The 144,179-nt window shown below is 38.7% G+C and overlaps 3 protein-coding genes across 6 annotated transcripts; all 3 read right to left on the bottom strand.

Moving 5' to 3' along the window:
• Nucleotides 1-4,972: 4,972 nt before the first annotated feature.
• On the bottom strand, nucleotides 4,973-19,524 carry LOC107793811 (polygalacturonase-like). The gene is made up of 4 exons (XM_075242349.1): nucleotides 19,007-19,524; nucleotides 17,962-18,251; nucleotides 6,031-6,256; nucleotides 4,973-5,420 (listed from the first exon to the last, which is right to left on the bottom strand). The coding sequence occupies exons 1-4, from the start codon at nucleotides 19,439-19,441 to the stop codon at nucleotides 5,193-5,195; spliced, it is 1,179 nt and encodes a 392-aa protein (XP_075098450.1). The 5' UTR covers nucleotides 19,442-19,524; the 3' UTR covers nucleotides 4,973-5,192.
• Nucleotides 19,525-67,881: 48,357 nt separating this feature from the next.
• LOC142175248 (uncharacterized) lies at nucleotides 67,882-68,262 on the bottom strand. The gene has a single exon (XM_075241830.1). The coding sequence runs from the start codon at nucleotides 68,260-68,262 to the stop codon at nucleotides 67,882-67,884; it is 381 nt and encodes a 126-aa protein (XP_075097931.1).
• Nucleotides 68,263-74,552: 6,290 nt separating this feature from the next.
• On the bottom strand, nucleotides 74,553-134,916 carry LOC107808232 (valine--tRNA ligase, chloroplastic/mitochondrial 2). Of its 4 annotated transcripts, XR_012704538.1 has the most exons (29): nucleotides 134,684-134,916; nucleotides 134,467-134,560; nucleotides 133,908-134,034; nucleotides 130,669-130,752; nucleotides 129,989-130,083; nucleotides 125,243-125,334; nucleotides 124,862-124,915; nucleotides 123,587-123,639; nucleotides 123,418-123,485; nucleotides 122,439-122,514; nucleotides 121,408-121,491; nucleotides 112,405-112,553; nucleotides 112,196-112,313; nucleotides 111,982-112,098; nucleotides 111,076-111,296; nucleotides 110,289-110,378; nucleotides 98,432-98,543; nucleotides 97,643-97,753; nucleotides 97,396-97,533; nucleotides 96,545-96,595; nucleotides 96,323-96,435; nucleotides 91,373-91,520; nucleotides 89,186-89,290; nucleotides 88,993-89,094; nucleotides 78,644-78,716; nucleotides 78,359-78,525; nucleotides 77,605-77,880; nucleotides 74,852-74,956; nucleotides 74,553-74,760 (listed from the first exon to the last, which is right to left on the bottom strand). XR_012704538.1 is itself a non-coding variant. In XM_075242290.1 (27 exons), the coding sequence occupies exons 1-27, from the start codon at nucleotides 134,820-134,822 to the stop codon at nucleotides 77,752-77,754; spliced, it is 2,910 nt and encodes a 969-aa protein (XP_075098391.1). In that variant the 5' UTR covers nucleotides 134,823-134,916; the 3' UTR covers nucleotides 77,166-77,751. The 4 variants fall into 4 exon arrangements, 3 of the variants coding, with proteins under 3 accessions (XP_075098391.1, XP_075098392.1, XP_075098393.1); XM_075242290.1 differs by lacking the exons at nucleotides 74,553-74,760; nucleotides 74,852-74,956 and having other exon boundaries at nucleotides 77,166-77,880; XM_075242291.1 differs by lacking the exons at nucleotides 74,553-74,760; nucleotides 74,852-74,956 and having other exon boundaries at nucleotides 77,166-77,880; nucleotides 111,217-111,296.
• Between the last annotated feature and the right edge of the window lie 9,263 nt (nucleotides 134,917-144,179).

Here is a 144,179-nt window from a genome sequence, read left to right as displayed (position 1 = left end):
TTGATATTTTTCGAGCTATTGAGATAGAATACGAGATTGAGAAATTTATATTGTTAAAAGAAATTTTGAAAGATTATGTTGGTTACCGTTTTATCCCACTATTGCTGTTGTGCTTCATATCTGTTAAGGATTTAGCATACTGCTTTATTGGACCTCTAGTAAGTGTCGATGTCGGCCCCTCGTCACTACTTCTCTAGGGTTAGGCTAGATACTTACTGGGTACGCGTTGATTTACGTACTCATGCTATACTTCTGTACTAAATATGCAGGATCTGACATGTTCATTTGGTGGACATCTGGGCACATAGGCGCAGCTGCTGAGAAGACTTTATGGTGAGCTACATTCCAGGCTATGTATTGCAGCTCACAGAGTCTCCGTCGTACTGTTTACTTTTATCATGTCTTATTTACATTCCATACAGATGTTGTATTATTGTTGTACTCCTTAGTAAATGCTCATGCACTTGTGGCACCGGATTTTGAGGATATTCTAGTTGATGCTTACGGATTTGCATATTATTATCACCTTTTATTTTATGAAATACTAATTATGTATGTACCCTTGAATTTTAAAGGTGTAAATTTCCATACTTAATAAAAATTTATGATTTCGAAAGTAATAAAATGAACATTTATGTCATTGTTTATCGTTGGCTTGCCTAACGGCGACGTTGGTCACCATCACGGCCTATAGTTAGTTTTCGGTCGTGACAGCTTGGTATAAGAGCTCTAGGTTCATTTGTGTCTCACGAGTCATGAGCAAGTCTAGTAGAGTCTTGTGGATCAGTACGGAGACGTCTATACTTATCTTCGAGAGGCTACAGGGCATTTAGGAGCACTTACCTTATTGATTCCTCGCCGTGCGATTTGATTCCATGAAGCTTATGCCTTCATTTCCTTCCTACTCAATCTTATGCGACTGGAGCGTTGGTTATCAATTGGGCATCGTGGAGTTGTAATGGTACTGCAGATGTGGTGCAAGATATTTTTCCCTACGTATTCAATTGGGCTATTGTTGTCGCCTCGTGGAGGGATGTTCTGTCATTTTAGTGCAATAATTAGTGTTTCCTACGATTTTGCGGCTATACACGGTGCATTATGATGTTCATGAGTGGTTATCGGGCGGTGTTGGTATAAATGATAAGGTGCTTATTTATGTGTCACATCAATGAATGAATCGAAAGGAGGACTACTCAGTTCATAGTTTAGAGGTTCGGCATTTAATTCCAGCAGAGGAGAGGCAATTGGACTATGGATGTTAAGGCCCCGGTTGATGGAGTAGCGAGATCGGATATTTTCGAACTTGGTAGAAATTCTCATTTGTGACGTGGTGTAGTCATCCTTATTGGAACGCATTGAGGCTGCTCAGTGTTATGGTCTCCTTTGAATTGCTTTCGGGGTAGGGTATTGCTGGATGGTGCCTGAGCAGCGATTATTAGAGATGGCAGTGTAAGGTGGCTTCAGGGTCGAATCAGTATTTTTCGTATTGATGGCTCCAGAAAGATGATCTTTGAGGAGGCTTAGAGTTGGTGGCAATTTATCCGTTCGGGTGCTACAAAAATGGATTATGATTTGAGGTAGTATTTGGCAGCAAAGGAGAAGGAAGGACATGGTGGGAGGTGTCTCGTGGTGATTGAATTACTAGCAGGTCAAGTATGAAGAGCAGAGGTCGAGAAGTTGCTTAAGGAGATGGTTTAACCGAAGTGGGAGTGGCAGAGTAGCGTATGAATTTTGTGGTAGGATAGCCACGTGCCTTGAAAAAGTTTAGAGGATTTGATCGTCTATTCAAAATATACATTCTTTTTCTTCAAGGAGTTTTATCTTTGGAACCGATTGATTTATTTCGCTTCATGCGTGCCAATGACTCTGGCCGTCATGGACTTTATTCTATTTGAAGCATTAGTAGCTAAAATATGATATTTAGCTTTGGGTCAGCAAATGTGTCTGGCAATATTTTGCAAATGAATTATCACTTGAACTTCAAGTTCACATTTCTTGTACGAGGAGCTAGATGTATACATAATAATTCATTCCATGTATTATTTTTTCAGGTGCCCATTTTCTCCCCCTAATGTTACGATCACCAATACATATCCCAACATTCTTTTGAGGACCATCTTTGTGCATTATGGTAGGACAATTAAATCATATAATACATCCATATCTCTAGATGAAAATTATTTGGTTCTTGACCCTGAACCAATTATGATAGGGAGAATTTATCTTAACTTATTGGCTAGATGCGTACAAGTGATGTTGTATATTAAATAATATATATTGTACCAAATTATGTTTTGGGAGTTTTGTTCTCATCACCAATGGTTTAGCTATAATTGGAGGCATACAATTTCTGCTAAATCAACTTGGATTTAAACCAGTATTATCAAGATAAATCATCATAATTTACATACTGGAACTATGCTCCAATAATTTGAGCAAGCAACCTTACAAAATCTAAACTGCAAGTTGATAACAAACGCACATGTGACCATACAATAGATGCATCTATTAAAATCGTATAATAGTAAATAGTCCACATGGCAGGTGACTAGGCCCATAAATATATCACCTTTTATTCAATTCATAAATCAAGGGATTGAATCCCAACCTTAGCTGGTATATCATGAGAATAAGCAGCACAAGAGAATTCTTAAAGAATCTTCTATTTCTTCAATATATGCCAATGTGAATTCTCAATTAATTTTCGCATCATAATTGAACCGGGATGGCCAAACGGTTATGCCAACTAATATTTGTTTCAGTAAACCTCTATTTTACTTGTGACATGTGATTGCATCATCATGCTTATACTTGTTTAGTACAAATAGAAGAAAAGTCGGGTAACCTTTTATATTTACCCGGTATGATTATAGTAATATAAAGATATTCAATCTTCCTTTAATTTATAGTCTCAATATGCCAACCACTTTGGCTTATACATTTGAAACTCAAAAAGTTTCTTTTGAGACTTACTATAATATCAATATCAAGAACAATTTTATTTATTCAGATAGTAACAAATTAGTTCTTCCGGAGTTCTTAATTAATTTTATACTAGAAAATCTTTTGTCATACCATCCATATGGTGAATGTCTCATTTACGGAGAAAATTATATCATAATAATTATCATGGTCAAAATCATCATAAGCAAAATTATTTCTTGCTTTAATTTTGCTTTTAATAACCTTTTATAAGGCATGGCAAAATATTTTTGGCGTACCACATGTACGCGGCCAATGACATATTCATGTAACCACACAGTAATGTTCATTATCTTTATTTCTCTCAAACCTCCCATAGATGTGAGTTGTAATATTTATTCAATCATGCATAAGCACATTCTCTTCAAAGAATGGAGTATAATCATCTCGATGTACTTTATTATTTTTTCATACCAATTTGATAGTAAACATTGCATTCACCTTTTGAAGAATTATTTTAAGAACCCTTATTGTTCTTCCTTTTGTACTTAACATAATGATGACTATTATTATTATTTTATCATTTGCCACACCAATGTTCATTCGTCAACCATTTGTCTTCATTTAGACTTATTATGCACTACTAACATATTCTCTTCAGGGAATGGAGCATATCCAGTGGGACGAGCTTTTTATCTAAAGTATATTATTTTGCATTAGTCATCATTATATCATCAATATGGTGCATTGGGACTAGAACCCAATGTCTTACCCTTATAAAAGTATGGCATACCATAATATGCTGAGACTCAAACCCAATATTTTATTATCATGATGTATCAGGACTCAAAATCCAATATCTTAACCTCATGATGTGTTGTGACTTAAAACCCACCATCTTATCCTCATCCTTTGGCATAATAGGCTATAGTGCATCACCCTTGAGCCTTTAATCACGAGGAGTATTAGATAACACTGCAGCGAAGGTCACAACTAATATGAATAACAGCGTAAATTACTTGCGTTTAATCTACAACACTGTCAATTTTTTTTCTTTTTTATGAAAATCAAATTTCTAATTCTAATGACCCACGTCACTGTATATTTTCCATCAATCGCCAAAAAGTGACTGCCCACAGACACGTATAATACAAAAGCAAATCAAAAGATTGGATATGGTTCTTCTTGATTCAACAAGCTCATTTTCCTGCACAAATAATATTGTATTTTGTGTAATATGAATAATACCAAATCTTAAATCCCAAATATTAAAATTAGAATTTATAGGAAGGATGAAAAAAAACACTCTCTCGACAATTGAAGCAAATTGATTCACATATGAAATACTCGAGCTTCCACTGGCAACCTAATTGATTCTAGGCAGTGGCGAAACCAGAAAATTCAACAAGGGTGTTCAAACCTCTGTCAGTGGGCTATGTAAGGATGTTCAAGGTCTATTTTTAATCAATAATAAATAATATTTTACCTTATACGTAGTATAATTTTTCGGCGAAGGGTGGTCAGTTGACCACCCTCGGTGGAAGGTAGCTTCACCCATGATTCTAGGTAGTCAACATTTTTGTAGTTCAACAATGGACTTGGTTATCTTCGTACTTTAAGATATTAATTGAAATAAAAAAAAATTAGAGTTTCGTGCTGATAACGTGTTAATAAACTTAGCTCAAAATAACAATATAAAACAAGAAAAAATAAGAGATATAGAGAGAAAGAGAGGAGAGATTCTTATTTCTTCCATGTATTCAAGTGTATACAATGCGATCACCAAACCCTCTATTTATAGGATGATATTTAGGTAATACAAAAGGATGTCATAAATATGGTATTAACTATTAAGATCATGAGGGAAGATCATGGAGAATGTTATGGAGGTGTGGGAGTTACAACCATAATGATAAGAAGTAGTGGGAAATTAATGGAGAAGAGTAGCGGGAGTAACTTATTTAAAAGTTATAAACATCCACTACATAATATAATATTTTATAACAGCTAAATTGTTTTAACAACATGTATATTTGTATTTTATCTTCTTATCATTCTCTTGTTCAACACAATAACACATATATAGATACAATGGAGATTCTTTCGCTTCCCCAAAACTAATTTTTCTAGAGGCCCCTAGGATACTATAGATAAAATAATAACTTGACTAAATCCTTTAAAGACAATCCAGATACTTTTAATTAATACAAGGTACAACATGTTAATTTTAACTATTACGAATCATTTTCTGCTTTTTTTTCTTCATTCTTTCAGAAGCAACCCTTGGGAATGACTGTGCCGCTATGTCTTCCCCTTGCATTTCTACAGTACAATATTGCTGGTCTTCTTAGGCGATCAATGTGAGTAAGCTTTATGTCTTGCAGTTTGATTCCGGTGCATGGATTTGTGTAACTGCAATCAAATTTCATGGCTACTTGTGTGGACGATGTTCCTTTCACATTCTTGTATGTTACTTGACTCACCTTTACTCCTGAATTCTATATTCATGTCACAGAAAACAGTAAGTTTATTTATATATAAATGACAGTTGTAATGTTAGTTATTCTTTTATGGTGCTTTATATTTAGATAAATTAGAATGATGTCATTATCAATTTATGTAATATAAATTTGGACAATTTGCACTTTTAGTCCCTCAAATATAAACAAATTCTGATTTTAATCCTTGTGAAATTTTGTTAAGCATATTTAACCTTCAATTAACTGAAATATGTAATTTGATTTTTGGTTGTGAACAATTACAAATTTAAGGAATTATTAACTGTTAAAACTATTTTAACTACCCATTAATTATGTTAAATGTGTATTCTTACTCCATATTTCAGCTCTAAAAATAATTTTAATACGACAAATTTTAAAGGATCAAAGCACAATCTTAATCCGATCAAGGTTAAATATTCTTAGTGAAGAATCACAAGGTCTAAAATCAAAATTTACCAATAACTGGGGAATGAAAGGTGCAATTATCCTTATAATTAAATTTTACATATACCGTGTTAGCGTTATTACACTTGGTCTTTGTATTGTGGTCAAAAGAAAAGTAGACGAAATAAGTTGAAATTTTGTTGGAGATAAATTTATGATATACCTGATGAGGGCAACTATTATCAGGGCAATAGTTTTGGTCAATGATTATGGGGTACCCAACATTCCTCATTATAAGATTTCTGAACATGAGATTTTTAGCATAGGTACCACTTGGTCTTGCCCATGACTTTACTCTAACACCATTCTGTGTCTTTGTGAAAACCGAATTGGTTACTGTTATATTCACAACTCCAGCTTCATTATTACTGCTTCCCAAACTTCCGATGCTGCAAGAGTAAAACAAACTATCAAGATGAACGTCATATTTGAGCCACAAGTTAAATTATTAATCATATAAAGAAATCAATTTTTTTCAGGTTGTACACGGTCGAAATGGATTTGGCATGTCCGGTACGGTTCGAAGGGTGATGTATCAAAGTAAGATCCCGAAGTGGGGAGGGCACGAACTAATCTAGAGCTTGGGAAGGCCGGTCCGTGTTGAGATCGATATCATAATCAAACTCGAACAAGAATCGAACCATGGCGCGGGTAGATCTATCGTGCAGATAATCCAAAAACCAACCTACATCGACCAGGAATCCGTTCGAGGGCTCGAACCGGGATCGAGCTCGAGTCAAGATCACAAGTTCGAGCTGAAATCAAGCTCGAACCAAAATCGAGGGTTCTAAGCAAGATCAGGCTCGCAGGCAAAAGCCGTTATAATCCCACGAGAGAGAATCTTGGCAGAAACTATGGAAAAGCTGATTTATCATGAGTTTCCCACTGAATGTTTATTTTATTATGCTTGGAGCCAAACCCCTTCACTATAAAAGGACTAGTTTTATCATTTTTGTGAGGCATCTATTAGAGGACGGAGACTATCAAAAATTGTATTATCCCCTCTACAAGCGAGAGTGATCTTTCTAGTTTCTTAGATTGATTCTATTTTTGTTAAAATATAAATTTCACTGTTCATAATTGATTGACCTAAGTCACGTTTTCTCCAATTTATATTCATACTTTTATTTATCCTAGCATTCTGTATTAAGTTGTACCACGTATCTTCGGAACTGCGCCTAAATTCAACTCTATCCCCTTTTTTCGAGTAAACAGTTTGGCGCTCACCGTGGGGCCGAGGATAATAGTGGTCACTTATTTCCGAAAACAACCTTCAATTCAGGTTCGGCTATGAATAGCCACCGACCAAATGGCTTCGCCGACCGATTACGAAGCTGGCCTTCAAGATGAAACCAACAACTTGGCACTACCCGAGATTCGAGCCGGAATACCACTAGATGTCAATTCATAAATTGCTTTGGAAGCGAACCAGCGTTTCGAACCGGAAAGAAGAATTCAGGGCGGTGCTCGATCCGTAGCCCAAGACACCCAAAACCCGTAGGAGATCGGGGCCAGCTTACGCATGATCTTCGAGATGTTACAAGCCCAACAATTAGCAATAGCTCAGCTACAGAGCCAAACTCGCGCACAAAGCAGGTCGGTTTCCAACCCACTTCGAGAGGTCACCCCCAGAACAGAGCCTGCCATAGTAAAATCTAACGAGCAGGAATCGGGGACTAATCCCGGAATTACTAAACTGCTCGAGGAACTCACGAAATGAGTCGAAGCTAACGACAAGAGGGTAGAGACGTATAATGCCAGGGTCGATCAAATTCCGGGAGCTCCGCCAATGATAAAAGGGCTTGATTCAAAACAATTCATACAAAAGCCTTTTCTATCGAGTGCGGCACCGAAGCCAATCCCCAAAAAGTTTCGTATGCCCGAAATTCCTAAATACAACGGTACGACCGATCCTAACGAACATGTCACCTCTTACACGTGTGCCATAAAAGGCAACGATTTGGAAGATGACGAGATTGAATCCTTGCTATTGAAAAAGTTCGGGGAGACCCTCTCGAAAGGAGCTATGATTTGGTACCACAATTTACCACCAAATTCCATCAATTCTTTTGCCATGTTGGCAGATTCGTTCGTAAAAGTACATGCTGGTGCCATAAAGGTCGCAACGAGAAAATCAGACCTCTTCAAAGTAAAGCAAAGGCAGGGAGAAATGCTGAGAGAATTCGTATCCCAATTTCAAATGGAACGTATGGAATTACCCCCAGTCACCGACGACTGGGCCATACAAGCTTTCACCCAAGGATTGAACGAGCTAAGTTCGACAGAATCACATCGGCTGAAGCAAAATTTGATCGAGTACCCGGCGGTAACTTGGGCAGATGTACATAACCGATATCAATCAAAAATTAGGGTCGAGGACGATCAGTCGGGGACCCCGTACGGACCTGTTCATCAGAACAGGACAATTATTAATCAAAAGCAGATCGACAGAGAACAAAGGTCAAACAGAGACCGATATCGACCATACATCACCGATCGAGTAAATAATGGTTCAACACGCAATGTAGTTCGGAACAGTCAAAGAATTGATCGGGGACAAAATTCTCGGGGGTTTATGAGTAAGAGCGGCTTCGACAAAATATGCTGAGCCTATAGAAGCACCTCGATTATCAGAGTATAACTTCAGCGTTGGCGCATCCGCTCTCGTATCGTCCATCAGACGTATCGAAGACACTAAATGGCCCCAACCAATGCAAACCAATCCTTCCCGGAGAAATCCCAATCAAACGTGCGAATACCATGGAACCCATGGCCACAGAACGGAAGATTGCAAGCAGCTAAGAGAGGAAATAGCTCGCCTATTTAACAAAGGGCACCTTCGGGAGTTTCTGAGTGATAGAGCAAAGAGCCATTTTAGAAGTAGGGATGTCAGCAAGCAGAACTAGCAAGAAGAACCACAACACATTATCCACATGATCATCGGTGGCACCGATACCCCCCGGGAACCGATGCTTAAGCGCACTAAAACATCGATGGTGAGGGAAAAGCGATCTCGGACTCAAGAGTACGCACCCATGGGGACTTTGTCCTTTGGTGATAAAGATGCAGAAGGGGTCATCCAACCTCACAACGACGTACTGGTAATATCCGTACTCGTAAATAAAATTAAGATTAAGCGTGTGTTGATCGATCCAGGTAGCTCGGCTAACATCATCTGATTGAAGGTAATAGAGCAGCTCGGCCTGCAGGATCGAATAGTGCCTGCAACTCTGGTCCTAAACGGGTTCAATATGGCATGAAAAACCACCAAATGGGAGATAGCCTTGCCAATAAATGTGGCCGGAACTGTCCAGGAAATAAAGTTTCACATGATCGAAGGCGATATGAGGTATAACGCCCTTTTCGAAAGGCCATGGATCCACAACATGAGAGTCGTGCCTTCGACCCTGCACCAGATCCTTAAATTTCCGGCATCGGGAGATGTCAAAACGGTATACGCGAAGCAGCCAGCCGCAAAAGAAATGTTCGCCGTCGATGAAGCCAAACCAATGTCCTCACTTTTGCCGATAAAGGGCCCGGGCCCGGAAGGAGAATAGGACACCAAATAGCAATCACAGACAGTGACTCCAACCCAGCCTGACAACCAGAAAGTCGAAGAGAATGAAGACCAAAGGGTCCCTCGATCTTTCGTAACTCCTGATGACTCTGATGCCACAAAATCAACGATCGAGAAGCTAGAACAAGTCGTATTAATCGAGCGCCGGCCCGAGCAAAAGGTATACTTGGGAACGGGGCTGAGCCCTGAACTCAGGAAGAAACTCGTTCAATTTCTTATCAATAACATCGATTGTTTTGCCTGGTCCCATTTAGATATAACAGGGATCCCGCCGGACATAACGACGTATCAGCTAAGTTTGGACCACAGGTTCAGGCCGGTGAAGCAAAAAAGAAGACCCCAGTCCGATAGAAAGAACGCCTTCATAAAGGACGAGGTAACCAAACTTCTCAAAATAGGGTCCATTCGGGAGGTAAAATACCCCGAATGGTTAGCCAACGTAGTCGTAGTCCCTAAAAAGGGGACAAACTTAGGATGTGCGTGGACTATAAGGATTTGAACAAAGCATGCCCCAAAGATTCTTTTCCATTGCCCAACATCGATCGCATGATCGATGCCACGGCCGGCCACGAGATCCTCACTTTTCTCGATGCCTATTCCGGGTATAATCAAATACAGATGAACCCGGAGGACCAGGAGAAAACCTCGTTTGTCACCAAATATGGGACATATTGTTATAATGTGATGCCTTTCGGGCTAAAAAACACAGGGGCCACTTACCAACGCCTAGTGAATAAAATGTTAGAAGAACAAATAGGAAAATCAATGGAGGTTTATATTGATGACATATTAGTCAAATCCCTGCGCGCAGAGGACCATTTAATTCATTTGCAGGAAACGTTCGAGATTCTGAGGAAATACAAAATGAAGCTCAACCCCGAAAAATGTGCCTTCGGTGTCGGTTCGGGCAAGTTCCTCGGCTTCATGGTATCACATCGGGGAATAGAGATTAACCCCGATAAAATCAAGGCTGTTGAAGACATCACCGTCGTAGACAGCGTAAAGGCCGTGCAAAGACTAACGGGTCGGATCGCCGCCCTAAGCCGATTCATATCGAGGTCATCCGATCGAAGTCATAAATTTTTTTCTGTACTCAAAAAGAAGAATGATTTTTCATGGACCCCAGAGTGCCAACAAGTATTAGAAGGACTAAAACGATATCTGTCAAGTGCACCACTGCTTCACACTCCAAAAACCGATGAGAAACTTTGTTTGTACCTAGCAGTGTCGGAAGTCGCCATAAGCAGTGTCCTGGTTCGAGAAGAGCAAGGTACGCAATTCCCAGTTTATTATACAAGTCGAACCTTAGGAGAGGCGGAAACTAGATATCCGCTCCTAGAAAATTTGGCGCTTGCACTAATAAGCGCCTCAAGGAAGTTAAGGCCGTATTTCCAATGTCATCCCATATGCGTATTGTCTACTTACTCGCTTCGTAATATTTTGCACAAACCCGAGTTATCAGGCCGGCTGGCCAAATGGGCCGTCGAACTCAGTGGGTACGATATCGAATATCGACCCCATACGGCCATCAAGTCTCAAGTCCTAGCAGACTTCGTGGCCGATTTCACACCAGCCCTCTTACCCGAAGCCGAAAAAGAACTGTTGAAATCAGGTACATCATCAAGGGTATGTGTCCTTTTTACGGATGAGGCTTCAAACGTAAAAGGGTCCGGGCTGGGCATAGTTTTGAAACCACCCATGGGTGGCATTATTAGATAATCTATTAAAACTATCAGATTGACTAACAACGAGGCCGAGTACGAAGCCGTGATTGCAGGTCTCGAGCTGGCTAGAAATTTGGGAGCAGAAACCATTGAAGCCAACTGCGATTCCTTGCTGGTGATGAGTCAAGTAAACAAAACTTTCGAAGTTAGAGAAGGTAGAATGCAGAGATATTTAGATAAATTGCTTATCACTTTGTGCCATTTCAAACAATGGACTTTACGGCATGTACCACAGGAACAGAATAATGAGGCCGACGCACTGGCGAATTTAGGGTCATCGGTCGAGGTAGATGATATGGGCTCGGGAAATGTGGTTCAACTTTTGAGATCGGTAGTCGAAGAAGGACACGCCGAAATAAATTCTACAAGCTTAACTTGGGATTGGAGAAACAAGTATATCGAATATTTGAAAAATGGAAAACTCCCATTGGACCCTAAAGAGTCCAGAACCCTACGGACCAAGGCTGCTCGATTCACTCTGGCTTCAGATGGAACACTGTACCGAAGAACGTTCGACGGACCATTGGCGGTATGCTTGGGTCCGGGGGATGTCGATTATGTCCTACGGGAAGTGCATGAGGGTACTTGCGGGAATCACTCTGGAGCCGACACATTAGTCCAAAAAATAATCAGAGCAGGGTATTATTGGATCGATATGGGCAAAGATACGAAGGAATTTGTTCGTAAATATGATAAATGTCAAAGGTTTGCGCCAATGATCCACCAGCCCGGAGAACAAATCCACTCGGTCCTATCCCCGCGGCCTTTCATGAAATGGGGAATGGATATCGTCGGCCCTCTGCCATCGACCCCAGGTAAAGCTAAATTCATTTTATTTATGACTGACTATTTTTCTAAATGGGTTGAAGCGCAAGCGTTCGAGAAAATAAGAGAGAAAGAAGTCATAGACTTTATTTGGGATCATATCATATGCCGGTTCGGGATACCCGCCGAAATAGTATGTGACAATGGAAAGCAATTCATTAGCGGCAAAGTAACAAGATTCCTCGAAGACCACAAGATAAAAAGGATACTGTCGATGCCGTACCACCCCAGTGGGAACGGGCAGGCCGAATCAACGAATAAAACTGTCATTCAAAACTTAAAGAAGAGGTTGAACGATGCTAAATGGAGATGGCAAGAAATCCTGCCCGAAGTCCTTTGGGCATATCGGACAACATCAAAATCCAGTACGGGCAACCCCGTTCTCCTTAGTATATGGATCCGAAGCATTAATACCAGTCGAGGTTGGTGAACTCAGTGCCAGATTTTGATTCTCGAAAGAAGAATCAAATAACGAGGCTATGAACACAAGCCTCGAACTATCGGACGAAAGGCGAGAAACTGCCCTCGTCCGAATGGCCGCCCAAAAGCAACGAATCAAAAGGTATTATAACCGAAGAACCAAGCTCCGCCATTTCAAGCCTGGGGACTTAGTGTTAAGAAAAATTACCATTAATACCCGGAATCCGAATGAAGGGAAGCTAGGACCGAATTGGGAAGGACCATATCAGGTACTCGAGGACATCGGAAAGGGATCATACAGGATCGGCGTTATAGACGGCAAACAGTTATCAAGCAATTGGAATGTATCACATCTGAAACGGTACTACTGTTAAGGTACAACCTTTCCATATTCGTTTACATCTCGAAACTGACCCCTGCAGAAGTCCGAACAGGGGACGGATCTCTCATCAGAAAGCACGCGTTGCACTCTTTTTTCCTTAAGACCGATTTTTATCCCAAATGGGTTTTTCGGCAAGGTTTTTAATGAGGCAACCACTGGTCGTGCAGCACTTATGATAATATCCGAGGCCCCGTAAGAGAGTTACTTCACAGCGACATGGTCCCGATAGGAAAACTGTAAAGAGCCAAATTATCGAAGCGAGCCATGCTCGTATAAGTTGGCTCGAACCCAGGCGTGTAATAATATGTGAAGAATTAAGATATAATGCGACCATTAAGCCTACGGGCTATATATTTTTTATCTCAAGTTCGAGCAAAACCTGTTTCGACCAAATAAGCCTACGGGCTATTTCTCATTTTGAGTTCGAGCAAACACTCACTCAACCAAATAAGCCTACGGGCTATTTCTCATTTTGAGTTCGAGCAAACACTCACTCAACCTAATAGCCTACGGGCTGCATTAATTCGAGTTCGAATCATTCACTCGATCAAGCCTACGGGCTATTTTTTAATTCGAGTTTGAGCAAACACTCACTCGATCAAATAGCCTACGGGCTGCATTAATTCGAGTTCGAATCATTCACTCGATCAAGCCTATGGGCTATTTTTTACCTCGAGTTCGAGCAAAAACTCACTCGACCAAATAGCCTACGGGCTGCATTAATTCGAGTTCGAATCATTCACTCGATCAAGCCTACGGGCTATTCTTTAATTCTAGTTCGAGCAAACACTCACTCGACCAAATAGCCTACGGGCTACATTAATTCGAGTTCAAATCGTTCACTCGATCAAGCCTACGGGCTATTTTTTATCTCGAGTTCGAGCAAAAACTCACTCGACCAAATAGCCTATGGGCTGCATTAATTCGAGTTCGAATAATTCACTCGACCAAGCCTACGGGCTACATTAATTCGAGCACAAGCAAACACTCGCTCGACCATCACGCCCACGGGCTATATTCTCTTCAAAATCGAATCGTTGATAATTAAATCGAGCACAAGCAGACACTCGCTCGGTTGAAGAGACTGCGAGGTTCGAGTTTGATTAATTGGTTTAAAATATTATGGAAATATTCATGAGGCAAATCACAGCAACCCAGGAAACAGAATCAAAAGCAAGTCGGCAAGAAAAGAGGCCTATACACAAAATTTATTTAAATGGGAGCGGTCTTTTCTTTATCAGATTCCCTCCCCGGTTCTCAGATCCACTTTTGCGCCCGTCGTCGTCATCATCATCATCGGAAACCAGAGCTTCGGCATCAGCCTCGAGTTTTTTTGCCCTTTTTATCTCTTCCGTGAGATCGAAGCCTCGAGCATGAATCTCCTCGAGGGTTTCTCTCCTGGATCGGTACTTAGCAAGTTCGGCTGCCTCTCTTGCCTGAACTTGGGCAGCTTCAGCATCAGCCCGATAGACGGCCATGAACGCATCCGCATAAGTCTTTGCCTTTTCAGTATCGGATTCGGCCTTGGCGAGTACTGAGGCCAACCGAGCCTCAAGCTCCTTGATTTTCTTTGCTTGAACTAGGTTTTTCTCCTTCACTTTCTGAAGTTGGGTTTCATACGACGATAACTGGGCTCGAGCGGTCTCTTTTTCTGCAGCAAAGCGGTCCATACCTTCTTTCCACCGCAAGGATTCCATCCTTATCACATCGACCTCCTCACGCAGCCTCCCTATCATCTCGATTTTTTGCTGCAGCTGTGAGATCAAAATGTTAGATACCGTTCCGGTATCAAACCCATAGGTTTTCAAAAGCATCATTACCTGCTCAGACAAATCATTCTGGTCTCGATAAGCCTTGGACAGCTCGGCCCGGAGATCTTTTATTTCCTCTTCTCTCTGTCCTAAGGAAAGTTTGAGAGAGTTCGTCTCATCGATAGCGCATTTCAGGTCGGTCGCGTATCGATGCAGCTCATTTTGGGAACGAGAACATTGTTCTCGATGGACTGCCGCAGCCTATGAAGAAATAAGGAGCAAAGTTAACGAGAGACGAGCATAAAGGCAATACCAACAAAAAGGTTTTCAAAAGACTCACTTGGTCCAAAGCCTGCCGCAAACCGTGAAAAAGATCCGATTCATCACCGGCAACGTCCTCGATACCAGTAAACAGGTCACACAACGGATCCTCTTCATCGTGAGGCCTATCTAGATTAAGGGCCCCCAGAGCTTGAGCTTCCCGAATAACCCCTGCGGAAAAAGTGGGAAAGAGAGGCGAGTCCTCGATCGCTGCTGCCTCAAGTGAATCGCTAGGAGCATTCCCCTCGGCTCGGAGGGGTTCGAAGGGCTCCCTGATTGTAACCCCTGCGGGTTGATTCCGATGAGAGGTGTCTTCGATATCCGATAGTTCGGGGACTCTGCCGGAACCACTCTCCGGTATATTTTCAGTTCGAGATGGAGCCCCATAGGGCATCATCGATCCAGCTGGCATTGAAGCATCGGTGGCTCTCTTCGTCCGGACAGCCAGCATGGACTCATTATTTTCTTCTTCTTCTTCTTCTTCTTCTTCTTCTTCTTCATCCCTTAGGCGCAACACGGATTCTACGGTCAAAGGAATGACATTCTTGTTTGGTTTACGAGCCGTCATCTTCTTCGGTTTTGGATATTCGGACAACGAAGCTCTCTTCTTTTTATTTTCCTTCACAGGCTTTGGAACGAAGGTCGAGACATCCTCCTCATTAGACAGAGGTCTCAAGACCGCATCCTTACCCAAACCTGCATATGGGAAACCTTATCAAAAATATATCGAGAAGTGCCTCGTCAGATTCCGAGAAATGAGCTTACCGTGGTTTTTGGCCTCCCACCGACCCTTAGACAAATCACGCCATGAGCGCTCGACATATGTGGAAGTCGAAACAAGAGCCCGTACCCAATTCTTGAGGTCGAGAACCGCTCCGGGCATCCAGGGAACCGCTACATCACGAAAAGGGGAGTGTCGATAAGAGAACAAATGAAAGAACAAAATAGAAACAACAGCAAAATCACACTTACGTTTCAAATTCCACTCCTCGGGAAAGGGCATCTTTTCGGTCGGGACCAGGTCCGAAGTCCTTACTCGAATGAACCTGCTCATCCAACCCCGGTCCCTGTCCTCGTCAATACTCAAGAACAAAGCTTTGGTAGCCCGACGCTGGAGTTTTATTAACCCTCCCCGAAAAAGTCGGGGACGGTATAGCCGAATAAGATGATCAAAGGTGAACGACATCCCCTCGATTTTGCTCACAAAATATCGGATCAGAATAACGATCCGCCACAAAGAAGGATGGACCTGGCCTAAGGTTACCTGATACTGTCGACAGAAGTCGATAACGACGGAATCGAGGGGACCCAAAGTGAAAGGGTAAGTATATACGTTCAAAAACCCTTTCACGTGAGAAGTAATGTCTTCATCAGGGGTAGGTATTATCACTTCTTTTTCACCCCAATTGTAGTCCTTCTTTAACAGATCGAGGTGCTTCTCAGTAATCGAACACATGTACCTCGATACCGGCTCACACCGGCCAGGGACCGATGAACCTTTATCAACTTTAAAATCTGAAGTAAGGACGCACGCCCCAGGGACACACTCCTCTGGCCGCGGTTCCACCGGTGTCTCATCGGCGACACACTGTGAAGATGAAGCTTTCTCTTTCTGAGGAACTGTTTACGATGTTTTCGCCATTTTTTGAATTCAAAAATAAGGAGCAGAAGGAGGTGATAGAGATTTGGTAGAATTGAGGGATCCTTTCGGAAAGAAATCACAGCTTTTTTGCAAGAAGAGATTGAGAAATTTTAGAAGATTGAAGATGTAAAATTGGTAAAAGATAAAGGTGAGAGTGATTTATAGGTTCAAAGCGACGGCGGTTCATGTGCGTCATGGTCGAACCTGATGGAATCAACAAAATATAATCCAATCGAGCGGTTAAAAATCATATCGTTTCTCGCCATATTTATTTCTGAGAAACGAGGGGACTATCTGTGTACGGTCGAAATGAATTTGGCATGCCCGGTACGGTTCGAAGGGTGATATATCAAAGTAAGATCCCGAAAGGGGGGTGACACGAACTAATCTAGAGCCTGGGAAGGCCGGTCCGTGTTGAGATCGATATCATAATCAAACTCGAACAAGAATCGAACCATGGCGCGGGTAGATCTATCATGCAGATAATCCAAAAACCAACCTACATCGACCAGTAATCCGTTCGAGGGCTCGAACCGGGATCGAGCTCGAGTCAAGATCACAAGTTTGAGCCGAAATCAAGCTCGAACCAAAATCGAGGGTTCTAAGCAAGATCAGGCTCGCAGACAAAAGCCGTTGTAATCCCACTAGAGGGAATCTTGGCAGAAATTATGAAAAAGCTGATTTATCATGGGTTTCCCACTGAATGTTTATTTTATTATGCTTGGAGCCAAACCCCTTCACTATAAAAGGACTTATTTTATCATTTTTGTGAGGCATCTATTAGAGGACGGAGACTATCAAAAATTGTATTATCCCCTCTACAAGCAAGAGTGATCTTTCTAGTTTCTTAGATTGATTCTATTTTTGTTAAATCCTAAATTTTACTGTTCATAACTGATTGGCCTAGATTACATTTTTCTCCAATCTATATTCATACTTTTATTTATCCTAGCATTCTGTATTAAGTTGTACCACGTATCTTCGGAACTGCGCATAAATTCAACTATATCCCCTTTTTTCGGGTAAACACAGGTATATAAATAAAGTAGCCATTTGACTTACTAAAAAATGGGTAGATGAATTGTTTTCTCAACGTTTCAATTTAAGTTGATTTGACAATTTAACTTTTTACTCTTTTATTAGAAAACGTATAAAAAATTTACTTTTCTTCCTTAATTTGTCAAAGTTAATTTTTCTTTTCCCTAATCTCTTCATATTTCAGAAACCCCTACCTTTTATTTGTCTTTCTCTTTGATATTCTTATTCAGCTTCTTTTTGCGATCCAAAATTTCATTAGTTCAAGTGTTTAACAATCTTTTAAAAGTTTAGGCCTCACATTACATTTTGACTTTAGGCCAAACATGTGCAGAGAGTAGGAAAATGGGATGAAGTATGTTGAGCATAAAGAAAAAATGAACAGTAATATGAAAGTAATCATTTAATTAATATGACCTGATGCCGTGTCCAGGGCCACATCCAATTTCTTCGATCCACAAGTTGATGGAGCCAGGGCCAATGGAAATACAGTCATCTCCAGTTTTGATTGTGCTGCCTTTAATCGTAACTCCTCTTGAATTCTCTATATGAATTCCATCAGTGTTTGGGCTTCTACTTGGAGCTCTTATTTTCAAATTCTCAACTCTAACACGGCTGCTATAATCAATACCCACATGCTTTGTTTGACTATTCACTGATGTTAATCCACTTACCAGTACATCATCGCACCAAAAGAATGATATTGACTGCATGCATTAATTAATTCAATCATAGAGTTTATAACATATTGAATAGTAATGTGAAAGTTGTTATCATATTGCATTTTTTATAACATGATAGAAGAAATTTTATCCGTTACGGTCTCTACTTTGCATGCATTGATGATAATTTCAAATTCAGATGCATAAATTAAACTATGTTTCCGGGAGTAAAGAGTCCCATCTTTTATAAGGGTCAAAATTATCAACCATACTCCGAATTACACGTGTTCACAAGAAAAATATTCTTTTAAATTCTCTTGTTACTCAAAAACCTATAACTTGTAATCAGTATACTCATATTTATGCTACAAAATGCACATTCAACATTAATCCATGCAATGATCATATGAGGTTAAAAGTAGAGATTTACGTTTTTTATTTCATTTTACGGCTATACTAAAATTAGACAAGAGCCTTTAAATAATAAGTTAATTAGTACTCCTTCCGTTCCCTTTTAATTGTCAAGTATTCTAAAAATAAATTTTTATTTTTACTTGTCACTTTTGGCATATAAAGAAAAAAATAATTTATTTTTCCTGTTTTGCCTTTAACATTAATTACTCATTCTAAATTATTTTTTAAATTCATTAAGACTATACACCAATTAATACGGGTATCATGGTAAATTATGCACTTTATTTATTGTTTCTTTAGGGGCGTACAAAATTCAAAGTGGATAAGTAAAAGTAAACGAAACGAGTAATATTTATATTTACGTGTTTCAAGAAACATAAACGTACCTTTGCTCCCTGGGGGCAGGAACGGCCAGCTTTACGACACGACCAAAAAGCACTTCCTTGGGCGTCAATGGATCCACCATAAACAGAAAGCCTACTAACTTTATAAAACAAAATCCAGAAGCCAGAATGGCCAATGGCGTTATAATCTGCCGGAGCAACAAGAGTTCCATCTACTCGGAACTCAATTCTGCTCCGGCAAGGGCCGGTGAAGGTCACTGTTCTTATCAAAAATGTTCCACGAGGAACATAAACATTAGCTGGGCTAATGGAGCTGCATGCGGCCGACCAGGCACGAAGAAACGCTGTGGTCGAGTCCGTTCCCCCGTCGCCCCTAGCTCCATAACTCACCACATTGTAGGCTAAGCAAGAAGGCAGAAATAAGGATATGAAAGAAAAGAAGACTAGGGCCAAAAGAAATGTTCTAAAGTTGGCCATATTGTTTTGAGCAACGTGATGAGCTTAAGGTTGTATGAACTTGCAAATTAATGAGCATATTTATACTTGGGTAATTTGCTTGATTTGAATCTAATGCAGACATATAAAGTGACTTAAATGTCAAACCCACGTCGCGTACTCAGATATGTAGAGTAGTGTGATGGAGATGAATTCTTGGGAGATGTGTAAGCAATTAATGTGAGAATTTTTTTCATCTAAATTTAGAGAGTTGGAGAAGGAAAGTCACAGATTAAGAATAGATATATTAAGACACATGAAGAGGGCAAGAATTGCATTGGTTGAGTACAACATCAACATGTGAGTTGCTAGATTCTAATTAAAACGGTGCAGAAACTAGATCTGTTAACGAGATAGTTACTTCTTGTCCAAAATATCCTCTTTCCATTGCATCGTTAATAATTAGGGTTTTGATGATTAATAAAGTGTGTCCAGTGAATTTGTACTAAGAACGAGGTCCTCATGGTAGCTGTTAAATGTGTACTAAGAACCAGGTCCTCAAGGTAGCTGTTGACGGTTCTTACAAGATAGTAACTTTTACACAAAGTTACTATAGTCCTAGATTGATGGAAAGGACTCTCGATGCAATAAGGATTATTGCCCAAGAATATTTGCTCGCATAAGTGATAGACAATAGTCACAAGACTCGCGGAGTCCTTGGAACTTTAGGATTGCTGTCAAACAAGAAGTTGACTGTGTGTAGGACTCCCAAATATATCGGAATACTATGAAGTTAAATAATTTTCCTATGGACTAAGAAGACTATCCTTTTGCACGTCAACTGAAGAACGACATACATCATTTCAAGTTCAACACTCAAGGTAATCATCAGTGTCAGTGATCTTCTTGAGCTTGTTAGTTCATGTGTACTAGAAAATCGCGTTGTATTCAAGATGTAATCCAAAACTTGTTAGTTGGAGTATTTGTTTGAGTGTGCAAGTTAGGGTAACTTGTAATTAATTCAAGTTGCTAAAGTAGGAGAAGTGTGTACGTATTGGTTTACAGGTCTTATAATCGGTACATTTGGCTCATTTGTTCTAGTAAAGTTGAAGTTAAAATCCTACGTGGTAGGCGTGATTTTTTCACCTTTGAGCCGTGTAATTTTTCACATAAAAATTATTTTTCTTATTTTTACTGTTTATTTCATTTATGCATAAGGAGTAAGGCAAAAAACTACGTTCTTTAGTAATTTAGGAAGGCACTCAAATTAACAATTGGTATCAGAGCGGGTTCTCTCAAACTTGATTAACACCTAGAGAGATCTTGGAAGAAAAATAAGTGTTCCACCTAAAATTAGCGAAGGACAGTCAATTACTAGACTACCTCTGTACAACGAAAAATACAACAGTTGGTGAAAAGCAAGAATGGAAGATTTTCTAACGACTAAAGACTATGAACTATGGACAATAGTGAATCGAGGACCACTAACTCCTACCAAACAAATGCAAAATGCAATTATTCCTAAAAACCGCTCTGAACTTGTAGCAGCAGATTTTAGGATGATGGAAAAGAATGCAAAGGCCAAGAAGATCATCATCTGTGGACTTGGACCTTATGAGTACAACAGGATATCTGCATGCTCCAATGCAAAGAGATCTGGAATACACTTCAAACTGCTCATGAAGGAACAAATCAAGTAAAGAGATCGAGGATTGAGTTGCTCATGAAACTATAAGCTCTTCTCTATAAAGGAGTCTGAACCTATTCAGGAGATGATGACTAGGTTCACCATAATAACAAATGAACTAAAGTCACTGGGAAAGGTACTTACTTCTGAAGAGTTGGTTAGCAAGGTTCTAAGGATTATCCCTGCTTCATGGAAATCAAAAGTCACAGCCATCCAGGAAGAAAAGGAGTTGGATAAGATTTCATTGGACGATTTGATTGGAAACTTATAAAGTCATGAGCTGAGAAAGCTGGAACTATGCAAGGAGGAACCAAAGAGGAAAAAGGCCTTTATAGGTATCTGAAGAAGATAAGTCTGACAATGATGAATTGGACCTAAAAATGCATCTAAGAGAGAAAACAGTAAACAAACCTAAGCAGATTGACAAATCTTCATGCGATGGGTGTTACAAGTGTAAAAAATGAGATCACATGGTCAAAGGCTATCCAATGTGAAAAATTGAATGGAAGAAAGAAAGAGCTGAAAAGGAGAAAAGGGAAATGATGAAAGAGCGAGGCCTAAAAAAAGGTAAAATCCTAGGCAAGGAGTTCACTGAGGCGATGAAATAAGCCTTTCTAGCAGCATATGAAGATAATGGAAGTGATAAAGAGGAGGAGAAGGAGGACGAGGCTATTAGTCTTTATGTTGTGATCGATTTACACAAGGTTGCTGAAGCTGAACCCCCTATACAGCTAAGAATGCACATTGGAAGACCACCTTCTTTTGATGGACACCACTATGATGAATGGAAAATGCATATGGAAGTGTTCCTTCAAGCTACTGATTTTGATCTGTGGATAATTGTCAATCATGGACCAATTACACCTACCAAAGTGGATAGTGATGTAAACAAGAGTATCAAGAGAGAGGAGGAATGTGATGTTAAGGATCATGAGATGATCCAGAAAAATGCTAAGGCAAAGGATCTGCAATATAGAAGTCTACCAAGGAGTGTTCTCTATAAGGTGTCCTCTTGTGTCTCTACTCATGATATATGGAGAACTTTGGAGGCTGATTTTGGAAATGAAAACATTGAGGTTGCCCTAATGGCAATTGAAGAGATCCAGACAAAAGAAGAAGTGATAAGAATGATGGCTCTAAGTGACTCAGAGGCTGAAGATGAAGCAAATCAAGTAAGTATCTCTAACTTGAAATAAAATATCCATGTTATGTCTAAAAGCAGTTAATGGCCATAATTGTTACCGTGATGAGTGAGATGGATAAGTTAAGTGCTGAAAATGATCAATTAGTAAGTAACATTTCATGTGTTAAGCTTGAGCTTAATAAGCTTGAATCTAACAAAGCTGATCTTGAAGGACATGTCATAATCTTAAGGACCAGGTCGTTGAGCTTACTTCTCAAATTGAGCAGCAATCTGCTACTAATGGTAAGGGAATAATGAATGATCTGCAAAACAATCTTGAAAAAAAACTGAAAGAGCTCAAAAATAGTTTGTATGATGCTGACTGTAGGAATAAAGTACTGCAAGAGAACATTGAAAAGGAAAAGTACGAACTATATAGGCTAAGCAAGTGGCATAAGTCTTCTAATGCACTGAATTGACTGAATGAAAATTGCAGCACTAATAAATCAGGAAATGGATATAGGAAACTTGTACCTAGGTTTGATCCTAAGTATGTAGGAATTTCTGATAATAAGATGTGTACTCACTGTGGGAAGGTTGGACACTTTAGAGATAGTTTCCTGCCTCAATTTATGCTCAGTTCAAAAATACCTTTGTGTTACTTAAACATGTGAAGAAGGAAGAAAAACCCACAATCAATCCCCCTGTTCAAACTAAGTGGATTAAGGTCAATAAAAAAAAAGAGTTAGAACTCTCCCCTTCCATGCAAGAAGAGATTTGATTCATCCTTTTCCAACAAAAAGGGACCCAAGCTTATCTAGGTTCCAAAGACTAACTTGTAAATTTTGTTTCAGGCTAAAGTAAGAGGAAGCAATCAAGACTGGTATCTAGACAGTGGATGCTCAAGACATATGACTGGTAAAAAGAAGAATTTCCTCTCACCGACAGCCTTCCAAGGAGGGAGTGTGTCATTTGGAAATGTGAAGAAGGGACAAATAACAGGTATTGGTAAAGTTGGTAATTCACTCTCTCATGCTATAGAAGACATGTACTATGTAGTGGGACTTAAGCATAATCTTCTCAACATTTCTCAAATGTGTGATAAAGGCAATAAGGTAAAGTTTAATTCCATAATTTGTATTGTCACTAAGTTGGATACTGATGAAATTGTTCTGAAAGGCAAGAGACATAACAATGTCTACAAGATATCTATTATGTCTTCTCCTCAGAGTGAACATACATGTTTGAGTGTGGTGGAAGAAGAACCACTACTTTGGCATAGAAGACTAGAACATGCCAGCTTGACTCAGCCCAACAAGCTAGTAGCAAAGAACCTGGTCCTTGGGCTACCAAAAGTTGAGTTCACATTAGATAAAGTCTTTGATGCCTGCGTCAGAGGTAAACATGTAAGGTCATCCTTTAAATCCAATAAAGTTGTCAGTACTTCCAAACCTCTGGATTTTCTTCACATGGACTTGTAAGGACCGATGAGAGTTAAGAGCAAGGGAGAAAAAAAGTATGTGTTTGTAATTGTTGATGATTTCTGCAGGTACACATGGACCTTGTTTCTAGCATCCAAGGATGAAACTTTTGATGTATTTTGTATGTTTATCAAAATGATTCAACAAAAACTAGGGAGTGTTGTATCAAGGATAAGAAGAGACCGTGGGACTAAGTTTGAAAACTCTAAGTTTCTTGAATTCTGTAGCACTCATGGTATTGATCATAACTTCTCTGCACCTAGAACTCCACAAAAAAATGGTATTGTGGAAAGAAAGAATAGAACTCTAGAAGACATGGGAAGGATAATGTTGATTGATAGTGGACTGCCTAAGAGCGTTTGGGCTGAGGCAGTCAATACTACCTACTACTTGTTAAACAGGTACATGGTCAGACACATTCTTGAGAAGACTCCCTATGAGTTACTTCGAGGAAGAAAACCCAACATACTCACCTAAGAACTTTTGGGTGTAAATTCTTTGTGCACAATAATGGTAAAAAAACTCTAGGTAAGTTTCAGAAGTGATGAGGGAGTTTTCCTGGATTACTCACCACATGAATGGGCATCAGGTAATCATGAGGGAAAGGAAAGTGATCAGGAAAAAGAGGGAATTGCACTGACTGATACTTAAATAGGTGAAGTCGCACCCCTTAGCATTGGTCGTCCTTTGGGTCACTCCTCTCTTGAAGGGCATACAAGTTATGCCATGGAAACATCAAAGCTCACACCCCCCTTGAGAATATCATCTCTGATCCAAATGCAGAAGTACAAACCAGATCATCTCTGAGAAACTTGTGTGCACCCACTACATGTTTCTCAGTGCACTCACTGTATTTCTCTCACAAATTGAGCCTAAAAATATAAAGGAAGCGCTGAAGTACCCAGATTGGATAATAGCCATGCAAGAGGAGATGAATCAATTTGAGAGGAGTAAGGTCTGGCATCTGGTGCAAATACCCAAAAACAGAACTGTTATATGTACTAGATGAGTGTTCAGGAACAAACTGGATGAGCAAGAAAATATCATGAGGAACAAGGCCAGACTGGTGGTTCAGGGATACAATCAAGAAGAACGCATTGATTATGATGGCCATTTTCTCCTGTAGCCAGAATAGAAGCTATAAGAATGTTAATTGCTTTTGCTGCACACATGGAATTCACTCTATATCAAATGGATGTGAAGAGTGCATTCCTGAATTGTTACTTAAAGGAGGACATTTTTGTTAAACAACCCTTGGTTTTGAAAGTGAAGAGTTCCCTGACCATATTTTCAAATTAGACAAGGCATTATATGGACTGAAATAGGATCCAAGAGCCCGGTATGAGAGGCTCTCAAAATCCTGCTTAACCAATAACATTGTAAGGGGTAAAGATGGACAACACATTATTTCTGAAGAACAAAGGAAAGAATCTTCTAATTTTGTAGGTGTATGTGGATGACATTATCTTTGGGGTTACTAATGAAGCAATGAGCAAGGAATTTGCTGAAATGATGGGCAGTGAGTTTGAAATGAGCATGATGGGTGAATTGAATATCTTTCTTGGGCTGCATATCAAGCAGACGCCTACTGGAACCATGCTCCATCAGCTAAAATACATCAAAGAACTTTTAAAGAAATTCAACACTGATTCTTCAAAGTCAATTGATACTCCTATTGCCATTGCAACAAAGCTGGATCTAGATGAAGAAGGGGAAAATGTGGAGCAAAAGCTGTACAGAGGAATGATTGGATCACTATTGTATCTTATTGCAAGTAGGCCTGATATTGTGTTCAGTGTGGGTCTATGTGCAAGATTTCAGGAAAATCCCAAGGAGTCTCACTTAAGGCAGTCAAGAGAATACTCAAATATCTTAAAGGAACTCCTGGTTTGTGTCTGTGGTATCCAGAAGGATATAACTTTGACGTAGTTAGTTATGGTGATGCCGACTATGCAGGTTTTTATGTTGACAGGAAAAGAACTTAAGGAACAACACATTTTCTTGGTTCATGCCTAGTGTCTTGGGGAACAAAGAAGCAAAAATCAGTGGCTCTATCTACAGCTGAAGCAGAATATGTAGCAGCAACATCTTGATGTGCTCAATTTCTATGGATAAGGCAGCAACTCAGGGACTGTAGTATTTTTATTGATTGTGTTTCTATTTTCTGTGACAATACCAGTGCCATAAATATCGCTAAAAATACTTATCAACGTAAGAAAACTAAGTACATTGATATCAAACCTCACTTTCTCAAAGATAATGTTGAAAAAGGGAATATCTCAATTAATTTATGTAAAACTGAAGATCAAATTGATGATATTTTCACTAAGGCATTGAGTAGGGACCACTTTGAAAGAAACATACTAGAACTGGGATTAATCAATACATCCAACTAGGTTGAACCCCAATAATTTGATAGAAAAGAAATCAAGATATGTAGATAGTTGAAGTATCAAATGCTTGATTCAGTCTCATACTTGTTCTAAGTATACACACTCGCCTAGAAAGTCTAACTGATGATTGTGCCTTATGATACTAACTTATTCTGCTGGAAGCTTTATTACAAAAATGACTAAGGAGTTGTCAAAGAGTTGGTTCTTCCACTTGGGTGTGTGCCATCCTGTCCTCAATTATTGGAACATAATAACTGAAATTATTGCTACTCTCAGACTCTCTAATCCTATTAGAATCACTACTATTCATTATAAAAGTCAAGGATTAACGGTGAATCCTAGTGTAATTAGAGTCCAATTAATTCTAAGAGTCCAGTCGTCAAAAGTAACCGTTATTAGAGTCCTATTAGAACTCAAATTCAGTTACTCTCTCTCTCTTCTAGTGAAATCAGAATTACTCTTTTTAAAAACTATTTCTTGGCATCTCTCTCAAACCTCACTGTTTCTGTCAAACCCTAACCAAAAACCAAAGAAAATTCACCGTCCTCTCACCACCATGACTAAGTCTAGCCAAACCCCTTCAAAAGTAAGATCATCATCTAAGCCCGGAACTAAATCCAAAATTAAGAAATTTAAACTAAATAAAAGTGTAAAATCGGCTGGTGATTCTGAACCTACACCTGTTATCTCTCCACCCATGCCTACTACTATTCCTGGACCATCACCCTTTGTTTCTGTTACGCATGTAATGTCTACCCTCACTACACCTCCATCTCTAAAACCAACTACCCATACATGTATCTGTCTCACAAATAACCTCCAAACCCACTAAGTTCAAGGCTACTTCAAGAAAATCAGTAAAGAGTGGTAAAGTATTGGATTATGCTACTGCTATGAGGGAACCAAAAGAAAAGGAGGCTACTACTCATGGGGAATCTGCACTCGTCAAGAATGCTTAGGTAGAACCTCCTCCTTCAAAACTTGATGTTCTAGCTTCTGCAATTGAAGTTTCTCCGGTGGATGATATTGCACCCCTGAGTAACACTCCACACTTAGAGAGTACTATTGTAGAAAAGGAAGTAGTAACTCAGGACACGAATTTGGACATAGTTGTTGACCTACCTGTAGTTGACGGTGAAGGTAAGAAAGAAACATGGGATAAAATGGGTTCTGATAGTAGTTATTACAATTGGACTGATGATGAGGATGATTAAGAAGCTCATGTGGAGGGAGAAGGAGAAGAAAATAATGAGGGACAAAAGTTGCAGGAGAAAACTCAAAGTACTGAAGAAAAGAAAAGTGAGGAGGAATCAAGTGAAGGAAAAAAAGGTGAGGTAGAAGAACAACTAGGTGAGCAAGTGGGAGATTCTGAAGAAGAAGAAAAAAAAAGAAAGTGAGGAAGAAGATGACTCTGAGAGTGGGGGTAATGAAGATGAAAAAGAAAATGAAAATGAGGGTACTGAATCTGAAAGTGAGGAAGACAATGCTGTGAGGAATCTGAAGTCTATATGACTATTGGGAATACAGTCATAGCCCCTATAGAAGAAGTTCATGAAGAGGAATGGTCGGAAGAACCTATGCCTTCTTTAACTCCTTTTGTTAGAAATGGGGAGGTTAACAATGATGAGGATGATTTGACTTTACCTGAAATAGGAAAAAGGGGAAGGAAGGTTGCTGTAAAACCTACAAGACCAGTTTCATGGCAAGAAAGGAAGTGTCTCCTCCCACTAGGACTCCTCTCACCAGGAGCAAGAGAAAAGTTATTGATAAGCAAATGATCAAGGAGTCTAGGAGTGCCAAAAGAACAAGAAAGAAAATTCCTACTGCTGAAACTGAGTTTAGTTGGATGAGGAGGATGAACCTGATTCTTCTCTAAAGGCCAAGAAACCACCAGTGAAGAAGACTGCTGCTAAACCCACCAAAGCAACTTCCACCTCTCAGAAGACCAACAAATAAAGAAGAGAAGGGTTGTGTCTGGGATAGTTGACAGGTCTACTAAGTTCAAAAACAAAAAAGTGTTGAATGGGAAGATACTTGTCAATAGTGATGAAAAGGGCATAGCCCAATTGGTGGAAAATATTGACTTGCAGGAATGGACACATATATTTTTTAAACCCCTTCCCCCTGTATATGTGCCTGCAGTGGTTGTATTTTATGCAAAATTCCAGTTTGATGGCAAGGTAGTAAAGATATTTGTAAGAGAGTTTGAGATGGAGTTTGATGCTAAAGAGCTTGGGCTGCTGCTGAACATTCCTTCCCTGGGATTTGACAACTATCTGAAGAAGAAGCGTCCTGCTATTGACAATGATGTGGACACAGGCATTGCGGTTACCAGAAAGTTCTCCCAGATTTTGGAGCTGGATGCTCCCCAGAAGGTGTACAAGACTGACATGACACATTTTCACAAACTGTTGTTTCACTTTGTGAACTCTTGCATTCTACAGAGATCTGAGAGGAGGCATGAGGACACCCTACTTGATATGGTTGTAATGGAGTTGTTGGATACAGGTAGATCCATAAACCTTCCCAGCCTGATGATTCAGCATATGGTAAGGGTTGCAGCCACCTCCAAGCCTAAGCATGCTATTCCTTATGGCTTCATGACTGGGCTATTTGAAAAGCTCAATATATCTTTGCCTGAACTGAAGTTTGGGAATCACAATGATGTTATGGATGCTGTCACACTCAAGCAGTGTGGATATGTTAAGATCAAGGCTAGAGGGCCAACTGGTTCTGTCATTTTGCCTGGAAGTAGCAGGGCTGCTGAACTCTCTAAAAGGTTGGAGTTGGCTTTAGAGGAAAATGCTAAACTCAGGGAGGAAAATGATGAGTTGAGAAAGGAAACCAGGCATCTTAGAAAGGAGCTCATAAAGGACAGAGAGGCCTATGCTCAATAGATTGCCACTCTTGTGGAAGCCTTGACCCCCTCCTCTTCTCACCCTTGATCCTGGTCCTTTACCCCTTGCCTCCCATCTCTTTTGTTGGCATAGTGGTGCTTTATTTTTGTATTTATTCTCTAGTTTTGAGTAGTTTGCAGGATGTTTTAGTTTATTTTGTTATGATGTTTTTGTTCAAGGCCCTAGGCTTAATTTGACACTACTTAATGCACTCTCTTATATTGTTTATCCGCTTCTCTCATAGTTCTTATTATTGGCATAGTTCATTTATCTTGATATTTTTTATGCTTGTGTTGTAGCCTCAATGGCCATGAATCTTGCATTAACTGTGCTTAGACTATCTAACAACTTTTTCTTTCTTTTTCGATGATGCCAAAATGGGTAAGATAGAGTGGAGGTGATTGATGTTTGAGGTACTTGTTCTAAATTTTGGAGATATCTGTTCAAATGTGTTTGTGTTGTGTTATTCACATGTTGATACTATTCTCTAATGTTATGTAATTGTTTATGAATGTCATTACCTTGTTCATGAGCACAACGTTTGTCATCATCAAAAATGGAGAATTTGTTGAGAATTGGGTTTTGATGATTAAATAAGTGTGTCTAGTGAACGTGTGCTAAGAATCATGTGCTCAAGTTAGCTGTTGAATGTATACTAAGAACCAGGTCCTCAAAGTAGTTGTTGAAGGTTCTTACAATGTAGTAACTATTACACAAAGTTACTATAGTCCGAGATTGCTGGAAAGGACTCTCGATGCGATAAGGACTATTTCCCAAGAATATATGGTCGCATAAGTGATAGACAAGAGTCACAAAACTCATGGAGTCCTTGGAACTTTAGGATTGTTGTCAAACAAGAAGTTTACTGTGCATAGGACTCCCAAATATCTCGGGGTACTGGGAAGTTAAATACTTTTCCTATGGACTGAGAAGACTATCCTTTTTCACATCAACTGAAGAATGACATACAATATTTCAAGTTCAGCACTCAAGGTGATCATCACTATCAGTATTCTTCTTGAGTCCGTTAGTTCATGTGTACTAGGAAATCGCATTGTAATCCAGATTTCATTCAAAACTTGTTAGTTGGAGTAGTTGTTTGAGTGTGCAAGTTAGAGTAACTTGTAATTCATTCAAGTAGCTGAAGTAAGAGAAGTGTGTGGGTATTGGTTTATAGGTCTTATAATCAGTATATTTGGCTCATTTATTCTAGTAAAGTTGAAGTTAAAATCCTATGTGGTAGATCATGCTTTTTACCGGGTGATTTCCACGTAAAAATTGTTGTTCTTATTTTTATTGTTTATTTCATTTACGCATAAGGAGTAAGGCAAAGAACCAAGTTCTTTTGTAATTTAGAAAGACACTCAAATTAATATGCATGTTCATGAGAAATTGATAGTTGAGTAGTTTGTAGTTGATAGAAGTGGGAAAGAGTCCTATTAACATATTAAGGAAGAGATAATTGACTGATTAATCATTAATACAAGAATAAAGTTGGGTAAAGTATTTGTCCATTTTCTATTTGGCTAGTGCATGCCTACAAAGTCTTGGGGCTGGTTTGATTTATCCATTCCAGTTGCTGATTCTTTAATTTATTTGTTAATTGACAAAAGTTAAAAATTGAAAAATGAGAGAAGCATTCATGTTTTCACAAAAGTCTTTATTTTTTATATTGTTGTGCTTATGTGAATCTCAATTAATTCCATATTGTACCTACTATCTTCTATTAGCACAGTTGTAAAAGTCTTTGTTCAATCACGTTTTGAAATAAACAAAGAGTTGGGGATCAAGTTTAAGTAATTCCTGATTGGTCCGACATTATGTTATTCAAAATAGTATGATAATAAATAGAGAGTTGGGGATCAAGTTTAAGTAATTTATGATTGCACCAGGTTTATAATCTCACGATTGTTGAAAAGGCTCAACCGCTGATGCAAAAAGACGTTACCAAAATTTCATGATTTGCTCAACTATTTACAAAGTTTTTGGAATCTATTCGAAAGGAGGATGACATGGAGGTTGATTTTGAGTTTGGAATCAAGTGTACAAGTTAAGAACAACACAAGGAGCAAGTAATTTGAAGGTTTATTCAAGAGTTTTATCCTTCTACTAACCAATAACTTCTCCTTAAATTAATGTGTGTTTATCCATTCATTATTCCCAGCATAGGTTCCTAATAATGGACTTGGAGATTAAGAGGAGTAGAAAGAAAAAGGTGGTGTGTAGGCAACCTAAGATCAAGTGGGGTAACTTGACCAAGGACAAAGCTCAGGAGTTGGGGAAGAAGTTGCTGGCTCTGAGGGCCTGGAGGAGTAAGGGGGACGCGACTAGTATGTGGATCATGACTGCGAACTGCATTTGGGAAGCTGCTAGAGAGATCTTAGGGGTCACGAAGGGCTTTTCTGAGGGTCATAAAGGAGACTGGTGGTGGAATGGAGAGGTACAAGGCAAAGTTAAAGCTAAGAAAGCTGCTTATTTGAAGTTAGTGGAGAATACAGACGAGGAGGAAGGAAGGACTTATCAAGAGTGTTACAAAAAGGCAAAGAAAGAGGCAAAGTTAGCAGTTACAGTAGCTAAGAATGCGGCGTTTGGTTGTTTGTACAAGGAGCTTGGGGGAAAAGGCGGTGACAAGAAGTTGTACCGGTTGTCCAAGGTAAGGGAGATGAAGGCCAGTGACTTAGACCAACTCAAGTGCATCAAGGACGATGATGGAAAAGTATTGATGGCTGAGGTACTTATTAGAAGAAGATGGCAGACATACTTCCATAAACTGTTGAACGAGGAGGGAGATAGAATCATTGTTCTAGGTGAGTTGGATCACTCCGAGAGTCGGGGTATTAAGGATTTTGTAGGCGTATTAAGGTAGAGGAGGTGGAAGGGGTGATGCGTAAGATGTGCATGCAGAGCGACGAGCCCAGATGAAATCCCGGTGGAATTCAGGAAGAGCGCAGGGCGAGCAGGCTTGGATTGTCTCACTGGGTTGATTAATGTTATTTTTAGGACGAAGAAGATGCCCAAAGAATGGAGGTGGGGTACGATGGTTCCGTTGTACAAGAACAAGGGTGACATCAAAAATTACAATAACTATAGGGGTATAAAGTTGTTGAGTCACACTATGAATGTTTGGGAGAGGGTGGTGTAGGCCAGGGTGAGGAGGTGCATGTCTATTTCTGAGAACCAATTCAGATTTATGCCGGGGCGTTCGACTATGGAAGCGATTCATCTGGTGAGGAGATTAGTGGAGCAGTATAGGAAAAGAAAGAAGGACTTGCACAAGGTGTTTATTGACCTTGAAAAAGCGTACGATAAAGTCCCGAGGGAGGTTTTGTGGAGGTGTTTGGAGGCTAGCAACGTTCCGGTAGTGTACATTAGGGTGATTAAGGATATGTATAATGGTGCTAAGACTCGGTTGGGGACTGTGGGAGGTGACTCAGAGCATTTCCCTATTGTGATAGGGTTGCACCAGGGATTGGCTCTTAGTGTATTTTTATTTTCCTTGGCAATGGATGTGCTGTCGTGACACATCTAAGGAGAGGTGCCTTGGTGCATACTATTTGCCGATGATATAGTGTTGATCGACGAGACACGAGGCTGGAGGTTTGGAGACAGACCTTGGAGTCTAAAGGTTTCAAGTTGAGCAGAATCAAAACAGAATACTTGGAGTGCAAATTCAGTGACGGGACCTATAAAACAGACGCAGATGTAAAGCTTGATGCTCAAGTTATCCCCAAGAGAACTAGTTTCAAGTATCTCGGGTCTATTATCCAAGGTAACAGGGAGATTGACACAGATGTGACACATCACATCGGAGCGGGATGGATGGAATGAAGGCTCGCTTCTGGTATTTTATGTGATAAGAATGTGCCGCCAAGACTTAAGAGTAAGTTTTATAGAGAAGTGGTTCGACCGACTATATTGTATGGGGCTGAGTGTTAACCAGTCAAGAACCCCCATGTGAAAAAGATGAAAGTAGCAGAAATTAGGATGTTGAGATGGATGTGTGGGTGTACCAGGAGAGATACGATTAGGAATGAAGCTATCCAGGACAAAGTGGGAGTAGCCTCCGTGAAGGACAAGATGCGGGAGTCGAGGATGAGATGGTTCAAACATGTTAAGAGGACCAGCATTGAAGCTCCCATTAGGAGGTGTGAGAGGTTGGCCATGGAAAGATTGAGAAGAGGTCGAGGTAGGCCTAAGAAGTGTTGGGGAGAGGTGATTAGGCAGGACTCGATGCTGCCTCAGATCACTGAGGACATGACCCTTGATAGGAGGGTGTGGAGGTCGAGGACTAGGGTAAAAGGTTAGTAGGTAGTTGGGAGTTTCTTAGTTGCTCACTGATAGTCTTAGTAACACGCATGTCCCTTCATATTCTCAGATCTTTATTGCGTTATGTGGTTTTGTTTGCCTCAAGTATTGTATTCTCTGTTGTTATTATTTGGTACTACTTATCCTTTATCTCCCTATTTTTTTTTTCTCTTCCTTTTTTACTTTCCTCCTCCTCCTCCTCCTCCTCTTCCTCCTCCTCCTTCTCCTCCTCCTCCTCCTTCTTCTTCTTCTCCCCTTTCTTTATTCTTCTTCTTCTTCTTCTTCTTCTTCTTCTTCTTCTTTCTGAGTTGAAGGTCTATTAGAAACAGCTTCTCTACCTTCATTAGGTAGGGGTAAGGTCTGCGTACAAACTACCCTTCTCAGACACCACATATTGGAAATATACTGGGTATGTTTTTGTTGTTGTTGTTTTATTCATTCGTTATTGTTCTTTTGCTATTCCACAAGATAATAGTATATACTAGGAATTTGATGTAGTCCAACATGTATATTTGCAGTTAATGGATACCTTCTAGCTTTATATCCAGTGGCCCTTGTGTTATTATTCAAGTTTGTGCTAATTCACCTAAGGATTAATTAAAGTAAACACCCATATAATATGATCACATTTCGAATACATCCCATGTATTTTAAAATTAAACACTTACTGAGTCTGAACAGATTTGAATGATTAAGATCTACAACAAAGTCTTAACTTTTATTACCATATTATTCATTCAAGAATTTTGGCAAAGGTGACATTTCACCATGACTTCATTCACGTTAACCTCTAACTTCTGCCACCCGCAACTAGCATCACCGCCAATCATCACAATCAGTCATTGATGTTTGGCTATAAATGTATATTTTTAGTGCATTGCTTACCTTACATTTGAGTATTTTAATGATTAGTTGTGAGATGTTTGAGCTTAATTGAGTTATTTTTATGTGTAGGACCATTGGAATACATAAAGGATTTAAAGGTGCACAAAAAGATGTTGAAGACACAAGAAAAGAGCACGGAAAGGAGAAAATTGGATCAATGCAAGGGTACCTCGCCCCAGACCAGGCCTAGCCTAGTCTAAATCCTGCTCAACCGTGCTACAGACCAGGCCTTCACCTGGTCTAAAGCCTGGTCCCCTAGTCCATGAATAAATAATTTTCTACTCAGTTTTGGACTTGGAGACTCCTACCTTAACCTATAAATCCCCCCTAAACGTGATTATTAAGAGGGTCTGGCATTTTTGAGAGGAACCTTTGACGAAGGGAAAGCATAGAGCCGCCGTGGAGACCGAGTTTTATCTTTATTCCATCAAACTTAGTAATTTTTATGTTTCTTTTTACGATTTGTTATTTTGCTACTATGTTTATGTGGAGCTAAACTTCACATTTTGAGGTTGTGGTTCTTTCATGACTATTGTTATTTGAATATTGATTTTGATTTCCTTATTTATCATATTAGTTTATTTATTCAATCATGTGCTGAATATTTTGATTGCTTGATCATCAATTAAATACTATCTATGAATCTACAGTTGAACTCGAAAGTAGGAATTCTAGATTGCACATAGGATTGAGTAGAGCGAGTTCTTGAACCTGGGCATTGGAGAACGAATTCGCGGTTAGGATAGACATATACCTAATTGCCTTTCTTGGTTGATGTACATGAATTATAAATGCGTTCTTGTTAGTTCTAAGGCGTTAGGTTAGCTTGAATAGGCGAGTAACAACTCGACAGATTCTTATGAGCAATATTAACCATGTCAACCAATAAACTAGATAAATTAGTTAGTCAATTTAATTGAGAAATACAATGGAAATTTTAGATAGCCCATAACCCTTGATCGTTTTCATTATATTGATAAAATAAAAACCTATTGTTCATTTGTCCAAAGTTCATTATTTGTTTTTCCTTTATTTTAGTTAGTTTAGATTCAAATAATTCTAGGTTTAATTCTTGTATAGTTTAATCTAGTTAATAGTGGATAGCAAGTCCTTGTGGATTCGACATCCGACTTTTAGTCACTTTATTACTTGACGACAGTGTATACTTGCATGTGCGTTTGGCCGCAACAAGTTTTTGGCGTCGTAAGTGGTTATTCTTACTTTGATGATCCTTTTCCATATTGTGGAGGACCCTACTGGTGGAAAAATTATCAGAATATTCCCAGGAGCGGATTGTGCGAACAATCTCAATACTATGAGTGAAATATTTGTAATATATGTGGTGGTCAAGGTGGTCATTGGGAGGGTTGTACTAATTCTTTTTATCCTTCTCCGAGCCCTTTTTATGATATTTCTAATAATGTTTGTGAGTGTGATAGGATCAATGAAGTGCTGCAGAATATGGAACGTGATGCATGTATTCGGGATATGTTGAAGAAAGTAGTAGAGCAACAAGATGAACTCAAAAAATCTATAAAAAGAATAAGTGCAGCAATCACGAGAATGAAGGACAATGAGGAAGAATTTGCTGAAGAGAACGAGTTTTTGAAGAAGAGGAGTTTTTAAGCCAAACTTAGATAATGGAAAAAGCTCAAAAATTGGAGATATATGAGGCTCAGAATGAGGAAATTACAGATGGGTTGAAACACTTAATAAAAGGAAGAGCTGAACTAGGACAAGAGATCAACAAATTTGGCATTGTTACTCACGACATGGATGCTATATTGAGTGCAAAGGTTGATGTGTCTAACGCCCAAAAATATAGTTATGAGTTGTGTGAAGCTGAAAAAGAGCTTATCAGCCAAATTGACGAGCTAAAAGTGGAGTGTGTCAATCATTCGACTATATTTTTTTTGATGATGCCAATATGGAGAAGAGTACATTAGAGTCATGTGAGGAACTAGATAATGTTATATTTGAGGACTCTAGTGTATGTACATATGAGGATATAAATAGCGATGCAATACTAGAGTTTGGGGCGTATTGGTCCTCATTCCGTATATTTTTTAACATTATGTTTGGATGATGACATGGAAATCGAGTCATATGAGCTTTTGGAGGAGTCAACGGACGAGAAACAAGGTGCATGCATTCTGGAAATTATTGTGCCAAAAAGTAAAAATTACATTCCTCATCTAAAGTCCGAGAAGTGCAGAGTGAAAAATTTATTACTTGGCCTGGTTATCTTTGTAGTGCCACCAAAGGAGCATAGCCGCAGAGTGGACGCTCTGTTAGGGGTACAATTCATAAGTCCAAGGTGACGAAAAAAGTGATTCACATTATGCCGCAACGTTAACTTAGGCGCTTGTTGGGCGGCAACCCAGCTTTACTGTTTTCTTTTATTTTTGTTTGTTTTTATTTAATTTATTTTTCTATTACTTTTGTAGTGTTATTTTATTTTGTAGGATTATGAGCATAGGAAAAAAATTCACTAGAAGTGTGCTAAAGCGAGCCAAATGATTGAAACTAGTGCGAGGTACCCGCACAAAGAACCATCCTTAGGAGAAGTCTGAGTACCCCGTAAGCTGCTATTGCTTTGGGTTTTGGCCTTTTAGGGAGTTTCTTGTCCATCCTTGTTATTTTTTCTTTGTTTGTATAATGGATACACTGCACTCTTTTAAGTGTGGGGTAAAAGATTCTTTGTGATTTGTATAGTATTGTATTAGTATATTGTTAGTTTATTATCTTTTAATTGTTAGCTAGCTTCTTATTTTTAATGCACAGTTAGTAGAATTAATGGTGTAGTATAGTAGTAGTACTTTTAGTAGCTTAAATTTTTTTTAAAATAGAAAAATTGAAAAAGAAGTAGAAAAATTAGACTTTTCCCGACAATGGATCTCCGAGGCAGTTTCCTTGAGGGATTAAAGTCTAACCAAAAACACAAAAAATAAAAAAATCCAAAAATAAGTTTATTAGTTTTTTTAGGTAGTAATAATACCCTTTGGTTTTCTTAGTACCTCGGATTTTTTTCATGGGATGCAATTTGAACCGGGTAGTAGTTTTTTTTTTTGATCTTTTTGAGCTTCATTGCTTGCCACAAATAAAATTTATCCCTAGTTAATCATTTTGAGCCGTAGACTTTTATTTGGCACCCACATTACAAGGATATCCCTTTTTGTTCTTAATTGATATTATTTTGATCCTTTTACTTCTTAAGGTACTTAACTTGTAAAATGAGCGCTAGAAGAAATAAGGACTAAGTGTGGGATAACTTTTGAGTGGAACCAATGAAAGGAAGAAAGGTGCATTTGCATTATAAGAAATACACTGTTAGCGGAAAATATAAAAGAGAAAAAAACTTATTATTGAAACAAAAAAAAAAGAGAAAGAAAAATCTGAGGAAAGAAAGGGGAGATAAATAAATTGATATCTTGTTCTTTCTAGTGGGATATAATTAAAGTGGTGCTTAAAGAAAGAGGAAACATTATTGGGGGTGATTTTAGTTGTGAAATTGAAGTTGGGATTGAATAATATGCTCTTAAAGTTTATTATGTGATGTGTTAGAGTGCTTAAGAGGGCGAACTACTATTCCAAAATATATTCTACCCGTCCCTTAGCCCACATTATAACGATAAAAAGTCCTAATTAATTTTAGATCGAGCGAGCCTATATTAGTAGAGATTTACATTATGGGCAAGCATATGGTACCAATTGCACGCATGTGACGTCTTTATGAGAGTGAGAGATTTTGATATATATGAGTCCTTAAAATATATTTGGGCATTTGATTCAAATGTGTGGATTCAATTTACTATCTTGTTCTTGATGAGTGAGGGCACATGATTTCACGAGGGATAGGTAACATTATTAGACTTCTCTACGATGTTGGTTGTTCATGCCATGAGTGCATTGTGACATTGAGTCGGTTTTTGAGGCTAGGATTGTATGAGCATGTTGTATTTGTTTTGAATATTTTTGAAGTATGGCATAAGTAAAGGGAAATGTTGAATGCATATGCTTTACCTTAATATTTGCTGTCAAATGTGGTCATTAGTGTTGTCACGACCCAAAATCCAATTAGTCGTGATGGCACCTAACCCAACCCGCTAGGTAAGCTAATTTAACAAAAATCCAATACCAATGAGATTTACTAAGAGAAATAAAGTTAATATAACTGAACTTATATACAAAGAATTCTCAAGGACCGGTAGTACAAATCATGAGCTTCTAAGATTTAGAGTTTACAAAGCCGGTATGAAATAAATACATCATCTGTTTGAAATATACATGAACAAGATTAACCATTCTTAAGCTACCAAGAACAAGAGGCGGCTATGACCGAAACACAAGTACATCTTCAATGCCAGCTCCCACCATACACAGCAACATCAGCATCCAAAATCTACACGCAAGGTGCAGAAGTGTAGTATTAGTAAAATCGATCCCATCTACTCAATAAGTAACAAACTTAACCTTAGGTTGAAAGTAGTGACGAGCTGGGATAAAGGTCAGAGTCCAACACCAATAGCCAACCAGAGCTCATAACAATATAATAAAAGTGGCACCAGAAATAACTCAGAGATATATTGCTCAACTCGTTCACAGTTCCGGAAAATAGGCATGTTTTTCGAGTATATCAATGAAAACCCAAATCTTTTACTGAAATCACCAAAATATTAGTAAATCTGAAAAACTATGATTTTTCCCAAAACATTCAACAACAGGTAAGTTGTTTCATTATCAAATGGCATGAGGAAAGTACATCTCTATGCCTACATGTCAATGTATATGTGAAGTCATGAATGGCGCAATACCGTGCAGCATGAGAAAAATGCATCTCTATGCATGTATGTCAAATGTGCATGTCGAATGCAATGCAACACAGTGATAAAACCATATGCATACTCTCAGAGTATCAATTCACTCAGTCCTCCTAGTCACTCGGCCCTCACAATCACTCAGTCCTCATAGTCACTCAGTCATCCCAATTACTCGACACTCGCTCTCGGCACTCGGCACTCCCACTCAGTAGGTACCTGCGCTCACTGTGGGTGTGCTGACTCCGAAGGGGCATATCCAACCCAAGTGCTATAATAATCCAATCATGGCATGAATCAACAAATCTTGTTGCGGCCCATAAATATCACTCACAAATAGACCCTCGGCCTCACTCAATCATCAATCTCTCCAGTCTCTCGGGCTCACAATATCATGAAAATCAGCCCAAAAATGATGATATGATGTATCAATAAATAGTAACAGAGACTGAGATATGATATGCAAATGAATGAGTATGACTGAGTATGTAACTGCAACTTAAGACAAATAGCTCCACAGCAGATATTACCTCAGTGGGGCCCAACAGAATAAGCATATAGCCTAAATATGGTTTCTAACATGGATCTCATCTCAATTACTCTAACACGTGGAAATCTCAAGGATAAAGACAAGATTAGGTAACTACACAATACCACATAAACAACCGAGTCATAATTCACACGGTGCATGCCCACACGCCCGTCACCTGGCATGTGCATCACCTCAATACCATACACGTATCACATATTTTTCAGGGGTTCATACCCTCAGCACCAATTTTAGAAGTGTTACTTACCTCGAACAAGCCGAATCCAATATCGAGCAAGCCAAACAGTACTTTAGTAACACCATCACGTGCGTACCGACCTCCAAACTACTCAAAACTAGCCAAAAGCAACTCAAATACATCCAATAATGCCTAAGAAAACAATTCCAAATGATAAAGGTCGAATCTTTAATCAAAAGGCCAAAGTCTACCAAAAATTCAAACCCAAGCTCGCACTTTGGAACCCGACAAAACTCACAAAATCCGACAACCCATTCAATTACGAGTCCAACCATACTAGTTTCACTCAAATCCGACTCTGAATCGATGTTCAAAACTCAAAAATTTACTTTATAAAACTCTAGACAAAAATCCCCAATTTCTCTTGAAATCATCAACCGCCAAAAATAAGGATAGATTCATGAATTATAATCAAAACCAAGTAGAGAACACTTACCCCAATCCATATGGTGAAAATCCTCTCAAAAATCGCCCAAATCCGAGTTCCCTAGCTCCAAAAATGTTGAAATGAGCTTATAAGAAAACCTGCCGAATAAACACACTAATGTGGTCGCTAAAAGTCCAAATCGGGTCGCTAAAGGTACCAAATCTGGTCACTAGAAGTGCGCACCAGAACTTGCTTACACCAGTAATTTGTTTTTCACTTAAAAGACGCTAACTCCCTCATACGAACTCGGAATTCGACTATTCTTGCTCCTATGAGTCACAAATAATAAAACAAACCTAATCATTCAGTCAAAACTTAATTCGGAACTCATTTGCTCAATGAGATACCAACTTCGCTCGTTAAATAATTAACTCATGCTTCGTAGTAAAACCCCAATCGTGACTTAATAAAATTAGACCAAACATTCCAGATCGTTCCTATAAATCATTATCAAACTCCCAGAAATTTCGAAATCGAATTTCGATCTCTAGAACTAAAAATGGACCTTTGGATCATATATGCTTATGCTCAAAACAATGCCAAAACACCAAACACGTTAAAAACCCATCTGAAACTCACCCGAGCCCTTCGGGATGCCGTCCAAATATACCAACAAGTCCTATAACATAACACGGACCTACTCGAGGCCTCAAATCATGCATAACAAAATCGAAACGACGAATCACACCTCAATTCAAACTTAATAAACTTTAAATTTTCAACTTCGAAATCCCGTGCCGAAACATATCAAATCAATCCTGAATGAACCCAAATTTTACACACAAGTCTCAAATGACATAACGAAGCTATTTAAATTCCCGGAATCACAATGTGGACCCGATTTCATCAAACTCAACTTCCGGTCAAACTTATGAACTTTCCAAACCTTCAAATTTTTCAACTTTTGCCAATTAGCGCCGAAACCTTCTAGAAATATCCAAATGCAAATCTGGGCATACGCCCGTGTCCAAAATCACCATCCGGACCTAACGGAACCATCAAAACTCTGTTCCTAGGTCAAATACACAAAAGTCAAACTTGGTCAACTCTTCCAACTTAAAGCTTCAAATATGAAATTGATTCTTCCAAATCACTTCCGAATCACCTGAAAAACCAAGACCGATGATTCACACAAGTCGTAATGCATCATACGGAGCTACTCATGCACTCAAACCACCGAGCGAAGTGCAAATGCTCAAAACGACTGGTCGGTTCGTTAAATTCTTCCCCACTTAAACATACCTTCATCCTCGAACGTGCCAAGAGTTGTTTCTAAGCCGTCAAACCGCCATGTAACCTTACCATGCACATACCTGGGGGTGATCCCATGTCACCCTATTCCATATAAGACTGACGACACAACCTAACTGAAGATTCATATTTCAATCTTAGCCTATAAACCTTAGAATCCAATTTCCAACATCCGAAATTTCCTATAAGACCGGAATCTCGCATCTACACACTGTATAAGTCTGAACAAGCTGCATCAAGCCATAATCATAACCCAAGACACAATCACATGATATACCACATAACTCAAATACTCATAGCAATAATTTTCGACCACAATAATTGCTCGATAACCAACCCGACACTGGTAATAAACCTCATATCAACTAAAATCTTGTTATGAACCTTTGTACACTGCCAATGATGAAAGAAACACGCAGAAACTCTTAATCACTCATCAGATCAACAAGCCATAGTGCTCTCTCTCTTCCGACAGGAACCAAAGCCAAGTCTTAAGCCGACTTCCGATATTATTCTTCCAAACATACCGTAATCAAATCTGATAGTATCCATTCCAGGTCCAATGACCTTACCTCATCAAGCACAACTATTCCATTGACATGCCACACTAATACAACCTAAAGTCAAAACCATGCAATCCGTGCACCAATAAGCAACAATTCAAATGTACTCAAACATGGAAAATGACTCAAATGAGAGAACTGTCCCGCATGTTCAACAAGTACCACCACAACCGTAATGCTATGAGCTCATCATACATAGTAGAACCAAGACACATGAATCTAACACAAATAATCATATCCCAACATAACTTTGTTGCAATGTGTGACCCTATCAAAACACTGGTCCAGATGCAACACCTCAAGCCAGAATGCTCAAAATCAACAACTACACGCAATTCGACATCAAATACACAAAGCGTATGACCATAACCATGGAGAGGAAAATACCACAATATACCACAGCCCGGAGAGAACATAATCCAGACGCAATTAACCATTCAACACCACAATAACCATATCGCTCAAATTTCGATACAAAGACCAAATAGAACTGCATCGGGGGTGCATATAACCAACAAATCACCACCCCTCGTAGTATAGAAGTGTAACACATAGAACATACCAGATACGAATGAGATCAATTCTAACTGAATGGCACAACCCTTAACAATAGCAGTACAAAGTTAACTAATCCGACCAGGTGTAGTATACACATCCTCATTAGGCCTACCAATGGGCCCCCAAATCAACCCTGGTCATCCACAAATAGATAATTAACCCTCCAAAATTCCACAATGACCTAAACATAATACATACTATCACCTGGCTAGCTTTGGCCACATCTTCACAGTCCACAACCACGAAACAACCTGCTTCTGAGAATTCCCAGTCTCCAAATCCATAAAACACACCAATCACCATATTTGATCCCAACTCCATCGCCCGAATGTCTAACATATCTCTCATACATGATCATCCCACGAGGAATACTTCTATAATTCTTCCATGCCACATAGAAAAATATTAATATCGGTAGTCGATCAACTAGGCGAGTACCGTAATATCAATGAAGCATCCATAAGTCAAAACACAATGCACCTTCTAAAACGTGCACCCTTCTCAGGCAATACCAAGTAGTAATAACATTCATCTAGTCATCTGAAATCGTCCATGATGTCAAAAAAGAAATCATGACCATCCTTTCAAAACTGGACTGCGACCTTGCATATGCAAATCTCAACCCCACATAACACACCGCATCTATCATACCATTCTATGAAAAGTACAAAAATCTCATAATCAACTCTGAGTCACAAGCAGAATACATACCCAGTCAGTCAGAAACCTTCCATTTGATCTCATCCAGGAGATTATCACAATACACAACATGCTCCTCATGCTAGTAGGAAATATCCACCTCGAACCATGGTAGAAGTCATCAAGAACACTTTAGAATCCATTTGCACATAACCAAGCTATCCGAACTGAATCCCTCTAACTCAACCAAGCCACACAGGTCACCAAAACCTAAGAGCATTGCCAAAAAATATCTGTAGAGAATCACCACATCATAAGTACCCAAAGAACTGATCATATCCATTATCGTGTTGATCTAACCTACTATCAAACTGTCTTATTTCTCCGAGTTCCTTCCGAATTACCCTCAAGGTGACACTTCTCCTTGCCAGAACGTACCTCAACCGAAACACCCACTCTAAAGAGACCTTCTATGAATCTAAATCCATTTCTTTACCTTTATGATACTGAAATGTATAATCCATAATGATATAGAAATACCGCGAGTCTCGACACCATCCAATGTAAATCCCAGATTCTAGCCATATACAAATCCTGAAAATTCCCAATTGCTATATATAACTCCTGAATCCATTAGAACCTTCTCAAGAGTCATCCACTCTACTCAAATCTCAATTGCACCACCCAAACGGGCCTAACGCCTTGTGCCCTATTAGCACGATGACACCCAAAGAAGTGATCCACACCTCTAAGCAACCAAGAAAATTTCTACTCCATGCGCACTACATCATTCACGAATAACATCTCAATCATTCTATGATTCACATATACCCATAAAGTGTAATAATCATGCATCCAGAAATTTCCTTGCTTAAGTCATCCTCCAAACCAGCATCTGCAATAACTCACAATGCCCATGCTCATTTACTGCCATAATCTCGCACCGAAATTCAACTCAACCCTTCATAAGCTCAGGTAACACAAACCATTTAATACATCAAATCATCTATAAATCTCGTATTCATCCTCGTGACGGTCAGTTCAACTATTACAACCGATCCAAACTCAAATCGCATAAATATAACCCACTGGTAGAAAAGAAAGCCTCCACACAACATCATAAGGATCACACATCCATAGATTACCCTGCAGGTGATAACCCACCTGTTTAGCCTCAAATTGACATCTCTCTATACCCTTTCACAGCCACAACTACTACGTAATCACCTAATCTTCCTGAGTCTGAACTCATCAACAAGCCCTGCGAATCTACTTCACTCCACAAATAAACAACATGAATGATCCTCTAATACACTCATAACTCGAGACTATACATCACATCAAGATAGAAATCAAGCACCCAATAGTCTTTTTTTACATCTCAAACAAACTCTTCTCGTCACATTCAAACCATCTGAACACATCTCGCAGTCACATCATACTCATCATATAGACATCTAACCACTCATCTAGCCACAAATTCCACACATAGGGACACTATCGGACTTATAAGTCCAAAAGCATATACTCACACAATTGGAACTACCGAGCCTAAGCTACGGTCTAAACCTGGCCTCCAGTCCTCCAGACTGGCCCATCACCAAACACCAGAAACACATCTCGTACCTCATCCATAGAATAGCAAGCTGTTGATGCACAACTGATACCAAGCGCTCGCATACGCATACGTGTGAGTGAAAGAAATTCAAATAGATACTCTTCAAGCTGAATCAATGTCACATAATAAGGAAAGAAAGATTGGATGTTTATCCTAAATGCCATGTAGCCTCTCGAAGATAGGCTTGGACGTCATCATACCGATCCGCAAGACTCTACTAGACACTTGCTCATGACTCATAGAACCTATGAACCTAGAGCTCTAATACCAAATTGTCACGATCCAAAATCCAACTAGTCGTGATGGCACCTAACCCAACCCGCTAGGTAAGCCAATTTAACAAAAATCAAATACCAATGATATTAACTGAGAGAAATAAAGTTAACATTACTAAACTTCTATACAAAGAATTCCCAAGGACTGGTAGTATAAATCATGAGCTTCTAAAATTTAAAGTTTACAAAGCTGGTATGAAATAAATACATCATATCTTTGAAATATACATGAACAGATTAACAATTCTAAAGCTACCAAGAACAAGAGGCAGCTATGACCGGAACGCAGGTACATCTTCAATGACAGCTACCTCCATACACAACAACATCAACATCCAAAATCTACATGCCAGGTGCTGAAGTGTAGTATGAGTACAACCGACCCCATGTACTTAATAAGTAATAAATCTAACCTTAGGTTGAAAGTTATGACAAGCTGGAACAAAGGTCTGAGTCCAACATCAATAGTCAACCACAGCTCATAACAATATAATAAAAGTGGTACAAGAAATAACTCAAATATATAATGCTCAGCTCGTTCACAGTTCCGAAAAATAGGAATGATTTTCAAGTATATCAGTGAGAACCCAAATCTTTTACTGAAATCACGAAAATATAAGTAAATCTGAAAAACTATGATTTTTCACATAACTTTCAACAACAGGTTAGATGTTTCATTATCAAATGGCATGAGAAAAGTACATCTATATGCCTACATGTCAATGTGTATGTGAAGTCATGAATGATGCAACACCGTACAACATGAGAAAAATGCATCTCTATGCCTGTATGTCAAGCGTGCATGTCGAATGCAATGCAACATAGTGATAAAACCATATGCATACTCTCAGAGTATCAATTCACTCAGTCCTCTTAGTTACTCAGTCCTCACAGTCACTCAGTCATCCCAATCACTCAGCACTCACTCTCGGCACTCGCGCTCAGCACTCCCACTCAGTAAGTACCTGCGCTCACTGTGGGTGTGCTGACTCCGGAGGGGCAGATCCAACCCAAGCGCTATAATAAGCCAATCATGGCATGAATCCGATCCCATAAATATCACCCATAAACAGGCCCTCAGCCTCACTTAGTTATCAATCTCTCCAGTCTCTCGGGCTCACAATATCATGGAAATCAGCCCAAAAATGATGATATGATGTATCAATAAATAGCAACAGAGACTGAGATATAATATGCAAATGAATGAGTATGACTAAGTATGTAACTGCAATTTATGTAAATAACTCCACAGCAAATATGACCTCAGTGGGTCCTAACAGAATAAGCATATAGCCTAAACATGGTTCCTATCATGGATCATAGCTCAATTACTCGAACATGTGGAAATCTCATGGATAAAGACAAGATTAGGTAGCTACACAATACCACATAAACAATCGAGTCATAATTCACACGGTGCACGCCCACACGCCCGTCACCTAACATATGCGTCACCTTAACAACAAATACATATCACGTATTTTTAGGGGTTCATACCTTCAGCACCAAGTTTAGAAGTATTACATACCTCGAACAAGCCGAATCCAATACCGAGCAAACCTAATAATACTCTAGAAATGCCATCCCGTGCGTACCGACCTCTGAGCGGCTCAAAACTAGCCAAACGCAACTCAAATATATCAAATAATGCCTAAGGAAACAATTCCAAATGATAAAGGTCGAATCTTTAATCAAAAGTCCAAAGTCAACAAAAAGTCAAACTAGAGCCTGCACCTCGGAACCTGACAAAAGTTAAAAAATCTGACAGCCTATTCAATTACGAGTCCAACCATACTAGTTTCACTCAAATTCGACTCTGAATCGATGTTCAAAACTCAAAAATTCACTTTATGAAACTTTAGACAAAAATCCCTAATTTCTCTTTTGAAATCATCAACCAAATGCTAAAAACGGGGATAGATTCATGAAATATAATCAAAACCGAGTGGAGAACACTTACCCCACTCCATATGGGAAAATCCTCTCAAAAATCACCCAAAATCCGAGTCCCCTAGCTCCAAAAATATTGAAATGAGTTTATAAAAAACTGCCTAATAAAAACAATAATGTGGTCGCCAAAAGTCCAAATCTGGTCGCTAAAGGTACCAAATTTGGTCGCTAAAGGTACCAAATCTGGTCGCTAAAGGTGCGCACAAGAACTTGCTTGGACCAGCAATTTCTTTTCACTAAAAAGACTAAATCCCTCATACGAACTCAGAATTCGACGATTCTTGCTCATATGAGTCAAAAATAGTAATAGGAACCTCGTTCAGTCGAAACTCAATACAGAGCTCATTTGCTAAATGCGATACCAACTTTGCTCGTTAAATAATTAACTTATGTTTTGCAATAAAAACTAATCATAAAAACTCAAAGCTTATGTTTCGCAATAAAATTAGACCAAATATTCCACACCATTCCTATAAATCATTATCAAACTCCCAGAAGTCTCGAAATCGAGTTCTGATCTCCAGAACAAAAAATGCACCTTTGGATCATTATATGCTTATGCTTAAAACAATGCCAAAACACAAAACACGTTAAAAACCAATATGAAACTCACTCGAGCCCCTCGAGACATCAAATATACCAACAAGTCTCATAACATAACACGGACCTACTCGAGACCTCAAATCACGCATAACAACATCAAAATGATGAATCGCACCTCAATTCAAACTTAATGAACTTTAAGTTTTCAACTTCCAAATCTCATGCCAAAACATATCAAATCAATCCGGAATGAACCCAAATTTTGCACACTGATCTATGCGACCGCAGAACTGATCTATGGACTGCAGATCCGCCGCAGAGTGAAGCAGAGAAATGGGAAAATTTTGGAAGTTATTTTGCGGTCAATTATGCGACCGCATAATCATTTAGTGGGCCGCACATCCATCGCAGAACCAACATGAGGAATTTTGGAAGAAGGTTTTGCGGTCTATTATGCGATCGTAGAATTGACCTCTGGACCACAGACCTGTCGCATACCTGCACAGAAGTGTCCAGTTCCGGAGGACCATTATACGGTCCATTTTGCGGACCGCAAAAGTGTTATGCGGTTGCATATACGATCGCAGATCTGCATCGGAGCTTTATTTTTCTAATTTTATAAACCGACCCTATTTTGTTTTAGTTAGCCATAGGGGTCAGTTTTTAGGGATTATCTCATATTTCAGAGAGAGGAGCGAGCTATTTTAGAGAGAGAAAGGGGAGGATTCAAGGATTTCACTACTCAACTTGGATTAAGCCTTGGAATTTCATCAAAGGAACTTGATAGGGTTTCTAAAAGGTAAGAATTTCTTTCCCCAATTCTCCAATTTTGAATTCTAGGTTGATTATGGGTGATGAGAGTAGACATATCACATGAATGAGTTAATAAGGATTGTGGGGAAGTTGTTGGACAATCTTGGGTGGTTTTGTTGTTGAATTGGTTGAGGAAAGTTTGGATTGTCATTGTAGCAGCTCTTTCCATACGAATACCTCTAATCATGCTTGTAATTCTCCCCTCTTCTATATATTAGCAGCATTAGGAGTGTCGGGACGTTATTGTTACACCACGAAAAGCTCTTTCGAGGTATGAAGGCTAAACTCTTCTTCTACTATCGAAATTCTCGTATTCTTACAAGACTCCATCGTGTGTAGTCGAACTTGAAACACTATTGAGGTGGGATATTTAAGCCAGTAAATTGATTCTAAATTTGCATATCTTTTCCAAACCCTCGTGCGTTAATGATTTCCTATTTTGACTTAATTATGTTATACCCCTTTTGGGAAGAAACTTTTGTACGAAATCAATGTGATCAAATTCTTATTTCTCATCTGATGAAATCTTAGGAATTTATACTTGTTAAGGCCAAAGGTGCCAAATGATTGATTTGAAAAGAAATATTTTGTGCAAACTATTATTGTTTTGGGAATCTAAAGTGTGGCATTGTGAATACACCTCCACCCGCACATATTGGGGTGAGGCGGCGGGGCCGCTTTGTGTAGAGATTATAATTGTGAATACACCTCCACCCGCTCACATTGGGGTAAGGATGCAGAGCTGATTTGTGTAGAGATTGTGATTGCAAATACATCCACCTGCACATATTGGGGTGAGGAGATAGGGCCGCTTTGTGTAGAGATAGTGGTATTATGATTACACCTCCACCTGCACGCATTAGGGTGAGGCGGCAGGGCCGCTTTTGCTCCTTATGCATTTAGTTTTGAGGTATAATCGGGGCCTTGTTGCCGGCACTATCATTGTACTCCTTTGTATATATTAGAGGCTCCGTAGACATAATGTGGGTAGTATGTTGTATTGGGAAGGTCAATCTAGTGATGTTGTATTTGTACCACATGTTCCACTTCAAACCATAAAAGTGTTTGTATTTTGAGACTTAAAAATGATGTGACTAATGAAAATGAATTGATGTTGTTTACATGTTATTCATGTGTGAGTTTGGATAGAAGGCATTGTACATGCTTTCTTGATCGGGTTATATCGGTTGAGCACCGGTCACACTCCCCGAGGTCAGGGCGTGACACGGAACCAAATCAATGCAAAAACCAATGTCCCTGTCAAGGGTCATACCCATAAAATATGTAGGTAATACCTCTGGAAACACCTTCACAACCGATATCAAATCCATAGGAGGAACTTATGCACTAGAATCTCGGATGTAAGCCAAATACGCCCACCACTTTTCAACCATACGTCGAGCCTTCAAATATTAAATCACCCTACTAGTAGAGTGACTAAGGGTCCCTCTCCGCTCTAATCTAGGCAACCCTAGCTTGGCTAACGCCACAATCTTGGCATGACAATCCAAGATAGTATGATGTGGGGACAACCAATCCATACCAAGAATGAACTCAAAAGCCACCATATTCAGCAACAAAAGGTCAACTACAGTATCAAAACCATTAATAGTAACAACACATTATCTGTACACCCGATCAACTACTATGGAATCTCCAACCAGTGTAGATACCAAAATAGAAACATCCAGAGAATCACGAGGCATACTCAAATGTGAAGAAAAATATGAAGATATATAAGAATATGTAGAACCTGGATCAAATAACACGGAAGCATCTCTATGACAAACTGAGATAATACCTGTAATAACTGCATCAAATGACTCTACCTCATGTCTAGAGGGAAATACATAACAACATGGCTGAGTCCTACCAACCTGTCCTCCACCCTTAGGACTACCTCTTACTGACTAGCCTTCACCTCTAACTGACTAGCCTTCACCTCGGGCTATATGACCCTCGCCTTTAGCTGGCTGAGCGGGTAATGAAGCAAATGGTTCCAGAATCATGGCAGGAGTACCTTGTTGTGGCATGCTGCCCAGCAATCTGGGACAATACCTCCTAACATGACCTGCATCTCTACACTCAATGTATCTCCTCAGTTGGCGTGGCTGCTGAATTTGAGACTGAACCTGACAAGCCGAAAGACCATTGTAATAGCTCTGAATAGGTGGTGCAATAACGGGATCTGAAGGTGCATTGAATGCTACCTGCTCAGAACGATACCCAAAAGCACTATGGCTGCCAAAAGTACCATGTGTGACCTGTAGGGCTGACTGTACCGACCTGATCTCTACTAAAGGAACCCCTACCTCCAGACGAGGCAACATTGAATCCTCCAAAATGATAGAGCCTCTCAAAGGTCATCTCTCTCGCTTGGTCTCTACTGCCCTCAATCCTCCTAACGATCTCCACTACCTAAGTAAAAAGAATCTTGGTCTCGGTCTCGGTCTCTCTGACCATCTGAAGTTTGATGCCATATGTAAGACCCTCTATGTACCTCCGTACCTTCTCCCTCTCAGTAGGGATAAGGATGGCTACATGGTATGGCATATCAACAAATCTAGTCTCATATTGAGTAAAGGTCATGCTACCCTACTGAAGGCGCTCAAACTAGCTGTGGAAGTCCTCTCTCTGAGTTAAGTTCCCCAAGAATAACTGTGAGAAGTGAGCCCAAGTGAGAGGAGGTAAACCTGCTGGCCTGCCCAGCTCATACACCTACCAGCACCTCTTGGCAGAACCATACATTTGAAATTCGGTGAAATCAACTCCATTGGATTGCACTATTCCCGTGTTGCACAAAATCTCATGGCAACGGTCCAAGAAGTCCCGAGGGTCCTATGAAGGTGCACCAATAAATTGATGGGAAAAACAACTTGGTGAATCTGTCCAACTCTTCAGCTCGTTAGCTTACATCGCGGGTCTGTCCCCAGGATGTGTAGCAATAATAGACCGAACTGCCCTAACTTGTAGAACTCCTGGGATCTGATAACCATGAGATATCTTCTCTAGGGTGTGAGTAGTGAGATTCTGAACTCCTACCCCGGCCTAAGAAACAATTGGTGACATAGGAAACATAACAGCATGAGCCATACTCTCCATAAAGCCAACCATGCGGACCTAGGCCCATATGGTCGAAATTTAAAATTAAGACCAAATCATGATTAACCATTCATCCCCAAGTCCAAATATGTGGTTTGTTTCGAGATTCGGCCTCAATTAGAGGTCCAAATCTCAATTTTATAAAATTCCTAGTTTCTACCATAAACCCCCAATTTATACTCTATGAAGCTTAGATTTGATAAGGAAATTCATGAAAAAGTAATGGAAATTGAATTAAAACAAGTTAAAGTTACTAAGGAAAGAAATTGCTCTCCAAAAATTTCCTCTATGGAGTCTAGGTCTCAAAAATGGTGTAAAATGAGCTTAGTCCCAAAATCCCAATCTTTTACCTAGCTGCAGGTATCGTAATTGCGAACTTGATGTTCGCAAAAGTGAACCATGATCGCAAATGCGATCAGTGTCTGAGCCTTTCAGATGTCGCAAATGCGACATAATGATTGCAAATGCGAACGCCGGGACCATTACAAATGCGAAATGGGATTCGCAAATGCCAAGTAGCCCCCTACTCCCCAGAGTCGCAAATGTGACAAAACCATCGCAATTGCAAAGACCAAACCCCTCGAAAAAGAGAACATAGCTTCACAAATGCGAGATGCAGTATATTAACATCAAACAAACCCGCTCATAAGCTCAAATCATCACAATAACATCTAAAATCAAGAATCGATCATCAAAACTCAAAATTTTCAAAGTTCAAACTCAAATTTCAACTTTTCACATAAAGCGCTGAAACAGCCTCGGGTCATCCGGGATCCCACCCAAATATTCGTACAAGTCCAAAATCATCATATGAACCTATCGAAATCATTAAAACACTGATTCAAGGTTGTTTACTAAAAATATTGACTGTGGTCAACTTTAGCCACTTTCAAAGTCAAAAATCATATTTTCTTTATATATTCACATTTAAACTTTCCAGAAATCAACACGGACCATGCAAGAAAGTCATAAATAATCAAATTGAACTATGAAAGGTCTAGAAACACAAAATGGAGAGCTAGTACTTAAAACGACCTATCGGGTCGTTACATATTTACATTAAAGCAATCGTATTGCTATCAAAAAATAGTTGCGTTATTCATAAATAAATACTTATCTCAAAATTTTACAAGGACTTAATTTGTATCTGAAGTTGTTCAATACTCGTACAAATAAGAAAGGATATCTAAATATTATTTTACACCAAACATAAAGATGAGATGCCATCTTCATTAGTGTCAATTACGTAAAAGGGATCTCTTTGATGTTAAGACTGTATATATTCAATTACGACATCAAAATCACATCCACTCAGACAAAGCATAAAAGTAATGCAATCAAAGACTCGAAAATTTGAGCAAGAAAAGTTATAAAAATTACATAGAAAAGGCAAAAACTTGCGAAATTTTCTTAAAGTAAAAACATAATTGGCCTTACAAGGAAAAAATAAATCTAAGTAATGCTCAATGGCCAGGAGAAATATGTTTGAAGCTAGGAGAAGCAACTTGGGTAGGTGAAGAAGCAACTTAAGAAGGATCAGCTTGTGGGCTCAGGGATGAAGGATTTGATTTAGTATCTTTCATCTTCATTGCCCTCATCCACTTTACCCTCCGAGGATTCCTCTACGAGAGTGGAAAAGCTCGTAGCTGGTTGGGTTGACTCAGTAGCTTCTTTGGCTTCCTCGAATTCAGCATTGATATCGAAAGCCTCGTTATGAGCTTCATTCAAGGTATTGAAGAAAGTATAAAGGAACGTCCAACTCACATCCATCTCAGATTTATTCTTAAGGGCTTCATACTTTTTAGCCAGCTGCTCGATTTCAGCATGTACATTTTCCTTCTCCGCTTCTGCAGTCTCGTAAGAAGCTTTCAAAGGCTCAAAAGAAGATTCAAGGAATCTAATCCTTTCTGAAGAGGCACATAGGTCTTCTTTGGCTTGGATGTACTCTTGAACTAATTCACTGGCACGTCCCTTTGATCAAGAAGATCTTTTAAACTTTGAACCTCTTCAGTAGCCTTGGAATGTTGCTCAACAAATCTCGCTTCCATCTCGTTAATCTTCCCTTCCATCTAATTCGCTTTTGCCTTCAATGTTGCCAACACCGAAGTCGTCACTTTAACTTGTTTTTGGAGAGACTCCTTTTCTCTGACCGAGACTTCTTTCTCAATTTGAAAGCTTTTGACTTGGGAATACTATTTTCAAACCAAGCTATCCTCTATATCAACTCCGTACCAGTCAAGATAATTTGTGGCAGTACAAAGAAGGTTGAAGTACTATGCAAATTCATGAGAAAGGAGAAAAGGTACTGAAAAAGAAATATACCAGTAATGCCGAATGAACCATATCATTCGCAAGAGTAATTATGAAATGAGATTCTAACCTTTTCTTTTCAAGAGGGAGGATAAATTGTTTCAGCCAAGGGGTGGCCCAGTCAGGTCAACTTAGAAGATTGAGCTCTTCATAACCTCTATTACTACTTGCCACATTTTTCTTCTCTGAAAGGACCAGCTTCATCTCGAGCAGAAACAGTAGGGATTGGTCCTAGAGCTGTGTGTAACAACCCAACTAGTCATTTTGCTTTCTAGATATCTGTTTCTATATTTAATACTTCCCGTATATACTTTTAAACAGCCACTTATGGCATGACTTGAGTACGGAAGCTTTTAGGCAATTCTATTTTGGAAGTCATTTTAAAACATTTGAGCCGAGGCTCATTTCATAACCTTTCTCACATCATTTCATTTCATTGGCACCATTGGCCACAAGTATAACTTTCACTCTTGCACATTGGCCACACTTTATATCCCAATTCACTTATTTCATTTCCAACTACCTTTATAAGTTATCAACAATAATACATTTTCAATCCAGACATTAGGTACACATATGAGCAATTTCGAGTCTTAAGAATATTGAGATTTTCTCACCTAATTGGTATACTAGTTCTCATTTAAAACACGACTCAAAGCTACAATATTTTAATATGCAAATCATACTTTGAACATCTATCTTTCGACATAAGGCTCATTCGGAATAAATAAGTTTATAGGGAATAACCCGGAATATAGAAGTTAGGAATCTTGAGCCAATCATACTTGGTCTTATGAAAATATTATGGATATCTATTCTAAGAAAGTTTAGCCAACATACCTTGCTTTGAGATTTCCTTAAATTACTACAACGTTGCGAAAATTCTAGCGATCCCAATCTATTTTGAGACATAATAAAATTGAACCATTATTAGGAAGAAATTCATGATCTCAGCTCATTTGAGCATTTTATCAAACACTAGGTGTGCAAATCTAACTACAAGGTTCTTCTACAAGATTTTCTTCACTCCACAACCCAATCTTTACTTATTTGAGCTCAACAATCTTCCCACAGACCTTATTAGTACAAGCATGTATAAATAATGCTCTTATACCCAAGAATCATACTCCAAATCAACCATCTTTTACCCAAATTCGAAACTGGAAACTAGGGTATGGAACCTTACCTCTTAGATCAAGATCTTGTAATTAGCTTCCTCGATTCTTGAAGACATAAAGTATTAATGAAACATGAAGCGAAACAATGATAATATCAGGTACAACCATAACCATCTACTAGAAACTTTCCAAAACTCAGTGTCACAAGTGCACAAGCAATTTAGTACAATATATACAAGCTAATGTAGCTACTATCTGAAACAAAATAGACAAAAATGATAAATATAACAAGAAGGAGATTCCAGCTGCTGTAGATCGAAGCATGGAGAGTAGTTCCCCATAAAGTCTCCGGATAGTGCGTATGCGCGCCCGTATGACCGCCTGAAGTACCTGGCTAATTACCTATACAATTAGTGCAGAAGTGTAGTATGAGTACGTAAATCAATGCGTACCCAGTAAGTATCTAGTCTAACCTCGAAGAATTAGTGACGAAGGGTCGACATTGACACTTACTAGTGGTCCAATAAATAAAGTGCATGAAACTTAGACATGCATGAAACACAATAAGTAGCGATGAAGTAAGTAACTGTAACTAACATGATCCTTTAACGTAATAATAATGTAAAATCCACAATACCATGTGCTATCTCAAACAGATAAGGAACATTAAGTAAATGTGAAGTCTCAAATATGGATAACTAAGTTGATGGTTTATTATTGGTTTTTCTAACGACGTCGTTGGGCGCCATCACGGCCTATGGTGGGAATTGGATCGCGACATCTTGGTATCAAATTAATTGCTACTAGCAAAACCAAAAAGGTTGTCTTCACCATCAAAACCACTGAAACGTTGTTCAAACGAAGCTTCGACCACCTCCCAAGCTGGTTCAGTAACCTCATATTCTAGCACCACTAGAGGGATTTCTTCAGGCTCGTCCATTAGGCAAAGTTAAGTTTCGGGGGGGAATAATTTGGAAACTACTCTGGTCACCTCCTGAGTCAACTCGCTTTTTACAGACCTGCTTCTCTCTTTTAGAGGACTAACGCCTTCCTCTTCCTCCTCATCAAAGGTAGGGGCCTCCTTGCTCTCTTTTTTTGATGAGGCTAACTTCAAAGTATGTTCTTGTCTATGCTAACATCAATTCTAGTAGCCGGAACAAACGGAAGGTTTCCTCAAAATCCAAATCTTACAACATGAATACAATGAATTATAAGTAAAAAGTCAGAAACATGCCTATTTTATAAAGAAACTATAACGTCCTGGCCGGTCGTTTTGAGTGTTGTAGCCTTGTTTTCCCATTTACTGCCTATTCTATGCTCAATATTTGATATGTGACTTGCCAGGGTAGTTGGTTTGGTTCCATGGATGTTTCAGAATGAATTGGGATACTTAGTCCCAAGGTTGGAAGCTTAAGTTGAAAAGGTTGACCAGATATTGACTTGTGTGTAAACGACTCCGGAATAGAGTTTTGATGGTTCCTATAGCTCTGTAGGGTAATTTTGGACTTAGGAGTGTGTCCGGATAGTGATTTGGAGATCCGTAATTGATTTTGGCTTGAATTGGCGAAAGTTGGAAAAATAAAAGTTTGGAGAGTTGAGAGGTTTGACCGAGAGTTGACTTTGAGGTTACCGGGATCGGATTTTGGTTTCGAAAGTTAGAATAAGTTTTTTGTGTCATTTATGACTTGTGTGCAAAATTTGAGGTCAATCGGAGTTGATTTGATAGGTTTCGACATCGATTGTAGAAGTTGGAATTCATTAATTTTCAGTAGGCTTAAATTGGGGTGTGATTCGTGTTTTTAATGTTGTTTGATATGATTTGAGGCCTCGACTAAGTTATTATTGTGTTTTAAGACTTGTTGGTATGTTCGGTTGAGGTCTTGGGGGGCCTCGGGTGAATTTTGGATGGTTATCGGAGTGAAATTTGACGTGGAAGATTTCTGAAGTCTGTTGAAGTTTTCTAATCTGGTTTCCTTCTACGCGATCGCGAGGTTAGGTCCGCAATCGTGAATGGTCTTTGTGGGCTGTTGGGTTTTTTCTCTTCGCGTTCGCAGAGAGAGGGTCGCAATCGTGGAGGTAGTGAAGCTTGTGCTTCACGAACGCGTGGATTGGATCGCGTTCGTGTACAAGGGAGTGAGGTAGCTGGATTCACATGAGGTTGTTATTCGCGATCGCGTATCAGTGTCTGCGATCGCGTAGGTCAGTGATGGTTCATCATCGCGTTCGCGAGGGACTTATCGCGTTCGCGTAGAGTTAATTATTGGGCAGCTTAGTTTTGTGCTTCGCGATCGTGAAGCATTTTCCGCGATCACGATTGAGGACTTCTGGGCAGAATTTAAAGTCTCAAAAATGAGGGTTTGAGTTTATTTCACAATTTAATTTTGGGAGCTCGGGTTGAGGCGATTCGTGGAGAGATTTTCAAGGGAGTGATTGGGGTAACTGATTCTAACTCGGTTTTGGTTAAATTCCATGATTTCATCATTTAATTAGTGATTTGGGTTGAAATATTTGGAAAAATGCAGAAAACATCTTAAGCCAAATTTTGGGGATTTGAGCGGCATTTTAGTGTCGGATTTGAGTAATTTTGGTATAGTTGGACTCGTGCTTGAATGGGTATTCGGATTTTGTAACTTTTATCGGATTCCAAGTCGTGGGCCCGTGTTGACTTTTTGAGTAAACTTTTTGACTTTTAATTAAGAACTTAGCATTTTCATATGGAATTGATTCCTATAGCTTGACTTGATTATATCAAATTATTTGTGGCTTGATTCGAGGCGTTCAAAGGCCAATTCGCGAGGCAAGGGCTTGTTAGAGTAGAGATTTGCACGGCTTGAGGTAAGTAATACTTCTAAACTTGGTTCTGAGGGTATGAATCCCTGAAATTTCATAGTATGTGATTGGTGTTGAGGTGACGCGCATGCCGGGTGACATGCGTGTGGGCGTGCACCGTAGAAATTATGATTCAGTCGATTTCGTGGAATTGTGTAGTCCTCTTATCTGAATATTTTTACTGTACTCTGTGTTAGAGAATTTGAGTCGTGATTTATGTTAGAAATCATATTTAGGCTATGTGCTGGTTCTATTGGGACCCACAACGGTCGTTCTTGGTTGTTGAGTTGTTTGCTTAATTTCAGTTATGTACTCAGTCGGATTCATCATTTCATATCATATCTCAGTCTCTGTTATCATGCATTATCACATCATGTATCATTGATTTGGGCTGCTTGGCATGAGTGTTGTGAGCCCGAGAGACTGTAGAGATTGATGATTGAGTAAGGCTGAGGGCCTGCTTGTCAGTGATATTTATGGGATCGGTTGCAAGTCGCGGTAGGTATTATTGATTCACGATGGGATGGGGTTGCGTGCCGTAACCGGTTTTATTAGTGCTTGGACAAGATAACCAGGTCAGTGAGCGCAGTTGCTATTGATTCATGATGGGATCAGGTTGCACGCCACAACGGGTACAGTACAGTACTGAGTGATTGAGTGTGATGAGTGAGAATTGAGATATTCAGGTTGAGTACTCTGAGAGTGTGAGTACGCAAGGCTTTCATTATGTTGCATCACATACGATATGCATACTGGCATGTAGATATAGAGATGTCATATTCCTCATATCATTCAGACTTGGCATATTTTATTTGTGTTAAGCTTAACTGTTAAACCTGGAAACATGTTTACATTCCTGTACTGGTACCTGCAGTTTATGAGTTTCTCTGAGATATTATTGTTATATTTCATGTCAATTTCCATATTGTTAAATTCTATATTCGGACTGTATTGTTCGAGCTCGTCACTGCTTTCAGCCCAAAGGTTAGACTTGTTACTTATTGAGTTGGATATACTCACGCTACACTCTGCACTTTGTGTGCAGATCCAGGTATTTCCGGGCACGATGGCTGCTGATTTCTGGAGTTTCATCAGTAAGAGATTATCGAGGTACCTGACTTGGCGTCCGCAGACCTTGACTCTCCTCCTTTATCTTTTAGTTTTTTTTTATAATGCTATAACTTCCTAGGCAGTGTTTCATTTGTAAGACCGTGTTATTGTATAGATTCTCATATACTTCGTGACACCTGGATCATTTGGGGTATTTTATTTCGCACTGTTATTCCAGGATTTTATTATGAAATATTGTTTAATTTAAAGACTTAAAAATGACTCTTAATGCTTAAAGGGTTAAGGTGAGTGTTGTGTCGGCTGGCCTTGTCTTCACGAGAGGCGCCATCACGACCGGGCCGGTTTGGGGTCGTGACAAGTTGGTATCAGAGCTTAGGTTACACAGGTCTCACGAGTCATGAGCAGGTTTAGTAGAGTCTTGCGGATCGGTACAGAAACGTATGTACTTATCATTGAGAGGTTGTTAAACCTTTAGAAAAACTTCAAATCCTTGTATTCTTGTTGTGCAAATTTGTTGGTTCCGGAAACTAAACTTCTATTATTCTATTCTCTCACAGATGGTGAGGACACGTGCTACCAGATCGGGCAGACGGCAACCAGTACTACCAGCTAGGGCCACGAGAGGCCGAGGTGCATCTCGTACAGCATCTAGAGCAGCACCTGTAGACCTACTAGTTGCTCCACATCAGGAGTAGATTCAAGATGTGGTTGAGCTGGTGGGACCAGCTCAGGCACTAGCTATGCCTATTGTGATTCCAGGCTTTTAGGAGGCTTTGGCCCAAATATTGACTATTTTCACTAGCCTTACTCAGGCGATCTATGTTTAGGCCGCACCAGCCACTTCTCATGCCAGGGGAGGTACTCAGAGTCCCGCCGCTCGAACTCCAGAGCAGGTGGTGCAGGGACTCTAGACACCGGGGGTATTACCAGCCCCGATGGGTCCCGTTATGAGTGATGAGGAACAGAAGTTACTAGAGAGATTTGGGAGGCTCAAGCCTCCATCATTTAGTGGGGTCGAGTCAGAGGATACTCAGGACTTCTTAGATAGGTGCCAGCAAATTCTTCGCACGGCGGGTATTCTGGAGACTATTGAAGTCTCCTTTACTACTTTTCAACTATCAGGGGCTGCTTTTAGATGGTGGGAGACCTATAAGCGGAGCAGTCCAGCCGATGTTGCACCACTCTCATGGAATGAGTGCTCCATTCTCTTCTTGGAGAAGTTTGTGCCACCGACCAGTAGGAAGGAGTTACGTAGGCAGTTTGAACAGCTACGATAGGAGGGCATGTCCATAACCCAGTATGAGATGAGATTTTTTGAGTTGGTTCATCACGCAGATTGGTTGGTTCCCACTGAGAGGGAGAAGATTAGGAGGTTCATTGACGGCCTCAGCTATCGGTTGCGTTTTGTTATGACTCAAGAGAATGCATCAGGTGCTAGGTTTGACGAGGTGGTTGATATTGCTTGGCGGCTAGAGTTGGTCTGTAGTCAGGAGCGTGAGGAGAGGGAAGCCAAGAGGCCTCATGGTTCAGGTGGTTTCAGCGGTGTTTCTTCTGAGGGGGTCAGTCCCACCACAGCAGGGGTCGTCCTTATAGGCTCGCTCAGATGGCTCGTCTAGTTCATTGTGGCGCATCAGCTAGCCATGGTTCATACAGTGCTCGACCGAGTTAGTCATCTCTTAGTGCACTCCCAGCTCAAAGTTCATATCGTGCTCCTTCAATTCAGGGTTCATCTGCACCAGGTTACTCTGGTAGTTATTTTGGTTCTCGGGTTCCTCTTTAGTACTTGTTGCCATTGTTGGAGAGGGGTTGTTTGAGTGTAGAGAGTTTGATCATATGAAGAGGCATTGTCCCTGCCTTTCAGGAGGCCCACTTCAGTAGAGGAGTCAGGCTACGACTTGCGCACTAGTTACTTCACCACTCGCGCAGCCAGCTCGGGGTGGGGCTCAGGAAGCTAGAGGTCTCCATAGAGGGGGGAGGTCGATCAGGTGGCGGTCAGGCTCGATTCTATGCTATTCCTACCAAGCCAAAGGTCGTTGTTTCAAACACAGTGATCACACGTCTTGTCTCAGTATGCCACAGGGATGCTTCTATATTATTTGACCTGGTTACACTTATTCGTATGTATCATCATATTTTGCTCGTTATTTGGATATACCCCGTGTGTCCTTAGTTTCACATGTTCATGTATCTACGCTAGTGGGTGATACTACTATTGTGGACCGTGTATATCAGTCATGTGTTGTGACTATTGGGGGATTGGAGACTAGAGTTGATCTCTTATTGCTTAGTATGGTCGATTTCGACGTAATTTTGGGTATGGATTGGTTGTATCCACGTCATGCTATTCTGGATTGCCACGCTAAGACTGTGATGTTGGCGATGCCGGTGTTGCCAAGGATCGAGTGGAGAGGTTCTCTATATTATGTTCCCAGCAAAGTGATTTCATATTTGAAGGCCCAACGGATGGTTGGGAAGGGGTGTCTGTCATATTTGGCCTTAGTAAGGGATGTTGGTGTTGATACCCCTACTATTGATTATGTTCCGGTAATGCGAAACTTTCCGGATGTGTTTCCTACAGACCTGTCGGGCATGCCACCCGACAGGGATATTGATTTTGGTATTGACTTGGTGTCGGGCACTCAGCCTATTTCTATCCCTCCATATCATATGGCACCAGCATAGTTAAAGGAATTTAAAGAGCAGCTTCAGCAACTTCTTGATAGGGGGTTTATTAGGCCTAGTGTGTCACCTTGGGGTGCACCGGTTCTATTTGTAAAGAAGAAGGATGGTACTATGCGGATGTGCATCGACTATAGGCAGTTGAACAAAGTTACAATTAAGAACATCCTTTGCCACACATTGATGATCTATTTGACCAGCTTCGGGGAGCAAGGGTGTTCTCTAAGATTGATTTGAGGTCTGGGTATCACCAGTTGAATATTCGGGACTCGGATATTGTAAAAATGGCATTCAGGACCCACTATAGTTTCGCTATGGTCACTATGCATTCCTCGTGATGTCTTTCGGTTTGACCAACGCCCAAACAACGTTTATGCATCCGATGAACAGTGTATTTTAGCCATATCTTGATTCGTATGTCATAGTATTCATTGATGATATCATGGTGTACTCCCGCAGCCAGGAGGAGCATGCGCAGCATTTGAGGATTGTACTTCAGCAGTTGAGGGAGGAGAAGCTTTATGCCAAGTTCTCCATGTGTGAGTTTTGGCTTAATTCGGCAGCATTCTTGGGACACATAGTGTCTAGTGAAGGGATTAAGGTGGATCCAAAGAAGATAGAGGCAGTTCAGAGTTGGCCCACACCGTCCTCAGCTACTGAGATTCGGAGTTTTCTCGGCTTGGACAGATATTATCGTCACTTTGTAAAGGATTTCTCGTCCATTGCAGCGCCTTTGACCAGATTGACCCAGAAGGATGCTCCATTTAGGTGGTCGGATGAGTGCGAGGAGAGCTTCCAGAAGCTCAAGACTGACTTGACCGCAACTCCAGTTCTAGTTTTTACTTCAGCGTCAGGCTCTTATATAGTGTATTGTGATGCTTCTCGGATTGGTATTAGGTGTGTCTTGATGCAGGAGGGTAGAGTAATTGCTTATGCTTCACGCCAGCTGAAGCCCCATGAGAAGAACTACCCAGTTCATGATTTGGAGTTGGCATCCATCGTTCATGCATTGAAGATTTGGAGGCACTATCTCTATGGTGTGTCTTGTGAAGTATTCACGGATCATCGAAATCTCTAGCACTTGTTCAAAAAAAAGGATCTAAATTTGAGACAGCGAAGATGGTTGGAGTTGTTAAAGGACTATAATATTACCATTCTATATCATCCCGGGAAGGCCAATGTGGTGGCCGATGCCTTGAGTAGAAAGGCGGTGAGTACGGGTAGCCTTGCATTTATTACTGTTGGTGAGAGACCGCTTGCAACTGATGTTTGGGCCTTGGCCAACCAGTTCATGAGATTAGATATTTCGGAGCTCAGTCGGGTTCTAGCTTGTGTGGATTCTCAAGCTTCCTTATATGATCGCATCATAGAGAGTCGGTATGATGATCCCTATTTGCTTGTCCTTAAGGACATAGTTCAACACGGTGATGCCAAGGATGCTACTATTGGGGATGATGGGATGTTGAGGATGCAGGGCTGGATCTTTGTACCCAATATCAATGGGCTACATGAGTTGATTCTTGAGGAGGCCCACATTTCGCGGTATTCCATTCACTTGGGTGCCGCAAAGATGTATCAGGACTTGAGGCAACACTATTGGTGAAGGAAATAAAGAAAGACATAGTGGGATTTGTATCTCGGTGCCTAAATTGTCAGCATGTGAAGTATGAGCATCAGAGACCGGGCGGATTGCTTCAGAGGCTTGAGATTCTGGAATGGAAATGGGAGCTTATCACCATGGATTTTATAGTTGGGCTCCCACAGACTTCGAGGAAGTTTGATGCTATTTGGGTGATTGTGGATCGGTTGACCAAGTCCGCGCATTTCATTCCAGTTGGGGTTACTTATTCTTCAAAGTGGTTGGCTGAGATTTACATCTGCAAGATTGTTCGCCTTCACGTTGCGCCGGTGTCCATCATTTCAGATCGGGGCACGCAGTTTACATCACAGTTTTAGAGAGCAGCGCAGCGAGATCTATGCACATAGGTTGAGTTGAGTACAACATTACACCCTCATACGAACGGACAGTCTGAGCACACTATTCAGATATTGGAGGATATGCTACGCACTTGTATCATAGATTTCGAGGGTTCTTGGGATCAGTTTCTGCCTCTTGCAGAGTTTGCCTATAACAACAACTACCAATCGAGCATTCAGATGGCTCCGTATGAGGCTTTGTATGGGAAACAATGCCGGTCTCCAGTATGTTGGTTTGAGCTGGGTGAGGCTAGGCTATTGGGTAGTGACTTGGTTCAGGATGCTTTGGACAAGGTTAAATTGATTCAGGATCGGATTCGCACAGCGCAGTCTAGACAGAAGAGCTACATCGATCGGAAGGTTCATGATATTTCTTACATGGCTGGGGAGAAGGTACTGATCAGAGTTTCTCCCATGAAGGGTGTTATGAGGTTCGAGAAGAAGGGAAAGCTGAGTCGTCGGTATATTAGGCCTTTTGAGGTACTTAAGAGGATTGGAGAGGTGGCTTATAGGCTTGCATTGCCGCCTAGTCTATCGAGTGTTCATCCAGTGTTTTATGTTTCCATGTTCCGGAAGTATGTCGGCGATCCGTCTCATGTTTTGGATATCATCACGGTTCAGTTGGATGGTGATTTGACTTATGAAATGGAGTCGGTGGCCATTTTGGATCGGCAGGTTCAAAAGTTGAGGTCAAAGGATATAGCTTCAGTGAAGGTGTAGTGGAGAGGTCAGTTAGTCGAGGAGGCTACCTGAGAGACCGAGCGAGAGATACGGAGAATATATCCCCATCTATTTGAGACTCCAGGTATGTTTCTAGACTCGTTCGAGGATGAATGTTTGTTTAAAAGGGGCATGGTGTAACGATCCAACCGTTCGTTTTGAGTGTTGTAGTCCTGTTCTCCCATTTACCGCCTATTATATGCTCAATGTTTTATATGTAACTTGTCAGGGTAGTTGATTTGGTTCCGAGAATGTTTTGGAATGAGTTGGGACACTTAGTCCCATGGTTGGAAGCTTAAGTTGAAAAGGTTGACCATATGTTGACTTGTGTGTAAACGACTCCGGAATGGAGTTTTGATGGTTTCTATAGCTCCGTAGGGTGATTTTGGATTTAGGAGTGCATCCGGATAGTGATTTGGAGGTCCGTAGTTGATTTTTTGCTTGAATCGGCGAAAGTTGAAAAATTGGAAGTTTGGAGAATTGAGAGGTTTGACCGAGAGTTGACTTTGTGGTTATCGGGCTCGGATTTTAGTTCCGGAAGTTAGAATAGATCTGTTGTGTCATTTATGACTTGTGTGCAAAATTTGAGGTCAATTGGAGTTGATTTGATAGGTTTCAGCATCGATTGTAGAAGTTGGAATTCATTAGTTTTCATTAGGCTTGAATTGGGGTGTAATTCGTGTTTTTATGTGATTTGAGGCCTCTCTTAATACGTACTACTATGCAGCAGATGATTTAGCTGTTCGCGAAGGGTCTTTGTGGATTGTTGGGTTTTTCCTCTTTGCGTTCGTAGAGAGAGGGTCGCGATCGCGGAGGTAGTGAAGCTTGTGCTTTGCGAACATATGGAGTAGATCGCGTTCACGTACAAGGGAGTGAGGTAGTTGGATTCACGCGAGGTTGTTATTCGCAATCACATAGGTCAGTGATGGTTCGGAATCGCATTCGCGTAGAGTTAATTGTTGGGTAGCTTAGTTTTGTGCTTCGAGATCGCAAAGCATTTTTTGCGATCGGGATTGAGGACTTCTCGGCAGAATTTAAAGTCTCAAAAATGAGGGTTTGAGTTTATTTCACAATTTGATTTTGGGAGCTCGGGTTAAGGTGATTCTTGGAGAGATTTTCAAGGGAGTAATTGTGGTAAGTGATTCTAACTCGGTTTTGGTTAAATTACATGAATATATCATTGATTTCATCATTTGATTAGTGATTTGGGTTGAAAATTTTGGAAAAAATAGAGAAAACTTCTTAGGCAGAATTTTGGGGATTTGAGCGGCATTTTGGTGTCGGATTTGAGTAATTTTCGTATGGTTGGACTCGTGGTTGAATGGTGTTCGGATTTTTTAACTTTTATCCAATTCTGAGTCGTGGGCCTGAGGTTGACTTTTAGAGTTGGCTTTTTTACTTTTGATTAAGAACTTAGCATTTTCATATGGAATTGATTCCTATAGCATGAGTTGATTGTATCGAATTGTTTGTGGCTCGATTCGAGGCGTTCGGAGGCCAATTCATTAGGCAAGGGCTTGTTGGAGTAGATATTTGCACGGCTTGAGGTAAGTAACACTTCTAAACATGGTTCTGAGGGTATGAATCCCTGAAATTTCGTGTTATGTGATTGGTGTTGAGGTGACGTGCATGTTGGGTGACCGGCGTGTGGGCGTGCACAATAAAAATTGTATTTCAGTCGATTTCGTGGAACTATGTAGTCCTCTTATCTGAATATTTTTACTGTACTCTATGTGTTAGAGAATTTGAGTCGTAATTTATGTTGGAAATCATGTTTAGGCTATGTGCTGGTGCTATTAGGACCCACAGCGGTCGTTCTTGGCTGTTGAGTTATTTGCTTAATTTCAGTTATGTACTTAGTCGCAATCATCATTTCATACCATATCCTAGTCTCTGTTATCATACATTGTCACATCATGTATCATTGATTTGGGCTGCCTGGCATGAGTGTTGTGAGCCCGAGAGACTGGAGAGATTGATGACTGAGTGAGGCCGAGGGACTGTTTGTGAGTGATATTGATGGGATCAGGCTGCACTCCGCAGTGGTTACTATTGACTCATGATGGGATCGGGTTGCACGTCGCATCAGGTATTATTGATCCACGATGGGATCGGGTTACGTGTCACAGCAGGTTTTATTAGCGCTTGGGCAGGATCTGCCCCTCCAGAATCTGCACACCCACAGTGAGCGTAGTTGCTATTGATTCATGATGGGATTGGGCTGCACGCCACAGCGGGCACAGTACAGTGCTGAGTGATTGAGTGTGATGAGTGAGAATTGAGACAGTCAGGTTGAGTACTCTGAGAGTGTAAGTACGCGAGCTTTTCATTTTGTTGCATCACATACGATATGCATACTGACATGTAGATATAGAGATGTTATATTCGTCATATTATTCAGACTTGGCATATTTTATCTGTGTTGAGCTTAACTGTTAAACCTAGAAACATATCTACATTCTTGTACTTATTTTTAGCAAACATACCACTAGGCTCGTTTCCTAGTGGTGTTTTTTATTAAGATAATCAAAAGTAAAACACCATGTGTCTGGAGGTCTCACAAAATGTAAGTGCATAAAAAATAAAAGTACACGCAACCTATTATCAAAGTCTTGTGTAAAATAATTCTTCGATAGTCCAAATAGAACTAATAACCATAAACCTTGAGACAACCTAATTGAATTCAACTTGCAACATCTCTTTGTACGTCTGGCCTTCTTTGCGTTTGAATCTGGGCAATTGCAATTGATATCTTGGTCATCTGGAAATTCATTTGATGTCTACAACTGGTATTTAAGCTTTACAATGCCTGCTTCTTGCAAAAATTGCACGCAATGCATTCTAGAAAACCTGTCCAATTCCACGCAATAGGGACACCGTTGTGACTTTGTCTCCTTGTTACATGATCATACCTGGACAATCTGGTAATAAACCTGTTGTATGGAGATTCCTTATGTGTAATAGATGAACAAAGTATATGGGAGCTCCTCCAATACTTGCTAAACTGGCCCGTCTAAAGCTGTAAAGTCCCATGGGCAACCATACCTAATATGGGCAGTAGTATATTCTTGCGCGTGTCACCGGCCTTTGTGGATTGATGAACTATGTGATTCTTACCTTGTGTGATCCTCGGGAAGTAGTAGATGTAAAGGGATTTGCATTCCATAGTGTAACTCTTCTTGTTTCCTCCATACTGGGCATGGATGTGACTCAAGTAGTATCGGCTTGTGAGCATCCTTCTCATTGCATTTTTGAGAGAATACTCGGGTTGAATTATATAATGGTTATACCTATAGGTAATGAGTATAAAATATACTAATACTACCCTAATAGATTTGGCCAAAATATAGAGCCAAACCCCCTCCAAAGTACCAGCAAAATCAACAAACATGTTAGAGAAAATATCCTTCATTCTCTCCTCCCAAAGGATTTGAGTTGGAAGTGCCATGTGATCTCCATACCCTATAGCTTGCCTTGTTTCTCCACTATAAATTCTCCTCCTCTTCATAACTAGTATGATCTCCCCCTTATTCTTCATATCATCTAGCTCCTTCATCAATTAGCATTTGATTGGGCAATTCTTACCCTCAAATAGGGTATTTGAAGTTTGTCATTATTAAATATTTTCCTCCCTTGTATGTCCAGTTCACAAAATGAATGCACCTATTGCATATGTTGTTGGTCCAATGTCACATTAGCTAGATGATCAGCTAACTTGTTACCTTCCCTCAATACATGGTCTAAGTGAAATACACCCCTAGACAATAATGATTTGATTTCATCAACCTGATTGGCTATGCTCCAAGGTGGTTCCCAAATTTCATCCAGTACATTCTTCATAAGTAAAGAATCAGTTTCAATTATGCATGGAGCAAAATGTATTTTAGTTATGTACCTTAGAGCCTCCAGAATAGCATGTGCCTCAGCTATATTGTTTGTTGCATCCTCTACTGCATCTACCTGGGCATAGATGAGGTCTCCTATTCCATCCTTTATACAAAAATCATATGAAGCTCCTTCATTGTCCCCCTTTACATGCCCCATCAGTATTTCATTTTATCCAACCCACCGGAGGTAATTGCCACAAAACCTTAGTATATCTCAACTTAGGAACATGATGAGATAACTTCTCATATAGATCTGGCCAGGTTGCTATGACACCCTTGATGCCTGGTCTCCTTACCTTCAGTAGCATTTGTATGGAGTTTGAAATCTAATAAATCAGTCTATAAAAAGATACAGTTTTCCCATGCTTTCCAGAATTCATCCTTTTCCACATGTGCCAGACAATCAAGCTTGGCATTGCTTGATATACTGCCTTCAAACTTGTATTTCCTGCTTTGTTCCACCATTCATTTATCAATTGTACCAACTGCTTCCTTTGTGTTTTGATTCCTGCAGGTGCACCAAAGTAATTCCACACAAACCTGGCATATGGAGATGTCAAGAAGACATGAGGCAGTGTTTCTTCTTTAGGGTTCCTACAACACTAATATCTTGAAGTTGCGAAGTACCCCAGCCTTAGAAACCAATCATCTAAAGGTAGCTTTGCTTTCCATAACCTCCACATGAAGAAACTAATCTTGAAAGGCAAAACCTTCACCCAAAAAAACATGTATAATTTGCTTTCTTCTCTTTTCTTCCTTATGTATTGCCATGCAGACTTCACTATAAATTGGCCATTTGTTTCCAACTTTCACGAAGTTTTGTCCTTCATTGAGTGATCTGAAGGTGGTGTGATTGTCTCTAGGATATGGTCAGCTAAATCCACAGGCAGTAACTCCTTCAATAGCACTTCATTCCATGACCCATTCTCCACCACATCATCAACATGCTTTATGGATTCATCATACCAATGATCTGGACCTGAAGCATGGTAAAGAGCTCCAAGTCCAGTTCAATTATCATACCAAAACCAGGAATTACCATTCTTCAATTGCCACCACAGTTGATGTCCCACCTCATCTCTCATTTGTAACATTTTCCTCCAAACATAGGATCCTTCTCTCCAAGGTACTAGAACCTCATTAATCTTCTTACAATACTTGTTTTTCATAAATGTAGACCATAATGTGTCTTTTATTCTATAGTTCCACCAAAGCTTGGCAAACAATGCCTTTGACACATAATGTAAAAATCTGAAGGCAAGACCTCTCTCAGTTGTAGGCAGACACAAGTTGTCCCATGAGGCCCAATGTCTTGCCCTTCCATTACCTGAGTTGCTCCAGTAAAATCTAGCAAACATTTTGAGCAATTGGTTGATCACATATGCAGAGATGAATTGGCATGCTTTCTAACACATGTGAAATCAATATTGTCCTTCCACCAATTGATAATAACTTACCCTTCCATCATGATAGCCTCTCTTGCACTTTGAAGATGATGTTTTTGTAGAAATCTTTGTGCCTCCTGCTGTAGAATATAGGGCATCCAAAATATGTAAATGGAAAGGTGTGTCTTTGAAAATCTAAAGTGTATGAGTTTCTCTGAGATATTATTGTCATATTTCCTGTCAATTTCCGTATTGTTAAATTCTGTATTTGGACTGTATTATTCGAGCTCGTCACTGCTTTCAGTCCAAAGGTTAGACTTATTACTTATTGAGTTGGTTGTACTCACGCTACACTCCGCACTTCGTGCGCAGATCCAGGTAGTTCCAGGCACGGTGGCTGTTGAATTCTGGAGCTTCATAAGTCGTAGATTATCGAGGTAGCTGCCTTGGCGTCCGCAGACCTTGACTCTCCTCCTTTATCTTTTAGTTTTGTTTATACTGTTCTACCTTCCTAGACAGTATTTTATTTGTCAGACCGTGTTATTGTATAGATGCTCATGTACTCCGTGATACCCGAATCTTTTGGGGAATAATATATTGAGTTATGACGTTTTCATCCAGTTTTTATAAGATTTTTACTTACGTAAACCTATTTCGGTATATTTTGAATTTAAGATGTTGGTATGTGTGAGTTGTCGGCTTGCCTAGTATTATGATTGGCATCATCACAGCACTAGTGATTTGGGGTCGTGACAGAAACTTACCATGAGTATTTACTTTCCATCCAACTTTCTTGGAAATAGACTTCCATGTTTGGGAGCAGAGGACAACATTGTCTAGACCCAACCATGAAAATCCGGAACTTTCTGAATACTTCCATGGTAGCTGAACGTAAAAATTTGTTCGTTATACACAATTACAAAAATGGAAGAAAGGTAATTCAGAAGAGTTAAAGAAGACTTACGGATGTAATTCTATTTTTCTGGAAATAGGCGACTACCGCGTCAAACCAATTCGTGGGTAGGAACAACCACGTATCGATAGTACCATCCACGGTGATGATCATCCTCGGGGTCAACTACTATTCGTTTACTATGAGTATTGAGGGTAAAAATACCAGCACGAAAAAGTTTGAGAGGGTATAAGTGAAAAAGATGGAAAAAAGTGAAATTTACCGAAACTAAATTTGCTAAGTAGCAGAGACATGCTACCATCCCCAAACTATCGGACCCATCTGAGATAGGCAAACATTGAAGTGGCGGCAGAACTCGTCAATTACCGAGCCTTGCAGGTTGAAACCCGTGAGTAAATGGGTAAGTATACACGAAAGAATAACCTTCACGGTAGCTAGTTATTCGTTCGTCTTCACGAGGAGCTTCAACTGGAAAATTGGATCTCCAACGACAATCTTTTCGAACATGAGGTAGATGGTCAGGTTTGATAAGAGAAAAGTAATAGTCAGCAGGGTCGTTATGGCCACCCTTTTGGTTAACTTTCTTATTCCATTCGATATAATCGGCTTTGTAGTTGAATTTTTTAGGTATAATTTTATCAACTAAAGGTTCTGAGCTATCTTCTGCTTTGTTTTTCTTCTTACTCTTAAAAGAAATTTTGGTAGTGGAGGAAGTTTTGGTACTAGAGGAACTTCTCTTGGTGGAAGTAGCACCGCCCCTGCTCGCCGGAGAGCCAAGGCTACGGAGTCTTCCCCTCTTCTCCTAAACCTAACAGGGGCCTCTATATTCGGTAATTTGTCGACTATAACAACACAACGAGGGGATATTGCAGGGTTAGAGAAAATAGAAAGTTGAGAAGCCATTATAACAATGAAGAAAACTACAAGTAGAGAAGAGCAAAAGAGCAGAAAGGAATTCAAGGAAGAAGACGAAGGCAAGAGAAAGTAGAAAAAGGTTTGAGAGCTCTTGGCTTCGTATTTATTGGAAGAAATTACGTCATCATGAGACTATCACTTCGAATTCACAGAGTCTCAGTGCCTAAAAGATCGCTGCAAATCGCAAAACCACTCATATATACCACGTGAGATTCAAGTGATACAAAAGAAGAGCTATTCTCATCAATAAAAATTCTCTTTCCTTTTATATTATTTTTCTATTATTTTGCTCATTTATTTATATTCTTATTATTCTTATTTGGAAAAGTGAATCAAATCGGTTGATTTGAAGTGTTGATGTAATTAGTTTAGAAGGGGGATCATGTTCGTATCGAAATTCAAAATCTATTTTACAATACATCAAGAATTTTCTAACATGCCATCTCGTGCTATTTGGCTTTTGCCTCCACTTCCCTTTGTCCCAATGGAAAAAATATACAGTAGGAAAATAAATTATTGTTGCGACATACCTCTATGTGAAAATCTGGAACAATGTACATTTTAAAAAAACCGAACAGATCGATGAAAAAGACAAAAATAACAAGTCGATCATGCGGAATCTAACAAAGCAAACATTGACAACGATACATTAAAAAAATATACCAAACGAGACATAACAATTTATTATCATTTGGCCAATTGACCTACATATGATTCTTCACTAATATAAAAGAGAAAATAAAATTTTTGAGAGAACAGTCTCCCCTAAACAAAACTCTTTTAATAACTACATTGTTGATGTTATTGTGTTATTCTGTGAGAAATAATGATCTTCAATTTATAGAAGGCCAAAAAATTTTCTCTAAGAAAAAGATTCATCAAGTATAGAAGATTTTTACCTTTTTATTTTAGAAAAAGTAAAATCAATTATGGTAAATATTTTACCTTTTCTTCAAGTAACAGGAAAGTCAAAATATGGTAAGAAAATAGAACAAACACTAACATATATTTGGTTCTGTTTAGTTTATGTATGTAATGATTTTTATTTAAGAATAAAATAGATCTATGTATAACCCAATTCTAAAACTATAAATAGTTAAATGTTATGTGCAGCTACATCCCTTCTTACCAGCATCAAACTATCAAAATATTATCAATATAGCCTAAAGGAAACGCCAAGAACAAAGGAGAAGACATGCATTTTCTCTAGATGGCTAAGCTTATAATTTCTGTAAAATACTCTAGATTTTCTGATGATGTTTTTGGCCACGAGGCTTGAGTACTACACCATTACATAGAGCTTCGGTGGTCACTCCCATATGTAATCGGTGGCAATTTAGTTTGTTTTTCTTGTTATATTAATCATTTGTTGAGGCATATTTCTATTCTTGTGTAATTGATTTCTTTGTATGCTTCGTGGCTTACTTTAGATAGATGTCTAGGAGCCCGTTTGGCCAAGCTATCAAGAACTATTTATGTTGAAAAGTATTTTGTCCAAAGTATTTTTGTAAAATAGCAGTTTGTGTTTGGCCAACTCATTTGAGTAATACTTTTTGTAAGCAAATTGTGTTTGGTCAATCGTTACAAAAAGTATTTTTGAGTATCAAATTACGAAAAGGGACAATAAGGATTCAGTTTGTAATTAGTATTATTTAAAAAGAGATACACATTTAAATATTTATTATAAAGGAATTCAACTAAAATATAAAACATAAAGTAACAATATAAATTTAAAATTTTGATTAATATAAAATATATTTATTTCAAAACAATAATATCGGGTACCTAGTATTACTTACTAAACAGGATAATTTAAATATATCAAAATACATCATTCAATATAAATTAAAAATCTACTTTTATAAATCACGATATAAAAGAAGAGATCTATTTATAATAGAGAGAATATTCCAAAGAGGAAAGAGAAAGAGAATAAAAAAACTACAAAAATAAAAAAGAGAAGAAAGTTATGGTAAAAATTAAATTAATAAGGGATAAATTAAAAAATATAAATATATCGCAAGAATATTTTTGTCTTGCATAAATTAATTTTCTGCTTCTGCTTCTTGGAAGAAGCTAGAATTTGTAGGTTCTCCCCAAAAGCAAAAAAACTGCTTTCGCTGCTGCTCAAAAGTACTTTTTCATCTTGGCCAAACTTCTCAAATTTTTCAATAAGTACTTTTTAAAGCAAAAAAAAGTACTTTTAACCTCCAAGAAATTTGGTCAAACAGGCTCTAAGTATTTTTTTTAGAATATTCTTTTCGCCAAGGCTTATTTTATAATTGGGGAAAAGGCCCAAAAATGATTTTGTGATATTCGAAATGGATCAATTATAACCCCCGTTTAAACTTGAGTCCACAAATGACCCTGCCGTTATAGAATGGGTCTAATAATGCCCTTGTGTTATTCGAAATGGATTAATTATAACTCTCGTTTAAATTTGAGCTCATTAATGACCCTGCAGTTAAAGAATGGGTCTAATATTGCTATTTTTCTCAGTTAATAATGATTAAGGATATAAATGGATATTTAAAAACCGACTAAACAGACAAAACCGTACCGTGCCGAACTGATTTTTAGGTTTCTTTTATTAAAACCATAGGTTTTTATATAAATCTATAACCGTACCGATAATTAGGGTAGGTTTTTTATTTTATAAAAATAAACCGAAAAAATATCGAACCGTACCGAATAAATTTTCAACATGTCTTATCCTATCAAGTTTCTCTATCATATGTGATCATTTCTAGTCTAATCAAATTTTATATGAGAAGTGTTACAGAATAAAGAGAAAATGTTTCCTTCAACATGTATCCCATTGCGTAGCATTCATCAAACAAGATAGCAATGATAACGACCACAAATCTGTTGGTCCATGTAAAAAGGAGGAAAGATGAGAGAGTAGTTCTTGGTGAATTGATTATCAACAACGTCAACAAAGGCTCCTTATTTGAGAATCTCAGTGTATGAATAATATGGTATGTTTTAAATCAAAAAATGAATAGTATGGTATGTAATTATTTCATAGTAGAGGCAAAATATTCTACAATGTCTTATAGAATGTCATGGGATAATCTTCAGCATCTCCTGCAAAAATCGAAAGAATCTAGACATATTTTGAAACTAGGCGCATATTAACTGATAAGTTCATTAATTTTGTTGCATTTCAAAGGTCCATTATTTTTAGGTGCTCCTGCATTTTATCGTGTTTGTTTGATTAGTAACACAGGAAAATGATACCAAAAAACCATAGCCACCACCTTTCAGAAAGAATAGTTATCCGAATACAGTCCACAAGTTATCATCATAGGGAAGTTTATGAATAAAGTGGAGATCTTACAGAGATATACTGAATGACATCTGGATTTGCAACAATAGATGCAGAAATAAGTTTTGCTGGCTCAACTGCATACTCTGCTCGTACATTTCTGATGGCTCTAGTCTGAATTTATGGAAGGGATAAATTATCCAGGATAACTAGAATTATAGATAAAATGAAAATTGGGACAAGAAAAGTTGATAATCAAACTCACCAATGCCTGTAAGTTCTCAAATTTTTTTATGGAATCAATATCCCTGGGAAGTGAAGTAGGTGGCCACGCAGATACTATAAGAGCTTCCTGTCGACTGGGTAATGCCTGCAGAAACGGGAGAAGTCAAACTGCAATGAGAACAGCATGTATTCTTAAGCTATTTTGCCATTGAAGCAAAACTGAATACTCTTATAACATTTCCAGATTTTGCAGCAAGCTAAGTTACTGCTTGCATCCTCATCGGCTAGCAGGCCCAAGGCCAAATAAAAGCTGATGTAGAGATATATGTAGAATAATTGACCAGTATCATCAACATTGAAGCTGATATTAGATTTCTATTTCTTCCCAATGTCAACCGAATTTGGAAACAAACGGGTACCCAAATTCCATTTCTTTTCTATTTGAAAGTGGGTATCCTTTGTCTCCGCTTTGGCTATCTTTGGACAAAATCAGAAATTTATATCAGCTTCAACATTGACAATATTGCATTCGTTATTCTACAACCACTTCCAAATTATGCAGTCTATTTTATTTTATAGTTTTGTACTATAAATGACAGTGGACTCAGATCGACAACACAAGCAAATTGCCAAATCCTCCTAAAAGAAAAATCGATAAAATAAGTCATAGTTTGAATCTGCTACTGATTAAGATATTAATGCATTTCAGGAAATCAACGACAAGAAGCTATGGTGATACAGAATAGGTAATCAGACAGTCTAGGTGGAAGACCATGCTACTTAAACGTATATTTGCAGACCATTTCATCAATTGATAATGCAGATTTACCGGGGCTTGACCTTTCACAGACATGATTATAATAAAGAACTACATAGAATTAACATGGAAAAAGAACTAGTATGCAAGACTATCAGAATGGTTCTGTCGGTTTAATCGATTTTTAAATATCCATTTACATCCCTAATCATTACTAACTGAGGAAAATAGCAGTATTAGACCTATTCTTTAACGGTAGGGTCATTAATGGGCTCAAATTTAAACGAGGGTTATAATAGATCTATTTCGAATAACACAAGGGCATTATTAGATCCATTCTATAACGGCAAAGGTCATTTGTGGACTCAAGTTTAAACGGATGTTATAATTGATCCATTTCATATACCACAAGGTCATTTTTGAGCCTTTTCCCTTATAATTGCGATGACTTTTGTGAGTTTATTGTTTACTTAATTTTTGGGTAACTAATGGGATTCGAAAACAATTTTTCTTTTATTGATTAGTCAATAAACAATACTAGATAAATCTATGAACACCGTTAAGAGTATTTCTTCTGATGAAGAATGTTAACTATGAATCGTCCTAGTAAGACAATTCAATTAACCCTTGTGTTTTGAAAGAACTAGATAATGATCCTGCATATGCTTTGTAACTCACTTGTAAATTCAACAAAACTCACTAATCTTGCTTTGAATCTAAATGTATGCTCTAGCGATAATCTATACGATAGGATAAAAATCACACTCAAAGGCAGAATTTGTATAATCCAAAAGGAGCTTCGTCGGATAAAGACAGTGATACACCTTAGTTCCCCACACATGCTCAATCTACAAACTAATCACATTCAAAATACCTGTGGCATCCTATCAATATTTGTACAAAGTAGTTAAACTGTTCATATTCACCAAAAATAAAATTTAAAAAAGAAATAGGTCTCGTCACCAACATTAATCGCAAGGTAGTCATGAAGCGAGTCGACAATCCCATCATCATGCATAGCTAATATGCAAAGGCAGCCGGGCAGGTAATCTACCAAATAAACTTTCTTAACCTTCGAAGGTTATAGAAAAAATTAATTTGACAAAAAGCATTTAAGTATCATGTTTGAAGAACAAACAAAATTAAAAAAAATATATATTATAATGAATCAGCACTTTCGATTTTTCTCTCTTTTTCTGGTTATTTCGCAAACACTGTTAGAAAGATCAGTGAAAGTATCGTGTCAAAAACCAAATAGTTAAAATTTGACCGTAGTCCAAGTAATCCAGGCAGAGGCATCAAGATACATAACATAGAGCCGACTTATTTCACCAAAAAGGCACAACCATTTTGCAAGCACATCAATGAATCAAGAAAGTGAAAGAGACATTTTCTGCGCAGATTCTTCAAATATATAATTCTACTTTTGACGTGGGCAGATCAGCTTGCCCATGTTAACTATTACTCCTACTAATTACTACTAACTTTAGTCAGAAGGCTTCACTGTCCTTCTCCAACGTGAATTCTGCGTATAAATACAGCAGCAAGGATTCACATTTGATTCCTATTAGTTTTAAAGTATAAAATCTAGCAACGATTTCATAGAAATAAAGAAAAACATCTGATTAATGCATCTAACAATTATGAGCATCTCAACTGCCATTTGTTACAAATTACAACCAAAAGATGACGACCAAACAAGATTTTGAAAAGATAGAAAAATGGTAACAGAGACAGAAAGACTAACTTGTGCTTCTGTGTAAAAGCTGAAATCGAGTCAACACTAACACATGGAATATAGCAATAATGATCACTACCATGACAAATGTTCACAAAAATATAATTCTGTACATCAGCTAAACCCCACCCACCCACTCTTTCTAGGGGTTAATGAGAAAAATGGGTAAAAGCCGCCACTTGATGCTTTATTTTTCAACGCCCTACTCTTAGATTGAAGCACAACACAGATTAAGTAAAGCAGTACCCTTTTGATGGAACTACTGGTCGAGGTGCAGAAAGATGAAAGAATGCCTTACGAGAATGCGATTAGATGATCTCCGCCTTCTTGTTCTTGTGGAAGAGGCTACTCATCTTGATATCGAGCTAAAAGCTCAAAAATAATGTAATGAACCTCTAGTGGGTTGAACTAGGGTAAGCGGCGATAAAGGATTGTTGGAATGAAACTAATTTGCAATCAAAACTTTTGACTTGAGGAAATTAAGGCGGTTTTTAGTTAGAGTCAGCTTCTCTTCTGCCTCTGCCGCTTTTTCTCGGACACCACGAACAATATCCTCAGGAGCTTTCTCTACAAACTGCACATAGTAACTCTATAAGGTCCGTGACATAGAAAAGTGGAAATGGAGAAGCAAGACATAATACTGTAAGATTTTAACTATGTACTGTTTGAAATATTGAACATATCAAGAAAAAACTAGAAAGCCTCCTTTGCATCTGAGGTATTCCAATTTTCGTTCACAATAAAACTTTGCGTAGTTGCACCATTCTTGGTATATCAAATAGAAGTAATGGTATGTATGCACACAAATTAATAGTATAAAACTATCTTTTGATAAAGTAAATGGAAAAGTAAGACATTGTAAGACATCTTTATTTCTTAAAGTAAATGGAAAAGTAAGACATCTTTATTTCTAATTCGCAATATGTGGACGTATTTGCCACTAAGTACCATATTGCTTTTTTTATTTTTACTGTGAGGAATTAATTCTGAAGTAAATTTAAGTTTGCCATTCAATTTATTTATCCGGCAAAATGAGAAAATGGAGAACTCACACTTGAAGAACCCAAACGAGCCATCAGCCCATCATATTCAGCTTGCATCTTGACAAGGCGCTTAGAGAGACGCTGAACTTCAGCAGAGATGTCCACCATATCTGATAGAGGAAGATAAGCTTCTAGACCTTCACTAGCAACAACGTGGACAGACTGATTTGCATCTCCTGCAATTCATCTCATATTAAGATAAAACTACAACGAAAAAGAACATTAAACCAGAGAGCTCTAACGATGCGGGGTTTATCAACCTTTTGCAACGTGTGATACTTGACTTCGACATACCTGGGGGAGCTTCTGCAAAATTGACATTTCCCAAATCCAGTCTTGAAAGAAGAGCCAAAACTTCCCTCTCTCCCTGCATTAAGTGATAGCCATGTGCTTAATCTACATAGTCATATATAAATTTCTTCTGGTAAGAGAAATGCATTTAATATAGCACAAAATTGAGAACAAACAGAAGTGACTGATCTGTTATAATATGGTCGCCATGCGGTAAGCTGACCTCACTGACTCAGAAGGCAGATAGTGAACACTATATGTAGTTAATTTTGCTTATTTGGTACGGGTTCGGGAACCCATTGACTTTTGCTTAAACTCTGCATTTGTATTAAGAAATTCATTAAATATATATATAAATATTTTATTGCAAACCCAGTAACTAAGACGAACTATGGGTTTTGTGGCAAATTTAGAACCCATAAACTTCAAATCTAGCTCCGCCTCTTATCACATAAGGGCACATCACTTCCTCAACCTACATTCTTTGGGATCCTCAAGAAAGTAATAGGAAGCCAATGAAACGTGCTTATCGCAAGGATGACATGTACAAATGGTCTATACCTTAAAAAAAAAAAAAAAGTACTTCTAGAGAAGAAATTAACCTTCCAATCATTGAACCTTCTCGATATCATGTTTGTCAACACAAAGAAAAAGTAAAAAAGCCAAAATTTGTTTCCAAAGCCTCAGTCGTATCTAAGGTAATCCTTAGCAGGAGTAAGTATCTCTGTACAACATCTTTTAACTAAATATTAGTCTAAATAGTATCTTGTAACAAAATGGAGCGCAGAGAATTCGCTACCAAATGCTTTTTGTACCTATCACATACAGGGCGAAGCTAGTCTATTTGATACGGGTTCGGCCGAACCCGGTGACACTTGTTTAAATTCTATATTTGTATCAAGATATCATTAAATATGTTAAAATACTTAATTGCAAACTCAGTAGCTAAGACGAGCCATGGGTTTTGTGATAAATTTCACAAACTTTCAATTTTAGCCCCGCCTCTGATCACATAAGGGCACATCAGTTCCTCAACCTACATTCCTTGGGGTCCTCTGTAACGACCCAGCCGTTCGTTTTGAGCATTTGCATTCCGTTCAGCTATTTGAAGTCTTGAGCAGCATCGTTTGTATTATGACTTGTGTGAATCGTCGGTTTTGGTTTTCAAGTTATTCGGAATTGATTTGGAAGAATGAATTTCATGATTGAAGCTTTAAAGTTGGAAGAGTTGACCAAGTTTGACTTTTGAGTATTTGACCCCGGATCGGAGTGTTGATGGTTCTGTTAGCTCTGGATAGTGATTTTAGACTCGGGCATATACCCGGATTTGCATTTGGATATTTCTAGATGGTTTCGGCACTAATTGGCGAAAGTTGAAAATTGAAGGTTTGGAATTTTCATAAGTTGACCGGGAGTTGATTTTGATGATATCGGGTTCAGATTGTGGTTCCGGGAATTGGGATAGCTTCGTTATGTCATTTGGAATTTGTGTGCAAAATTTGAGTTCATTCCGAGTTGATATGTTTCGGCACGAGTTTTAGAAGTTGGAATTTCAAAAGTTCATTAGATTTGGTTTGAGGTGCGACTCGTCGTTTCGATGTTGATATGCATGATTTGAGGCCTCGAGTAGTTCTGTGTTATGTTATGGAACTTGTTGGTATATTCGGACGGGGTCCCGAGGGGCTCGGGTGAGTTACGGACGTATTTCAGATCATCTTTCATTCATGTGTGATGGCTGGTCTTTGTTGGACCTAGTGTGACCGCACCTGCGGAATATTGGGCGCAGGTGCGGAGCAGCAAATACGGTCATGTGGGCGCAGAAGCGAAGTAAGGCTGGGAGCAGGATTTCCGTAGAAGCGGGGAAAGTGGACCGCATCAGCGGTAGCGCAAAAGCGGAAACCGTGATCGCAGAAGGGGGGATGTGCGCAGAAGCGCAGTTTGTGTCGCACCTGCGCTTGCGCAGAAGCGGTGCCTGTTGCGCAGGTGCGGAAGAGCAGACTTCTAGTGTTTTCCGCAGAAGCGGAGTTTTGTCGCAAAAGCGACACCGCAGAAGCGGCCCTTTTGTTCGCAAATGCGAAAACAGCTAGGCAGAAGCTATAATTTCGAGGGTTGGTCGTTTTATTCACATTTTTTAGACTTGGAGCTCGGTTTTGGGCGACTTTGGAGAACACGAATTGGGGTAGGCATTCTTAACTCGGTTGTGATTATATTTCGCGAATCTATCTTCATTTTTAGTAATTGGATTATGAATTTTTAAGAGGAATTGGGGGATTTTGTCTAACATTTTGTCTAAGCCAAGACATACCGAGCAAGCCAAACGACACTCCAGAATTTCATCCCGCGCGTGTCCACCTTCGAACGGCTCGAAACTAGCCAAAAGCAACTCAAGAACATCAAATAATGCCAAAGGAAACAAACCTTATCGATAAAGGTCGAATCTTTAATCAAAAGTCCAAAGTCAACCCAAAAGTCAAACCCGGGACTGCACATCGGAACCCAACAAAACTCACAAAATCCGACAACCCATTCAATTACGAGTCCAACCATACTAGTTTTAGTCAAATCCGACTCCGAATCGTTCAAAACTCGAAAATTCACTTTATGAAATTTTAGACAAAATCACCCAATTACTCTTAAAAATTCATAATCCAATTACCAAAAATGAAGATAGATTCGCGAAATATAATCACATCCGAGTTAAGAATGCCTACCCCAATTCGTGTTCTCCAAAGTCGCCCAAAACCGAGCTCCAAGTCTCAAAAATGTGAATAAAACGACCAACCCTCGAAATTATAGCTTCTGCCCAGCCATTTTCGCATTTGCGAACAAAAGAGTCGCTTCTACGGCGTCACTTTTGCGACAAAACTCCGCTTCTGCGGAAAACACTAGAAGTCCGCTCTTCCGCACCTGCGCAACAGGCACAGCTTCTGCGCAAGCGCAGGTGCGACACAAACTGCGCTTCTGCGCACATCCCCACTTCTGCGATCACGGCTTCCCCTTTTGCGCTACCGCAGATGCGCTCCACTTTTCCCGCTTCTGCGGAAATCCTGCTTTACACTTCTGCACCTTGCGTGCAAATCCTTGTGTTGATGCTGCTGTGTACGGCGAGGGCTGACATTGAAGTTGTACTTGCGTTACAGTTATGACCATCACTTGTCCTTGGTAGCATTAGATTCGGATTCTGTTCATTTATATTTCAAACAGATGTTGTAATTATTTCAATTCAATTTTTGTAAAAATCTAAGTTTTAGTGGCTCATGACTTGTACTACCGGTCCTTGGGAATTCTTTATATAAAAGTTCAGTTGTATTATCATTCCTCCTCTTATTTGAATCTCATTTGAATTGTTTTATTGTTAATTGGCTTACCTAGCGGGTTGGATTGGGTGCCATCACGACTAGTTGGATTTTTGGGTCGTGACATCCTCAAGAAAGTAATAGGAAGCCAATGAAACATGCTTATCGCAAGGATGGCATGCACAAATCGAGAAATGGTCTATACCTTAAAAAAAAAAAAAAAAAAAGTACTCCTAGAAAAGAAATTAACCTTCCAATCATTAAACCTTCTCGATATCCTTTTTGTCAACCCAAAGAAAAAGTAAAAAAGGCAAAATTTGCCTCCAAAGCCTCAGTCGTAGCTAAGGTAATCCTTAGCGGGAGTAAGTACCTTTGTACATCTTTTAACTAAATTTTAGTTTAAATAGTATGTTGTAACAAAATGGATCAGAGAATTCACTACCAAATGCTTTTTCTACCTATCACATAAGGGCACGTCACTTCCTAATCCCACATTCCTTGGGGTCCTCAAGAAAGTAATATGAAAGCCAATAAAACGTGCTTATCGGAATGATATTGAAAAAATTAAGTACCCATAGAGAAGAAATTAACCTTCCAATCATTAAACTTTCTCGATATCCTTTTTGTCAACCCAAAAAAAGAAAAAGTAACCTTAAAAATTTTGCCAGAAAAAATAGAACATAGACTATTTAGACTGTGTTCCCCACCTTCCACACCTTATCCATTCAACCACCATGAGTTTCGTAGATGGTCGGTAACCAGGTGTCAACCAAACAGGCTAAACAGTGAAAGAATAACGAAAAAATCAGTAATAAGAAAAGTTCATCTTTGGAGTTCAAATTGTATTTTAGCAGGCCCAGTACAGTTAATGGGGCCAGCAATCTGTTTCAGCTCATCACGTAAATATTATAAAAAACATTTGTACAAATTTCAGATACGTTCAAAATGAATTAACTTAGAGATTGCATTTTGTTGGATTACATTGAACTTCAGGGAAAAATATTCAGAAAAAGATAGAAGAAGTTTACCAGTTAGTTTCCTAACCAGATTTAACCTTTTCCCTGTCTACATGCAAATGGCTGTTACAAGGTAACTGAGATTGTGTGTGCCCCTAAGTCCCAAAGATATCAAATATAACTCAATGCCAAAAAAATCTGGGGTTGACCAGACAACTCCTATTAAATCCTGGTGCTCTATTCAGGACCAAACAGATCAAACAGTAATTTGTCTTATAAGGCACACTTTAAAACTAGAGGTTGTCTAAACTCTCACTTGTTCCTACATTGACATAAAAGTCTAACCATAATAAAAGGACTCCTAACAAACACCAAATTGAAGGTAAGTCTAACAACTAAACCTTAATACAAATAATTTGGTATCACCTATACGGATATTTTGCTTCCATTGTGTTCTGTCTTTAGAAAGCTCTGCAATGATTCAGAAAGATTGTAGATCTTTTGAGGCAACCGTGAGAAATATGACATGGGAAAATTATATTATTGATGTACATTAACTATAATATAAGTACCCCTATTTATAACAATATACAATACCTACACTACTCATATTCCATGTAGGCCTATGTTTATTTTCTTAACTAACTAACACTCCCCCTCAAGTAAGTGCATACAAATCATATCCGAGCTTGTTACATATATAACTAATACGAGGACCAACGAGGGACTTGGTGAAAATATCTGCAAGCTGATCATTCGACTTCACAAACTTTGTAGCAATATCACCTGAGGGTATCTTTTTTCTGACGAAGTGAGAGTCAATCTCAATGTGTTTAGTTCTCTTATGGAACACCGGATTTGATGATTGATGAAGGGCAGCTTGATTTTCGCACACAAGTTCCATCTGGCTGATTTCACCAAATTTCAACTCCTTGAACAATTGTTTGATCCAAACTAGCTCACATGTTGCCATAGCCGTTGCTCGATATTTTGCTTCTGCACTAGACCGAGCAACTACATTTTGTTTCTTGCTCTTCCAAGACACCAGATTGCCTCCTACTAACACACAATATCCAGACGTAGAACGTCTATCAGAAGGTGATCCTGCCCAATCAGCATCTGAGTATCCAACGATCTGCTCATGGCCTCGATCATCAAACAATAACCCTTTACCTGGAGCCGATTTTATATACCGAAAAAAGCGGACAACTACATCCCAATGACTATCACAGGGAGAATCCATAAACTGACTTACAACACTCACAGGAAAGGAAATGTCAGGTCTAGTCACTGTGAGATAATTTAATTTACCAACCAGTCGCCTATAAGCGGACTGTGATCAGCTTCACTCAGCGTCATGCCAAACTCCTGGATAACTGTGATGAACGTACCAAACCAGGCTCGAGGGGACTACTTTAGACCATAAAGTGACCGGCGCAAGCGACATACAAGGCCACGAGACTCCCCTTGAGCAACAAAATCAGGTGGTTGCTCCATATAAGTTTCATCCTCAAGGTCACAGTGAAGAAAAAATTCTTAATGTCCAACTGATAAAGAAACAACAGCCATGGATAGAAAAAGGCAGACTAATGCTATTTTAGCCACGGAAGAGAAAGTATCACTGTAATCGAGCCCAAATATCTGAGTATATCATTTGGCAACAAGACGGGCCATAAGTCGATCAACCTGGCCATCCGGACCAACTTTGACTGCATAAACCCAATGACAACCAACATTAGATTTACCTAGATTTACCTGAAGGAAGAGGAACAAGCTCCCAAGTACCACTCGTATGTAAAGCAGACATCTCGTCAATCATAGCTTGTCGCCAGCCTGGATGAGACAATGCTTCACCTGTAGACTTAGTGATGGAAACAGAGGACAAAGAAGATATAAAAGCATAATGGGGTGATGACAGTCGATGATAACTTAAATCGACATAATGGGGATTAGGATTAAGTGTGGTCTGTATACCTTTCCGAAGTGCAATCGGTATACTAGGAAGAGACAAGTCCACAGTAGGAGCAGGGTCAGGTGCAGGACATGAATCAGCTGGGCTTGATGTTGCGCGCGGACGACGATTATAAGTCAAGAGTGGTGTTCATGTAGCTGGGGATCTAGGAGCAACACTAGCCTCTTCAACGGTTGGTATGGGTAAGACTTATGTGGCTGAAGGTGAAGGATGAGCTACAGTAAACTACTCAAAGGTCGGTATAGGTAAGACCTCGGATATCTCAAGGTGGTCAGAAGAGGTAAAAAAAGGTTTTAGACTCAAAAAATGTGACGTCAGATGACATAAGGTACTTACGAAGATCAGGTGAGTAACAACAATATCCCTTCTGAGTACGAGAATAATCAAGGAAGACACTTTGAGAGCACGAGGAGCTAACTTATCTTTCCCAAGGGCTAAGTTATGAACGAAAACATGTGCTCCCAAAAACACGAGGATGAAGAGAGTATAAGGGTGACTTGGGAAACGATACCGAATGTGGAATCTGATTCCGAAGGGGAGATGACGGCATCCAATTAATCAAATAACAAGCTGTGAGAACTGCAACGCCCCAAAAATGCAACGGAACACGAGATTCAATGAGAAATGTGCGAGCAGTCTCAATGTGGTGCCTATTCTTTCTCTGTGCAACCCATTTTGCTGAAGGGTATAAGGACAAGATGTTTGATGAATAATACCTTGAGAAGTCATGAACTGCTGAAACTGAGAGGATAAATATTCTAAGGCATTATCACTGCGAAAAATGTGAATAGAAACACCAAATTGATTTTTGATTTCAGCACAAAAATTCTGGAATATACAAAACAACTCAGAACGATCATTCATTAAAAAAAGCCAAGTACATCTTGAATAATCATCAATGAAACTAACAAAATAACGAAATCCCAAGGTTGAACTGACTCTACTAGGACCCCATATATCAGAATGAACTAAAGAGAAAACAGACTCTGCATGACTCTCAACACTACACGGAAAGGAGGCTCGGGTATGTTTCCCAAGCTGACACGACTCACAATCTAATAGACAAACTAGACAAATTAGGCATCATCTTCTGAAGCTTGGATTAACTTGGATGTCCTAAACGTCTGTGAATTAGGTCTGGAGGATCTGTAACTAGACATGTTGTGGAGGGATTGTGTGAATTAAGGTAGTAAAGGCCTTTTGATTCACGCCATGTGCCAATCACCTGTCCCGTACTGCGGTCCTGTATAATAAAAGAATCATCAATAAAATATATATACCACAATGGAGGGCACGAGTCAAACGACTAACAGATGCAAAACTAAAAGGACAGCCAGGGACATAAAGAGCAGAATCTAGAGTGACAGAAGATAGGGGATTAGCTTGTCCAACTCGTTTTGCTTTGTTTGAAACTCATTAGCTAAAGTAACAGTGGGACGAGACTGTGAATACACAATATTTGACAAAAGTGATTTATTACAAGAGATATGATCAGAAGCGCCTGAGTCCATGACCCATGGTCCAAGAGTACTAGACTGGGAAAAACAAGAAAAAGAATTATCAGCAGCAGAAGTATCAATCTGAGCAATCGAGGCTACTTGTGGAGATGTCTACTTGCTTGCTCGATACTGAATGAACTCATTATATTTTTCTTCAGATAAAGAAATCACTGGTTACCTGTAGTCTCCATCTGAGCAACATAAGCATTTTTGGGTGGTCGATCATGCAAAGAATAGCACACTTCACGAGTGTGTCTAAGTTTATGACAATAAGAACACTTGGGTATGGATCTTCCAAAACGACCTCCTCCTCGTCTATTCTCCACAGTTTAAGATGCCCGATTTTCCACTGTCTGATATGCGAGAACAGAGGAGTCAAGTGTCTGAGATGAGATCACTGGGTGACTTAGTGCTAGGGCTGTTCATTTGGATCGGATATCCGAAATCCGAACAGATCCGTTCAATTTCGGATTTCGGATTGGATCGGATTCGGATTGGTGTAATTTGAATACGATCCGATCCGATCCGAGAGAATAATTGAGAGAATAATTCATCAACTGCAGGGACAGTCGGACTAGCCAAAATCTGGTCGCGTACTGAATCAAGGTCATTAGGAAGTCCAGCGAGTGTAAGAACTAGAAACATCTTTTGTCGTTGCACTTGTTGCTTTTCAATACTAGAAGAAACTGACATCAACTTCTCAAATTCTTCCTTGACTGCCTGTACATGTCCCAAGTAAGTAGACATATCCAATTCTTGTGTCTTCAAGCTTGTCATTCGCGATATCACATCATAGAAACGAGATATGTCATTAGTGTATAAAGTATGAGCCTTTTCCCGAACTAAATAACATGTTTGGAATAGACGGAACAAGGGCATCAACTTGGAATTAATAGATCGCCACAGATACTACATAACTGAGCATCGACCTTCTCCTAAAGTGCTTTGGCCTTTTCATCTCCTTCGCTAGCCCTTTTTGTTAAATGATCTTGAACATCTTGACCTTTACACCACAACTAAACAGATGAAGCTCAAGTTAAGTAGTTTGAACTTCCCATTAAAGGTTCTGAGGTGATCATAATACCGGAACATCCAGAACCCGTATTTTTAGACCCAAAAAAATCAATTCCCAGAGACATTATTGGATTGAAAAGAGGTCTAGCAAATTAGCACCAAATAAAACAAAGAATCAACTATAGTTGCCGGAAAAACACAGTATAGCTGCCGGAAAAATCTTGTAGCTGCCGGAAAACTATTATAGTTGTCGGAAAATTTTCAAAGTGATCGGAACTAAAAAAGAAAATTACGGGTAGGCTCGGAATTAAAAGACGATCCAACTATTTCTGAAGAAAGTTTTTCAAAAAGTGGCCGGAAAGGGCTCCACACGCCAGCGCGTGGAGTAGATCTCGCCAGAAAAAAGTTGTCTCTGATCAGCGAGTGGCAGCGCATGAGAAGTCGGCTGTCGGAGGTGTCGGTTAGGGTTTGGTCGCCGGGGGTTGGGGGACCTTGTTTTGGTGTTGGTTTTTGCACAACACTAATAGAAATTGGTTTGGCGAAAAACAGCCCAAAAAAGGTCGCCGGAATTGAAGCACGGCGACTGTTTCGGCTGGGTTTTCTTTCCCAGATGTTTTCTCACTGCCGCTTTTATACCATGTGAGAAATATGAGACGGGAAAATTATATTATTGATGTACATTAACTATAATACAAGTACCCCGATTTATAACAATACACAATACCTACACTACTACTATTCCATGTAGGACTATGCTTATTTACATAACAACTAACTAACAACAACTTTTCTGCATTCGATTTTAGGCTTGCTTGTCCCTTTTAATCATCTGCAATCATCATTCTGTTGCACCTACAGACCAATGATCGTGGAGGTCTACATCGAATGTGGTCAAACTATCTCAAGCGACCTCTCATTTATTCTTCTCTTTGTGCTACTCACTATCTATCGTATGTGATCATGTCTTATCCTATCAAGTTTTCAACATGTTACTGACACTCTCTATCATATGTGATCATTTCTAGTCTAATCAAATTTTATATGAGAAGTGTTACAGAATAAAGAGAAAATGTTTCCTTCAACATGTATCCCATTGCGTAGTATTCATCAAACAAGATAGCAATGATAACGACCACAAATCTGTTGGTCCATGTAAAAAGGAGGAAAGATGAGAGAGTAGTTCTTGGTAAATTGATTATCAACAACGTCAACAAAGGCTCCTTATTTGAGAATCTCAGTGTATGAATAATATGGTATGTTTTAAATCAAAAAATGAATAGTATGGTATGTAATTATTTCATAGTAGAGGCAAAATATTCTACAATGTCTTATAGAATGTCATGGGATAATCTTCAGCATCTCCTGCAAAAATCAAAAGAATCTAGACATATTTTGAAACTAGGCGCATATTAACTGATAAGTTCATTAATTTTGTTGCATTTCAAAGGTCCATTATTTTTAGGTGCTCCTGCATTTTATCGTGTTTGTTTGATTAGTAACACAGGAAAATGATACCAAAAAACCATAGCCACCACCTTTCAGAAAGAATAGTTATCCGAACACAGTCCACAAGTTATCATCATAGGGAAGTTTATGAATAAGGTGGAGATCTTACAGAGATATACTGAATGACATCTGGATTTGCAACAATAGATGCAGAAATAAGTTTTGCTGGCTCAACTGCATACTCTGCTCGTACATTTCTGATGGCTCTAGTCTGAATTTATGGAAGGGATAAATTATCCAGGATAACTAGAATTATAGATAAAATGAAAATTGGGACAAGAAAAGTTGATAATCAAACTCACCAATGCCTGTAAGTTCTCAAATTTTTTTATGGAATCAATATCCCTGGGAAGTGAAGTAGGTGGCCACGCAGATACTATAAGAGCTTCCTGTCGACTGGGTAATGCCTGCAGAAACGGGAGAAGTCAAACTGCAATGAGAACAGCATGTATTCTTAAGCTATTTTGCCATTGAAGCAAAACTGAATACTCTTATAACATTTCCAGATTTTGCAGCAAGCTAAGTTACTGCTTGCATCCTCATCGGCTAGCAGGCCCAAGGCCAAATAAAAGCTGATGTAGAGATATATGTAGAATAATTGACCAGTATCATCAACATTGAAGCTGATATTAGATTTCTATTTCTTCCCAATGTCAACCGAATTTGGAAACAAACGGGTACCCAAATTCCATTTCTTTTCTATTTGAAAGTGGGTATCCTTTGTCTCCGCTTTGGCTATCTTTGGACAAAATCAGAAATTTATATCAGCTTCAACATTGACAATATTGCATTCGTTATTCTACAACCACTTCCAAATTATGCAGTCTATTTTATTTTATAGTTTTGTACTATAAATGACAGTGGACTCAGATCGACAACACAAGCAAATAGCCAAATCCTCCTAAAAGAAAAATCGATAAAATAAGTCATAGTTTGAATCTGCTACTGATTAAGATATTAATGCATTTCAGGAAATCAACGACAAGAAGCTATGGTGATACAGAATAGGTAATCAGACAGTCTAGGTGGAAGACCATGCTACTTAAACGTATATTTGCAGACCATTTCATCAATTGATAATGCAGATTTACCGGGGCTTGACCTTTCACAGACATGATTATAGTAAAGAACTACATAGAATTAACATGGAAAAAGAACCAGGATGCAAGACTATCAGAATGGTAATAAGTTGGCATGCTATGACGCCAGAAGACTCAAATCAGCTATGAGTGGACTAGGACCCAAAGTTATGGATCAGCATTAGAACTCATAAACTAATTAGTGTGACCTTGTGTGAAAAAAGTAAGTATTGACGAGCTTTAAGCCGCTCTTTTCTTTTTCTTTTGCCTTTTAGGGGAGTGAGGGTGGGATTGGGTGGGGGTGCATTCACCAGAGGCTGGCTGACATCTAGAAATAAAATTTAACAAGTGTTGGTAAAAGCTCGCCTAAGACATGCTTAAGCTTTGGAGCTTCGCATGCATCTCTTCACCTTGTAAATATACTTCACAAAGTGATACATTAATCATTAAGAAAATATGTGAATTGAATTGTTAGTGATTAGGAACAAGAAATTACAGGCTTAGTATAAGAAACTAACAACTAAATAGTCAAAAGTTCAATGTTCAAACTACATATCTTCATCTAAGTTAGAAATTTAAAATGGTCAACTTGATTGACATGATTCTTTTTGTATATTTCACTTAATTATAGTTTGACAATTCTTCTGTCCGAATAATTACTCCCTCCGTTTCGATTTCAATTTATGTGAACCTATTTCCTTTTTAGTTCGTGCCAAAAAGAATGACCCCTTTCCATATTTGGAAACAATTTACCTTTATGCAATGATTTATAGCCACACAAAATATATATGACTCATTTTACACCACAAGTTCAAAAATCTTTTTTTTCTTAAACTCCGAGCGCAGCCAAATAGGTTCACATAATTTGAAACGGAGGGAGTATAATTTATACTTGTAGTAATGTTTTCTTGCGTAACATTTTTAACTTGGGACTTGGGTATTCTTCATTAGCGTTTTTTCTTTGCAAAAGCCAATGCTTTAATTCTGCTATGCGCGTGAAGCAACTTTAGCCTTGTTTAAGCTTTTCGCCTTTGACTACTCTATATGTAAATAGCTCCATTGCCTTTAAAGTTACCTCAAACAAACACCTATCTGTGAGTGAAAAACCCCGAAAAAGAAAAACTATCCCATTGTAAAACAACTAAAATTTAGATTATCCATACATCTCACATATTTGCATGTAAGTTTTAGTTACCGAGAGATAAACAATATGGATATTTTGTTATTCAACTATAATATTAAGACTTTCGGAGTGAGAAACTCTTTTTCCGTAGATTGCGGGTTCTCGTAAATATCCCATTGCATAATCCTCACTCATCTTGTATCATCGTATTTGGCATGAAGTATACATATATAAAACAATAAAAGGCACTGACCAAAGCACAAAAGAAAAAGGATATATCACATCACCTGCCAGAGCTCTTCAGTTACGAAAGGCATAAATGGATGTAGCAATTTAAGGATGCTCCCAAAAATATATATCAGAGCTGCTTGTGATACAGATGCAACAGAATGATCTCCGGAGTGATACAGGCGAGCTTTACTAACTTCAATGTACCTTATAAAGTAGACAGAGATTTAGTGACAGAAGATGAGATAGATAAATTATAAGTCATTTGGTAGGGTGTATAAAAATAGTGCGGAATAAGGTGTATTAGTAATGCATGGATTAGTAATGCAAGCATTAGTTATGCAGATATTATTTCTTATCTACTGTTTGGTGTGGTGTATTAAAATTATAATGCATTGCATAATTTTTAAGAAAAATAGTTGTTTACAAAAATGCTCTCCATATTCTCAAGCTTTAAGGGACTTTAAGGATAATTTTGTCTTTAACCAACCTAATGCATGCATTAGTAGCCTTGGTATTACTAATGTCATGGTTTTCTATGCATTACTTATACATAAGATAATACCAAGTATGATGTATAACTAATACAAATATTACAGGTTGAAAACATGTACCAAACAAGGTATTAGTAACGCATAGAGCTAATGCTTGCATTATTTTTTCTAATACCTCCTACCAAACCACCCCTAAAGCTATACTATCTTTGGCTAAGGTTTGGATGAAGATAGGATGGATTAAAGGAAAAGAATAAAAGAAAACAGGTAAGTTCTTTTTCTTTTCTTTGGGTCAGAAGTGAAGAGAAACAGGAAAGTGGAGGAACATTACACTTCTACATCAGCTTTTTCAACCCCTCTATATAACAGGAAGGGAAAGAGGAACTGAACATTACTAAACTTCCAACTCCAGTTACTATAAGTTATCCAATGAAAAGGTCAATAGTTCGCCTTGGGGAATAAACAAGCACGCCCACCTCCCCCTTCCCATTTGTCTCCCTCTTATACCGAACATAATGTAGATAAGTTGCTCGGACTCGAGTGCGGGTGTCCGATAAGGGTGCGGATCTAGAGGTCAGATCCTTCATGATCTAAATTTAAAGATTCGGGGGTACGGATCCAGGTACGGATACGGGTGCGGGAATTCGGCTAAAAATAATTCAATTATTTAAAAATAGAGTTATAAAAATATGTCTAAATTATGAGACATTATGTGAAAAACTTATAAAGTATTCCGAGAAGGAGAAAATATTGAACAAGAGTAGAATTTTAGAAGGAGATAAAAGGAAAAGGACCGACATAGACATTTATATATACAAGGTATTCCATTTTCTTCCATATCACCCTAACTTTTGATTTGTTTTCAAAAATCATTGTATCTGTCCCAAATTTCTCCGTTGATTTTGGTCAAAGTACCCAAAATCGGTTGACCAGATCCGACACGGATCCCACACCCATACCCATACCCATACCCATACCCATACCCATACCCACACCCACGTCGTGTCGACACGGGTGCGGCACTGAAAGTGAAGAGTCCGAGCAACTGATTACCTATCACTTAAACCCTCCAATAGGTTCCACGTCACGCTTGCCATTGATACAACTAAAATTGTCCAGAACCAGATTTTATGTTTTAGAAAAATACACTCGTTAGAATAGCTTTGTGAATATATACGTAATTAGTCTGAGTCCCGTATGTAATAGCAGTAGGTTATATATTATGTGTACTTATAAATAGGGTTCATTGTATTACAATTAACATCAATAATAATATTTTCTCCTGTGCTCTCACATGGTATCAAAGCATTAGTGAGAAAAGATCGTTGTGCGTCATTCCAGCGTTAACCGGGAAGAAAGAACTGAGTCATCGTGCATTTTTTCCGGTGATCTAAGGCTTGTCTACGTGAAAGTCACTTTCTGTCGGTGTTGTGCAAAAATCAACACCACCACGAGGTAGATCACCCTCCGGCGACCAACCCCTAAAAATATCTCCGGCAGAAAAGTTGCCACGCGCCTCCACGCGCCAGCAACAGAAACTTTTCCGGCGAGGGTTCCGACCCACACGCCGGCGCGTGGGCCACTTTCTGGCCATTTTTTCGCGAAACTTCTCCAGGACAGTCTGCTCTCTTCACAATTCCGAGCCTACCCATCTAATTCAAATCAAATTCCGACCACTTTTATATTTTTCTGGTGTGAACATTATAATGGCATTCGTATCAAAAGCCTTTGACTCACAATCCGTTGGATCCAATGCAATCCTGATGGTTTCTTTACCGGATTATAGTGAGTTCCTTTCGTATAAAGCATGTAAACAGACATCTTCAGGGATAGCTTCCGTTGTTCAAACAGATAGTAGCGTGACTTGTATCTCCCAATCTTCAACCTCTGAGTCTTGGGTCAGTGATTCAGGTGCATCTGATCATATTTCTGGTAACAAATCACTTTTCATTACTATTTCATGTTCTCAATCTCTCCCAACAGTCACAATGGCCAATGGGTCTCAAACCAGGGCAACTGGAATAGGTCAAGCAAGTCCACTTCCTTCCTTACCTTTAGATTCAGTTCTTTATGTTCCCGGTAGTCCCTTTAATCTCATAGTCGTTAGTCGCTTAGCAAATCACTTATATGCTCTGTTTTATTTCTTGATGACCTTGTTTTTATATAGGAACGCAGTACAGGGCAGATTATTCAGGACAGCTTGCTCGCAAAGGAATTCCGAATCTATCCATCCTGGTTACAACAAATTCCGACAACTTTGGAATTTTCCGGTGAGCTACAGTGTTTCCGGCGTGAACAGTGTTTCCGGCACAGAATAGTGTTCTGTTTTCCTGCTGTAAATAGTGTTTTTCAAGCTATTTCTTCAGTTTTCTCACAGGAGTTACTTATTTTCACTATTTCAAGTTAACCTTACTACTACAAATTGTAGCGACATGGGAACCGATGCTTTGAATAGTCGGATGGTTTCTTTAGCAGAGTATATTGAGTTCCTTCAGTATAAAGCATGTAAGCAGACATCTTCTGAGATAGCTTCTGTTGTTCAAACAAGTAATAGCGTGACTTGTTTCTCCCAATCTTCATCCTCTGAGTCTTGGGTCATTGATTCAGGTGCATCAGATCATATTTCTGGTAACAAATCTCTTTTCACTACTATTTCGTATTCTCAATCTCTTCCAAAAGTCACAATGGCCAATGGGTCTCAAACCATAGCAACTGCAATAGGTCAAGCAAGCCCACTTCCTTCCATACCTTTAGATTCAGTCCTTTATGTTCCCAATAGTCCTTTTAATCTCATAGCTGTTTGTCGCTTAGCCAAATCACTTAAATGCGTTGTTTTATTTCTTGATGACCATGTTTTTATACAGGAACGCAATACGGGGCGGATCATTGGTATCGGGCGTGAATCAAACGGACTTTATTACCTTATCCTTGCTAAATCACATGGACTCACATCTTGTCTTCCTTCTACAACTTGTCCTGTAACTGATTCACCAGATTTATTACATAAACGGTTGGGACATCCCAGTTTGTCAAAACTTCAGAAAATGGTATCTGTTTTATCTCACTTGTCAGCTCTAGAGTGTGAGTCATGTTAGCTCGGTAAGCATACCCGCTCCAATTTCCCTTGGCGTCTTGATAATCGAGCAGATTCACCTTTTAATTTAGTCCATTCAGATGTTTAGGGTCCTAGTCGGGTCAGTTCTACCTTGCGATTCCGCTACTTTGTCAGTTTCATTGATGATTATTCCATGTGCACTTGGATATTTTTGAATTCTTCGGTATATAAAATCAGCTCCAGGCAAAGGACTATTATTTAAGGATCGAGGCCATGAGCAAATCGTTGGATACTCAAATGCTGATTGGGCAGAATCACCTTCTGATAGACGTTCTACGTCTGGATATTGTATTTTAGTAGGAGGTAACTTGGTGTCTTGGAAGAGCAAGAAACAGAACGTCGTTGCTCGGTCTAGTGCAGAAGCAGAATATCGAGCAATGGTTATAGCAACATGTGAGCTAGTTTGGATCAAACAGTTGCTCAAAGAGTTGAAATTTGGTGAGATCAGCCAAATGAAACTTGTGTGTGATAATCAAGCTGCCCTTCATATTGCATCGAATCTGATGTTCCATGAGAGAACTAAACATATTGAGATTGACTGTGACCTCGTCAGAGAAAAGATACTCTGAGGAGATATTACAACAAAGTTTGTGAAGTCGAATGATCAGCTTGCAGATATTTTCACCAAATCCCTCACTGGTCCTCGTATTAGCTATATATGTAACAAGCTCGGTACATATGATTTGTATGCACCAACTTGAGGGGGAGTGTTAGAATAGCTTTGTGAATATATATGTAATTAGTCTGAGTCCTGTATGTAATAGGAGTAGATTATATATTATGTGCACTTATAAATAGGGTTCATTGTATTATAATTAACATCAATAATAATATTTTCTCCCGTGCTTTCTCTCACTTTATCATCACCAATTTCATGGTAGAATTTAGAAAACTAGTTTCATGATGAAGGAGAAGTAAACATTTTCATAACCTCTTTTCACAGTTAAGCTTATTCCTCTTATCACTGTATTTTAACTTTATTCTTAATACACCTAACATGTATCATTAAGTTTTTGTCGGGGAGGTGATGACCTCTGTTTTAGTCACAGTGGACTAGTTCTTCAAGCAGAATAAGGCAGGTCACCATGCAAGAGCGTAATAATGAATTACAAATAAAATTTTCACGCCTACCAACACCATCATTCTTTCTGCATATTACTCTTCAATAAAAATAGTCTCCACTTCAGATTGTAGATAATGTATAAGAATGAACTACAAATTAAATTCCCATCCACCAATAACATCATTCTTTCTGCATATTAATTCAATAGAAATAATTTCCATTCTAGATGGTCAAGACTTCACATTTTGGATAATGTCTTATTAAAATAGAAGAATTACAAGACTAACATGGAAACCAAAATGACGTAAAAGCACGTAAAACAATAGGAAGAACATACCAATCAGCAAAATCAGCCCAAAAGAAGTCATATATTTCTCTTCCAACATCTCCAAAGAAAAGTTTCTCATAACTTGCAGTGACTTCATCAACAAGTACATGAAGTTTTGATACCTGAAAGGAGTAGAAGTGGTAAAACAGGACAGCTATGCCATAGTGCGCTTAATGAGGATCAAGAACATCATATTTACCAACAGAAAAAGGATCAAAAGCATCATCTTACCACCCAGCATTCAGGTAGTGGGAGCTTCACCACAGACTCCACTTTATCAAACTGAGAAAAGAGTAGATAGCGCAATAGATAAGCATTTCGAATGTTATATTATTGGCACGTAATGCAGAATTCAAACACAAGTCAACTCTAGACCCTTGAAAACCTTGGGATTACTCCTAATTTTTATTATGTGACCATTGAAGTTCACCGGTAAATAACCATCTAAGATAATTGGAAGAAGTGATTTCACTGTACTTCAAAAGTTTCTCACTTTAGAATCTACATAGAAAAAGTTTCTCACTTTAGAATCTACATAGAAACCAAGGATCTTGATTTGAACACCAAATATTTGGGCTTCGGTGAGAACATAATTCTTTTGGAGCAACTATGTTCTAGGACGTGAATTTGCATGCCATGCAGAATTGAGAACTCTCGAAGAACTTGACTTCAATATTGAGAGACGTGCGTATATACCAAAATATTTAACAGCGAAAAATTTCTGAGTTGCCAGCCTATGCTGCAAAACAGAGTAAATTAAAAAATTGGACGTTCTTTATGTCAACAACTAGGATTAAGCTCTTTAGTATGTAAGCCCATGCTGGTCACCAAGCTCAATCTGATAGTTAATGTGAATCACCAAACACAATCTGACACTTTGACGATCTCTGATTTAGTGCATTTTTTCATTTCATTTACTGCAATACTTATCTCAGTTCTTCCAGGCATTTTGCTTTTTAATAAGTATTTCACCTCTTTCAAACATTCGTATTGCATTGTTGCCTTACTACTTCTGATCCACAGATCTTGAAGCAAACTGTCATACAACATATATTTGGGTTGAAACACCAAAATCGACAAACCTTATGGGCCAGTAAAGCTTCCCAAGCAAGAGTGTCATCTTGATGAGGCAAATTCCGCAATATGAACTTGCCAGCGTTCCACAATTTGTTGGTGAATGCCTTGTTAGAGGTCAACCTCTCCATGGACAAATTTAGATCCTATAACAAAGAGATAAGCTGGCTGATGAAAGCATCCAAAGTGGACACCATCGCAGAAAAAGGAATATGCATATCCATGATTTAGTGACAAAATGAGCTCATAACAAACCTGACCAGCAGTCCCTAAGGCAAGAGTGAAGCGCAAAGCATCTGTGCCATACTCTGCAATGGTGTCGAGGGGATCTATGACATTCCCTAATGTTTTAGACATTTTTCTGCCCTGGAACAGGGCATTGACAAGTTTAAAGCTATAATATATGATAGAAAAGATGCATGGAAATGGAGATGTAAATCCATATCTTATCATAAGTAATGATGGTTTGAGATTAGTCCAGGAGGAAACTCAGATGCAGATACCGCAGGTTCAACCCATATTCAATTATTTCAGCAAATCTCAACTCATTATCACAAATATATACATGACGTTCAACAAAAACTGCTTACTTTGATCCCATCAATCCAAAGACCAATTAACGAGAAGTTCGGGGATATCTGTAAAATATTAACTTCAATGCAGGGCCTGAAACAACTTTTTTACAAGTTGGACACTTCCACCAGAGAACTAGGACGAATATAATTTTCTCTTTCCTCCGAAACAGCAGAAGCTCTTCTTTACAAGTAGTAAAACAATGTTACTAGACATACCTTCATGCTGAAACGGTAGCGAAGAGCAGGAAGCGAAATGTGAATTAACTAAACGCATCGGCTTAGGACAAATGCAAATTTGCAACATCCAGGCGCACATTTTGTACAAAATAAAAGGGAATTGTATTTACAGGACAAGTAACTTCACTGAACAATAAATCAACTAGCATGGTCAATAAATTATCCAGAAAAATTGGATCAAGAAGAGTAAGGACATACATTCAAAGCAAGTAACTTAAAAGCATGAACTCACTTGAGAGTCACGAATTAGTCCATGAAGATAAACATTTGAAAAGGGGACAGTCCCAGTAAACTCAATTCCCATCATCACCATTCGTGCCACCCAAAAGAACAGTATGTCGTGCCTGTTACCAAGTAACTATTCAGAGACTATGGCAGTATAGCATTATTATAATTTCGAAACATGGCAATAATTAACCATTGAAGAGAAAAAGAGCTGGAAGTAAAGACATGACAAGTGTTTCCAGAATACAAGACTTTCTTGAAACAAAGGAAAAGAAAAAATCAATAAATATATTCCTATATATATTAAATGTCAAGTGTTAGTATGTGAAAGTTCAAACATTAGAGTTACTATTAAGTTATCCCTCATTGGTTCAATATAACGTGTTGATGCTATCTCGCGCTTATAAATAGGTGTCTTGTATTCCATGTTTATCATGTAATCATTACATTTCTTTTCTTCTCTACTAGTATTTCTCACATAGAACAGAGTTTCTAGTTGGAGGACTAAGTAGCTTTGGAAGGAAAATTTTCTTTTCAAAATTTATTGTTGCATGTAATTGATAACTGTTCCAACAGCACCAAACTTGTTCCAAGAGTACTGTGCCTCTTTCCTGTAACTGTTCTGGCAGCACAGCACCTCTTTCAAGTGATCGCACCGGCAACACCATTCCTTTTTTCAGTCACCGCTCTCAGGAACCTGCTGCTATTTTGGCCAGTCCAAACCATTTTTGCAGTGTACTCTTCCAGGGATATTCAGATTTCAGGCAACCCAACATTCTTAAGATTCTTCCAGCAGCTGTTCGGCAAGCTATCCGTTAACAGTGCCACTTATTATTTTGTGTTTTTAGATGTGAGAAATAGCACGGGAAAGTATTATTGATATTCATTCATTTTCTAAAATACAATGTGCCCTATTTATATCTACATTCTACACAATACATACTACTCCCATTAGAATGTGGGACTAAGCATCATATATACATTAATTCTCTAACACTCCCCTTAAACTGGTGCATTAAGTCATATGTATCGAGCATGTTACAGATGTAACTAATACGAGGACCAGTGAGGGACTTGGTGAAAATATCTGCAAGCTGATCATTTGACTTTACAAACTTTGTAACAATATCTCATGAATCATCTTTCGTTTGTTTCGAGTTCGAGAACTATCGATCAATTCCACTTCTTTTTTTTCTCTTGAAACTTTTCCGAACGAGATGTATAGATCGTGTTCATGGATTAACGAAAATATGCAAAAGCTCTATTTGCCTCTGCCATCTGAGTCTCTTCCTTTTTGCGTAGCTCTATTTGCCTCTGCCATTCTATGAGTATCTTCCTTTTTGTGCATGGCATCGCCACTCCCTTTGGCAGAATCCACTAATTCGGAACTTAATCTGAAAGCCATATTTCGACCCGGACGTTTTTGGGATGCCGCTGATAACCAACGAATGGCAATGGCAAGTGCTTTTCTTTGTGTGGATCCTATTTCAATGGGAACTTGATGAATCGATCCACCTACACGTCTTGCTTTTACTATTATATCGGGAGTTACTCCACGTATTGCTTGACGTAAAACAGATAGTGGATTTGTTTCTGTCTTTTATTAAATATTTTTCACGGCTCGATAGATAATTTGATAAGCCAATGGCTTTTCCCGTGTTTGAGAATATGGTTAACCAACATGTTAACTAATTGATTACGATAAATTGGATCGAATTTTGCTGTCTTTTTTCCTGTAGTACCTCGACATGTCATGGGCGTGAAAGGGAATCAAGAATCAATTTTCTTTCTATAAGGGTTAAAATCACTTATTTTGGATTTTTTACCCCATATATTGTAGGGTGGATCTTGAAAGATATGAAAGATCTCCCTCCAAGCCGTACATACGACTTTCATCGAATACGGATTTTTGCAGAATTCTATATGTATCTATAAGATCGAGTATGGAATTTTGTTTACTCACCTTACGTATCTTTTCTCTGATGAAGTCATAGTCAATCTCAATGTGTTTAGTCCTCCATAGAACACCGGATTTGATGCAATATAAAGGGCAGCTTGATTATCACGCACAAGTTCCATCTAACAAATTTTTTCAAACTTCAATTCTTGGAGCAACTGTTTTGATCGAAACTAGCTCACACGTTGCCAGAACCATTGCTCGATATTCTGCTTCTGCACTAGATCAAGCAACCACATTTTGTTTCTTACTCTTCCAGGACACTAAATTACCTCCTATTACAACACAATATCTAGACGTAGAACGTCTATCAGAAGGTGATCCTGTCCAATCAGCATCTGTGTATCCAACTATCTGCTCATGACCTAGATCCTCGAACAATACTACTTCGCCTGGGCTGATTTCACAACGAAGAATTCGGACAATTGCATCCCGATGACTATCACAGGGAGAGTCCATACACTGACTTACAACACCACTCACATGAGGAAATATCAGATCTAGTCAATGTGAGATAATTCAACTTATCAACCAACCGCATATCTTATAGGATCGCTAAGAGGGAGCCTGTCCTGGCAGAAGTTTAGCATTCGTATCCATAGGAGTGTCAATGGGTCTACAACCTGTCATTCATGTCTTCTCAAGAATGTCTAAGGCATACTTCTTGTTGTGAGATAATAACACCTAAGCTAGACTAAGCGACCTCAATACCTAGAAAATACTTCTATTTGCCCAAATCATTTGCCTGGAAGCTGAAAGAGATGCTTCAAACTAGTGATACCATCCTGATCGTTACCGGTAATAACGACATCGTCAGCATAAACCACCAAATAAATACACAAATTTGATGCAGAATGCTCGTAAAACACAGAGTGATCAGCTTCAATAAGAGTCATGCCAAATTCCTAAACAATTGTGCTGAACTTACCAAACCAGGCTCGAGGAGACTGTTTTAGACGATAGAGTGACCGGCGCAACCGACAAACAAGGGCACTGGACTCTCCCTGAGCAACCAAACTAGGTAGTTGCTCCATATAAACTTCATCCTCAAATATCCAACTGATAGAGAGAGGCCAACGGCGAACAGCAGTCATGGATAGAAAAAGGTGGATAAATGTTATTTTAGCCATGGAAGAGAAAGTATCATTGTAATCAAGCCCAAATATCTGAGTAAAACCTTTTTCAACCAAGCGGCCTTTAAGGCGATCAATTTGACCATCTGGACCAAGTTTGACTGCATACACCCACTGACATCCAACAGTAGATTTACCTGGAAGTAGAGCAACAAGCTCCCAAGTATCACTAGCATGTAAAGCATATATTTCTTCAATCATAGCATGTCGCCATCTAGGGTTGGATAAAGCTTCACCTGTGGACTTAGAGATAGAAATAGAGGACATGAAACAAAGGCATAATGGGGTGATAATAAAAGATGATAACTCAAACCAATATAATGGGAATTAGGGTTAAGAGTGGAATAAATACTTTTTCAAAGTGCGATCGGTAGACTAGAAGGAGACAAGTACACAGTAGGTGAAAGATTCGATACAGGACGTGAATCATTTGGACCAAATGCTAGACGTTGACGACGATGATAAGTCAGGAGTGGTGAAGTCGTAGAAGGTTGAACTGGACCTGTAGGTGATGAAACTGAAGCTATAGGTGGTGGAGATGGAGTTGTAGTTGTAGGTGGTGGAGTTGTAGTTGTAGGTGGTGGAGTTGTAGTTGTAGCTGTATGTGGTGGAGCTGGAGCTGTAGGTGGAGCCGGAGCTATAGAGGAAGATGAAGGAGAGATAGTGCCTGAATCTCCAAAAGATGAAACCGGTAACACCTCAGAGATGTCTAAGTCATCATTTGGACTAGTGAAGTATGATTGGGTTCCAAAGAAGGAAACATCAACAGACATAAGGCACCGCCGGAGATCAAGTGAATAGCATCGATATCCCTTTTGCGTTCTCGAATATCCTAATAATACGCACTTACGAGCACGGGTAGCTAACTTATCTTTTCCTAAAGTAAGGTTATAAACAAAACACGTGCTCTCAAAGACACGGGGTGGAAGAGAGAACAAAGGTGAGTAGAGAGACAAGACAGAGAATGAAATTTGATTCTGGATAGCTAAGAATGGCATACGATTAATAAGATAACAAGATGTGAGGACTGCATCCCTCAAAAAAACGCAACGGAACATGAGATTGTATGAGTAGATTACGAGCAGTCTCAATGAGATGCTTATTCTTCCTTTCAGCTACCCCATTTTGTTGAGATGTGTATGGACAAGATATTTGATGAATGATCCCACGAGAATTCATAAACTGCTGAAATGGAGAAGACAAATACTCTAGAACATTATCACTACAAAATATGCAGATAGAAATCCCAAATTTATTTTGAATTTCAGCGTGGAAGATTTGAAAAATAGAAAACAACTGGAATACTCATCATGAAATTGACAAAGTAGCGGAATCCCAAGGTAGAATTGACCCGACTAGGACTACAAACATCTGAATGGATTAAAGTGAAAGGTGACTGCCCGATTATCAAGACGCCGAGGAAAATGGGAGCGATTATTCTTACCGAGCTAACATGACTCACACTCTAGAATGGACAAGTGACACAAACCAAGTACCATTTTCTGAAGTTTTGATAAACTTGGATGTCCCAACTGTTTATGTAATAAATCTGATGACTCAATGACAGGACAAGGTGTTAAAGGAGGACGAGATGTGAGTCTATGTGATTTAATAAGGATTAGGTAATAAAATCCATTTAGTGGCCTTGTATGTCAGTTGAGCCAATCCGTCACAACTAGCAATTTGGAGTTGTGATTTCGGCTAAGATTTGGTGAGAAAAGGTCCTTCTGATGGTCTGACGTAGAACGGTCTACACGGGCAACTTGGGCTTTTTAATTTTAAGCATATATAAGGGGGGTATAGGTGATGAAAGCTCCGACCTGCCTCCCCCATACTGCCACCGAGCCGTATAGAACGAGCTACCTTGGGGGCAACCTCAAGAGACTGCCTAGATGACTCAAAGGAGTGTCAAAGGTACCCATACGAGTTAGGGAAACTCTATGGGCGGCGCAACGCCTTCGGGCTAGCGTTGGGCATCAAAGTGGTGCTGGAGGCTCAATGTGTGGAACGGCCAGCCCCGCGGGCTGCCGAATGTTGGAACGAGACCACCGTGCCGATTGGATACTTGACGCACCTGTTATAGGGGCATCATGTGTCGACTTGTGAGCATGGCTTGGGTTTCACCATGCAAGCAAGGGTCCGTTGGCCTAAAGGTGCAGTTGTGGGGCGACACTGCACTATTCGGGATGGAAGCGTGTCGCGAGGGCAATGTATGGGCATGGCACGAAAGACGCGCATGACAATGGCCAAGGGCTAAAGGTTGCCTTACTCGGGCGAGGCACGAGCTAGTCGCGGATACACTAGGCGAGTGTCAAGCTTGAGGATGGGGCTGTGCACGCGGGAGCGATGCTCAGTCTTGGGCGAGGGACAAGACATGTCCTAAGCCAATCCCCCAGGGCGCGCATGGATTGTGATCCTAAGATGAAGCGCCACGACATATCTAGGGCCTAGGCATCTTACGGGCGGCACAAGTTGGGGCGAGCCCCACCAACAGGCACAGGATCGTGCTTGGGAATCCTGGGACAGGAAACAGGCTGGCCTGCAGCGAGGGGAACTGCAGGCGCCGCACGGGCGAGCAGGTGCCGCTACCCAATGTAAAGATTTGGGCCCGTGACACAGTCACTCTATGGTCTGAAACAGTTTCCTCGAGCCTGGTTTGATAAGTTCAGCATAGTTATTCAATAATTTAGCATGACTCATAGTGAAGCTAATCACTCTATATTTTACCACCATTCTGCTACTGCCTTGAGCATAGGGGTGCATGGAAGGGAATCTACCGGCGGGGTTTTGTGGGGTTTGGTCGCCGAACAATGCTGAATTTGATGGTGTTGTCGGATTTTGCACAACACCTATAGAGACCAAGATGTGATCGTTTGACAATGTTGGAGGATAACTCTCAGAAAAATTGCACGGTGACTGATTTCTTTTTTTCTTCAGAGGCGCCGGTATGTTGCACAATGATAAACTCTCTCACGAAAGCTCTGATACCATGTGAGAAATAGCACGGGAAAATATTATTGATACTCATTCATTTGCTATAATACAAGGTCCCATATTCATATCTACATTCTACACAATACATATCTACATTCTTCCTCAACTTGAGTCTGATGGTGCATGCTATTGTGTTAGAACGTTACAATGAAGAGTCAATATAAGTTTGTCTCTCATCATTGATTATATCTCACACCTATAAATATGTATTTATATTCACCAGATCTATACATCTCAAACCCAAAGCTTTGGCCAACGACGAAGGGAATACAGCACGGTGCACAAATGTATAGCAAGTGCACATCACGAGTTCAAATCCTACTAGGAAACCAAGTCTAGCATTTAAGTAAAGAAGTAGAGGAATGGGCCAATTATCCATCCAGTTTCAAATCGGTAAACAGTGTATTTCTCGGTTATCAAACTAAAAGGTAAAAAATAACATTGCTTCCCTTCTCTCGTATTTCACAATTTACTTTATTTTTTTAATTCAGTTCAGTTTTCCCTTCTTTTTTTTTTTGGAGGTTGGTTGCTAAAAACAAATCTTACATAAACTTTCTCACTAGTAGAGCCAAGCACTAAATTGAAATTCATTCATCTCGAAGAACTAGCTAGGTATAACTCATAACTTTTGGCTTAATCAATCTAATGCCATGAGCATATAGAATCCACTGACATGAGTAGCAGCCGGAACAAAAAAGCTCGGCATGATGTAAAGCCAACTTTCTTTCAAATTTCTTAGAAAGTAAAAACCAACTTTAAGTATACCAGTATGAATGAATTATGCAGTCCATTAGTAATTCATGTTGCATATTTGTAGTGCTTTATGAGCTAAAAAATGTACTTCTATTCTCATATACTAATTTTTTTGCTTCATATAAAATTGGGTCCCTCCTAATTTGAATTCATCAAAAAGCCTCTCCATTGTTGGCCTCATTTCAAGTAAATGTAACAGAACTCAATAGTTGCTCTATTTTTTTTGATTTTGCACCGGTTGTCTGAGTCTCTTCGAGCCCCGACTAATCCCGGGGGTGCACAGGCCCTTGGCAAGGAGTTTCCCGCAAGTGCACCACGGTTAATTCAGGTTTTACCCAGTCCGATGGCCCTCAGAAATTGTTTGCACCCAGTGAGTTTCGAACTTGAGACCTTGAAAGGGAGCAAACCCCAAGGCTCAAGTCAATTGCCACCAGGCCTTAGGGTTTTGAACGACCAGGAGAATAGGGATATTGTGAAGTCCTTAACATGGAAATGGAAACCAGATATACTTTGCTTACAAGAAACAAAAATTGATGAGTGGAATGAGCAACTTTCAAGACAGATTTGGGGCTCTAGATGGGTTGGATGGGCTGAACTCAAGGCTAGTGGTACGAGAGGTGGTATAATAATATTGTGGGACAAGAGACAATGGAATTGCATTGAAGTTCAACAGGGGTCTTACTCTATCTCATGCTTATTCGATAACTCTTCAGTGAACTTTAGATGGGGTTTCACAGGAGTATAAGGCTGCACACTAATCTGGAGAGGGAAATCCTTTGGCATGAACTTGGGGCTGTTAGAGGAATCTGGGATGTTCAATGGGTAAAGTGAAAGACACAATTGTGTGAGAAGATCCAGGGCAATGAAGGAATTCTCAGATGTAATCAATGACTTATGCTTAGTAGATTTACCACTCCAGGGGGCGCATTTCACATGGTCTAGAGGGGAGGAATGCATCCAAGCCTTAAGAATAGACAGATTTTTTGATCTCCTCTGAGTGGAATGACACTTTTAATAATGTCAAGCAACTTGCTCTTCCAAAGGTCATTTCTGACAACATTCCTATCCTGCTGGAAAGTGGAGATTGGGGCACTAATCCGTCGTACTTTAAATTTGAAAACATGCGGCTAGGTATTGATGGATTCTTGGATAGAGTGAAGGCATGGTGGCAAAGCTATATAGTAAATGGCAGTCCAGACTTCATTTTCCACTCAGAAATTGAAGCTACTCAAGAAAGACATTACTACTTGGAATAGGGAGGAACTGGGGAAGTTAGATGCAAAAAAGAACAAAATTTTGGATGACCTATTCACGCTACAACAGATCACTGAAGGGAGACCCCAATCCTTGGAAGAGAAACAAAAATTCTCAGGGCTGCAACAGGAGATGCAACAATTAGCCAAAGCAGAAGAAGTATCATGGAGGCAAAAGTCTAGGTGTCTTTGGCTCAAAGAGGGAGATAGGAACACCAAATTCTTCCACAAAGCTGCAACTCTAACAGAAGATCAAATTGCAGTGACAGGTTGAAAGTGGGCAGTGACATTACTGAAGATAAAGACTTAATCAAGAGTGAAATCCTAGGCTTTTACCATCAACTGTACACAGAAAATGAGACTTGGAGGCCAACAGCAAGACTGGATGATGTAGCATCAATCACAGAGGAGGAAAAAAAGTAGCTGGAAAGACCTTTTGAGGAGTCTGAGGTACCGGAAGCAATCACTGGGAGTGCTCCAGACAAAGCTCCGGGTCCAGACAGGTATACTATGGCATTCTATCAGAAAACATGGGGCGTGATCAAACATGACCTTATGAGTGCTATCCAACATGTCCACCAAACTGGACAAATAGTAAGATCATGTAATGCATCATTCATAGCCCTAATCCCTAAAAAGAAAGGGGTTGTGGAACTGAGAGATTATAGGCCAATCAGTCTAATTGGAAGTGTCTACAAAATTGTTTCCAAGATCCTAGCGGAAAGGTTGAAGGGTGTAATAGGAAAGTTGGTACCGGGACACCAGAATGCTTTCATCAAATCAAGACAGATCACCGATGCATCATTGTTAGCTAATGAGGTTCTGGATTGGAAGTTGAAATCAGGGCAGTCTGGTCTTCTGTTCAAATTGGATATTGAAAAAGCCTTCGATCAACTAAATTGGTCATATCTCATCACTGTTCTAAGGAAAATGGGTTTTGGAGAAGTCTGGATTAGGTGGATCAAATTTAGTATTACCACAGTTAAATACCCTATTTTGATCAATGGTGGGCCTGTTGGTTTCTTTTCTCCTCAGAAAGGTCTCAGACAAGGTGATCCTCTCTCTCCATTTTTGTTTATCCTAGCTATGGAGGGGCTTAGCAAAATGATTGACAAAGCAAATCAGCTACACTGGATGGAAGGATTTAGGGTGGGGAATGATGCACATAACTCAGTCTTAGTCTCACATCTTCTTTATGCAGATGACAATCTCATATTTTGTGGGGCTGAGAGATCACAAGTAATGTACCTGAACCTCACACTTATGATTTTTGAAGCCATATCAGGTTTAAATATGAACATGTCAAAAAGCACAATTTTTCATGTCAATGATGTTCCTGATCTGGAAGAGCTATCTGATATAATGTGTTGTAGTGTGGGATCCTTCCCCACTACATACCTAGGCCTACCATTGGGAGCATCATACAAGTCACAAGGAATCTGGAGTGGGGTTATTGAGAAGTTTGAGAAAAGATTGGCCTCCTGGAAAATGCAGTACCTCTCTATGGGGGGTAGATTAACGCTTATTAACAGTGTGTTGGATAGTATTCCTACTTACTTCATGTCATTATTCTCAATTCCAGTTAAAGTGAAAAAGAGGCTAGATCAAATTAGAAGAAACTTCTTATGGGAAGGCAACAGTCAAAGTCACAAATTTCATTTGGTCAAATGGTCAAAGGTTATTTTACCAAAGGAGCATGGAGGATTGAGTGTTAAAGATTTGGCATTACATAATAAGAGTATGCTAATGAAATGGCATTGGAGGTATAATTTGGAGGACCCTGGTTTGTGGAAATCAGTGATTAATGCTAAACATGATGTGAGGAACAACTGGTGCACAAGACTTAGCAGATCACCTCATGGTACAGGCCTATGGAAACACATATCCAGTTTATGGGATGAGTTCCAACTTAACTCAAAACTCAAGTTAGGGAGTGGAACACTCATCAAGTTTTGGAAAGACAAGTGGCTGGGAACAATGGCACTAAAAGATGAATTTCCAAATTTGTACCTACTGGCAGTAGATCAAGAATCCACTGTAGAACAATGTTGGCAGAACAGTTCTTGGGACCCTCAATTCAGGAGACATTTTCAAGATTGAGAGATAAATGACCTAATGGAATTGCTGGCCAAACTAGCACAGATTGCTGTCAAACCCCAGCTGAAGGACAAACTGGAATGGGGGGACGAGAAATTTACAGTGAAGAAAGCATATGCACACCTATGATCCAACAATGATCTGATAAACAATTGGCCATGGAAACTAATTTGGAAAACAAAACTGCCTCCTAAAGTGATCTGTTTCAGTTGGGTTGCCTTAAATGAAGCATGCCTCACTCAAGACAACCTCAGCAGAAGGAGTATACCAATGCTGAATAGGTGCTACATGTGCAATTTGGATTCTGAAAGTGTTAGACATCTCTTTTTGCATTGTCCTTTAGCATGTGATATTTGGAACATGTTCCTCTCTATTTTTGGACTAGCCTGGGTCAAGCCTAACAGCATCAAGGAAGCATATGAATGTTGGTGTTCATGGAGAGTTGGTAAATCCATCAAAAAAATTTGGGTAATGATACCTGCTGCTATATTTTGGTGCATCTGGAATGAAAGGACCGTAGATGTTTTGATGGGATCTCAACTCCGATTCATGTAGTCAAAGCAAAATGCTTATTGAATTTGTTTAGTTGGCTAAATCAGGCACCTGTAACTAGTTGTGTTCAATTTTTTGATTGTGTCTGCTCCTTAGTGATAGAATAGTTTTTTTTTGTGTATATGAGCAGACACCATCTCTCTTAATTGTAATCTTTAGCCTGCATCCGCTGGATGCTTTTAATGAATTCTCCTTACTTCATCAAAAAAAAAAACTTTAGATGGAGGGACCTCCTGATTTTTCTTTCAAGGCACTAAACGTCCTCAAATAGGAAATAAGGAACCATATCGAATTCAAGGTCTAAGTGATAACATCTCGTCACCAGCATAAAATAAGATCTTAAATGATGCATGTATCTACTTTCTTTCTTTTTGTTTAACACAAAGTGAAGTTGCATATTTCCATCAATAGGTTTGTTAAGTGGACAGGAAGGATACTTCCATTGTTTTTCCATCTTGATTACTAGATGGATTTGGACTAAGTGATTGAGGGGAACAAGATTTACTATGGAATTGAGCCTAGTAGGTATATTAATATCAGGATCCCTAATCCTATCCAAAGCTTAAATCAACAATTGCAGAAAGAAGAGAAAATTCAAATATATACCATAAACCTGACAAGTTTTATAACAAATAATTAACTGCAAGACATATAATTCGCAATACATAAAATTTAAATGACGTAGTAATAGCAAATCAAAACAAAAAATTGCCAGAAAAAAGTTTTACATGTATTTCATTGCAGATAAAGGCGTGTGCTGTTTCAATCATCACTAAGGTCAGGATTTTTGTGTTATTGTCAGTAGCAGTATTCGGAGGGTTTTACTTTTTAGTTATTTCTCTAGCATGTCCATTTCTGAACCTCATGTGTATGTCGGAACCTTAGGTCTCCTTATATTCTTGTTGCTGCTATCAATGCGAGAGAGAAAGAGAGCAGGGGAAATTCAAGGCTGTGCAGTGCAGGACGGGAAGAGGAAAGATCAGCCAAAAAAATTGGGGGTTATACATTGAACTATGGGAAATCAAATGGTAAATAACTCATCCATTGATGCAGAAAGTTGAAGAATGCAAACCCTTGAACTCCCTTATGAAACAATAGAAGAAAGAAAAGGGAATAAGTACAAACCCAGTTTCAAGAACGGAAGTTGGATAGAACCGCTTGAAATCCTCTGCTGACTCATCTGGCCATCCAAGAGTGCTGAAGGGCCACAATGAACTGAATGAAAAGAACAATGACTTCAATCAGAGATACTAGAAACTCAGCAACCACATGGACCAAAATCATGTGAAGACTGCCAGTAATTTAAACCAGAAAGCAAAATATTATCAAATTCGTAGTTTAATGAAAAGCAGAAGTAGAAATTCCAGTAGCATCAAAAGCGAAGACTGAAGGTTTAAAAGGCATAAAGTTGAAATAACAATTAAATTAACGCCAAAATTTCACAGTTGCAGAAAAGAAGATGAGAAGAAACAACACACTTCTCTTGAGATACGATAATGTGGTGCTGATAGAGAATAAACTCAAAAGCATCAGATTTACAAAATTACGAAATATGTCCCAAAAAAAATGCCTGATGCATGTTGAAGGGCAAAGATGATAAATGAGAATATTAGAGAAAAAAGAAAACCAAAAATATCATTGAAACAAAATCGAAAATGAGAACAGCAGTTGGCGTTTATTGATGAACATTGGCCCTATTGGTGATGAATAGAGCTGACAAGCTCATAGCCAACTGTCGACACCAAGTGATAAGATAAGACTGAGTTGAGTTCTGTAAATTTGCGACAAGACATAGAAGTCTACATTGTTCAAAAGGATGGATTTTTTATTCTAGGTTAATAAATATCCAAATGGCTTCATAAAAATACCCAAGTGGAGTTCAAGGGGGGAAAAAGCAAGTTAAACAAAAAACCTCGAAAACCAGGTATCAAGAACATCTGGATCCTGATATATTTCGACATTTTTCCCATACTTCTCTTGGGCTTTTGAGAGAGCTTCTCTGTGACTCCTAGCAACAATATATTCTTCTTCACAGTCTTTACCAGAAACATACCAAACTGGTATTCGATGTCCCCACCATAACTGTCTGCTTATACACCAATCCTTAATATTCGATAGCCAGTGGTTATATATCTGCAGCGCATCAGGAGATAACACACATAAGTAGGCAAATGAAAACCTACTAAAACTAGTCAAGGTTGATAGGCAATCAGGTTGCTCTCAAACTTTTAACTTTTTGGTGCAACTAACGCTAGATTACCAGATAAGTGTATACATATTACATCCTTAAGAAATACCATAGTTTCATTAGCAAAAATACACATTCTCAACTTGTTCCACAAATATAATTTACTGCTAATACAACAAGAACATGTCTGTAAGCCTCATATAATGATATATGACCTACAGTAATGCTCAACTCTAGTGCTGTCATTCTCCTAACAACTCCACGGATGCGGTCCTCAGACTCTTCACCTACTGGATTATTCCCAACAAAAAGTTTTCCGTTGATCAGAAAGACCAATAGAATCAAAATATGTAGAAGGCTTAGATGCAAAAAGTGAATAACAAGCTAATGGAAACCCCGCGTAATAGATAATACAGTTTAAGCAACAACTTTTTCTTCTATAATATTATTGAGCACATGAAAAGCAGCCGATTCCCTCAAGTTGAATGTGAGGCAACATCTAGCATTTTTCGAAGCCTAAGAAACTCAAACAATGAAAGTATAAACAGAGAAGAGCTTACAAAAAAAGCTCAAAAGTGAATGATTTTTTAGCCATATGAAGCAAGACAGTTACCAATATGATCTCCATACCTTCTCAAATCTTTCAGGCATAATAGTCAATTCTCCTTTTGAAACTGCTTCAAGTGCCCTCTCAGCCAAAGGCTCCATCGAGACGAACCATTGCTTACTCACTAGAGGTTCTATAATCTGAAAACAAAAGTAACGTGAGAACAAAGCCTGGATAAAGGAATTATTTCTTCTTTATCACTTTCACAAAATAAAGAGCAGAACATAAGAATCGCACTTCTCCACCACGCTGGGATCTAGGAACTCGTGAAGTGTGAGCCTCTTTCTTCACAGCCAAGCCCGTCTCCTCAAGATCTGACCAAAGTTTCTTTCTTGCCTCAAACCGGTCAAGGCCACTGCACAAATGGAATAACCATGCACAAAACAAATTATAATCTTTCAAAAACCAACAGTGCTCTAACAATAGGAAAGAAGCTTGTTACTTACGCATATAGCCCAGCCACCTCATTTAGGGTCCCATCTTTATTCATCACATTAAGTATAGGAAGACCAAGCTTGCGAGCAAGGAGGTAATCATTGTGATCATGTCCAGGACTTATCTTCAATACACCAGTTCCAAAGTCTTTGTCGACATACTGTAATAAATCATGCATTAGCAAAACTTAACCCAACAACCTTACAATTCTTTATAAAGGAAAAAGGAAAACAACTTAAACATTTCTTGTTCAAATGAGCCTTATGTTTGAACATAGAAATGTAGAGTTAAGGATCAAAATCTTCTAAACTTTTATAGGACAAACTTGCCACCCAAGCATCTAAACCATCCACAATGAAAGAGCCAAGCAGTGAAATAATCTAAACCCAGAACATATAAAACTCCTTTAGAAACCATTATACAACCAACGTGGGAAAGGTTCTCTAATGTCCTCTCGTAAATGTAACCCAGTTCCAAGGTTAACATGTGAACTGAAGATCTTTTTATATCTTTTCTTCTTTTTAGAAGTTTGACGAAGTTTAACAGGAACAGTGGGCCTGGAGCAGAGCAAATGGACTCATCTGGAGACTCATAAAGATAAGAAGTGGGCCTGGAGAAGAGAGAGTAGGCTGGCTCAAAAGGTTAAGTTAAGAGAGGTAGCCCAAAAGGATAGAATAGGTAGGAAAGAATACAGGCTTACTGAAATTCAGTCCTTATACCATAGGAAAGAATCTGATTATCTAATCCAAAACTTTAAGGCAACAAGTGGAATATCCTAGGACATTATAACCCCATTCGGAACTATTGTACTACTGACGGCGAATAAATTCTCTAACACAGGCCATGAAAACTTTGTATAATGACTAGTAGGCATCCAAAAAGAAATAAGAGAAGGGTAAGCATGGAAGGAGAGTAGATAGGAGAATAGGCGCAAGAAATAACAACAGAAATGGTCAACGGAGGAGAGCCACTCGTATCAAGGTTACCAAAGGCGAAAAGCGCAAAAAAGCTCGAAGGTCTGCCGGGGTTTAAGCGCAAATCACAATTAAAGCGTGGCCTTTAAGGAAGAAACATGCAAATGGAGAAAAAAATACAAAATAGTATATGTAGTCCAAGACTAGAAAATATAAGCAGGAATAACAAATATGTGGACAAAGAAATTGAAAAAGGTACGATGAAGTTGTTAAATAGTTAGTAATGTATAGTGTCCCACATCGGGAAGTAGATACCTATTATTATGTAATCACTGTATATAAATAGGGCGTTGTACAACACTTTAGAAATAATTAATAAAACCTTTCCGTGCTATACTTCTCACATGGTATCAGAACATGAGTGAGACACATCTGGGAAAGTCAGACAGTCGTCATGCGTCAAATTCCGTCGACTTTCTAGGGTTGATTGCGTCAGATCAGTCTCTGTTGATATTGTGCAAAAACCAACACCACCACAGGGTCCCTCAGCCTTCCGCGACCAAACCCCAGAAAACATCTCCGGCAACCGACTCCTCACGCGCTCGCATGTGCTGATCAGAGGTCAGAAATTCCTGCGAGATCTACTCCACACGTCGGCGCGTGGAGCCTTTGCCGGTCACTTTTTGAAAAAGTTTCTTTAGAACAGTGAGGTCGCCTACCTTTTCCGAGCCTATCCATACTATTTTCTTTTTATTCCGATCACTTTGAAAATTTTCCAGCAAGATTTCCGGCAACTGTTTTGTTTCCGGCGAGATACAGTATTTTTTCTTCACTGTTCCTGTGAGCCTTTTAATTGTTCTTGATTGTGATTGTCTGTGCTATTTGGTCCAACAATGTCTTTGAGACTTGATGTTTTTGGTTCTAAAAGCATGGATTCTGGAAATTCAAGTTTAATGATTACTTCGGAACCTCTAATGGGAAGTTCAAACTAGTTAGCCTGGGCTTCTTCAGTTGAGTTGTGGTGCAAGGGTCAAGGTGTTCAAGATCACCTAGCCAAGAAGACTAGTTATGGAGATGAAAAGGCCAAAGCACTCTGGGAGAAAATTGATGATCAATTATGTAGTTTGTTGTGGAGATCTTTGTTTCGTCTATTTCAGACATATTATTCAGTTTGGGAGAAGGCTCGTACTTTATACACTAATGATATATCTCGTTTTTATGATGTGATATCTCGGATGACAAACTTAAAGAAATAGAAATTGGATATGTCTACCTACTTGGGACTGGTGCAGGCAGTTATGGAGGAATTTGAAAAGTTGATGTCAGTCACTGCTAGTGTTGAAAAACAACAAGAACAACGACAGAAGATGATTTTAGTTCTTACACTTGCTGGACTGCCTAATGACCTTGACTCTGTGAGAGACCAAATTTTGGCTAGTCCTTCGGTCCCTACAATTGATGAACTATTCTCTCGATTGCTCCGTCTTGCTGCGCCACCCAGTCATATAGTGGTCTCACCACCAATTGTTGATTCATCTATTCTCGCATCGCAGACAATGGAAAATCGGATATCTCAGGCTATGGAGAATTGAGGAGAATTGAGGAGAATTGAGGAGAAGGAGGTCGTTTTGGGAGATCTTGGCCCAAGTGTTCTTATTGTAATAAATTTAGACACACTCGTGAAGTGTGTTATTCTTTACATGGCAATCAGAAACGCTCATGTTGCTCAGACCGAGACTACAGGTAACCAGGGATTTTCTTTATCTGAAGGGAAATATAATGAGTTCCTTCAGTATCGAGCAAGTAAGCCGACAATCTCCACAAGTAGCTTTGGTTGCTCGGATTGATACTCTTGTTGCTGGTAATTCTTTTGCGTGTGTTTCCCAGTCTATTACTCTTGGACCGTGGGTCATGGACTCAGGAGCTTCTGATTTGGTAATAAATCACGTTTGTCGAATATTGTGTATCCATAGTTTTTTCTTATTGTTACTTTAGCCAATGGGTTCCAAACTAAAGCAAAAGGAGTTGGAAGCTAATCTTTCATCTTCTGTCACTCTAGATTCCGTTCTTTACGTCACTGGCTGTCCTTTTAGTCTTGCATATGTTAGTCGTTTGACTCGTGCCCTCCACTGTGGTATATATTTTATTCATGATTCTTTTATTATGCAGGACCGCAGTATGGGGCAGACGATTAGCACAGGGCGTGAATCGCAAGGCCTTTACTAACTTAATTCACTCAATCCCCACAACATGTCCAGTTACAAATCCCCATAACATGTCCAGTTACAAATCATCCAAACCCAATTCACAAACTTTTAGGACATCCGAGTTTATCCAAGCTTCAGAAGATGGTGTCTAGTTTGTCTACATTAGAATGTGAGTCGTGTCAACTTGGGAAACATACCCGAGCCACCTTTCCGCGTAGTGCTGAGAGTCGTTCAAAGTTTTTTTTTTTGATTTGCACCGGGTGTCCGAGTCTCTTTGAGCCCCCGACTAATCCCGGGGGTGCACAGGCCCTCTGCAAGGAGTTTCCCGCAAGTGCACCACGGTTAATTCAGGTTTTACCCAGTCCGATGGCCCTCGGAAATTGTTTGCACCCAGTGGGTTTAGAACTTGAGACCTTGAAAGGGAGCAAACCCCAAGGCTCAAGTCAATTGCCACCAGGCCAACCCCTGAGGGTTATTCAAAGTCTATTTTTTCTTTAGCTCATTCTAATATATGGGGCCCTAGTAGAGTTAGTTCAACCTTAAGATTTCGTTATTTTGTTAGTTTCATTAATAATTACTCAAGATGTACTTGGATTTTCCTAATAAAAGATCGTTCCGAGTTGTTTCCCATCTTCTAAAATTTTTTTGTGTTGAAATTAAAAATCAATTTGGTGTTTCTATTTGCATTTTTCGTAGTGATAATGCTCTAGAATACTTATCCTCTCAGTTTCAGCAGTTTATGACCTCTCAAGGAATTATCCATCAAATATCTTGTCCGTATATCACTCAGCAGAATGGGGTAGCAAAGAGAGAATAGGCATCTCATTGAAACTACTCGCACACTTCTCCTTCAGTCCAATGTTCCACTGCGTTTTTGGGAAGATGCAGTTCTTACAGCTTGTTACTTAATTAATTGGATGCCTTCATCTGCTATCCAGAATAAGATTCCACATTTAGTATTGTTCCCTAAGTCACCCTTATACTCTCTTTCTCCTCGCGTTTTTGGGAGTACATGTTTTGTTCACAGCTTAGCTCCAGGGAAAGATAAGTTAGCGTATCGTGCTCTTAAGTGTGTCTTCCTTGGCAATTCTCGGGTTCAAAAGGGATATCGCCGCTACTCACATGACCTTCGTAGGTATCTTATGTCAGTCGATGTCACATTTTTTGAGTCTCAACCATACTTTACTTTTTCTGATCATCGTAATATATCTAAGGTCTTACATGTACCTACTTGTAAGGAATTCACATCCAAAACACTACGACAACCACTACTACCTATACAGACTTTTGAGGAGTCTACAATTGCTCCTCCTACATCCCACCCACAAGGCCACTACTCTTGACTTATCATCGTCATCCACGTCCAGCATCAGGCCCAGATGATTCACGTCTTGCATCAGATTCACCTACTGCGGACTTGTCTCCTCCTAGTCCACCATTTGCACTTCGAAAAGGCGTACGATCCACACTTAATCCTAATCCCCATTATGTCGGTTTAAGTTATCAACGTCTATCATCACCTCATTATGCCTTTGTCTCATCTGTGTCCACTATTTCATCCCTAAGTCTACAGGTGAGGCACTATCTCATCCAGGATGGCGACAAGCTATGGTTGACAAGATGTCTTTAGGTGCAAGTGGCACTTGAGAGCTTGTTTCTCTTCCTTCGAGGTAAGTTCTATTGTTGGTTGTCATTGGGTTTATGCAGTAAAAGCCAGCCTGGATGACCAGGTTGATCGGTTTAAGACTCGTCTTGCTGCAAAAGGATAAACTCATATATTTGGGCTTGATTATAGCGACACTTTCTCTCCTGTGGCTAAAGTAGCATATGTTCGCCTCTTTTTGTCCATGGTTGTTGTTCGTCATTGGCCTCTTTATCAGTTAGATATTAAAAATATTTTTCTCCACGGTGATCTTGAGGAAGAAGTTTATATGGAGCAACCACCTGGTTTTGTTGCTCAGGGCAGTGTTTTGGATAGCGTGCGGCGACAAATAGCGACGAGGGCCCGCTTCACTGAGGCGAGAGGCGCGCGGCGAAGCACTCGCCTTTTTGATGTGAAGCGACAATTTATAAAAAAACATAAAATATTATATACATATAACTAAAAACTAAATAATAATAATATATTAATAAATATATCATTCAAAAATTAAAGACTCAATAGATAGTCATAGACTCATAGTAGATTCATAAACTAAGTATATAAGTATAAGACTATAATTCTATAATTGAAAAAACAGAGCAAACAAAAAAAAGGCTACTGCCTCTGGAAAAACAGCAAAGAAAGAAGAAGAAAAACAGAGCAAAAAAAAAAGGCTACTGCCTCTGGAAAACAGCAAAGAAAGAAGAAGAAAAATGAAGAAACTAACAGCAAAGAAAGAAGAAGAAAAACAAAGCAAAAAAAAAAGGCTACTGCCTCTGGAAATCAGCAAAGAAAGAAGAAGAAAAACAGAGCAAAAAAAAAAGGCTACTGCCTCTGGAAATCAGCAAAGAAAGAAGAAGAAAAATGAAGAAAGAAAGAAGAAAGAGCTGATCATTGAATGATTGAAGAAAGAAGAAAGAAGAAGAAAAAGAAAAAAGAAGAAGAAGTCGCTGCTGAAATAGAAGAAGAAGAAAGTAGAAGAAAAAAGGAGAAGAAGAATAAGAAAAGAAAAGAAAGTAACATACCTGGTGATGGTGATGATGGCTGATGATGGAAGAAGAAGAAGAAGATCGAAGGTCGTTGAAGGAGAAGAAGATCGATGCTCGTCGCTGAAGGAGAAAAGTGAAACCCAAGCCCTAATTTTGTGTTTTAATATTAATGCTGCCTTTTCTTCTGTTTTATTCAAAAAGCGACGCCTCGCAGCGCCTCTCGCTACACAGGCAGAGGCGCTCGCCTTTTCTTCCTCGCAACGCAACAGACCAAAATAGCGATGTTCTCTCGCCTCGCGTAGCTACACGCTATTAGCGCTGTAGCGCTCACTATTTACAACACTGGCTCGGGGAGTCTAATGGTTTTGTATGTCGATTGCGCAGGTCACTCTATGGTTAGAAACAATCTCCTTGAGCTTGGTTTGGTAAGTTCAGCACAGCTATTCAGGAGTTCGGCATGACTCGTAGTGAAGTTGATCACTTTATGTTTTTCGGCATTCTGCTCATAATCTGTGTATTTATCTGGTGGTTTATGTTGATGATATTGTTATTACTGGCAATGATCAGGATGGTATTACTATCTGAAGCAGCATCTCTTTCGGCACTTCCAGACTAAGGATATAGGCAATTGAAGTATTTTCTTGGTATTGAGGCCGCTCAGTCTAGCTCGGGTATTGTTATTTCACAGCGGAAGTGCCTTAGACATTCTTGAGGAGACAGGAATGATGGGTTGCAAACTTGTTGACACTCCTATGGATCTGAATTAAAGGTGACAAACGGGTGGACCGGACCTGTCCGGGTCGAGAAAAAAAGTGACCGGCTGGTCACCGATCCGGGCCGGGTTCCAGGTTTTACGAACCGGGCTTAACGGGTCCGGCCCCATCCGGCCAAAAATTGAACCGGAACGGTTTCGGGCCTAAGGGGCCGGGCCGGGTTAGTATAATTTTTTTTTTTTTGTTTTGTATAACTAAAGTAAAAATATATTTTAAAAAAAAACAATCTTATAAAAAGAGTGTTTGAATAAAGGATGCAAAGACTTTAAAATCCTTATATTTGAATATTTCATTAAGAATTTAAGATAATAGTATACAATAAAGATGGAAAAAAATTCCACTTATAATTTGCAAGTTCAAACTTGGAAATTAAAGTTTACATTTAACAACAACTAAATTAATGAAAAAAGAGTAAATTCAAAATTTAATTATTAAATATAAATCTAGAACTTCAAAGGTTTTGCATTGCCTTAGTAAGTTCTTCATAATCAATATGACCTTCTTGGCCATCTTCTGGAGTGTTAAATTCAAAGGCTTTCATAGTTTCATTTCAAATTTTCATAGCATAATAATACTTCAAATTAATCTAACAAACTAAAACATTAAGCATAATACGTCTAATAGTTTTAAAATAACACAAATTGCCTCAAATCAACTTAAAATCTAAAATACGAATTTTTGGAGGACGCTCAAGAAAACTCTTCATATGCCTCCTTAAACAGCCTGTGCCCTCCCACTTTCGACGAAGATTTAAGCCTCGACCACAATTCTTGCACTTTAATTTGTGAACTTCTTCATTTTCTTCTACCACCTCAAAGTGTTCCCAAACATATGAGCGCACTCTAGAATCACGGGGCATGATTTAACTTGAATTGAGAATTTGAGTTTGAGAAATGAGATGAGTGAAGAAATGAAGAAGAGGGGGTCGTTACCAACGATCAAATGAATTTTTTTTTTAAAAAAAAAATCAGAAAATCATTGTTGAACCGGGCCGGGCCGGTTAACTGGTTCAACAGTGATTTTCCTTGACCGGGTTTGACCGGTCCGGCTAACCGGAATTTGTTTTTTTACACGGACCAACCCCCCTAACCCAGAGTCAACCCGGCCCGTTAAACCGGCTTAATCTGAATGCTAAGCTTCTGCCAGGACAGGAGGAGCCTCTTAGCGATTCTGCGAGATAAAGGAGGTTGGTTGGCAAATTGAATTACCTCACAGTAACTAGACCTGACATTTCTTTTCCTGTGAGTAGGGGTGGCAAACGGGCGGGTCGGATCAGATATGGGACGGGTCGAAAGCGGGTAATGAAAAAACGAATAAATTATCCAACCCGACCCATATTTAATACAGATAAAAAATGGGCTAACTGTTGTCTTTTTAACTATTTTGCCACCACTACCTGTGAGTGTTGTAAGTCAGTTTATGGATTCTCCCTGTGATAGTCATTGGGATACAGTTCATATTCCTCAGTATATAAAGTCAGCTCCAAGCAAAGGACAGATTGTTGGGTACACATGCTGATTGGGCAGGATCACCTTCTGATAGACATTCTACGTCTGAATATTATGTTCTAGTAGAAGGTAATTTGGTCTCTTGGGAAAGCAAGAAACAGAATGTAGTTGCTCGATCTAGCACAGAAGCAGAATATTGAGCCATGGCTCTAGCAACGTATGAGCTAGTTTGGATTAAGCAGTTGCTCAAGGAGTTGAAGTTCGGACAAGTCAGCCAAATGGAACTGGTGTGTGATAATCAAGCTGCTCTTCATATTGCGCCAAATACGGTGTTCCATGAGAGGACTAAACACATTGAGATCGACTGTCACTTTGTCGGAGAAAAGATACTCTCAGGAGATATTACTACAAGTTTGTGAAGTCGAATGATCAGCTTGCAGAATTTTCACCAAGTCTCTTACTAGTTCTCATATTAGTTACATCTGTAACAAGCTCGGTACATATGATTTATATGCACCGGCTTGAGGAGGAGTGTTAAATAGTTAGTAACGTATAGTGTACCACATCGGGAAGTAGATACCTATTATTATATAATCACTATATATAAATAGGGCATTGTACAACACTTTAGAAATAATTAATAAAACTTTTCCGTGCTATACTTCTCACAGAAGTGAAATATCATTTTTTTAGTGTCGCCTCTTTAGGATTACGCTCATTGGCAAGGAAAAGTATGCCTTAGAGACTTGGTGACAACACTGAAGCACTCGCTAAGCAAGGTGAAGCGCTCAACATGTTTTGCGCCTTGCTTCAGGGATTAACCGCACTTTAAGCGTGCCTTTGACAACAGTTATATGCATGGGCATCAATTCTTGACTCAACTTTCAGAGAAATAGTTACTATGTATGGGCTGACAAGATTACAACCTTGTAACTCATTCCTCCAGGTGACACTGCACCTACCATTAGAGATCACTTCATATACTTTGAGCTCGAAGAGAAGTCAAACCTAGTCTGACTAGAGGAGAAGTATTTTTCCTACCTTGTCAGAGAGAATTGGCACATGGCGACCAAATGTCAAGGGCACAATAGCCTGCTTTCCTATAAACTTAGCATAACGTTCATCCTGCAAAACAGCATCACCAATACATCAACTGCAGATTCACATGGAAAGGGATTCTGATTTCTCTGTAGAATCATTTAACTCCATCAATAGAGAACAGTTATACAAGACACAAGAAAAATTACCAATTCTCTTGATTAAATTCTTCATACATGACGTGATGACATACAATGCGACCAAATAGACTGTAAGCAAAGCACTCTTCCATGTTCAGTTTTTCATCAGACTAATTCAATTCGGCCAGCACATAGGAATGTGCGGGTAGGCATACTAAGGGCATAGGCAAGCAAAACATTTCTTCGTTCTCAAATAGTTAAAACTTGTGGAGGAAGTGACATCTTATGACACAATATTCATAAATGAGAAACCTCAATGTGCAAAACTATCAATAGAAAACAATTAGCAACTAGTGAGACACCATAAAATGCTTGGATACGAATTCACGAGCATGAATTCTAACAATTCAAGCATGTGTTAGTAGAGTTTAATCTGGCGATTGCTTATTCTAGGCTCGAGGGCAAGGCAGACTTACTTTGCCAACATAAACTTCTGCGATAACGCACTTAAAAGGCCTTCATCCTCCAAGGCTTAGAACATTTGGGTTGATGCAAACCAGACCTTTTCTATGCCTTCCGATAAGAAAATGGACCTTGGACCTAACTCAAACCCAAAGCTAGGTCAAGAGATAAGGATTGCCCAAGACCATATAAGGAGACAACAACCCATTTCCAGTAATGTATTAAACATGTACAGTAATGTTTTCTGTATGAAACCCATTACATTCATATACTATCTTTATAAGGTATTTTCTTCTAATATATAAATCGAATTAACTTACTCCATTTCCGGTCAATATCGTCATATAAAATGTAACAGGAGCAGTAATTTTTCCCCTCTTTAAAGAAAAATCATTTCTGAATTCTGATTAGATATAGTTCAGGACAACATACCTGAGGATTAACAGCAACGGCAGTATCACCAAATAAAGTCTCTGGGCGTGTGGTTGCAATTGTCAAATAGTCACTCCTGCACCAAAAAATTTTTAAAAATTTAATAAGAAAATACCAAATTAGAACATTTGGAAAAAGAATTACATTGCTCATAAAGCAACTAACTGGATAAACCCTTTTATAAGCTACACAGAACAGCAAATAGCCAAAGCCCAATAGTGAAGAAAAATAAGCACAGAGCTTGGCTGATAAGAAAATTAGAATCTCGGCTACAATTAAGGCTCGCAGCGAGCAGTTACAAATTGAAAACCATGTTATCAATAACTTGAAAGCGTGTTCAATTTTCTTATATCGTGTGACCAAAAGATACATTATGCGAAACAGCATTTCACTTGTGTCTGACTAGAGTGAAACCTTATTTACAACATAAAAGTTCTGAAAATTTTACTGTGGGAAATGTTATACAGAAGAAAGCCATTTCATAAACTGATTCTGAAATTTCATTGGTCGCGGCATTGGCTTGCTGTTTGAATGATGATAATAAACAGCTAATACAGCAATGATGTTCCCTTAAAAGACATAAGCTGTTTCCATATATACTGTAAAACAATTCCTTGAGGAAAATATTTTCTGTAGTTTTAATAAACCAAACAATGGTTTACGAAATACAGAACTTATCTTAATATATATTGCGTCAAAACCAAAAAAGACTTGTTCATACCAATTTCTTTTGACTGAAATAGCTAGATTTGATTATGGCTGAAAGCAAACAAAGCTAGGACACGGATTGGGCAACTTATTGAAAAAGAAAACCCTCTTAGCAGCAAGACAAAGGGTATAAAGTCACTGAAGCTACTGGACTGGTGAAAGTCTCATATCCATACTACCATTTCAAAGATCACTTAAATGGATAGTTTACAGCATTAAACTGAAGTCAAGAAGAAAATAAAAGTGATTAGCTGCAAGTACATGTCTTTACTTTGATCCTCCAGCAACACGATACTTGATGTAATAAAGTGTACCAGGTTCTTCAGAATACTCTACTTCCTGAGGTGGAAAAGAAATTCTTTTAACCACTGAGATTTAACCACTAATTAACAAGAGAAGCATAGAAGATGCAAGTATTTCCAACTGCATAAATAGCATACCAAGTCTGAAACTGCAGTCTGCAAATTAGGAGACCAATTAACCATGTAAGAACCTGCAAATTTCCGATTTGACAGCTAAGGAATTTAGGTGAAAGTTGACATCCAGAAGAACACTTACTTGTTATGCATCTTGCAGAAAGACAATGGTGGGTCGAGTCCAGCATTAGATTAAAAACAGTGCAGTTCAAATGCTATTTGACCCTGAAGGGTTTATCAACAGCACTACTTTTTCCATGTGAAGAGATCCAATGCAATGTCAGTCCATAAATTAGAAAGGCATGTCATCCAGGTTCATGCTTCTAAAGGAAGTGTTGAAATGTATGACCATCTCATCTAAAAGCTTAAGCTCTTAGAGAAAGCACACTTCTAACTAAATTATATCATGTCTCAAGACGCCCCCTCACTTATAGACCTGATTCTTTTCTTCTTTTTTTCATGGGCCCAAGACATGGAATATCTTTTGCTTTTTGGGTGGCGGTGAGATTTGAACTCAGGACCTCTTACTTGCCCTGGTACCATGGTGAAATGCGTAACCATCTCATTTAAAAGCTTAAGCTCTTAGAGGGAGCACACTTTTTATTACTTAATTATATTATGTCTCAACAAGAAGCTCCAAATTACTTTCAACTCTACATAGAAGTATTTTAGGGTTGAATGCTCCAGAGTAGCAGTTTTGCTTCTATAAAGATCAAGTAAAATTAGAGGAACAGGAATAACTTTAGTCGTGAAATTTGTCTCCACCAACCGCTATCCTTCAGCAACAATGATTGGGAAAGCTTATAAGATAAAGGATTGAACAATTCTTAGCAACACAACCAAGTGGAATTTAGATGTTCATTTTGTGCCGTACATATACCCTGAGGTTAGCTCCCCACATCTTTCCTTTATCTTTCTCACAGCCAAGACGCTGCTTTTGCTGTTCGTAAAGTAAATTCATCTATGATACCATTAAATTTTGGTTGTCATCGAAGACAAAATATCTATTCAAAAGACGGGCCAAAAGGAAATAAAAGGAAAACATACTCTATCGCAGAAGAACTACCACATACTCTCAACACCACCCACAATCCTCAACCGAATAGAAAAATAAAATACCCAAAACATAATATAGAAAAGGGCAGAACTACTCTCGGAAAAATGAAATCATGAAGTTCTCGAGGTAAGTCTACTTTCATCAAAACAATAGAGTTGGCAAAGATAGCTCATTGGATCAAGCAAAAGTATCTATCTTTTACAAACTAAAATCATATAATTTTTTGGAAAAGCAGTGCGTACCCTGATAGATTAACCCTTTTTCATGAAGCCTTATAAATGCTTCAACTACTGCTCCTGCAACAATCGAAATTTTAAAATTTAGACTCCCATTATGAAAATTGATGATATATATATATATATATAACAAACAAGAAATAATACACATTTTATCACTGGACTAGTATTAGCTCATCTACATCTTGACAGGACCAGGTACATTCAGATGTAATAAACTATTATTGGGAAACAGTGCATAGGATGACAAAGTAAGAAGACAGATGAACTGAAGAGCCCCTTAGAGAATTCATAGCTTGCTAGCCTAGAGAGTTGATATCCATATTATGTAGACAAGTCCGCACCACAGAGTTGATGGGAATTTTACTGAATGGAAGGCAGTCTTACTACTCAGCTGTTCATCAAGGGTAAAACGTTCTCTGGTCCAATCACAGGATGCACCAAGTCTCTTTATTTGGTTAGTAATGGTTCCACCATACCTAAGTAATAAAAGAGAATAAGCATTTGTAATTTAGATTGAAAAGGAAAATATTGAAAAAGCAAAGGAAGGGAAAAGATTGGAATGACAAGATATACTTAGAAGGAGAAAAAAGATGCATATAAATTAGAAATAGAAGGAGGATATGCATTGAACACGAAGAATGATAGCATACTGCAACACTGTAGAAAGCATAACCACTGATAGGTCTCTTCCCTGTAAAATGGAAGCATATAATTCTAATGTTTTGATGTGTGGCCATAGAAGATAGGACAAGATTAGATACAGATTGCTACGTAGGAGCAACTTTTTCTGATAATTGAAGGTAAAAGGAGATTAGATATACCTAAAATCTAATGGAGATAAAGTTATTTCAAGAATCTCTAAACAATGCCTTCTTGGCTAAGAATTTAACAGAATGGAGGCAGAGGGTTCCAATGGGAAATACCGACTAGTTGATACTACAATAACAACCCAGTGAGATCCCACAAGTGGGGTCTGGGGAGGGTAGTGTGTACGCAGACCTTACCCCAACTCCGGAGGAGTAGAGAGGCTGTTTCCGGTAGACCCTCGGAACAAGTAGGAAAGAGACAATGTATCAGTAACAGCAACGGACTAGTTGATACTATACTAATTATTTTTGTTATACTTACATTAGGTCCAGCATTTGCCAAGTCTTTTCATTCTAGATATAAACAACAATGTCCGCAGCTGGATAAGTGTGAGAATTAGAGAACATTTATCTTACGCAACCCCTAATTTGCCTTAAAAGATAAATAATTTAGTACTGGTAAGATAAATAATTTATCTTACCAGAACAACTGTAATACGATGATATGCCCTTTAGTTTGGATTGATGAATAGATTATTGATCTAACTTAACTTGTTGAAGAGGTGAAATATAATCTCTTATTATAATGTGTTCTTTTCTTGGGGGGTGGGGGAGGGGGGGCATATGCAGGAAGTTTGAGCTTTAGACCAAGGTATTGATGATGGTTCTCTAATCTTGCAGAACAAATGTAATACGATGATATGCCCTTTGATTTCACCTGCTTCAGCCTGTGCTTTAAAATTTTCAACTATCAATAATACTAATATTGTTTGATTCAGGATCAAATCTCCTCTAGTTCATCAGTCACTCACCGACTGTACTCTTTGAGCACCTACTCATTTTCTAACAGTATATTATGCTTTTTCTGGATATTCGGGTACCAATACCATGGGTTCACTTTTGAGGTTCCCACTGGACTGGGGCCACCAAGATGGCTTTTCCCATATGGAATGAAAATATTGGATTCATGTAAAAGGAGAAAGATTTGTATGTATGTGTGTTGATATGTATTACCCAAAAGTTTGCCTAGTTAGCCATACCTCACACAGCGAGATGTGTACTAAATGTTCACTTGTCTGTTGAATAGGCAAACTCTTCATTAAAATTATGTAGGTTTTTAAGAGAAGTGGAACATCAGGCCCGCAGAAACCTACTGAAAAATTTCCATTAGCTAGATAGTCGCAAGCATGTCAAATTGCTACAAACTGATATAACATTTAGACGTTCTCATTTTGTTCAATAAAATTACATTGGTATCGTTTTTATACGGTCGCTAGAAACGTGAAACATCACTATCAGGATTATGGAGAGCACACTTCATCAACATTCAATTTCACATCAAACTGTCAAGGAAGAACATGCTTCCGGCTTCTTCTCATTCTAGTGTTGGCTTCTTATGTTCAGACTTGCCATCAGGTCCTTCTGATTTATAATTTATAATGACCCATCCAACGGTTTGGAATGTTACAAAGCATTTGATCAGATTTCTTTAAGATCAATTCTGGGAAAAAGCTATCAGAATGGACAAATAGGATGAAGCATCATTGAACATGCAGCTGCAAACCGGTTCTCTTAGAAAAAAAACGTACCACCTTATCTTCCCATACTTACCTTTCTCATAAGAAAATTAAAAAAAAAATTATCTTCCCCCTTGCCAAATACAAAAGTATGTGGAATAGTTAAGTGAGCTCGAAAGGCCTCCATGGCTTTGGTCTAATTATAAGAAAGCGGCGCATAATGTGCGGGTTAGGTGCACGTCACGGGTTCGAACTCTGCTGCATTTAAGTGAAGCAAAGTAACATAGTGGGTCCACTATCCACCGAGTTTAGAACCGTGCACCATTGGCCTCTCAAGGATTCTTGGTTATCAAAAAAATGAGGGCGCAAGATATTAGTCAAGATAACATTAGGAATTAAGGTGAAACTATCCTAGCATTTAAAGGACAGCAGGTGAAAAAAAAATAGGTGAGCAAAAATACTAGGTGATTTCTTTCCATCTGTCTACGACTTGGTGGACAAAGTTACCCAGCACCTGTGTTGGTGGAAGGTAGAAGGTACCCCATGGAATTAATCGAGGTGTGTACAAGTTGGATGGAACACCGTGGTTATCCAAAAAAAAGACTAAAGGAGTACCTTACCAAATGAAGAGACTACTATGCATTTCAATAACATGATTGAAGACAAACCACACTATAGATGTAATTGTCACATAGTCACGATAAAAAGTGTCTTTTTATAGGGGTGGAGTGGATACTAATAGTCAGCTCAATTAGAAATGAGTGAGGAAAACGTTGGCACATTGTAAATGTAGCTAACTATTAGCGCATAGGGAACTAATGTACCATAATAGAAGCGTAATATAGATACAGGAACAAAAGATGGCTATTAGTAAGTTCAAGCTAATCTCGTTATGAAACAAAAATGGAAGATTACCATATTAATCAATGGAAGGTCCCGAAGAATGCCATAGAACTAGGAGCCCTTTGTCAACAGCTCCTAATCCTCGGTTTAGGGTGGAAAGGCAAGAGGAACTTTCTCGGTCATATTCTTCTACCATGGGTCATCACATAAAGAGGATAGAGTGTTCCCCCACCTCTCAATTTAGGGTTCTCACAACACTGAGGAAGGAGTGCTTCATCACATGGCGAGATACAAAGTGGAGCAATTCTCACGGAAAAAATAGAGATAACGCATGTTACTTGGTGTTGCATGTGCAAAATAGCCAGTGATAATGTGAAAAATTTGGCTGTTCACTGTCAAATCACAATTCAATCATGGTGGGCAGTGCTGAATCTCAGTGGCATTTAGCAGGTGATGCCATGATGCTAACGACATTTCAAGACTAGTTGCTCAATGGGGTATTCATAAGGAGGAGCAAACGAAGATGGTCATGGGATGAAACGCCTCCGACCACATGACATACTTTGGATAGAAAGGAATAGGAGAGCATTTGAGGGATTGAACACTAGTTTTGTATAGATTCTACAAATCTTTTGTTTTAGTAGACTTTTGGTACACCCACGAAGTCCCAAGCAACATCTATGATTGGGTAATTTTTTTGTAGACGGGCATATTCATTATGTAGATTCCACTTCTGTATACAACTTAATATACTTAAAAAAAGTGACCACATCAATAAATTATTATTTTTATTGGAAAAAACACCTAACAGCCTCGACCCCAATATATGTGAGCATAGCATGCAAATTAATAGATTCAAGGAATTGCAGCGCCACCTATGTATAGGAACTATGAAAGATTCCAGAGGTATAAACTTAGGTTGAATCTTTTTTAAAGAATTCCCTCTGTACTGGGCACGTAGTTTAAGAAAAAAAGTAAGACGTTTCGAACTTGTGGTCTCATTTCTATTGCTATAAAAGCATGTCATTAAGGGTAAAATAGAATGTTTAAAGTTAAATTATTTGCAAATACAAAGAGGTATGTTCTTTTTTAAGAGACTAAAAAGGGAAAGATTGTTACATAAAATGGAAAAGAGGGAGTATGAGAAAAGAAGCTCATTTCATCCAAGAGCTAAAGAAGTCTTATAGGTTTCTCTTTTTCTAGGTCTTCAACACTATTTAGAGCATCAGAGCTCAACTCATTGACATGTTACCAGAATATAAGGAAATTTCTATGAGAAAAAAATTCTCATGAGAAATTTCCTGTTTGGTACTCTACTGCTCAATGGTTGCAGAACTTGTAGAAAATATTATTTATTTTTTCATTTCATTTTTTTAATAAGAAATTAAAATGTTCATTTTTAGTGGGGAGGAGGTTGTTCTAACTGGGACATAAAATACTAGATGCCAACTAGATTTCTCTATCCAACAAGGAGATCGTAGACCTTACTATCAAGAGGAAGACCTTGGTACTTTACCTTCCATAATGTTTGTTATCTTCTTTTCATTGTATATTATCTTTCCAAGGTTTCTATTTTTTGGTATACTTCAGACGTATACGAACACGTGTTTGCCCCTTTTTAATGAAATTTATTACTTTATCACAAAGAAGTTATCTTTCCTTACTTGTCAGGGTCTGCTGATAGCCACTAATGGTACTCATTTAACAAAATATGTTACTTATCTAAAAGAATTGTCGACATCTTCTGGATGTTTTAATAAAATAATCGTTATTTCATCAAAAAAAAAGAATAGATAAAAGAATTCACCAGTAACTTGGGAGATTCCTAGGATACATGTAGGTGAAAAAGTTTCTCTATCTTTTTTTATCGGATCGCATATGCGAGAAAAAGTTTTATACCATCAATCATGCAGCATTCTAGAATTTAGTAAACAAATAGCTTAAATAAGAATGAGTAGATATACTTCTGTTTCCATTCCCATACTCGTTTTGTAAACTCATCTCTACCCAAATCAGCCCGTTTTACTCCTTCTGCAGCTAGCATTCTCTCCACAACCAACTAGAAAAAATAGAGAAAAAGAAAAAGATAAAAGGTATTCAGTTTTTCACACCCAAGAAACAATAAAAAATTTGATTTCTGGAAAATGAGAGCAGTTGTGAAAAAAAAGGATAAATGACAAGTGGAGCCAATTACACAAAAAGATTAAGTACTCTACAAGTTTGAGAAAGAAAAAGGACTACCAACATGTTACCAACCACAGATAAAGGAAATGTTGACATAATTGAGGGAGTAAATGACAGAACACCTTAGCTACACATCAAAACTCTATAACTAATATCAGTACCGGAAGGTCATATTGGCAACCACAGTTCCGTGCACCAAAACAAGCAAAAATAACTTCCATTCCATGTGCATTTGCACAAAGAGAACATTGGAAAACAAGAACTCAAACTCAACTAGCTAGCAACGAAATTTCTTGCATACCCAAAATGGTCATAGTAAGAAAATTTGATCAAAATTAGACGAAACCGGGAATGTAAATTATCAACGAATCACACGCATCCATATGTTAGCAATATAAAGTCAAATGTAAAATGAGATGCAGTTAAGTAAAAGCACTAAGCTTTTGGATGTAGAGGGAACCTGAGTTGCAATACCAGCATGATCTGTTCCAGGAAGCCAAAGGGTAGGTCTTCCCTTCATGCGGTTATATCGTATCATGATATCCTGACAAAGGAGATGATAGAAATGAAGTAATGTAGAAAATTTGAGATATGTCAAATAACAGATAAAATAATGACTATGTTAGGTGAAAAATGAAAAAGCAAAAGGCTAATGGTAATCAAGAACAACATTGTTCAATTCCTCCCCGTTAAACTGTGTGATGCATATTCTTAGACCATCCAAAAAGAGTTAGTTTTGTCAGCCACGAACGACGACTTTCAGAATCATGCCATCCCCAGTCGTTGTTTCCGCCTTCATATGTTTTTTACGAGTTGATCTTGGGGCATTCTTTTTTTATTGAGCTATCAATGAGCAATCAATGTATTTCTAGAAGGAACTGACTGAAGCATATTTGGTTAGATGTAGCGGCATCGTGCTAAGCTATTGGGATTAAGTTGTAAGACTAGGCAGAGAAGTATCTATAGAGCCTAAGTCTATATTGTGATCATCTATCAATGTGTCAGATACTCTATCAGCAGTGGGCTCAAGTGGCAACTTTGTTCAGCAAAGCATGGACTTGGCTAGAATGTCATGTGGAGATTGTGGATGTGACGTGCGAGATTCTTGCACAATTCGAGCAAAGAAGGTTCGTTTGCATCAGATAATTGTCAATTCAAGATGTTTTGCCATGCTATGCATTGATGCAAAGTTGCTACCCAACTTAATGAGGCAAAATTGGTAACGGAATTTTCTCTCTGTGACCCCGACCCTATCGGAACGACTTGCCCTTCCATGCGCTAAGCTGGATAGAGCGCTTTTAGAAAGAGGACTACCTGATTATAGAGAAACATTCTTCTCCTTCACATCATCGGTCAACTCTGGGGATAGTGGATAGAGCTCGTCCCTATTTGACTGAAGAGGGAAGGGTTCATTCCGATGACAAGTGATGCTTGTTGACTGAATTCCATTGAATATTGGGTCATGTCGATAAGTTGAGGTAAGATAAGTCCACGTTTATCAGGTTGAGCAACCAAGTTATGGCGAGCCACGGGCCATGGACTATAAACTTTGGGCTAGATCAGGCATAGATCTTTTCAAGTAGCATACTGAGATTGCAAGAAGTGCATCATTTGAAGAGCCCTCCTAGAAAGTTGGCGTTGAGCTGAGTATGCTAGATGTTTATCTATCATAGGGCTAAAATGAATGGAAGGTGAATCCCCCGAGCACCATGTAAGGAAAATAGATTTGGTGCCTACCATCATATAACACGCAGCAGTCCAAGCAAGCAAGGCTGAGGCCAACCTAGTGGGGGTGTTCGCACGAGTGTCACATCAACAACCGCGTTAGGTGAATAGGTTTTGTACCTATCATCACGAAGGAGAGAATCTCCAAGAGTAAGCTCTACTCAAAGTTGACGCCAAGCAAGGGCAGGGCGTGCATATGGGTCGCGACAACCATGAGGAAAGACTTGAGCCTTGCCGGGAGTTCGAGAGTTACAAATAGGTGGAGTCAGCTCCCATATGTGTAAAAGTAAGTCAAATCACTTCAAGAGGAGGGCCAGAATTGGACCAAACAGCTGAGGCGGGGAGGCAATGCCACTATAGAGTCAAGCCACTTAAAGCGGGGAGATGTAGAGTTGGCCAAGCCACCATGTGGGCAGACAATATGTTGAATCATGAGAAGCAAGATCAAAGCATGAATAGCTTAAACTTTTAGATGAAGTGGTCATACACTTCAAAATGGTATCAGAGTAGGAAGAGGTTCAAGATTTCAATTCTCACCGCCATCGACTGTCAAAACAAAAAACTCTACGTGCCTAACCATGAAAAATAACTAGACTCAAACGTGAGGGGGCGTGTAGAAGATATAACTAAGTGAATAAAAGTTTGCCCTAATCTAACAACTAAAACTTATAAATGAGATGGTCATATGATTTAACACTCCCAAACCCAGTCCCTCCCCTTCAAGTAGACATCGCAATCTCCGAGGAAAGATAAATCCTTAAGGAAAGTGTGTCTCCATGTGCACAAAGGCATGGGTAAGGTGACACCTTGTATGATAACTACAACCGCCATAGAAAAATGAGATATACCAAGTGTGCCTGCCCGTAGGAAGTGAAGCATCAATTAACTATCCCATGATAACTATAACCTCATACGGCTTCATTATGTTCTAAAATTTTCAGTCATATTTGTATTGCACTAGAAAATTTCATCTCCATTAATCTTTGACAACCAAAATGGAGACAAGATTCTAAAAAATAGAATAGTCAATATGGATTTACCGTCTTCTAGAACCACTTGATAATACTACGAAATTAGTACTAGTTATATTTCTTAGCAATAATAAATAGAATTCCAGAATACGGAAGACAAATGGTTTGTCAATGCATTTGAATGTAATACAGTATTGTGGGGAAATACATCCTGAAAAAACAAAACAGAAAGAACTATGAATATTGGAAATTAGGGATCAAAGACGGGTTAAGGTGATAGCATACATCTAAACACAAGATGCAAGGAATCAAAAGTAACCATATATATCAAACGGTAAGCTGAGTAACCATATATATCAAATTGTAAGCTGAGTTCTCTAAGACAAATTAAGTTATTTTCAGGTCATCATCTATACATCCTCACTTAAATGACGTTTATCATCCATTTATGATAGCATGATTGTTCTAGCATAAAGCAACTATCTATATTCTACATTTTAAACTGAGACACAATGTAGAATTAACAAGGCACGGACTGTTATCCGACTTCGTCAGCAGTCACCTAAATTGACATTTGATAATTTCCTTCATCTATTTATTATATAGAATCTCGATCTAGCATAAGGCACTGTTTCTTTATCAAACAAAAAAAAAAACACAAGTGTTTCTGATAATTTTATTGACTGTTCAAGTTAAACCTAACAAGACATGATAAAAATAACAATTTGTTGGCTGGTAGCCTTATTAGTTGGTCATTGTCGAGAAAATGATTTTCAATACAAAGATAAGACACCACATACATTCAGTTTTCAATTAAAGGGCCTCTTTTCTGTAAGCTATCATGTAATCAACTTTATCTTTAGCTTAGTGCCCCAAAATAGAGTAGCAAGTGAGATCTAGACAATAATTACTTGATATATTGAATGATGAGCTCATACAACTCAAGATAGACACTCAAAATGATTAGAGCAAAAATATCAAAAGAATTGCAACTGAATGCAACCTCAAGGGTCACAAACATGGCATGCCCCATGTGCAGAGAACCGGTAACATTAGGTGGTGGCATTGGAACTACGAAAGGATCACCCCCTTTGTCAATGTTTGGTTTGAAATATCCTTGAGACTCCCACCTAATAATCAGCAATTTCACTCATTAGTATTTTGCAGAGTAATGAATACTTAGATAGTGATATAACCATTATTCTTTGATGCAGAAATGGTATCGATTTTGTTTTATTGATGGAGAAGATGACATACTAACCTACCATAAACTGGCCAAATTTTGTGTAATTATTAGTCACTCTAAGTTAAGCCAATTGAAGTTAACAGTGAACAGCTTTGTATACTAAAACCACAAAATATCTAAAACTTAACAGGAATTTGCATCTCAACATTTCGAGCCAACATAATAGCAGTTCACGGTAGAAACAGTAAAAAAATTCTACTGAACCGTTTCTAAAGTTTTTGACTATAACTGCCGTTACCTTATGAGGTACACCAGAAATAAAATAAACAATCCAAAAATATAAGCGATGAATTGAGTCCAGAGAAAGCAAAATCACCATTTATATATGCGTTCTTCATTACTGAAATCAAATGACTTTGCAACTTCGGGTGAAGTAAATATACCATCGTTTTCTGCTGCTGCTGCAGACACTGCATCATAAAAGCATAAATAGGTACTACAACCCTAAGCCCTAATTCAACTCCGACGCATTTTCGGTGTTAAGAATTGAAATAAGTAGAAAAAAGAGAGGGATATTTAGAGAGGAGACTTACTGGCGAAGAATCGACGAGAACGGGAGAGTGAGACAGTGAAACGGCGTTGCGTGGAGAAGAGAAGAGGATTGAAACTAAAGCACAAGGAGGAGCATGAAGAAGTGGAAGATAAGAAAGAGGAAGAAGTGCGCAGAGCCATTGTAGTCACTTCACACCACTGCTACTGGGCAAAAACAGTTTTATCCTCCCGCCGAGCAATTTAATCCCATTGATTTTCCTTTTACCTTTGGTTTTGGGCGAATTGCAACAATAGACACTTTATACTTTATGCCCACTATTTCAAATATATCCGCAATTTATAATATTTTTAAATATTAGTCAATTCACTCAAACTACTCAATTTGAAAATTAAGGACTTAGTGGGCGTTTGAACATAAGAATTGTAAAATTTCAAAATAAGGGAAAAAAGGTTTCAAGTAAAAATGGTATTTGGAATTTAAAGTTGTGTTTGGACATGAATATAATTTTGGGTTGTTTTTGAAGTTTTGTGAGTGATTTGAGTGAATTTTGAAAAATAACTTTTGGAGTTTTTTCAAATTTTTGAAAATTTTCAAAATGCTTCTTCAAGTGAAAATTGAAATTTTTATGAACAAACACTGATTTTGAAAAAAAGTGAAAATTTTTTGGAAAAAAAGAAAAAAATTCTTATGTCCAAACGGATAATTAGTATCCTGAATTTTTGAGCTGCTAATTTGAAATTCAGGATTAAGTGTCCTGAATTTCTGAACTACTAATTTAAAATACATGACATAAGATTCGAATTTATGGACACAATTTTCGAACTCCTTAAGTTTGAACTTTAAAGTTTAAACTCTAGGACGAAGTGTCTTAAAGTTTGAGTAAAATTGGCTAATCTTTAAATATATTGTAAACTGTGGATATATTTTAAACAACATGCTTAAAAGTGATTACCCGGTGACATTTCCACTCTGATTTTCTCAAATAGCCCTTTTTAGGACACTATTTATATTTCATTCTTGTTTTAATAAGTTTTGCAAATATAAATCCATGCACTTCACAATTGATTTTGGATTTATGCTACCAGTCTCGGATAACTATATTCCAAGTGGTCTAAAGTTTTATCTTAAATATTTGCATAGGAAGTCTGTTTCTTCTATAACTTTAGCTTGGAAAAAAATCATGCACAACTAACACACACAAGGAAAGACCACGCTTACAAAAATAAAATTTTCTTTCATTCCATTAGTCTTCAAAAATAAACATGAATTTTGGATTCTCATTAGATTCAACTATATCAAAATCAATAATCCAACTGAACGAGACTTACTTTTTATGATTTGGATTGTTGACATCATACTTAATGTCATTGCTTTTCCATGTTAATCAACATAGCAAGTTGACAGAAGTAGTGAATTAGGGAAAGAAGAAATATGTTTTAATTTTCTCTCTGTCACGTTCAACTAAAGTTTCAGATAACTTCTTGCCAATAGTAGAGACTTGAGAGCTTGATCATAAGAATTTATATCTCGGTAATTTATTTCCTTTACAACTGAAGTTCCTAGCATTTTTGTGCTTCAACGCATTTTTCACAGTATTTTTAAGCTTGATCGCATTCCTGCCATAGCAATTGGCAGCGGACCCCAAAAAACTTAGCAACTTGTGTTGTATTTTTGGGCAACTATGAACTTTAGATATCCTCTATTTTTTACTTCCTTGACCTTTTTTTCTTCCTATTTTAACTTAGCTTCTTCTAATTATGCACCTTTAACATACCTATACCAAAAATTAGTGCATTAACCAAACAAGATTGAACAAAGTCTAATGGCATCAACATGTCCTCATATAAGTGTACTCACCATGATCAACTAGGGCACACAAATGATTATTATTTTAGAATTGTGAGATACCCCTGGTGAAATCAAAACTGGGATTCAAGACGAAGAAATACAAGCAAGACTTCCACTAGTATAATTGTACAACAAATAATGAGGAAGATGATGTTCGACAATACACACCTTGGTAGCAACGAGAGGTAATAGTGGTAAGACTTTAAATTCATTTGTACTTATTTCTAATAGTACATGGATAATTGATTCCGGAGGTATGTATCACATGACGTTTGATTGTAGATATGTTTCACCCCTTAAACCTTTCTCACAAAAATATATTTCCACAGCTACTAGTTCGTCGACATCTTTCATAAGGGATGGATCCTTGTCTTTCATTATTACTTTGAACTTAGATTATATCTTATGTAACGACTCGACCGGTCGTTTTGAGCTTTAGCATTCCGTTTAGTGGTTCGAAGTCTTGAGTGACTTCATATTGTGTATTATGACTTGCGTGTATGGTCGGATTCGATTTTTGGATTTTTCGGGATTGATTTGAATGAGTGATTCTCATTCTAGAAGCTTAAATTGGAAATATTGACCGAGGTTTGACGTTTGTGAAAATGACCCAAGAATGGTATTTTGATGGATTCGATAGGTTTCGTAGTATGATTTTAGACTTGGGCGTATGTCCGGAATTTAATTCGAAGGTTCCTAGGTTGATTTGACTTGTTTTGTCGAAAGTTGGCAATTTGAAGGTTTAGAAATTCCTTAGGTTTGATCATGGTTTGACTTTATGGCTATCAGGTTTGGAATTTGATTTTGGGACTTGGAATAGGTCCGTTTTGTGATTCGGAACTTGTCTGTAAAGTTTGGTGTCATTCCGAGTTGATTTGATAGGAATCAGATGCGCGATTATGTTTTTAGAAGTTCTTGAGTTTCAATGTTAATTTCTCCAAGCGGAAGGATGAGGAAAAAAAAATCGTTTTGATGCCCAATTGATGGCTCCATATGTTATTTTGATGGATTGATCGCGTGAGCGAGTTCGTGTTATATTTTTAGACTTGTATTGATATTTGGTGTGGAGCCCTGAGGGGTCGGGTGAGTTTCGGACGCGTTTCGGAGTGCTAGGAGGAGTTCTAGTTTTTGTTGGTTTCTGCACAGATGCTTCAGGTCTCGCAAATGCGAGACTATGTTCGCATTTGCGAGGTGGGACATTGCTTTTGCGATATAGGATGGGGACTGTTAGGTTCGCATTTGCGAACTCAGTATTCGCATTTGCGATGGGGTCTAGACTAGGCAGTGATCGCAATTGTGATCGTTTGGTCGCTTTTGCGAAATGTTCAATCTTCGCATTTGTGATGATAGTGTCGCTTTTGCGATCATTCTTTACATTTGCGGGGTTCGCATTTGCGAACCCCATGTCGCATTTGCGACACATGCGCCTGAACATAAGGGCTGGAAGTCGGGATTTAGGCCTCATTTTTCATATCTAAGAACCCTAGACTCGGTAAGAGGAGATTTTGAGGAGGGATTTTCATCTACAATTATTGGGTAAGTGATTCTAATCAATTTCTAACTATATTTCATGATTATATACAAGATTTAACATCAAATTCATGAGAATCTAAGAGAAATTTTGGGAAATTTTGCCTATGTTTTGAAAAATAAAAATTTAGGATTTGAGAATCGAAATGGACTCGGATTTTGAAACAAAATACATATATGAACTCGTAGGGTTATGGGTAGTCAAGACCTACCCTTAGACTCGGATTTTGACCGGACGGGACTGAGTTGACTTTTGTTGACTTTTTAGAAATTGTATAAAGATCATAGCTTTACTTATTGAAATTTGTTTCTCTTGCATTATTTGATGTTATCAAGTCGATTTATGTTAGATTTGAGCCGTGTAGAGGTGAATTGTAAAGGAAAAGCTACTTTTTAGTGTTGATTTGGCCTAGTTGAGATAAGTATCTTGCCTAACTTTGTGTGGGAACTGCCTCTAGGGATTGGTTAGAGTGTGTTATTTGTATTATGTGGAAGACGTGTACATGAGGTGACGAGTGTGTACACGGACTATATGTGATATTTTGACCGTATAGACTTCTAGACTTCTTCCATGCACTTAATTGAACTTGTTATAACATATTATATCCTTCTTTGGTGAATTAACTCTCACATGCTCTAATTGAAGTTGTTCGTCCATGTTCTAGCTTTTTATTGCCAGATTTACCCTTATATGTTTTAATTGAAATTGTTGCTTCTTTCTGTCACGTCCCGACCTCGGAGAGCGCACCCCGTGCGCAACCGACATACCCCGGCTAAGCAAGCCTGTTAGATGCTTTCTACCCAACCTTGCCCATTAATAATATAAGAACCAGTACAAGTGATAGACATGAGAAGAGTCAAGTATTCCACTTTCTTTTTCCATTACTAAAGGATATTCATTTATGATTTCCAAAACATTATAAGTTTATAGATATGATGAGAAACATGTTTGCCCAAATACCAACACTTACTAGTTTAATTCTCAATATCAGACACCACCTGCAACCTGTCTACGGAGCCTCTAAGTACAACATGCATGTGTGGTCTAGTGGTACAACCTATTGACACATGCATGGCCTAATTCCCACCCCAAAATATACTTGCACCGTAAAATAACTTGTATGGGTGGTATAGGACAGGAACTTACCCGGATAGATGGTGGTCTAGTGGTTGACTTCCTTGATTATTGAAGCTTGATGCAAGATTGGATGATTAGAATGTTAGGTTTCCTCATTCTCTCTCTAAAATGCTCTTACCTCTCTCTAAAATCATCAAATAATCTCCCCAAAATAAGCCCCAAAGGCTATTTATCAAAATGGGATCGGGTTATAAAAATAGGAAAATGGACCCTCCGAACTCAGGTCTGCGGCCGCAGAATGGACCGCATAACAAATATGGGGTCCGCAAAATGGACCGCGAAACTAATACCTAAAAACTGGAATGGTCTGGACAGGTCTGCGGTCCACAGACCACTTGTGCGGCAGCAGAATGGACCGCATAATCACCCAACAAAATTCTTCATACAAAATGTGCGATGGATGTGCGGACCGCGAAATGGGTATGAGATCGCAGAATGGGCTGCAAAATGACCTTCAAAATTCAACCATTTTTCTGCTCAACTCTGCGACGGGTATGCGACCCGCAGAATGGATCTACGGTCGCGAATCTGACCGCATAACTAGCCCTTCAGCAAAAAAATTTCTACCAACACCTCGATGCTTTCTTCTACTACATACGTACTCATTACCCGACCTCGGCACCACAAAACTAGAATCCCTTGGCGAAATTTTACGGGGTCTTACACTTTTATTGTCATGATATATCTTCCATAAATGATTTATTCTTATTTGAAGTCGTTGCTACATGTTATATATCTCATTGTTGAGTTATTCTTATTTGAATTCATTATTACTTGTTATGTCTTTCATTGTTGAGCTTATTCTCCCGTTTCATTATGTTGTCGTAATTCTTGTGTTGATTTGCTTGTCGTACTCTCGTGTTACTGTTGTTGTTGTTGTTGTTTTACTCAGTGTTGTTGAGCCGTGGGCTATGTGCGGTTGTGATATTGGGATTGTTGTAGCATATGGGCACATGTGGTGCGAGTTGTTATATTGCGTTTGTTGATACCCGATTTTTCCCTCATATTTTCAAATATATATATATATATATATATATATATATATATATATATATATATATATATTCTTTCAAAATAGTACGTATGCATCATCATTTAGTTTATAAGCATATACAAGCATTTTTCATAATTTGTTTTATTAATTTTTAAAGGCTTTAAATTAATTTATTTTTGTATTTTATTATATAAATATCCAATAATTACCCTATAAATTATTTTTATGATGATTTAATCATCTAAACTTATCATTTATACCAATATGAGGTTATAAATATTTTTAGTGCATTTATAATAATTATATTTGCATTTTTAGGGCCAAATTGTATATTTTGCAATAATAGCCCATATGCATGTATAATTAACTTATTTATGTAGAAAATGATTTTTTATATTTTTATAATATTAAGAAATTATTTTTAATCATTTTAGTAAACAAATGATATTTTTTGATATTTATTAATTAAGTTTATAAATTATTTATTTATTAAATATTGGGTATTTAAAATCTGGCCCCAAATTTACCTTAATTTCGGACCTAAACTACCCAATCCCAGCCAATAACCTCTGAGCCCAAACGAAATAACCCCTAACCCAACCAATTAATCGACCCGACCTAGAACCCCCAACTAATCATGGCCGTTGATCTCCGAGATCAACGACCCATATTACCCCGTCCCTTTTAATTAACCTAATACTCCCATAACCCTAACCACTCTTCATCACCCGCCTCCTTTGAATGCTCTCAAACCTCCCCCTTCTCTCTGCCCAAACCCTAGTCGTCTCCCCCCAAATTTCTCTCCTAATCACACCGGACATGGGATTATACAGTTACTTCTTGCCATATTCGACTCCCCCTTGGTACTGGACCCTTTCTCTATACCGCTTGCCTAAACATGGCAAGCGGATCTCATCAACTTCGAACCAAAGCTGGTTCAGTTCCTTGACCTTTTCTGTCCATGTTCATTCTTGTTCTTTTATGGTATGAATCTCTGCGTATTTCTGGGACTCCTACTCACCCTAAAATTAGGGTTTCAGATTCTTTTAAATCGAACCAAATCTTGTTCGATTCTTTGATTTTAAAAGGTATTTCTGTCTATGCTCATCTTATTCTATGCAGCATGTGATTTTTACCTTTTATTTATTTTAGATTTATGCCGATTTGTGTACTTTGCCTAAAATTAGGATTTTGAAATTTTCTCTTTTCCTTACTGATTTTGATTGCTTTCCTTTTCTAGTGTTTGACTGATGATTTTTCTTGTTTGGGTGTTTGATTTCTACTGCTATATAAATCCCTCCCTACTCCCCTTTTGAGACAGTCCGGAATCATTAAGAAAAATTACTAAAAAATAAAAGTTGTGTGCTCTTTGCTCTTTAATAATCTTATTATGCACTTTGGTTCTTGGCCGGCAGAAAGCCAAGGCCAGAAATTCTGAGTTCTTATTCTTTTGTTGATATTCATAACACTGTGGACTTCCGTTCTTTCTTGTTTTCGCTTAACTGGTGAGTTACCAAACCTTTGTCATTTCATTTCTACTTACCTGTCATTAGCATGTGTTTTCACTTCTGAAGATCGTTGTTCAATATGTTTCTAGATTGTTCTCATATGCAATTCTAACTATCTTACTTCAATTCTATGCCTTTCTAATCTAAAATGCCATTACACTTGTAGTTTGAGACATGTTTAGACCTCCTTTAAGTTGATTAATTTCTTTTTTTAAAGCATACCTAGCCTATGTGTTATTGATAGCCATCTCTTTACTGTTTAAATTTGCTATTTGAGCATGCTCCTATACCCTCTTTCTATGGATTAGTTGACTAAGTATGAGTATATAAGTATATATAGCACAAATCTGTTTCTGAATTTGCTGTGATGACATGTAGCCTGTTTTGATCCTGTTGTCACCATGTCTTGGCTTCCCCAGTAATGGCCCTTCTCATGTTAAGTTTTGATTGATATTATTCCTTCTTGTGATACTAACATTCTACATTTAGCATAATCTGAACTTTTTACCATAAGTCTGTGCAAATCAATCCTGCAAACTTGTCTTGGTAACATATGTATTATGTGTTGAATTTGTTCTTTTGAAACTTTGCTAAAGTATGTTCTTAATACCCAAGCATGTTCTATTACTTTTTTTATATGGTCAACTTGAATCTGTTTGTATCCCTCAGTGTTGTCCCCTAGCCTCAGTCTATTCCTTTACTACTTGGTCTATTTGAATTCTTATTCTTAGCCGGCTGAAAGCCAAGGCTGCTTAGGTTCTATCCTTTGACCTTCATAGTGTGAGCACTGCTTAGGGTCCAATTGAGACCCTTGTGAACTCTGACATACTAGGATTTGGTCCCTAATCCCTCCTCTGAACTATTATTGTTAACTACCCTAGTGTGAGCACTGCCCTAGGTTCTTGAAGCCCTCGGGAATCTGACACACTAGGGCTTTGGTTCTATATGCTCAACTCTATCTTGTGCTCACTGGGTGAATCATTCAATTCCTGGCTTCTGTATGTCTTTGAGTGTGTAACTTGGAGACTGTTGTAAAGGCCAGGCCTTTCCAAGTGTATTTCGGGCCTGCTGTAGGCTCCCTATAGTTATTCTCCTATGTAATTCATGCTATTCATTCTGGGTTTGTAATAATTTTTGTAATAACATTTTGGGGTATTAGTAAAATTGGGAAAGGGGATTTATCTTACACTTGCATTGAGAGGGGTAGAAATCCTGCCTATAGGTTCATCACTTAGCTCAAATGTATTATTATGTTCAAACATGTTCCGCTGTCATGTGTTAGAGATCATGCCTAGAGGTATTCTATTTTGCTCAAAATGTGTTACTCTTCAGTTATTATAGAAATCCTGCCTATAAGTATCCTATCTTGCTCAAATGTGTGTTAGAAATCTTGCTTATAGTTTCTCTATTTGGTCCAAATGTGTTCTACTTTTACCTGTTAGAAACCATGCCTATAGGGTATTGAGTGATTAACATCTCAATAAGTGCATATGATTCTGTTTACATACGGCTTAATCTACAAATTAGATGCCATGCCTATAGGATCTAAAAAACCAGTTTTAATTATAGAAATCATGCCTATAGGGTCTAAATCAGTCTTGATTATTGTCTTGCTCGTTTCTTTTAACCATTATTAGAAATCATGCCTATAGGACTCGATCAAACAATTCTGAACATATTCTTGTGATTACCATTGTTAATTACTGCGCGAATCACCTAGAAATCATGCCTATAGGTTTAATCTCTTATGCTTATAATCAGTAGGTAACTATATAGGCTTTAGAAATCATATTAAAAGAAAAGCTATTACATATGAAGCTACCCGCTTATAAAATCAAGAATCACATAGAGATCCTGCCTATAAGGTTCTACGACCTTAACTTATTAAAATCTGCAACTGTCAATGTTAGTTAGTTCGTGTGCATTTATTGCCTAAGTGTGGAGGCCAACTTGAGCCCTTGTTTGCCTATACATGAAAGTCCTAAATGTTTTGTTTGTCGCCTAGTATTTTCTCTTTTGAGCAACCTAATTTAAAGTTTAGAACCTCCCTGAAATAGAGGTCCAAATGCCTCCTGGACCATTGGCATGGGACGGGTATTGCACGCATAGAGTACGGCTAGAATTGACTAGTGCGCTTTAGGTAAACAACTTAAAGATAGTAATCGGGTAGCAGAAGATGATAGTCTGTGCCCACCGAATAATATGAGTAACACCCCATCTTGAGGGAGTTACAACGTATTATTTATGTTGCACGGGGTGATCCTATAGGCTAAAATAACTTAGGACCCCCACCTTTGTTTTAAAGTCAATCATTCTATTTTATTTGTCCAATTTTGTCTCTTCTCCTTGCTTAGACTAATTCATATAATTCTAGTTCGTCCGGGACCCACCATTGTGGACCTCGAGGAATGCCTAACACTTTCTCCTCAAGGTAATTTGAGCACTTACCCGATTTTTGGTGACGCAACTGGTTAAACCAGAGTTATCTGCAAATAGGTGCCCTAACGCACCTTAAATC

The sequence above is a fragment of the Nicotiana tabacum genome, chromosome 21 (assembly GCF_000715075.1).
Source record: "Nicotiana tabacum cultivar K326 chromosome 21, ASM71507v2, whole genome shotgun sequence".
Taxonomy (NCBI): Eukaryota; Viridiplantae; Streptophyta; class Magnoliopsida; order Solanales; family Solanaceae; genus Nicotiana; species Nicotiana tabacum.
The sequence above is the reverse complement of the archived record's forward strand: the minus strand, read 5'-3'. Positions and strand labels throughout refer to the sequence as shown.

Bases quoted from the DNA above. Each gene is read 5' to 3' on its own strand.
- LOC107793811 (XM_075242349.1), bottom strand. From the start codon at position 19,441: ATGGCCAACTTTAGAACATTTCTTTTGGCCCTAGTCTTCTTTTCTTTC. The intron at 18,252-19,006 runs GTACGTTTATGT...TAATGCATGCAG, and splicing joins CCTGCCCCCAGGGAGCAAAG to TCAATATCATTCTTTTGGTG. The intron at 6,257-17,961 runs GTCATATTAATT...TTACTCTTGCAG, and splicing joins GGCCCTGGACACGGCATCAG to CATCGGAAGTTTGGGAAGCA.
- LOC142175248 (XM_075241830.1), bottom strand. From the start codon at position 68,262: ATGGGGCATGTAAAGGGGGACAATGAAGGAGCTTCATATGATTTTTGT.
- LOC107808232 (XM_075242290.1), bottom strand. From the start codon at position 134,822: ATGGCTCTGCGCACTTCTTCCTCTTTCTTATCTTCCACTTCTTCATGC. The intron at 134,035-134,466 runs GTGATTTTGCTT...GCTGATTATTAG, and splicing joins GAAGAACGCATATATAAATG to GTGGGAGTCTCAAGGATATT. The intron at 97,534-97,642 runs GTTTGTTATGAG...TCTTTGTTATAG, and splicing joins CCTTAGGGACTGCTGGTCAG to GATCTAAATTTGTCCATGGA.